The 133,379-nt window shown below is 36.9% G+C and overlaps 1 long non-coding RNA gene and 1 other non-coding gene across 2 annotated transcripts; one reads left to right on the forward strand and one right to left on the reverse strand.

The window, feature by feature from the left end:
* Positions 1 to 34,469: 34,469 nt before the first annotated feature.
* LOC128594232 (uncharacterized) lies at positions 34,470 to 121,041 on the forward strand. The gene is made up of 3 exons (XR_008382517.1): positions 34,470 to 34,580; positions 66,477 to 66,653; positions 120,973 to 121,041. It is a non-coding gene; the product is annotated as an uncharacterized LOC128594232 (long non-coding RNA).
* Positions 118,819 to 118,925, reverse strand: LOC128595035 (U6 spliceosomal RNA). Its single transcript, XR_008382729.1, has one exon. It is a non-coding gene; the product is annotated as a U6 spliceosomal RNA (small nuclear RNA).
* Positions 121,042 to 133,379: the final 12,338 nt, after the last annotated feature.

A 133,379-nucleotide genomic window follows, 5' to 3' on the forward strand; every position in this document is an offset into this window, starting at 1 on the left:
TTGTAAAATGTGTTTGTAATAAAATTAACATTGTGTCTTTTTACTACAGCTACTAACTATCCTTTATTGAGTTTCCATTATAGCCAGACAATGGGGCTTTCTTGTACCCATTTAAACCTCCATACCAGGGGATTGGTGGGATTACACCTGCAGTGCATCTTACAAGGGTATATGTGAAACTTGGTGAATGTGGAATGTAAGTGTCTTGGCACAGTAACTGAGAGAATGCCAGGAAGGCTATGTTAATCAGTGTGATGAAAGTGTGTCAAACGGTCTGTGAAGCTAGTGAATGATGCCCCATGATCATATCAATGTACACAGCTATGATTTAATAAAAAAAATAAAAAAATAAATAGGCTCGGTGCCTGTGGCTCAAGCAGCTAAGGTGCCAGACACATACACGTGAGCTGGCGGGTTCGAATCCAGCCCGGGATGCCAACAAATAACTGCTGGAACCAAAAAATAGCCGGGCATTGTGGCTGGCGCCTGTAGTCCCAGCTACTTGGGAGGCAGAGACAGGAGTACTCCTGAGCCCAGGAGTTTGAGGTTGCTGTGAGCTATGATGCTACGGCACTCTACCCAGGGCAATAGCTTGAGGCTCTGTCTCAAACAAACAAATAAAAATAAATAAATAAATAAATAAAACCTGAACTATAAAAATAAATAAATAAATAAACCTCCATACCACACTGCATAACAGATAACAGTAATCTCTACTCAGAACCAGGACTTTGGGAGCCTAAATAACATGCCCATGGCTATATTGTTGATATTAATTAAACAAGAATTTAAAGCTAGTTAAGAAGCTCTATAAGGATGGCTCTCATTACTTCTAATCTGTATGAGCAATGCTCAAAAAAAACAAAAAGTAGTATTATACTGTATGTACTCTAGGCAGCCAGGCAAGCGCTAACATGATTAGTCTAAATTGAAGCATCCAAGTCTGGTTACAGAGGCCATCCTCTAGCTCATTCACCATCCTCTGATTTTCTAACATCCACAAATGGCCTCTTATTATTATTTTGCTGTTCAATCTTTGAAAGTTTTATATTACTAACTGTATAATAAGCTGTTCCAAGATGAGGAGTATGCTTTACATTTTGAAGTCTCCTGGGTGACATGCAACATCACTCCGTCTGCATGGTAGGTGCAAAGAAAGTAGTTGTTGAATAAATTGGACAAGCACTTGAAAAGGGGACCATGTGTTATATTATGTAGTACTTCAAGCAGAAGAGATATTTTGTCTGGGAAGAAAATAAATCCTTTAAAAAATCTTTTTTGTCTTACTCTACACTACATCAGGCATTTTTAGTTCTATGTGCTGGGCGTTAGTTCTATAATACGCTAGATCTTTATACACACTTTATGTATTCAAGCTTTTCAATAACCCATCAAGACAGGCTGCATTACCATTGCTTATTGTTGTCACACTAAAGAAAGTTAAGAGACTTGTGAAAGGATAAAGACCAAGTAAGCGTCAGCCTTTGGAGTGTAGTATATCCTATTTCACTAATAAAAGAAAAGAGCCTTTCTATTATCATAATGCCAGCACTGCGAGCTACTCCACTGTTGGAATTACTTTCTACCTGGCTGCTGAGAGTTCTTATTAGAGCTCCGTTGCAAAGTTCTTGTATTCCTCAACAAGACTGATTTAAATGTAATAACCTCATGCCGGACCAGCCATTTGAGAAAATGTAAAATATGGCAAACTCATCTCAAGGCCCTCCCATCCCATTTTTTGTGGACACCCTTCAACGACCTATCACTCATTGATTTCTCAAAGTTCTCCTGTGATGTCATTCTCATCTTTATTAAACAGGCCTAGAGCAGAACTTTACTCATATATCATTTTCAACATGGTTAAAATTAAACTCACTATCTCTTCACTGCCCCAGATAAACCTTACTTCTCACCATCCCCCTTGGTCCTCTGTTCATTTAGTACCTACCATTCATTCATTTGCTCTAGGCAGACTGTCATTTATTGACCATCCCTTTCCCTCAGTTTGTTCAAATAATCACCTAATTTTGGTGATTCTACCTCCTGCCATACTTACAATTTTTCATTTTTCTCTATTTCCATTATTAGAATCATACTTCAGTCAAAATATTATTTCCCTTGGATTAATACAAATCCATCATACGCTTTGAGTTCTCCACATTGCCAGCAAAAAGTAACTTCTAAAGGCAAGTGTGTTCTGATCGGATCCCTTTTTAAAATTCACTATTTCTAGGAATTTGGGGGCAAAATACGTGTCTGGCTCTGATACCCTTTCAAGCCTTACATTTCAACATTCATGTCCTCTCCAAACTATTCTTCATCTAGAATCCACCATGTTTCATCTTGCTGTGTTAGATTTGACCTACTTAGAAAACATTTCTTACTCCTTATCCTTATATCCTGGTTACTTCCTGACTCATTCTTAAGGGCAGTTAAGTTCTAACTTTCTGATGAAATCCTTGCTGATGGTCCGATCCTAATCTCCTGTAATGGGCTATCTAAATACTCTCACAGTGAAATTAAGGACTCCATTTTTTGTGTTTCCATTGCAATTTTGTACTTCCCAATTGCCATCCCCATTCATTGTATTGGTCCTCATATACTGAGTATTAGACAGAGGTCCGGGACATAGTAGGCATTTATAGAATATTTGTTCACTTGAACTATTAAACTTGCCCATCATATTTATTATTTGCTTAATGTAGGAAACTTAAGATAGCTGAAACAGAATTTTAATAAGCCTGTCCTATATTAGGAATTATAAATGTATAGCCAAAAATGAGAAAATAATAAATCATGCTAACTAAAACTAGAACATTATGCTTATGTGAGTTTGAACAGTATGAGAAATTAATAAGATTAATGTAGAAAAGTTTTTAATAAAATCATGCTAAGTGAATAGAAGACTACTTAATGAAAAACATATTTATAACATTCTTATATGTGACATATGGTATATATTTTACTTTTCTTCTATTTCTAGCACCTTTTATAACACAGCCCAATGCTCTATTGGACCGCCTTTTGAGTCAATTTGATTAATTTAAACAAGTGGAACACTGAAACTTAGATTTAAAAAGGAAATATTAAAGTTAAGATAACAGAGAAAGTTCTAAAACAGCACAGTTGGTGCAAGTGGGAGAATATAAAATGCTTAGCTAGAATAAAAAGTTCATTTGTCTGTTGCTGCATTTAATATCTCCCTAAAAACACAAAAGTCAACATAGGCTTATCGAATTTTATATTAATAGGTGGGATGCAAATGTTAACATAAGTCTTCTACAGGAAACTTCTGGTGGGTAACATGGATTTCAGCATTGTTTTGACCGAGTTAGCAATGGCTTTTTGTTAGTTTCTTTTTGTTTTTGTTTTTGCTTTGTTCTGATTTTTTCCTGCAACAAACTTTCATTCAATATAGGTGACACATTTTATTTACATGCCCTGACACCTTCACAAATGACTCAGTTATAGATCATGCTTTTTATTCTTCAATTTTATTACCTAAACTTACTCTTCTAAGCATCATTTTATGTTCCTAGTTAAATATAAGTGAAAATTGATTGGAGTATTTCTCAATGGAATTTTATCTTTATTTCATCATAATTGCTTCATATTTGAATAATGACAGATGAACTGCCTCATTCAATTGCAGTTTTAAGGCTTTGAAGTCACAATAACAGCATGGGATTTAAATCCTCAAGCCATTATTATAGCAGAAAAGACATTGGGGAAAATGAAAACTTATGGTGCTATAATTTGCTGGGAGAAAAGAAAAAAAATTCCAATGGTTAAAACATACTATTTCCCAGACAATTCCTAACCGAAGACATTATGGCACAAGAGTGAGCTGGACGGGCGGCGCCTGTGGCTCAGTGAGTAGGGCGCCAGCCCCATATGCCGAGGGTGGCGGGTTCAAACCCAGCCCCGGCCAAACTGCAACCAAAAAATAGCCGGGCGTTGTGGCGGGCGCCTGTAGTCCCAGCTGCTCGGGAGGCTGAGGCAAGAGAATCGCGTAAGCCCAAGAGTTAAGAGGTTGCTGTGAGCCGTGTGACGCCACGGCGCTCTACCCGAGGGTGGTACAGTGAGACTCCGTCTCTACAAAAAAAAAAAAAAAAAAAAAGAGTGAGCTGGACAGTAACATCGTGGTCCTTGTTTCCTAAAATTACTTCTAGAGCAATACTTCATAAATATTGAGCCAAAAATTCACATAGCAAGTAAGTGACACTACAATCATTTTGCTTCAGGATGAAGTATTATCTCAGTGACATTTATAATTCTATTCAGCAACAATTCAGTATTTCACCAATAGAGAGTTCATCAGATCTTTTTCTTTTCTTTTCTTTTTTCTTGACATTTACATCATGAGCTGAGTACTTAATACCCTAAGGTGTGCATTTCAAAGTTCTCTTTGTCTTCATATTCAGTTTTAAGTAATGAATCATACAATATGCAAAAGCAAAAAGCGAAACACAGATCCTGCATTTAAAATTTCATTACATATAGCTGATATAGTTGGTGGTAGCTGATTGATACATACAGCACTTTCATTTCCTCATTAAGACACTGTATTTCTACCAATGTGGCATCAAAAGTTTTTCAAGCTCTCGATATACATTGGCATGAGATACAAAGTAAACAGAAAAAAATGAAAGCATGAAAAGCATGCTTAGTGTGATTCAGAGCACACAAAATTATATACTTAAGAGGGAATATTCACAAAGGATCATGATGAAGAAAGTGAACATGAAAAAGGCTCCCATTTGAAATTATAGAAAGACTCCCTTTTAACGGAGATTTTCTATGGTCATTTATCAAAGCAGGTTGAGAATGCAAATAGGTCAGTAACTTTCTGTAGCAATGAAACTATATGGAATCAAATTATTTATATAAATTATAAAAAATCTATTTTATATTAATACTAAATTTTCTGAAGAAGGAAAACCCACTTAATATAAGTTTCCAGTCTAATGTCAACACATCATTTAATATTTCTTCTATAAAGTATCACAGCCCACTATAAACTAAGCACCCCATGGTGCAGAAAAACACCTTTTTCTGTAATTGCACAGATGTTGCAATCTCCATGTTAATGGAATCTGCTTAAACTCTCAAACTTTGCTTGTTTACATCTTAATGGTGTTTAATTTCTCAGATGTCCTAAGTCATTTGGACTCTGGAAGAAGTGAGTTTATTTGAGTGTTTGATCTACACCCAGTCAACTTCTCCATTTTGTTGTAGACGATTTAAGAGACCATCATGGTTTCTAGGTCTTGAGAATGAGTCTGTAACTTAAGGGAAAAAAATATAGCATATCATGGAAAAACCCACATGCATATAAACTTGATTGACTAAGAGTTATTTTAATAGGATATTTTTATGTTTTATTTTATTCTTTCTCATCTTGTCTATCAATAGTTTTATGTCCTGGCCTGTGCTGAAGAGAAATTTGATGCATTTTATCTTTGAATTTGGTCAAGATTCATCAAATTGATTGATTAATTCCAGGTCAGATGACTTAATTTATAGTGATTCAGATTACCATGTGTCAGGTTCTCTCTCTGGAGATCTTTTTCTTTAAAAAAGATCAAGTACTCAGGAGTAGAGGTTGGTAGCCATTGGAATCTAGAGATGAGCAAGAAGGAAGATGAAGAAAAACTGTATGGGGGCAATATGTGGTATCTGAGGTCTGTAATCCTAGCACGCTGGGTGGCTGAGACAGGAGGATCCTTTGACCTCAGGACACAGGAGTCCAAAACTAGCCTGACCAAGAGAGAAACCCTGTTACTACTAAAGTCCTAGCTACTTGGCAGACTGAGGCAAGAGGATCATTTGAACCCAGGAGTTTGAGGTTGCTGTGAGCTGTGTTGACACCAAGGCACTTTAGCCTGGGCAATAGAGTGAGACTCTATTTCAAAAAAGTAAAAATAAAATAAAATAATAAACTGTATGGGAATAGATAAAAATCCAATTGCCTTTCTGTGCCCAAATGACAGGTTGATAGCCGGTATCACAGACTTGCTAACGTAACGGTGCTTTTCCCCACTTAACTGCTAAATCTGCTCTTAAGATTTGCAGAGCCCCGAGCAGGAATAAAAATAGAGAGAGACCCTTATACCATCTTACTAAATATTTACAAATTGTGAAACAGTAAATAAAACATAGTTCTAGCTTCATACTTTGGCCCGTATTTCTTTGTAAGGACCTGGAAAACTAGATTCCAAGTCAGAATTCTTGATCGCCTTGGAAACTCCCCCAGAATGAGGGTGTAGGGCAACAGTGCCCCTGCCCTATGTCATCAGTTTGAGCTCTGTTCCCTTTCCCATCCTGGGTTCTACCCTACAGTTCATTTTATCCAACTCTTCTCCCCCGGATAGCCATCCCTTAGTCAACTCTGAGGCCTGCTGATGCATACACCCTGCCTTTGGAAAGACAGATGCAGAAAAGAGGCTTTACTAAGTTCTGTAAGCAAACTTAGGGCTCCTTAGGCAGGAAATTTCTGCATCATCAGTCCTTGGAGATGTCTAGGGGAACAGAGACATGGACTCCAGGTGGGCATGTGTCCTTGGTTCTGAGGACGCCTTACCCTATGGAAAGGAAATGGGTGGGAAAGAACTAGAGCAAGGCCCTCTGCAATATGGGTCTCATTTCAGGACAAGGGATCCACTTGTCTCAGTTGCATATAAGAGAAAAAGCCACCTAAAGTTATTTATAACTTTATATATAAATATAAAGTATATTTATATTAAAATGTGAGTGGGCAGTGATACTAATCTTTTGGTAGGGTTGACATGTCTTCCTAGTCTAGAAACAAATGAGGTCACCATCTGTGCATTTTAAAGATCCATGTGTAAAGTGATTGTTGGAAACTCTGAAGGTGAAAAGTGGCAATTCTGTTGTCAGATGAGCCAGCAAAAGTCAACTTAGTTTATAATATAGTTGAAATACTATTGAAAAGAAAAATGGGAGATGACACTAACCTTGGCGATGCTTATTAATTAAATTACATAAAAACATAAAAGGAATGAAAACCCAGATGCCTTTTAGTTTCCTATAATTCTTCATAAAATTTGAAATCTTTCAGTATTCACTTTTCATCATGACTTTATTTGCTAATGTCTCAATTCAGATCAGAGTCTCCTTAACTGAAGAAACATTTCTGAAGAACAGAAAAGTGCTTAGAGAACACAGTGTTGGACTTTTATTGTTCTATCAGTCTGAATGTGGGGCTTTGTCTGCTGGTAGGTCTGGCATCAAGCTAGTATAGGTGCATGGCTATCCTGTGGCTTATGGGCAATATCTATTAATAATCTATGTTTTGTCTATATGTACATATTTGGAGTCACCTTTGTTCATTAGCTTTTTATTTATTTACTGTGGGGAAAATGAAAGAAGTAAAGTACCTGAAACATAATATCAAACAAGCTGTAACTAGAAAACTGGAAATATATTTTAAATTTAGTAAAATTTTGCAATAAGTCAGAATCAGATTTAAAAAAAAATGTATTAGTCCACCACTATTCAAATTTTACTTATCGAGTAAGCTAACTTTTTAATCATCTTTTGAGGAGGGTGGCAGAAGGCAAGCACAGAAAGTCATGACTCAGGAGACAGTGTGCTCTACTTTCCAATATTCCTTCCTTCCCAAATCTCCCCAGAAGTGACTAATAGAAGTAATTAAGGCTCCAACTAACTCTTACGGCCTCTGCACTGTAAGTTGAAGGCAGCCTCAAAATCCAGAATGGTCCCCATCTGTAGTTAAGCTGGTGTAAACAAGTGCCACAAGGTGGCACCAAACCACAGATGAAACCAACACCAATTTAGATTCTTTAGGTAAATGGATCTCCCAGCACTTGACAGCCCCTGTCATTTCATTAACAGCACAATTAATACAATCCTAGGCTTTGCATTTTTTTAATTGTTTGGATCCTATTTATCCCATCTTAGAGGGATTTTGCTTTACAAATAAATAAAACAGGAGGGAGATGAAATGGAGATAGTAAAGTCAATAGGCATTTTGGATAATAAGTAATAAGATGTGAAAGAGACCAAGAAAGTTTGAGTTTGAAGGATATCTAACTGTGAAGGATATCTATATGCAGTTCTAGAAACTGGAGAAGGCCTCACTTACATCTTCCCACATCGGCAGCATTTTCTTAACTGTGTGACATTGCTCTGCCATCAGCCAGTATACCAAGAAGTAAGGTGATCCTTAAATTAAATGGAATAATAAAAGTTGCCACAATGCATCCAACAGAATAATATTTGTTAAAACAGATTGCATAAGAAACTTTTGATGGCTTTCCTTTGATTTAAGAATAAAGGATGAGTCTCCGGGAATAACATGATCTCAAACTGAATCTCGGCTTCATCACAGGACTTCACCTTCTTTTGACTCCCAGATATGTGTGTGTGTGTGTTTGTGTGTATACATTTACATATAGATGTCCCTATGTGTAGGAAAACCTGAGACACACAGAGCTACTTTTCATTAGTTATGTAGGTTTTACTTGTCTATAATTGAAGATAGAGTATCTTGCTCGATTTTGTGATTCAGAAAGTCAAAAATAACAGCAATAATGTTAATTATTTAAAAGCAATATAATTTGATTAAGACATTAATTAGCATATTATTTAGCTACAGCTTTATTTTGGAGACAAGCAACAGTGACTTATCCAATGACCATTTTCCATCTTCCCGTGCAACAATATCCTAATTTTCTGGCTCAGCACCCATATTACAGTGGTTACGGTGCCAGCCATATGCACTGAGGCTGGTGGGTTCGAGCCTGGCCCAGGCCAGCTAAAAATCAGTGACAACTGCAACAAGAAAATAGATGGGTGTAGTAGTGGGGACCTGTAGTCCCAGCTACTTGGGAGGCTGAGGCAAGAGAATCGCTTAAGCCCAAGGGTTTGAGGTTGTTGTGAGCTGTGACATTATGGCACTCTACCAAGGGTGACATAGTGTGACTCTGTCTCAAAAAAAAAAAAAAATCCTAATTTTCTTTATGGCTGTCAGTGTGCCCAGCCGAGAGATCACATTTACAAATTTTGGCCAAACGGTATCTCATCAACATTGTTAACTGGAACATTTGAGAGAGTGCTTTTTTGATCATCTGCTTTTTATACCTTGCAGGCATCCTCAAAAAATTCCTATGCACACTGCACATATCTTATTTTAAAGTAAAAAAACAAAACAGGAACAAATACAATCACACCACCTCATGTGGCCTGCAGGCCGCAATTCGAGGACCCCTGCCTTAGGGAACTCAGAAATGAAGGCAGGAGCAAAGGGAGCCATCTTAAGACACGAGGGCAAAGCTAAAAGAGTCATAGCTACCTAGAATCTTGCCATTCTAAGCAGCTTAATCAGTACCAGCAACTATCTAGTGCTAGATTTCTCATTATATAAAAAAATAAGCCACTACATGTCTATGCCACTGATATTTTGTGTTGTATTTATATGGAATGAATATAATTCTAATATATAGAACTAATATCAATCATCTTCATATCCTATGCTTAAACAAGGATGATCTAAAACTCAGCACAAAGCCAAATACTCCATAACTGTTTACTGAAGTGAGTTGAATTAATATTTTCCATAGATTTTTATTTACAAACTGAGTACAGAAACATTATTTCATCTGAGCATTGCAAAATGTAATTAATTTAGTCATTACTTATTAAACATTTGCTACATGCCAGGCAGTGACTCAGGTGCTAGACACACAGACTGTAGACAATTTGAAAACTCACCTGATCCACAGGGCTCATCTTCTTGAAGAGGTGATAAAGTGAATAAATGAAAATGAATAAATAAAGGAATTGAGTGACATAAAAAAGGGCAGATAAAATAAAAAAGTAGAACCGGGTGAGGTGCTACATAGATGAGGTGAACAGACAGAGTTTTAAGCTAAAATTTGCAGAAACTGAGTTTGGAAAAAGTTGGGAGACAGCCATAAGGAGGGCAGGTAGAGCCCGTGCAGCAGAACAGACAGAGGGAACAAAGGCCTAGGAAAGGAGGAGCTTGGCAAATTCCAGGCACTAGAAGAGCTAGAGTGGGGTCCGTGAAATGCACAATGGAGAGATTGCCTCATCTGTCGAAAATGCTCAAGACATATTTGTTGAATTAAAAAAATAAATGTTATAACTATTGCAAAATAATCCTATCAGTAGAATTAATCAGGGCTAATTAGGATGGAACTGAAATCTAAAAAAATGTCATATCTAAAGCAGCTCAAGTTTTCAAATTTTACCTGTAACTTACATTTACTGAAATATTTTTCTTATTATAAGATGAAATATAATAACAGTAGAAGAACTCATTGAGAACATTGATAAATTTTTAAACTTATATTTTTCAGAGTTTAATGTACTTTTTTATTTTTATTTTTTTTGCAGTTTTTGGCAAGGGCTGGGTTTGAACCCATTACCTCTGGCATATGGGGCCAGCGCCCTACTCCTTTGAGCCACAGGCATCGCCCAGTTTAATGTACCTTTTTGAATACTGTTATTTTAGTTAATTTATGTAGTGTTCACAAAAATTACTCAAATCTATAAATGATATTGAAATCCCCGAGGGTGACATTTGTAACAATATGTTCACTCTGCTGTACGCATGTCAGGGTCATCCTATACTAAATGGGGATTAGTAAAGTTTATTGAAGACAGCAAGGGAACTCTTTTGAGCAGTCAAGGAATTAACGTCTTCATTCTGAAAGTATTTACTTATATTTGATCAGCACACAAACAGAATACATTTTTCTAAAAAATTGTATGACGTGGTATTTATGGTGAACAAAATGAACAAAATCTTCAAACTGAATTAACTTCTAATTTTTCATTTTGGTTAATATTTTTATTCATAAATTTTAAAATAGCCCAGTATTTTTAATGTACATTCAACTATATACAAAAACTTAGAGAAAAATTATTTACATGTACATTTTTACTTTGGAAGAAGTACAATAATCTTACCACTATCCACAGCTGATATGATTGTAACAGAATTGGACTGAGGAGCTTGTTAATTCTTTATCTTCTTTCCTCAAAATTTATTTTATTCTTTTCTTTTTTTCATCTTCTGAATATTATCAAGATACAGTTTATTTTGTAAAATCTGCAGATTGCTTTTGAATGTGTAATAAATTTGATATATTTCAAACATTAGAATAAATGTATTAGAATGTGCTGAGATAAAATTGCATGACCTTGGATTTTTTTGAACGAAGCTTTTCTGTGCCCCGTGACTAGAAATTAATGTTTCAGTAAGTCATCAATGTTGAAATATATATATATATAAAACAATTCTGATCATTATGGTGCAGGTGTTTTGACCAGATTGGGGGGAAAATAAACAAATAGCAAGTACTGCCCTCCGTTTTTCTTTTAGCCAGTACTTATTTTCCAAGTAGTTAATTATGGTAAGAGGGTGGTATTGTTTCCTAAGAGCCACAGTAGAGGGTTTTTTTTTATTATTATTGTATGAAAAGGTAAATATATGTTTTCAGTTTAAATAATAAAGCATATTTTAAAGAGCAGAAATGTAACCTAGATGAAGAATCATTATAGGATTTTTTTTTAAACTGGAAACTCCCCCACCACCTTCTCCAGGCCAGCTGTCTGCAGAAATAGATTATTTCTTCTAATTTCCTGATTTAGTTATAGTCATAGTGTACATAAAAACAGATTTGATTTTCTTAGAATCAAACATAAAATGAAAGCCAAGGCCTTATCACTGAAACAAGACAGCAGTTTTGCAGAGCTGTGTACATCCTTTGAACTCAGATGACATTGTCTCAGAGGAAAAGATGTTTGATGAGTTTTTTACACTTTAAAGCTCTTGCTAAGGAAAATGAGCTGGGAATCTCTTTTGGTAGAATTGAAGGGGGGTGGATCATTTCGTCTTCAAAAGATGAGGGGAAAGTGTCATTTTCTATTTCCCTTAAGTATCATTCTTTCAAATACTTGTGTGACAAGAGGTTCAACAGGCTTAGATTTGGGTTTTAGTTTTCCAGAAATGCATGGAGGACTTAAATGGCCCTGTACATCAAAAGGAGGAAAGAGAGAAAAAAATCCCCTAGAAAGAAGGAAATGGTGCAGCAAACCCTTGAAAAATATAGTTCATAAAATTGGTATAATCAATTCTATATCCTACAATTTAAAAGAAAATCAACCATTGAAATCCAACACTGAATTAACTAACATTATGAACATCTAATTCAAGTTGTCAATGATAATCTCTGGAAAAAATGTTCTTTGGAGATAGAAAGTTTAAAAATGTGTTGGTTCATTCCACGCATATAGATTATGTGCCAAGTCCTGTGTTATGTGCTATATCCATTTACAGAATATGAGGGCAGCTTGATTAAAAAAGAAAAATGAAAAAATAAGGTGACATACAGTAGAAATATGGAAAAATGATGTGATGAGTGATTGAAATGTAAAAAGTATGAAGAAAGGATCAGAAGGATTAGATAAATTGAAAACTGTGGAGGGTCTGGGATTTTGCTTATTTACAAGCTAACATGTAAGTCTGCCAAAGTTTTAAAGATGATGGTGGAAGACAGGAGACTCCTAGGTCAGAGACAAAGAAGTTTTACTCACAGCATAGCAGGTGGCATATGCTTCATGTTCACATCAATTTCTCTTGCTTCATGCAGGCAATGTCAAGATGGGCTCAAAAGATGTTCACGCTGTGATGTTTCAGTCATTGCTGAGGAAGCTTGAAATTAGGAAACCCCAATGTGTACAAAGGCTAATCTGCCCAACCAACCTTTACCCCAAGGAGAAGTGATCTTTATTATCCTCAGTGATACAAACCTCCTTTCTGGTCCAGAGGAAAACACTATATCTTCTAAGGCTGATTCCTAAACAAAGCCCTTGAAAAGATACTCAGAGCAAAGCCACTATGGTCTGTAGCTCATAGAAGGCCAGAAATGCAAAAGACCCGTGGAGGATTGTCTGCCAGCAGGATGTAGAAGGTGCAGCAGCTTTAACTAGCATTTCTGCAACACTGTGTCACTGTATCCTCAGATTTCTTTTTTTTTTTTTTGAGACAGATTCTCAGTTTGTCACCCTGGGTATAGAATGAAATACTGGTAGAATCATTCTTCCTCCTGATTTTATTTTTAACTCTGCTTAGCTGAGTTACTCCTGAACAAAGCAAGGTGACACAGCTTGGTCAGTTACAAGATATAAAAGGGTATAAAAACCCACGATAAACTTACAAAAGTGTAGTTCTGAAGCAATATTTTTAGGTACTTTTTTGCCATACGTATTTTAAAAGCGATTTTGTGGGATTCTCATTAATTTGTTTTTGTTTATTTCTGTTGTGATTGCAATTTTAGACAAAAATATATCATCATGTTTGCCAAGTTTAGCAGATTTAGGCTGCTATTTATATTTTTTCTGTGCCCTAATCATTCTCATTTCTGGTGGTGTACAAAAATAAGGCTCTTTAGCCTCATTGTTATGTTTCTTCAAAGAGGTCCTAATATTATAATTGAACCTAACAAAATAGAAAAGATTCTACTATATTTCAGTGTGAGACACATCAGTGATAAATTGTAATCTGGAACCTTGAAATAACCCAAACTCTTCAGAGGTCTCTACTCTTAAAAAAAAAAAAAGAAAAAGAAAAGAAATTTCTATTACTGAAAGTTATGTAACCTCTATTTGTGTTTTAGTTTAAAATATAACTTTTTCATGCAGAAAAGAGCATTCTATAAAAATCAACATGATTTCATGATAAAAACTCTCCACAAAAAGGTATAGAAGGCACAACAAAAGCGATATATGACAAGTTCACAGTTGAGTCAAGCTCAACTGTGAAAAATAGAAGGCTTTTCCTGTAATATCAGGAGGAAGATAGACATGCCCACTCCAGCTATTTCTGTTTAACACAATACTGGAAGTCCTATCCACTATCCAGAAATTAGGCAAGAGAAAGAAATAAAAAGCATCCAAATCAGAAAAGAAGTTGTCTCTGTAGACAGCATACTCCTATACATAGAACACTCTAAAGATTCCAGCAAGAGAACACGTTAGAACTGATAAACAAATTCAATAAAGTTGCAGAATACAAAGTACTACTCAAAGTGATCCCTGTCAAAATCCCAATGACATTTTTCACAGAAATTTTTTAAAAATCCTAATATTTATATGGAACCACAAATGTCCCCAAAACAGCCAAAGTGATCTTTGGCAAAAATAACAAATCTAGAGGAGGTATCAGCCTATCTGATTCCAAAATCAACTGCAACATTGTAGTAATCAAAACAGCATGGTACTGGCATAAAAAGACATACATAGACCAAGGGAACTGAATATACAGTCCAGAAATAAATGCACACATTTAAAGTTGGTTGATTTTTACTAAAGTTAGACGGTATCTCAGAATGGTTTTGGTTTGTTGGCATGGATGTGGAGAAAAGGGAACACTTCTGCACTGCTGGTGGGAATGCGAGCTAGTACGTTCCTTTTGGAAGGAAGTTTGGGGAACACTCAGGTATCTAAATGTAGACCGTTTGACCCTGCAATTCCTCTTCTAGGTGTATATCCAAAGGACCAAAAATCATTTGGCAATAAAGATATTTGCACCAGATTGTTCATTGCAGCTCAATTCATAATTGCCAAGTCATGGAAGAAGCCCAAGTGCCCATCAACCCATGAATGGGTTAATAAATTGTGGTATATGCATACCATGGAATACTATGCAGCAGTAAAAAAATGGTGACTTTACCTCTTTTATGTTTACATTGATGGAGCTGGAAAATATTCTTCTTAGTAAAGTATCTCAGGAATGGAAAAAAAGTATCCAATGTACTCGGTACTACTGTGAAACCAATTTATAATCACTCACATTGCATATGAAAAATGAAACACAACTTTAGCCTAGGATAAGGGAGGGAACGGGAGGGTGAAGCATGGGGAGGAGGTGGGAGGAATAGTATAGGGTAGTAGGGGACCACAACTATGGAGCACATTGCAAGTACAAGTTGGATCTATCTTGTGTAGGACACAAATGTCCTGATGCTATAATTGTGTAAATGAGGCGAAAGCTATGTTGATTAGTATGATGTAAGCATTCCAATTTTTACAAATAATGAACACACTGAAAATAGCATAAATGTATTTATGATCTATGTACAAAAGACTTAATAAAAAAAATATATATAAATAAAGAAAAATAAAGTTGGTTGATTTTTGACAACGATGCCAAGAATACATAATAAATAAAAGACAGCCTCTTTAATAAGTAGTGCCCAGAAAACTGGACATTCATATACAGAAGAATAAAATTACACCCTCATCTCACATCATATACAAAAATAAACTCAAAGTAATTTAAAAGACTTAAATGTAAGACTTTAAAGTATAAAACTACTAGAAAAAAATGGGAAAAACTTCATGACACAGGTCTGGGAAAAGATGTTTTGGATGTGGCCCCAAAAGCATAGGTAACAAGAGAAAAGAAGTAGACAAATGGAGATTAAATCAAAGTAAAAATTTTTGCACAGCAAAGGCAATAATCAACAGAATGAAAAGATAACCTACAGAGTGCAAGAATATATTTAAAAGCCATGCAACTGATAATGGGTTAATATGAAAACTATATCAGAAGCTCAAACAACTCGATAGTTTAAGTAAACAAAAAAATCCCATTAAAAAATGTATAAAGGACCTGAATAGACATTTATCAAAAGAAGATGTATAATGGCAAACAAGTTTACGAAATGCACTTAACCCTAATAACCTTCAGGGAAATGTAAATTCCAAACGAGCTATCATGCTTTGATGGTTGTTACCAAAAAGATGAAGATTACAAGTGTGACAAAGATGTGGTGAACAACGAACCCTTATACACTGCTGGTTGTAACGTAAATTAGTACAGCCATGTGGAAAACAGTATGGAGGTTCCTCAAAAAATGAAAAGGAGAACTTACATATAGTTCATCAATCCTACTACTGTTTCCAAAGGATATGAAATCGGTATGCCAAAAAGGTAGCTGCTCTCTCATGTTCATTGCAGCGCTGTCACAATAACCAAGAAGCAACCTAAGTCCATTGACAGTGAATGGATGAAATGTGGTATACACATTATGGAATACTATTCTGCCTCTAACAAAAAGAAAATCATGTCATTTGTGATAACATGGATAAACATGAAGGACGTTATGTTAATAAAATAAGCCAGATACATAAAAATGAATGCCATATCATCTCATTTATACACTAAGTGTAAAAAAAGTCGAAGTCATAGATACAACAGCGTAGAATTGTGGTTACAGAGGCTGGAGACTGGGGAGATGTTGGCCAAGGGACACAAAACTTCAGTTAGACAGGAGGAATAAGTTCAAGAGGTTTATTGTTCATCATGGTGATTTAATCCGCATCAGTCTATTTTTTTCTCTTCTTACCTGTGCTTTTGGGGTCACATCCACTTAGTAACAATACATTGTATATATAAAAATTCCTAAGAGAGTAGATATTTAAGTGTTCTCACCATTTTAAAAAAAGGGTAAGTATCTGAGGCATTACATAGCCTTTCCAGAGTATACACATGTATCAAAGCATCATAAATATATGCTGTTTTTACATGTCAATTTAAACATATAACTAAGAAAAAAGAATATAACTTTTTAATGCACACTTCCTATTGAGGCTTTGATATATTGTGCTACTTCATTCCTTCAGCAGAGGATAGCCTCAAAGGAATGTGATAAATATTTAATAACTGGATTTCTGAGAACTAAGGTACCAAATCTTAGAAATGTGACCATTCTGTGGCCTAAACACTCATGCAAGCTTTCTTCAGTGCACTACTGGCTATCTTCATCTATTACTATACTTTCCATTTGTAATATGTGCTCATTGCAAAACCGGAAGGTTACAATTTGGTATACAGTGGGCAAAATAAAATGTATATACTCACAGGGAAAATAATTGCAGTTCTCTCCTTCTGGAGGACATGGGACTCATAAATTATTATTTTCACCAGGCAGAAGGCACAACTCTGTTGGTCAATACCTGCCCCCATGTGCACACATGCACGCCCTGACAGCTCACTAGAATGTGTCTTCAAATCTCAGTTCAGATTATCTCAGCTTGAGTATGATCCCTGCACCTACCACTCATCTCAATCTGCTGTCTTCTATTCTGTGAGCTCCATAACGTCTGCCAGTCTTTTGAGCAATTCAACCAAGGGCTCAGCTTTTACTTTTTTCTATTGTTCTGTCCCCTGTTTTCTTCTTTCCCTTTCTTTGGAACTCCTTTGACATGTATTCACTTCTTCATGTTTCTCATTCATTCTTTCTTATTTTGCATCTTTTAATCATTCTTGCCATACCTGCAGTTTTTTTCCATATCTCTCTTTAATCTTGTTAATTTTCTCTACATTTATTGGTTTGTTACTTAACACACCATTGATGTTTTTCAATTTTACTATGTTTTAAAAATATTTAAAGTTGATTCTTACAAAAATACACCAGAATTTTATTTTATCTTATTTAATTATTTTTATTGATTTAGAAATGAGATCTTGCTCCGTTGCCTAGGCTGGAGTACAGGAGCTATTTACAGGCACGATCCCACCATGGATATGTACAGGAGTTTTAAACTGTTCCACTTCTAGCCTGGTGGTCCACTACTCCCTGGAGGTCACCATATTGATGCCTAACTTGGTATGGACACCCAATCAATGGGCATGGTACATTCCATGATCTTCTGGGCTCAACTACCTGAACATCTCAGCCTTCTGAGTAGCTGGGACTACAGGCATGAACCACCAGGCCTAGCTAATTTATTTTTAATCTTTTTATTCAATGTAAATATCTTCATTTTACACATTTCTTCCAAATTTTCTATAATCTCAACCTCTGAGGTATATAAGAAAGTCAGACAATTAAGTTTTGTGAACTTGTCCTAGAAAAAAATGCTTTGAAGTGTGGACTAGGTGCTGGTATCAGCATAGCTTCCCACAAAGTACTTGAAAGTGACCATAGTCAGATTCAGCAGTGAGGCATGCAGCACTTTTTCTAGGACAAGTTTGTAAACTTAATTGTCCAACCTCAACCTCATTATTTGCCCTGTTTATTTTTTTTTCCTGCTGACTATTGCAAATGGCTGATAACGTCTTAATATGTAGCTGTGTCATTTTGTATTGCAAAAGCACTTTATGCTGGGAATGGGAAAGTGTAGATGGGGTGGGACTTCAATGCCCCCTGGGATGAGGAAGTATTTGCTGCATAATAGTTTTGCTTTTGCTTCTTCCAAAGATCACCTGGGTTTCACTAGTCTAAAAGAAGATTTACATGAATTTGTAGCCTTTGGGTTTCCAATATTGGAGAAGAGGTGATGATTCCAAGTCTTCAACATGAATCAGTTTCCAATTTCTCAAAAAGGTTTTTCCTTTTTCTTTTTCTATCTAGAACCCTGGGCATAGACAAGCTTCCTTGTTTTATCTATTTTAATTTTTCATTCTTTTAGAGTGTTCATAGACACTATATGGGTTTTTCTTTAAGCAAGGATTAGTTCTAACTTTGGGTTGGGGCAAGTCCAAAGTCATCTCTTCATTTCCTCAATGGATATGAAAATCTCTCATGCAAGGGACTGCATTCCCTCTCAATTTGCCATAGCAGGAACCTGAAAGTTCACTCTGTTAGCTAGAAATTCCCTTTTAATTCTGTCTCTCAGCGAGTTTGCTTTCTTTTCTGGGAGGCTTAGCTATGTGTTTAGTATTTTTAATTCTTTCTTTTTTTTCCATTTCTATGATACTGACACCTGTCAGTTACAGCTTGCATACACTAATGTGGCATGAACTGCAACACTTCCTAAGTAGCTTGCTTCCCTTAATGTTTTTCTCATTAGAGAGTGATAAAAGTAGAAGTTTGGTAGGTAGACCACCCAAGGCACTGTAACAAATCTGTAAACATATGGAGGTGGTCAACATAAGGAATTAGACCTACTGTACTAATATGCACATGTGGTGCATGTCCAATCTATGAAAATTAAACCAACCCAAGGAGCTGGTCAATGGAGGGAGGTGGTCAACTATAGTGGTTCTACTGTATTTGGAGGTTGCTAAAATGAAGCTGGTAGCCAGGATGGAAGGCTTTTGCTCCTAGGACCTTGGCTAGGTGCAGATACCCAGAGCCTTGGGGCTCCAGATATACTTTCCTGAGCCAGGAGCAAGTCCTTGAGACTTCTCCTGATGGACATTTAAATTAATAAAAGGTAGGCAGACTTTGTCCCTATAATAAAATTCAAATGTGGAGATGAATGGAATAAGCCAAGATGTGATTGCTGTGCTTTGATAAAAGTTAAGGCAGCAGAAGTAATTTGAACACTTTTATTTTAAAATTCTCACTACCTGACATAGTAAATTGTACAACATGCATAAAAACAATATTTCTTACCTCAGCATCCAACACCCTGCATAATCTTCCTCTGAGTCTCTGCAGTCCAGGCATTCTCCAGTTCTTATATTTACTCTTTCCTTTGTCTGGACCACTCTTCTACAGATATACCCCAGGTTCTCTCCCTGAGCTTTTTCAGATCTTGTATCATTTGTCACCTTATCCTACCAACCCACCTTCATCTGAATACTTTTCTTTCTTCTGTCATATGAATTATTTATGTGTTGATACCGAGGCCAATATCTCTCCTTTGACCTACTCTGGGACATCGCTACAGCAAGTCACCCTTTTCTTTCTTTGCTGCATCGAAAACATTTCTGTCTCTACCGTGTCATTCCTGTCTGCATAGAATCAAGTTATTATTCTCCTATATGAAAAAACAACACAGAATCAAATCTCTCCTGTTCCCTCTTCCTCCTCAAGACGTTATAAATCTAACCCATATCTAATTTCCAGCGAGATCATGATTGTTTGAAATAGTTGTATATACTTGCTATCTGCTTATCTTATTTTGCTTCCTCCTTGGATTTTACTGCTCTTGGACATATTATTTATTAATATGTTTTATTTTTTTACTGTCTGTCTCACCCCACCCAATGACATTAGTAATCTCTAAGAAGTTCTGTCCTTGGAGCTTGGTGCTATGTCTAAAATAAAGCAAGTGCTTGTATGTGTTTGTTGAATGATTTGGTGACTGAGTCCATAATTATTTTTCTGTAAAAGTGTAACATTTGGTTGCAAGAAATGACACATTTATTTATTTTTTTAAATAATATAAATCTTGTCTTAAGCTCCACTACTTTCTTTGCATTTGTTCTTTTGACCACATACTGTATATTCAACCACTTTCTTTGAGGAAAATTCTAATTTTCTTTTTTTTTTTTTTTTTGTTTTTAACTTAATTTTTATTAAATCATAACTGCATACATTCATAGAGTACAATGTGATGATTTGATATACAATGTGGAATGCTTAAATCAAACTAAACATCATAACCATCACCTCACTTATTTTTTTTTTTAATTTTTTTATTAAATCATAACTGTATACAATGATATGATTATGGGGCATCATACACTCACTTCATAAACCATTTGACACATTTTTATCACAGTGGTTAACATAGCCTTTCCGGCGTTATCTCAGTTACTGTGCCAAAACATTTACATTCTACATTTCATGACACTTTTCCTTTCATCTTTACCTCCACCCTTCAGCCTTGGAAACTACACAGGATTTCAGGTGCTTCAGTCCTCAGGCAAGCTCCTCAGACCATATGAATAAATGTCTCTTTTCCAAGTTCAGAGGCACAATTCCTAACATGTGGTTCTGATACACCTGGCACCTCACAATCCTGACAGTGTTGGATTGTTTGATATTGTCTTCTCTCTTCCAAACCTTTAAATCTTTGCTTCATTTTCCCTCATCCTAAATTTTAATTCTCATTTTTCTATCTTAGTTAAAAAAAATTGTTGCAGTAAGAAGAGAACTTTCACTGACCCCCAAGAGAACATACTTCCCTGCTTCTACCTGCATTTGCATGTGTACTCTGCCTCAGTTCATGTTATAACAAGAAAGAGCTGCCCAGGCCTCTCACCAAGACCAAGGCCAATAACGTCACCCACTTCCTGGTTCCCATTCCCTCTCCTCTGCCTGAAGACAGTGTTCCAATTATTTTTCCTTTCTCATTGACATCATCAATTTTTCCCCCTATATAATCATTCCCCAATGACATACATACAAGTTGCTATTCTTTCATCCAAAAACAAACAAAATACCTATATACAAATAAAAACAAAACTCTGCATTTCTTCCTGAGGGTTACACATTATTTCAATTACTTCTATCTTTTCCTAGAAATTATAACTCCTTAAAATATGGCTATACTTGCTGTTTTCAATCTATTATAAGATTTTCATACCTATGTTGTGCAAAAATTGCTCTGTCCACTCACAGTGACCTCCATGTTGCTGTATATAAAGGTAATTTTGCCTCTTTCAATCTACTCGAGTGCCGCCAGCATTTAACAATTTATAAATCTCTCTTCCTTCAAAGACATTTTCACTTGGTTTTTACAACACCAAATTCATCTGTTTTTTCCTCCTTTCCTCTTGGTTACCCATTTTTTCCTATTTTTTTTTTCTCTTTCTGTCAACCTTTAAATTGAGCAGTGGGTTCAGTTCTTAATTTTTTTCTCTTTTCTAGATCCACTCAGTCTGTAGCCTGTCACATCCAGGCTCATGCTATTAAATGGCATTTTTATGCTGATGACTTCTAAATTTATATCTCTAGCCTTGACTCCTTTCTTGACTTCCAGATCTTCATATCTAACTGCTTATCGATCACCTCCATGGGATGACAAATACACATATTGTACTTAACATGTACTTGATGCAGACTAATGTGCCCCACCATACCAAAACCAGCTCCTCTACAGAAATTTCTGTTTCAGTTAAATCTGATTTATCCCTGGCTCCTCAAGAGAACATCCTGTTAAGTTCACCTTCAAAATATATCCAGAATTTGATCATTCCCTTATTATACCTGCTTCCCCCACCTTGGTCCAACTTCCAATTACTTCTGCTGTGGATAAATCCAGCAGCTGGATAATCAAAGTTCCATGCCTTCCCCTTTGTACCATGCCTACCCCTCTTCAGACAATTCTTCTTACAATAGACAGAGAACCTTGTAAAACTGGGAGTTGGATCATCTTAATGTTTTCCCTTTTTGCTTACTTTTTTTTTTTTTTTTTTTGCATTTTTTGGCTGGGGCCAGGTTTGAACTCACCACCTCCAGTGTATGGGGCCAGCGCCCTACTCCTTTGAGCCACAGGTGCTGCCCTTTTTGCTTAGATTCTTACAAACAAGGGATCCACATGGTCAGCCATCTATATCTCCTCTGACACTAGCCCCATGCTCCTCTTCCCTTTCTCACTCCAATCACATCACACTGACCTCCATGCAGTTTTTTAACCATGCATTAAAATCTTCACTAAAAGCTTTGGAACCTACTTTTCTCTCTGCCAGGACCACCTGGGCCCTACTCCCAGATCCATGTGGTTAGCTCCCTCATGTTCAAGTTGTCTTTACTTTCCTTAGTGAGAACTCTCACTTCACACAACTTAACATTATATATTTCCTCAACACATCATGTCCCACTTTATTGCTTTCCCTTTTCTCTCCTTATCAATGATTACTATCTATTATATATTCAAATTATCTTTTTTTCCGAACTAGCATACAGTACACAGTTGCTTTAGTCTATTTGAGATGCTATAGTAAATATACTATAAACTAGGTTGTTTAAGAACAGTGAGAAATTATTTCTCAGAGTTCTAGAAGCTGAGAAGTCCTAGATGATGGTGTCAGCAGATTCCAACACCCCCTTCCTCACAGATGACACCTACTCACCATCTTCTCTCCACAAAGGGGCAAGAGGGTTCTCTGGGATCTCTTTTATAAAGGCACTAATCCCACTCATAAGGGCTCCACCCTCGTGGCCTAATCACCCCAGAAGGCCCTACCACCTCCTCCAAGGAGGGAAACCTATCCTTCCTCTCTCATCCTTTTTTGGAAGGAATCTTTCTCAGTCTAAATCTAGCCTTTCCTCCCTTTTCTACTCTGCTTTAGTGTCCAACTCACAATATCTGTTCAGAGAGCCTAAAAACTTGTTTTTTTCCCTAACCATACACAAACAGACAGAATGTGGGCAAATATTACCCAAGTCGCAAGAGCCAAGAACAAAATCAGGTAACTCATTGTGATATAGGAGAAGAATAGCTCTGTGTGAGAAATTTATCTGACTCAAATAGTCAATGTCTGGTTGCAAGAATACAGTGATGCATATATTTTATTTTGTTCATTTTGCCAGATTGTTTGTCAGAATGACTTCGGTTTACAGTTCCACTAGCAATGTTTGAAAATCTCCTTCTCCATACATTCTCAGTCAGATTTTTATCATTTCAATGGGAGCTGGTTCAAATTGTGTTACTGTGATTTCTACAGAATCTGTGCATCTTTTCACACACTCATTAGACATGAGGGCATTCCTTTCTATGAATTAGTTATTCAATTCATTTTCTGATTGGGTGGCATATTGTTTTCCTATTGGTCAGTGTAGCTCTTTTGTAAATATAGGTATTTTCTCTTATTTTTCCATACTTTAAGTCTATTAAGTATATATTTAATAGAAATCTTTATTTTGTAATCAAATCCACATGTTTTTGTTCTTTTTCTCTGTAAGGTAAGGATACTATTTTTAAAAGTGCCATTTTACAAAATATTTTCCTTCATTTTACTGTATCAGCATCATGGTTTTACCCTTCAAATGTAGGTCCATCTTCGCATGTAGTCTGATGTACAGGCTATAATATATTTCCCTCTATTTAGTAAGTGGGTCTTTCCAAAACTATCTACTAAAATAATCTGTTGTTTTGTGTTTATTTTATATTGTCATTATTATCATATATCAATTAACCAGTCAGATTCTGAGTTGCTCTTGGGCCAGAATTCCAACAATTTTTACACTGTGGGTTTGCACCATACCATTATCTAACATGGCAAGTCACCCATCCTTGCTCTTCTGTCTCAAGATGAACTTAGGTATCCTGGACATTTGTTCTTCTGTGGAAATTGCATTCTTCAAAAAGTCCAGTTGCAATTATAATTGAATTTTTATATAATCTATTTGTAGATTAACTTGGGTAGATTGAGGAACTTTTATTGTTTTCTTGTCTATGAACATAGTATATTTCTGTTTATACTAACCTTCTTTAAATTTCTTTGACATAGATTTAAAATTTGGAGAACTTTCTGGGGAACTGATTTTAGTATGTTTCCCAGGAATGATTCCTACCTGCTAAGTCCATCATCCTAGTCAGTGAAGAGGCAAAAAGGAATATCAGCAGTGAAATTTTTGTTCACTATTATTCGCTTAGAACCCTAATGCATATAAGTGGTTAAGAGATAGTACAGCAATAATTTAGAAAGGACTCTGAGGTTAAAGCATCTAAGTTTGACTCCTGATTCTGCTCCTAACTAATTTAAGCAACACATTAACCTTAATTTTTCTCACATGTAAAAAAAGAATATAATAATATTGTATAATAATGCTGGCTAGTTCAGGCTGGGAGTGGTGGCTCACTCCTGTAATCCTAGCAATTGGGAGGCTAAGGCAGGAGGATCCCCTGGGCTCAGAAGTTTGAGACCAGCCCGTAAAGACCCTGTCTTTATAAAAAATAAGAAAAATTAGCCAGGCACGGTGGCATGTGCCTATAGTCTCAGAATATTGGCAGGCTGAGGCAGGATGATTTAATGAGTCTGGAAATTTGAAGATGCAGTGAGCTATTACAATGCCATTGCACTCTGGTCCAGGCAAAAGAGCAAGAAAATGTCTCAAGAAGAAGCAAAAAATTTAAAAAAAAGAATCGATTAGCTCTAAAATTGTTGTGAAGATTAAAAGGCAGAATGAATGTAAAATCCTTGGTATACTGCAAGCATTCAATAAATATTAGCTACTCTCAAGCCACAAGTATCAAAGCACTAACCTAGAGCCTTAATCATAGTAAATACTTCTTTTTTAGATCAGACTCAGTCATATTACTGCCAAAAGGAGCTCACCTCTTACCCTAAACAAAGAAAATATGCTTTTGTCACCATTTGTTGTATAGTTGTTTATTATCAAAACTACTATTCACCCCTCATGTAAGTAGTTAGTTTTATTTATTACCATATGGGTATATTGATGTTTTATATTTTTTCTTAGTCAGACGTCTGATATTAGTACCTAATCAAAAGGAAAGACTTAGTTTATCGTTCTTGTCCTGGGAGTCTGACTCATATTTATAAAGGCTTAAATTAATAGAATATACTGAAATTTTTCCCATGCTTTTTAGGAAGTATCAAAATTTTCTCCCTCATGCTAATTTATATGTCTATAATTCTTCATTAAATACCAAATATTTGAATCTATTTACTTATTGTATTCTCTAAGAATACTTATTGTATTCTCTATTAATTAATTCTATTAATTTTCTCAATAGAGAATCTATTTACTTGAATCTATTTACTTATTGTATTCTCTAAGAATACTTAGTGTATCTCTAAGAATACTTATTGTATTCTCTATATTTCTTTATATGGATGAATAAAACGAATTTTGGAGAACTTAAGTGTCTTGGACAAGGTCAAATAAAAAGCAGTGTCAGAATGGAGACCTGAATTCTGATTTCCTCACTTTTAATATTATGGCCTTTTCACTTTCTCCTCAGCATAATAGAGAAACACCCAGCAAAAATCTTCAGGACTGTGAACACTTAAAGGGTCCATCCTGGAATGACAACTGACAGTGAACTCCAGGGTCAAACAAAAATATGATATTAAAAGGGACAATCTTGGAGGTGGAGCAAGATGGCAGCCGAGTAACAGCTTCCTTGCATCTGGGCACCGTGAGTCTGGGGAAATAGGACTCCAGGCATCTCTGGCTGGTGGGAACTGCCTATCATCACTCCTATGAGGATACAGGGAGTCAGCGAGAGACTTCTGGACCCCAAGAGGAGGACTAAAACAGTGGAAAACCGGCAAGTGGTCGCGTGTGTTCAATCCGTCTAAACCCGCCCACAACTGTAAGTTCAGTAGCAGCGAGACTGCAAACCAGAAAGGCCTTACCTGTGAACTGTTTTGATGTCCTTGGACTTGGCACTGAGTTGAACTGCCTTGGGGAAGGCCTGAGCAGGAGTGCGGAGAACTTTGGCCGTTGTCTAGAGCCCCAGTCTGAGCCGCTGAGCCAGACGGAGCTAATAGTGTTTGGCGGTGGGTCACACGGATCCATTGTCAGTGATCTGCCCCGGCAAGCTCCGCCCTCAGGGTCGCAGAGCTAGAAACGGGTGGGAGCTGGTAACCCAGCAACCAAGTAGCCTAAGGGTGGGGTCTGCAGAGTGAGACCGGTTTTGGCACACTGGGTAAGTGGATAGCCACTTCAGCAGTGATTCCAGCGAGAAAGCTGGGAAAGCTTCTGCTCAGCAAGTTTACAAGTTCAAAGTGCCTTTTAAGTAGACTGAAGAGAGATTTAGGGTGTCTACCTGCTGGGGTTTGAGAAATCAGCAGCCTCCAGTCGTATCAGAACTGTGACTAACATCTCATACCCCAGAAGATCACGTGTTCCCAGACAATATTCAATAACATATACAAACTGCTTTGTTTTTGGTTGTGTATTTTTTTCTTTTTTTTTGTTGGTTGTTTTTTTTGTTTGTTTATTTTGACGTTGCTGATGTTCTTTTGTTTTTTTAATTTCAATCTTTTCCATACAGATCCCTTTTTCTTTCTCAATTTTCCTAGTTTAATTATAATTTCCCATTGCTGCCTTTTTTAATAACTACAACTTCATTTTTGCTAGTGTTCCTACCGATGTCATTTGGTTTTTCACCCAATTTTATCCCCGTAAAGTTTTCTGTTTGCTTGTTTTGGTTTGATTTATAGCATTTTTGTCTTTCCTCTCTACATGGTGGAGGTGGGGTACTGTGTCTGATCAGGTTAGCAAAGAGCTGCTGACCTCAACGGAACCACGCAACTGGGTACCCCCAGAAGGTGGGGATTTTTAAGGTTGTGTCAAAGTACCCTACTATACACCTATATTGCTCTGTCTCCCTCTTTCTGTGCCTCTCTTCTTTTTGTCAATATTCCTTATACCCACCCCCTCTCCTTTCTCTATCTTTCTTTTTTTCTTATCACTCGGTCCTCCTTTCTTTCATCCCCTTTTTTTGCTCTTCAACCTTCTCACCCTTCTGGTCCTGTAACCCTTAGTCCACAGGCACAAGAACTTAAAGAGCAAGAGGAAGTGAAAGGAAAATTAGGGCAAGGAAGCAGATAAAAGAAATCACGCATGAGGAAGAATCAGCAGAAACTCCAGGCAACATGAAGAACCAGTCTAGAACAACCCCACCAAGGGACCATGAGGTAGCTACTGCAGAGGATTCCACCAGTATAGAAATGTTAGGAATGACAGAAAGGGAATTTAGAATACACATGTTGAAAACAATGAAAGAAATGATGGAAACAATGAAGGAAATTGCTAATAAAGTGGAAAATAACCAAAAGGAAATCCAAAAACAGAATCAAATAAGAGATGAATGATATGAAGAATATAAAAAGGATATACCAGAGCTGAAGGAACTGAAACAGTCAATTAGGGAACTTAAAGATGCAATGGAAAGTATCAGCAACAGGTTAGACCATGCAGAAGAAAGAATTTCAGAGGTAGAAGACAAAGTTCTTGAGATAACTCAGACAGTAAAAGAGGCAGAAAAGAAGAGAGAGAAAGCAGAACATTCACTGTCAGAATTATGGGACTTTATGAAGCGTTCCAACATACGAGTTATAGGAATTCCAGAAGGGGAAGAAGAATGCCCCAGAGGAATGGAAGCCATACTAGAGAATATTATAAAAGAAAATTTCCCAAACATCACCAAAGATTCTGACACACTGCTTTCAGAGGGATATCGGACCCCAGGTCGCCTCAACTCTAACCGAGCTTCTCCAAGACACATTGTGATGAACCTGTCCAAAGTCAAGACAAAAGAAAAGATTCTGCAAGCTGCCAGGAATAAGTGCCAGTTGACCTACAGGGGCAAATCCATCAGAGTGACCGCAGACTTCTCTAATGAAACTTTCTAAGCAAGAAGACAATGGTCATCTACCTTTAATCTACTTAAACAGAACAATTTTCAGCCCAGAATTCTGTACCCTGCTAAGCTAAGCTTCAAAATTGATGGAGAAATCAAATCATTTACGGATATTCAAACATTGAGGAAATTCACCACAACAAGACCAGCTCTACAGGAAATACTTCAACCTGTTCTGCACACTGACCACCACAATGGATCAGCAGCAAAGTAAGAACTCAGAAATCAAAGGACAGAACCTAACCTCCACACTGATGCAAAAGATAAAACTAAGCAATGGACTCTCACAAAATAAGACGAATAGAATACTACCACACTTATCAATTATCTCAATAAATGTTAATGGCTTGAATTCCCCACTGAAGAGACATAGATTGGCTGACTGGATTAAAAAACACAAGCCATCCATTTGCTGTCTGCAAGAAACACACCTGGCTTCAAAAGACAAATTAAAGCTCCGAGTCAAGGGTTGGAAGACAATTTTTCAGGCAAATGGAATTCAGAAGAAAAGAGGAGTTGCAATCTTATTTTCAGATACATGTGGATTTAAAGCAACTAAAGTCAAAAAAGACAAAGATGGTCACTTTATATTGGTCAAGGGAAAAATACAACAAGAAGACATTTCAATTCTAAATATCTATGCACTCAATTTAAATGCTCCCAGATTCTTGAAACAGACCTTATTCAGTCTGACCTTATGACATCTGAGAATACCATAATAACAGGGAACCTTAACCCTCCTCTTACAGAGCTGGACAGATCCTCTAAACAGAAATTAAACAAAGATATAAGAGATTTAAATGAGACCCTAGAACAACCATGCTTGATAGACGCATATAGAACACTCCACCCCAAAGATAAAGAATATACATTCTTCTCATCACCCCATGGAACATTCTCCAAAATTGATCATATCCTGGGGCACAAAACAAATATCAACAGAATCAAAAGAATTGAAATTTTACCTTGTATCTTCTCAGACCATAAGGCACTAAAGGTGGAACTCAACTCTAACAAAAATGCTCAACCCCACCCAAAGGCATGGAAATTAAACAATCTTCTGTTGAATAACAGATGGGTGCAGGAAGAAATAAAACAGGAAATCATTAACTTCCTTGAGCATAACAACAATGAAGACACAAGCTACCAAAACCTGTGGGATACTGCAAAAGCAGTTTTGAGAGGAAAATTCATCGCTTTAGATGCCTACATTCGAAAAACAGAAAGAGAGCACATCAACAATCTCACAAGAGATCTTATGGAATTGGAAAAAGAAGAACAATCTAAGCCTAAACTCAGTAGAAGAAAAGAAATCTCCAAAATCAAATCAGAGATCAATGAAATTGAAAACAAAAGAATCATTCAGAAAATTAATGAAACGAGGAGTTGGTTTTTTGAAAAAATAAATAAAATAGATAAACCATTGGCCAGACTAACGAGGAATAGAAAAGTAAAATCTCTAGTAACCTCAATCAGAAATGATAAAGGGGAAATAACAACTGATCCCACAGAGATATAAGAGATCATCTCTGAATACTACCAGAAACTCTATGCCCAGAAATTTGACAATGTGAAGGAAATGGATCAATATTTGGAATCACACCCTCTCCCTAGACTTAGCCAGGAAGAAATAGACCTCCTGAACAGACCAATTTCAAGCACTGAGATCAAAGAAACAATATAAAAGCTTCCAACTAAAAAATGCCCTGGTCCAGATGGCTTCACTCCAGAATTCTATCAAACCTTCAAGGAAGAGCTCATTCCTGTACTGCAGAAATTATTCCAAAAAACTGAGGAAGAAGGAATCTTCCCCAACACATTCTATGAAGCAAACATCAACCTGATACCAAAACCAGGAAAAGACCCAAACAAAAAGGAGAATTTCAGACCAATCTCACTCATGAATATAGATGCAAAAATTCTCAACAAAATCCTAGCCAATAGATTACAGCTTATCATCAAAAAAGTCATTCATCATGATCAAGTAGGCTTCATCCCAGGGATGCAAGGCTGGTTTAACATACGCAAGTCCATAAACGTTATCCACCATATTAACAGAGGCAAAAATAAAGATCACATGATCCTCTCAATAGATGCAGAAAAAGCATTTGATAAAATCCATCATCCTTTTCTAACTAGAACACTGAAGAGTATAGGCATAGGTGGCACATTTCTAAAACTGATTGAAGCTATCTATGACAAACCCACAGCCAATATTTTACTGAATGGAGTAAAACTGAAAGCTTTTCCTCTTAGAACTGGAACCAGACAAGGTTGTCCTCTGTCACCTTTTCTATTCAACGTAGTGCTGGAAGTTCTAGCCAATACAATTAGGCAAGACAAGGAAATAAAGGGAATCCAAATGGGAGCAGAGGAGGTCAAACTCTCCCTCTTTGCTGATGACATGATCTTATACTTAGAGAACCCCAAAGACTCAACCACAAGACTCCTAGAAGTCATCAAAAAATACAGTAATGTTTCAGGATATAAAATCAATGTCCACAAGTCAGTAGCCTTTGTATACACCAATAACAGTCAAGATGAGAAGCTCATTAAGGACACAACTCCCTTCACCATAGTTTCAAAGAAAATGAAATACCTAGGAATATACCTAACGAAGGAGGTGAAGGACCTCTATAAAGAAAACTATGAACTCCTCAGAAAGGAAATAGCAGAGGATATTAACAAATGGAAGAACATACCATGCTCATGGATGGGAAGAATCAACATTGTTAAAATGTCTATACTTCCCAAAGCAATCTACCTATTCAATGCCATTCCTATCAAAGTACCTACATCGTACTTTCAAGATTTGGAAAAAATGATTCTGCGTTTTGTATGGAACCGGAAAAAACCCCGTATAGCTAAGACAGTTCTTAGTAACAAAAATAAAGCTGGGGGCATCAGCATACCAGATTTTAGTCTGTACTACAAAGCCATAGTGCTCAAGACAGCATGGTACTGGCACAAAAACAGAGACATAGACACTTGGAATCGAATTGAACACCAAGAAATGAAACTAACGTCTTACAACCACCTAGTCTTTGATAAACCAAACAAGAACTTACCTTGGGGGAAAGACTCCCTATTCAATAAATGGTGTTGGGAGAACTGGATGTCTACATGTAAAAGACTGAAACTGGACCCACACCTTTCCCCACTCACAAAAAGTGATTCAAGATGGATAAAGGACTTAAATTTAAGGCATGAAACAATAAAAATCCTCAAAGAAAGCATAGGAAAAACACTGGAAGATATTGGCCTGGGGGAAGACTTCATGAAGAAGACTGCCATGGCAATTGCAATAACAACAAAAATAACACCTGTGGTGCATATTATAGGGGTATCTGCGAAACTTGGTAAATGTAGAATGTAAATGTTTTGGCACAGTAACTGAGATAACACCGGAAAGGCTATGTTAACCACTGTGATAAAAATGTGTCAAATGGTTTATGAAAAAAAAAAAAAAAAAAAAAAAACAACAAAAATAAACAAATGGGACTTCATTAAACTGAAAAGCTTCTGTACAGCTAAGGACACAATAACCAAAGCAAAGAGACAACCTACACAATGGGAAAGGATATATGCATATTTTCAATCAGACAAAAGCTTGATAACCAGGATCTACAGAGAACTCAAATTAATCCATATGAAAAAAGCCAACAATCCCTTATATCAATGGGCAAGAGACATGAATAGAACTTTCTCTAAAGACGACAGACGAATGGCTAACAAACACATGAAAAAATGTTCATCATCTCTATATATTAGAGAAATGCAAATCAGAACAAATCTGAGATATCATCTAACCCCAGTGAGAATGGCCCACATCACAAAATCTCAAAACTGCAGATGCTGGCATGGATGTGGAGAGAAGGGAACACTTTTACACTGCTGGTGGGACTGCAAACTGGTACAACCTTTCTGGAAGGAAGTATGGAGAAACCTCAAAGCACTCAAGCTAGACCTCCCATTCGATCCTGCAATCCTGTTACTGGGCATCTACCCAGAAGGAAAAAAATCCTTTTATCATAAGGACACTTGTACTAGACTGTTTATTACAGCTCAATTTACAATTGCCAAAATGTGGAAACAGCCTAAATGCCCACCAACCCAGAAATGGATTAACAAGCTGTGGTATATGTATACCATGGAATACTATTCAGCCATTGAAAAAAATGGAGACTTTACATCCTTCGTATTAACCTGGATGGAAGTGGAAGACATTATTCTTAGTAAAGCATCACAAAAATGGAGAAGCATGAATCCTATGTACTCAATCTTGATATGAGGACAATTAATGACAATTAAGGTTATGGGGGGGGAAGCAGAAAGAGGGATGGAGGGAGGAGGGTGGGGCCTTAATGTGTGTCGCACTTTATGGGGGCAAGACATGATTGCAAGAGGGACTTTACCTAACAATTGCAATCAGTGTAACTGGCTTATTGTACCCTCAATGAATCCCCAACAATAAAACATAAATAAATAAATAAATAAAATAAATAAAAAAAATAAATAAAATAAAATGATAAAAAAAAGGGGACAATCTTAGAGAAATTTGATTAACTGACAGGAAGACATCATACTTCACTTGGGCCATATATAACAAATATATTTTTATAATTTATTTTTTTGTGTGCAAAACATTCCATACCACTGAGTTCTATTACACAGATTTCTCATCTAATTGGTTTCTATGACAGGAAATTTCAATTTAACTCTCTCTCTCTATCTCTATCTGCTTTTTTTTTTTTTTTTGAGACAGAGTCTCACTTTATTGCCCTCAGTAGAGTGCTGTAGCATCACAGCTCACAGCAACCTCCAACTCCTGGGCTTAGGCGATTCTCTTGCTTCAGCCTCCCAAGTAGCTGGGACTACCGGCACTTGCCACAATGCCCAGCTATTTTTTTTTTTTGGTAGTTTGGCTAGGGCCGGGTTCAAACCCGCCACCCTCAGTAGGTGGGGCATCAGCCCTGACTCTCATATATTTGAAAGAAGAGATTTTCCTTTTGTGAGTATCCTACAACTATCACAAAACCAGCCAAGTCTGAAAATCCAGGAGAATTCTTGAATTCCATGTCTCAATAAAGATGCACATCCTAGAGTTATTGCCAAGACCCCTTTAAAATGTCTCGGGAGATGTGCCACACTTCTGGTGGGAAAGACACAATTATAAGGGGGATGTTATCTAACAAATACAATCTTGTTAGATTACAATACAAATACAATGAATCAGTGTAAACTAATTCTTTGTATCCTCAATAAATCCCAAAGAATAAAAAAAAAATTTAAAGAAAAATATCTTAGATTGGCTGAAGTTTGACAAGGGAAGGCACACCACAGCATGCCAAAATGATACCCTTTGGATCTTTTATTATAATATTTTTCTTTGTAAGTCAGACCACACAAAGAATCATTCAACTAGAGCAAAAGCTCTTCAGGAGATTTCAGAACTGCTTAGGAAACTTTCAGCCAGGGCACCAGTATGAGAGCCACAATAGGGCCAATACCACAGCGTGTGTTCAGAGACACCTTGCACAGAAAGCAACAGGGCCTCTGGGCTGTGTTTTCTGAAGTTCTAAGGCAACCTGCCCAAGGTCCTTTGAATTGAATTGGAGCAGCTTTTGGTGAGTGCTTCCATGAGTGAGGTAGCCACACCACCTCTGTGAATTGGAGGTGGTTTCTCAGCTTCCCAAGTCAATGTGTGGACACTCTTAATAGCAGGTGAATGTGCTGGAGCTTACCCAGGAGAGGAGAGACTTACGTTTTTAAGCCATTGTTAGAAGACAGAGAAAGGGTAAGTTTTCCCAGTATGTAACAGCCTGTTCTCCCCCATTGCTGAAGTTTTAATCACACATTTTCCCCATTAAATCAAAATAGATAAAATCAGTATAAATGTATAACGCTTGAAAATTAATAATTGCATTAAAAAAATAACAATAGGGCGGCGCCTGTGGCTCAGTCGGTAAGGCGCTGGCCCCATATACCGAGGGTGGCGGGTTCAAACGGGGCCCCGGCCAAACTGCAACCAAAAAAGAGCTGGGCGTTGTGGCGGGCGCCTGTAGTCCCAGCTACTCGGGAGGCTGAGGCAGGAGGATCACTTAAGCCCAGGAGTTGGAGGTTGCTGTGAGCTGTTTGATGCCAAGGCACTCTACTGAGGGCCATAAAGTAGTGAGACTCTGTCTCTACAAAAAAAAAAATAAATAAATAAAAAAAATAACAATATTGTTGACTATACAAGGAAATTTCTTTAAATCCAGTAATGATGTGATGTGTGGTTAACCGTATCTACCCAGGAAGTGGTTTCATTTAGAAGTTGTGTGCTCACCCCACCCCCACCTTTTCTTCCTCTGGTACTGAAATCAAGCACCCAACACAGGCCTACTCTTACGACATGTGACTTTACTGTTTTCCGTTTTGTTGAAAGAGTCATTAACAGTTAGTAGTTGATGGCAGTTTCAATAACAAGTCATCTCCTAGAATAGGTAAGTACATTTTAACTTATATATTTAACAATATATTGCATGTGAAATTTAAATTTGAAAGTGTTTTGCATAGTATTTTACGTCTTGATGTGAACATGTAAACATTTCTACAAAACGTGATCCTTTCACCTATAATTAAAACATCAACTTGATTCTTTAAATGTAGAAAAAGACAATTTGCTTTTCATATTTGCAGCCATCAAATTCCAAAATCGTTTACTACAGTACTATACTAGGCTCAGTTGCTAGGATTTCATACTAAAATGTTAAGGATAGAATAAGGTATAGTTTCAGTGTCGAAGTGCCTTTAAAAAATAACTGCTGGGAAAAATGTGAGACTTTGTACCAGAACTGAGTTTTATAAAAATATACATTATTTAAGACTTAGATAATGAAAGAGAAAAGGTATTTCATAATAGGAAACAACATCTTAATTCATTCTGAAATGTACCAACTTTAAGGCATTGTTAGCATTCAAAAACCTTTAAAAGGTTCTCAGATACGTAGCTTATTAAATAGCCATTAAGCAAAAACATCTTAAAATGAGAAAGAATACTCTCTTGTGACACTGGGATTTTTCTTACTAAATTTTATTCAAGATACATTGTGAAACGGGGGCAAGTTTCTACTTCAGAGGCAAAATTTTATTTTAAAAGAAAAAGTCATAGCTGACTTCACTGAAGCTTCCTCTGTGAGGAGAAACAAATTAGAGGTATACTTTCATTATTTATGTAATTATATAATTTCTTTCTTTGAGATATTCCAAAATAATAAGACTTGGAAGTGAAAATAATTTATTAGTCATAAACTGACAAGTAATTTTGCTTTATATTCACTTCTTGTTTGTACGAATCTCTTTGTGTGCTATAGTATATGTGCAGAAAATATTAAAATATTGTTCATCTCTGAGACAAATACCTAAAATAAATCTGACCGTAGATTTTTTGAAAGAATTTTAATAAAACCCCAAGATATGATCCACTCTTCCCTAATATTATTTTTATTGTTCTGTTAGATGAGAGAAGTTTTGGCCCCCATGACACCAATTTTTTGTGTTATTAAAAAATGGTTACAGGATTGATAAGTGGTAACAATTTTCTTTTTTCTTATTGTCTTCTATTGAAAGACACTTATAAATGTTTTTGACATGGTCAGTTTAGTAGGAAATTATTAGGCATGTTAGCACCTCCATTTTAAGACCTCTTCAATTGTCAGGACTGAAGCTAGCTACTAGTTGACTATTAAAATGATCATAGAATAATAGAGATTAGGACTTGGTGTTCAATACATTTTTTATTGTTGAAGTGTAAGAAGGCCTTGGTAATATATATTTGCTTTGATATTCAGATTAGATTTTCAATTTGTTGCATTTCCTCATAATGGAAAGCATTATTTAAGTCTGTCTTTAATATTGTGGCTCTGATCCTTTGCATCTTTATATGCTACATAATTCAGATAATTTTGGTTCATATATTATTATTTTATTTCATCTTATTATAAAAGAAAATCACATTAATAAATATATATAATACTTACACATTAGCAAGAATGAATATCTGGATAAGCATCTGGCATTGAAGAAAAGCCTGAGACAGTTTTTAAGCCATTTAATGCTTTTAAAACCAAAATTATTTGTTAAAAATTAAGTGTTCCTTACAGAAATTATTATTATTTGTAAAATTAAGAATGAACTGAATAGATCCTGATATAAATTTAGAAAGAGCAATGAGAAGCTAGACAGATAAACTAAGACACCCATAAGCATTATTTGTGAGAATGAGTATTGCATAATCTCTTGAATGTATACACCAACTCTTAAGTAAATCAATTGCAAATGAATTACTATAGATAACTATATTTTAAATGGATAAATAAGAAACAAGTTTTGGTGAAAGAAATACAATACAGAGGATTAGTTGATTTGTTAAAAGAATATCATACTTTTCCACTTGGTGCCAGCATTCAGCAAAATTCAAAAGCGGGGGAAAGCTTTCCTTGAGGTTTTTCCTCTTGTTCATTTTTAATGCTCTGTTCTAGAGCAGCCTGCTCTGTCCTTAATTTAGGGTCCCACAGCCTTGGTACCTAGAGGGATAGATCCCATCTTGTTCTCATCATCCCATTCCCTTTAAAATTTTCTCATTCTATTTTCAGTTACTTATGGAGTCTAATAAAAATGCCCCATACTCATAGAGAAAGATACAGTCCTCCTTGACTTCCCAACCAGGTCTTTTCTTCCAAGTAGAATTTTAATAGGTTCTCACGGTAAACAGAGTCCAAAGGATTAGCTAAATGTTGAGGACTCCAGTTTTAAGTGATGCCGTGGCAAATAGGGAAAGAAGATATTTGAGGAGAGAAAGAGTATTTTGTTTAACATTGGTCCTACCTGTGGTATTTCAACACAGAATTTCTGAGAGTGTCTCATATGAAGAATCCATCATAAAGATATGTTTATTTATCCAATATATTTCTAAAGAAATATAACCTTTCTTGTCTAAAGTGAAAAAATAATTGTATTATATTTTGAGACAATTTTGAAATTCCCCATACACTTAGAAAATATTTAACACAATCAATTTTATAAATGCACATGTGTTTTAAAAATCATTTAACAATCCCAAGTTAACTCTGGATACCAGAAGCGTATTTTTTACACTACAAACAGACCCTATATAACTAGACTTTGAAATGCACTTGTAAGTATTCCAATTTCTGGCTTATAGTAGGCAAAACTTCGTTGTTCATAAATGATAGCAAATGAGTTACCACTAGCCTAGGCAGTACAGATATACCTTTATTTGTGGAAAGTCTGAGGATAACGTCAGGAATGGCTGGATTAAGAGCTCACAGAGGATTCTGAGGTGTAGATTTTCATTTTTCTATATATATATTTTAAATACCTTTGCTTTATTTTCACTGTGCTATAAGCAGTGTCTGGCAGAAGTTCCCACTACGTTAATTAGAACACCTTAGATTAATATCTGATCCTTTCAGCAAACTCTGGTAAAAGAATGCCTTTGCCCTATCAGCCACCACAGCAAAGTCTCTGTGGATCAAAGATCTGATTGGACTGAATTGGATCACTTGACTATAGCAGAATCGTCATTGAATCTGTCACAGAAACTCACTGAGCAGGCTGAGGTCACTTTTGTACCACGTGGACCTTTAGCTGAGAAGAGGGATATCCTCATATAGAAATTAAAAGGCTTTCTCCAAAGGGTGACTGTATTTCTTACAGGCAAAAGCCACAGAACTACACTACAGAGCTACACATGGTCACATTTTAAATTATTACTTCCTAATTTATTTAAGCTCCACAATCATACAAAAATGCATTAATAATATAAAGTCAAGTCTGAATAAAAACTGAGTTTTAATTAATCTGAATTAAAAAAAATTTCAACAACTATTCCATGTATGAAATGCTCTCACAATCTTTGTCTTCTAAAACCTTATAATCTAGTGTAAGTACTAATTACAATGCAAATAAAGTTCATCAAGTAACAAAAAATACAAAGATTATTCGACTAGAGCTCAAAATTCACTGAACATGTTTGTATTCCTGTTATTTGCCACCCCATAAACTAGAGAATTTATAGAGGTGTTATATTATTTGATAGTATTCTCACAAGGAATTCAGAACAGTTTTGGAGGGATTGGTGGGGGAGGGTATTTTGTAGAGAAATCTGGAACTGGAGAGATGACAAACATTCCAAAGATAGGAGGGGAAGTGTGGGACACAAAACCATGGCATATCAGAGAACTGCCAAGGAAAAGTGATTTGTCCAGTTTTGTTAGATGAAAGTGTAGTAACAGGAGGTAGGTCTAGAAAGATAGTTGAGATCATAATAAAGTGGACCTGCTGAGCAGGTTGTGACTTGGAATATAAAAAACAATAAGATTTTTGATTAGAGGAAATGAGTAATAGATGCCCACACTTTCACAGATTGATGGGTTATCTAGCCTTGGGACTTCCTTTTTTCTTCCATTTACTTCAGTGTTAAGTGACATTCTTCAGGGTGGTTTGCAGAAGAGGCTGCAGTCAGCGAAAACTTCTGTGAGGACGGGGACTAACTCACCTGCTCAGGTACCTGCGGCCTTTATACAACCTGTGGTTATAGTGATCTTTTCTTTTTTTTTTTTTAATTTATGAAAGCCTTTTGTTTTTGCTTATTTTAGAGTTATTAGTAGATAACAAGATGACTCAAAAATAGTATAAAACCTAAATCAAAATTTTTATGGAAAATCTTTCTCATAGTCCTATTTCTATCTTTATTCACTTCTTTCTTAACCCAATAGATAACACTTTTCATATACATATTTTTATTCTTCACACTTCCTTTATGCAAAAAGTATCCATGTTTATATGCACATATAGGTGGGTATGTATGTATATGTGTACCCACCTATATTTGCATATAAACACAGGTACTTTTTGCATTAAAAAGTATATGTGCATATTTGTGTTTATATGAGCAAAACACATATATGCACATATATGTGGGTATGTATGTATGAAGGTAGCATAATTGTGCATACCTCTCCAGTTTGCTTTTTTTTTTAGAAATATAACTCTTAAAAAAAAAAGAAATATAACTTTTTTTACCAAGAGTTAAAAAGAGGTGTACAATATTCCTCTATATGGACATACACGTATCATACTTAGTGTAACCAGTATCCTACTAAGAGTCATGAGTATTTTCAATTTTTTCTAAAATAATAAATATTTTTATGTACTTGTATATATTTGAAAATAAGTGTCAGTTATAAATTTTCAGAAATATTATTTATAAGATAAAGGATAAAATAATTTTGATAGTTGCCGCCAAACTACCCAGCATGTTGGGTGTAACTTGTTGCACTTCCACCAGCACTTAATGAGAAGGCTGGAAGAGGCTTCACACAGCTGTTCCAAAAGATTGTGTTGCCAAACTTTTTAGGTGTTTCAAATCTGAAGAAAATTGTATCTCAATATAGTTTAATTTTGTATTTCTGCTATCATGATTAAGGGTGATCTTATTTTTAAAAGATTAAAGGTCTGATTTTCTATGAAAAAATGTATCCTTTCTCAACTGTGTAATTAAAGACCAAAACATTAGTGACATTCAAGCTTAAGATTGAGGTGTTAAAGGAAGCAAGGAATTAGGGATAGCATGTGTAAAATACTGCACATGCAGTAAAGCTTGAAATAGTAGCTAAAAAGGAAATGAAATATGAATGTTCAAATGAAGAAGGAGGAAAGGAATGAAAACAAAGAAACTTAAGAAGGTCTCAGTGGAGACTAAGACTGACTTGGGTAGACAGATTAACCTTAAACAGAAGATAGAACACTTTAATGAGTGTGAATATAGATGAATTGGATATAGATAAGATGAAGTGAGGACAGGAAGCTGAGGGAGTACATGCTTCATGGCGTGAATTTTTGCTGAAATGGTAGGGAAAATCATCTGATGAAAGTGTGTATTTCCTGCATGCCAAAAGCTGGACAGAATATTTTATTTTAAATCTGGACAGAATATAAATTGGCCTTATCAATAACACCAATACGATTGTAAATTTTCAAAATTTTTTCTCTTTTGGTGGATATATCAATTGAATACAATTTTTTTCAATTTCAATGTTTTTTTATTCTTTTATTGTCTTTTGTACATAGATCATAAATACATTTATGCCATTTTCAATGTGTTGATTCTTTGTACAAATTGGAGTGCTTACATCATACTAATAAACATAGCTTTCACTTCATTTACCCATTAGGTACATTTGTGTTCTACACATGATAGATCCAACTTGTACTTGCAATATGCTCCATAGATGTGGTCCTCCTACTATCTCCTACTATCCCTCCTGAACTCCAACTGAGTACAGTGTTGGCTTAATTAATTATTGAGGACACAAAGAATTAGATATGCTACATATCCAATGAAAACTTTTGAAATACTAAGAAGTACACAAAGAGAAGAATTGCAATATAAACCTCTGTATATAAATCCAACTCCATAGAGATATTACAGAACAAGACATTGATTCAGTCCCAGAAGTCTTCATTTTGCCGAATCTAATGGCAATGCATGTGTCGTGTCACTATTCACTCTCTGACCCGCATCTGATGCTGTTGAACACTCCTCCCCTCTCGAAACTCTTTTCATTTGACTTCTGGGGTATTTCATTCTCCCAGCTTTTCTCCAAACTAACTGCATGCTCTTTCTCAATCTCCTTTACTAAATCTTCCTCATCACCTAGCCTTATAGATGTTGAGATATTGCAAGCAAGGCTTTGAATCTCTACTCTTCTGTTTACAAATCCATCTACTAAGTTCATCCCTAAGTGATCTTCTTCACTTCCGTCTGTATGCTAATTAGATCTCACCAAACCTTTTCCTAGCACTAAAACTTTACATGCAATGGTTATTCATAATCTCCAGGTGAAACTATCATGGAGACATTAAGATGACTATGCACTATTCAAAACAAATCTCTTAATTACTCTGTACCTGTCCCCCACCCAACCTGCTTCTTCCCTTTCCTCCTTCATTTCAGTTAATGGCATCACCATTCATTTTTCTTTTCAGGGCAATAGCCCAAGAAATTATATTCAATTCCACCCGTTCCCTCCCATCTCCTACCCCAAACGTCATCCAATTCATCACCAATAAGTAAACAGAGCCTATAAAACATAGACTGAACTTCCATTATGCCATTCACTTGTTTTTTTCTCAATAATGGTTCTTACAAAGGCATATCTTTTCTTTTTAGACTAATGGCTCTTTCATTTTTTAGGGGTTTTTTGTCTGTTTGTTGATATAACAACTTTTTAAAAAATCTGATAACTAAATACACTACAATGTAACATACTGATGGCATCAAATTCTAGACAAAACCACATACACCCATTCTTTAGTAAAAAGTTAAAGAGAGGGTGGCACCTGTGGCTCAAAGGAGTAAGGCACCGGCCCCACATGCCAGAGGTGGTGGGTTCAAACCCAGTCCCAGCCAAAAACTGCAAAAAAAAGTTAGAGAGAATCATATAAACATGAAATGGTGTTGGTTTGCATATGCACATTAACTCAAGAAAGCTGAAGAGATAGCAATTTTTATTACTTTAGTCAGGTTTGGGGGGCCCTAAAGGTGATTTCTGTGCTGTATTTATTAAGAAGTATACTTGATGGCAAGATGATCATGTCTCACAAATGTTGAAAATATTAGTGAAGGATAAAATAGAAATTTTAATAAAAATATTTTTATGTATACAATTTATTTTCTTGCAAATTGTTGCTGTTACATGCTTGAACCCATTTTTTTGTTCTAATAATGTATTTTTATATTTCTAAATGCTAATTGGACATCTAAGGCTTTTATTTAACAGCTTCTCACTTTATAGGAATGTATTAGACATTAAGCAAGGACTCACTGTGTAACAAAACACCCTGAATTAAATCATTTCTTTCCACTCTCATTACTATTACTGAAGAATTCTCCTAATTTCCTCCTTGCTTCTACTCTTCCTACAATAGTCATTTTCCAGGGAGTAGACAGAGTGATGTTTTTAATACTTAGAACATATAACCCTCCTATTAACATATTCCAAATGACTTTCTATTATACTTCAAATTAAATCCAATCTTAAATCTCCTTTCATGATTTGAAGGCTCTCTCTCATAACTCTGCTTTTATTTTTCTTCATTTCATTTAGCTATGGGGAATTTATTATTTATTTGTCAAAATGCTTGGTAAATATTCTTACCTTAAAATGTATGGTTGAGAGAGTACTGACCTTGTCTGTCTTTTTACTACTGAGTATATAGAAGCTAGAACAAGAACAGGCATATAATAAACAGTCAATTTTTTTTAGTCAAAGAATAAATGCTATAAAAGTTGACTATGAGCTACAAAACCAAGAAAGCCTTTTCTGGAGATTTGTGATGTTTACTGGATCTAAAAAATAGGATAAATTAAGGGAAGAGAAGTTACAAATATATTTCAAGTAAATGATGCTGTATCTACCTCATAATGTATATGATACATGTTAAGTAGCTTGGCATTGTGAAAGTCTCGGTTAGAATTCTATATCCATACTACGGTGCCTTCCTAAGGTGCTTTCCTTCCAAGTAAGCAACCACCTGAAAACATATTACCGTAAACTGATGGAAAACATCAACTACCTCTAAGCATTAATTTTTTTTTTTAATTTTTAATTTCAGCTTGCTTGTTCATTCTTCTTTGTTTGAAGTACTCTTTTTTTTTTTTTTTTTTCCTTTTCTTCTTCCTCTGGCGATGCTCTGTCCTGATGTTTTTTTTTTTTTTTTGTTGTTGTTGTTTGTTTGTTTTTTGATGTTAGTAGAGACGGGGTTTTACTCTGGCTCACTGCTACTCATACTGGTCTCAAACCTCTGAGCTCAGGCAATCCACCCGCCTTGGCATCCCACAGCTCTGGGACTACAGGCAGGAGCCATCACACCCGGCCTAAGCATTTAAATTTTAAGCAATCTTACTACCATGATGTTAAAATGTAATAATTTTATGTTTACTTGAGATTCGTTTTTCTAAAAATTTAGAGAATATATTGTTCTGGTCTCTACTGATGTAACCCAAGTTTAGAATCAAAACAGGACATCTTTTTAAAAGAGCTATGAAAGGTAAAATGCTCAGAAAATTGAGTGCTGAGTCAAGGGAAACTTTGTGTTTGTTCATTTATCTTTCTGCTTTAGTTAACTTCGTGTTAGAATTTTAAAGACTAGAAACCGAGCATTGGAGCACAAATTCATCTTTTTGCTAAATGCAGTGAGTGGGGAAATCAAATGATCTGACCCTCCGTATGATACCACCTACTCATACTTTGGTTCTCCTGAAGGAAGTGGGATGTAGGAGGAAAACACGTATACATTGATTACCTCAGGGGTGTCTCCACCACTGGGGTGAGTAAGTATTATGGTGTTACCAAAAACAGTCAACATTTCCTTATCCTCAAGATGCTTACAGCAGCATGAGACATTCATCAGTATAAATTACTGAAGTGATTGTTAATATATCATCATAGCTATGATTTATTTGAGGTATATTATGGGCCACATGTTGTACATACCTCATAGCATTTGATAACCACAAAGGGAGTTAGCATCCCCGTTTTAAAGATAAGGAAGCTAAGGTTAAGAAATTAAGTGCTCAAATTTACCGAGCTATTTAGTAGGCTAGGTCATGATTTGTAGACAGGTCTGAATAATATGAAATCTGTTATTTTCATGATGCCATGCTACAGTTTCAAAGCTGGTTAGGTGTTAGCAGTTAAGCAATGCTGAACTTTATTCATGAGGCCCTAGAGTCTAAAAGGCTCTAAAAGGATTTGCTTTGTTTGATGTCTAAAACAATGCCATCTACAGAAAACCCCTTGCTTGTTCTTTACAGATACTGCTGTATGTAAAAGTACTGTAAAACATGTGAGGAGGAAACATGTTTTTGCCTTAGTTTCTGTCATTCCTCAGGTACATTTTCTATTTCTTTCTTTTTTTTTTTCTTTTCTGTCTCCTCTGCATTTTATGTCTCCCATCAGTCCTTAAATCCCAAAGATTTCTTTTAGGACCCATGCTGTACAATAGCAACCAGCCACAAATGACTATCAAGGGCTTGAAAAATGGCTGGTCTGAACTGAGTGTAAAATAAACACCAGATTTTGAAGACTTACTACAAATAAAGAAAATGTAAAAGATCTCATTAATATCTTTGTATTTATTATATGCTTAAATTATTAAATTTTGATACACTGAGTTAAATAGATTATTAAAATTAATTTCACCTACCTCATTTTACTAATCCAATGTCACCATCATAAACTTTTAAATTACCTCTGCGGCTCACATTATACCAGACGTCATGGCTAAACTACCTTTTTATCCTTTTTCTTTTTTACAAGACTCTTCTGAGAGTCCTATCCATTCTCATGATTTAAAATTTAATCCCTCAAATATGGTCCCTAAATTCCTGTCTTCTGCCTGTGCCTCACTTCCAAAATTGCCCTAGTTTCTAATTGTCATTTGATACCCCTTCCAGGACATCCCATCAGTAGTTTAAACTGAGTTAAATCTACTACGTCCCCTATAAAAGTCTTTTTATCCTTTTTCTAATTCCAGTTAACATAACTCTATTCTCGAAGTCACCCAAACAAGTAGTCTTGGAATTCCCAATGACTCTTCTCTTTCATTTATTCCATACAGCCAATCAATTCCCATGTTTTAACATCATCTGTTTTTTTCTCTCCATTTGCACTTACCATCATATTCACCAATGGGTAATCTATTATGTCTTTTTTTTTTAACAACCCATTTTTATTTTTTTTATTAAATCATAGCTGTGTACATTGATATATTCATGGGGCATCATTCACTAGCTTCACAGACCATTTACCAAGTTTCACATATACCCTTGTAAGATGCACCGCTGGTGTAATCCCACCAATCCCCTTCCCTCTACCCACCTCCCCCCTCCCTCCCCTCCCTTTCCCCCTTCCCCCTATTCTTCCCCCTATTCTTAGGTTGTAACTGGGTTATAGCTTTCATATGAAAGCCATAAATTAGTTTCATAGTAGGACTGAGTACACTGGGTACTTTTTCTTCCATTCTTGAGATACTTTACTAAGAAGAATATGTTCTAGCTCCATCCATGTAAACATGAAAGAGGTAAAGTCTCCATCTTTCTTTAAGGCTGCATAATATTCCATGGTATACATATACCATTAATCCATTCGTGGATCGATGGGCACTTGGGCTTCCTCCATGAATTAGCAATTATGAATTGGGCTGCAATAAACATTCTGGTACAAATATCTTTGTTATGATGTGATTTTTGGTGTCTGGGTATATGCCCAGTAGAGGGATTACAGGATTGAATGGCAGATCTATTTTTAGATCTCTAAGTGTTCTCCATATGTCTTTCCAAAAGGAATGTATTAATTTGCATTCCCACCAGCAGTGCAAAAGTGTTCCCTTTTCTCCACATCCACGCCAACATCTCTGGTCTTGGGATTTTGTGATATAGGCTAGTCTCACTGGAGTCAGATGCTATCTCAAAGTAGTTTTGATTTACATTTCTCCAATGATTAAAGATGATGAGCATTTTTTCATATGTCTGAAGGCCGCACGCCTGTCTTCTTCAGAGAAGTTTCTCTTCAAATCCCTTGCCCCGCCTGCGATGGGATCCCTTGCTCTATTCTTGCTAATGCGTTTGAGTTCTCTGTGGATTCTGGTTATTAAACCTTTGTTGGAGACATAACCTGCAAATATCTTCTCCCATTCTGAGGGCTGTCTGCTTGCTTTACTTACTGTGTTCTTGGCTGTGCAGAAGCTTTTTAGTTTGATCAAGTCCCAGTAGTGTATTTTTGAAGCTGCTTCAATTACCCATGGGGTCCTCCTCATAAAATACTGGCCCAGACCGATTTCTTCGAGGGTTTTCCCTGCACTCTCTTTATATCATGTCTTAAGTTTAAATCTTTGATCCAGTGAGAGTCTATCTTAGTTAATGGTGAAAGGTGTGGGTCCAGTTTCAGTCTTCTACAAGTTGCCAGCCAGTTCACCCAGCACCATTTGTTAAATAGGGAATCTTTTCCCTACTGAATGTTTTTAATTGGCTTGTCAAAGATTAAATAATGGTAAGTAGCTGGGTTCTTCTCTTGGTTCTCTATTCTGTTCCAGACATCTACTTCTCTGTTTTTGTGCCAATACCATGCCGTTTTGATCACTATCAATTTGTAGTATAGTCTGAAGTCTGGTAGCATAATTCCTCCTGCTTTGTTTTTATTTCTGAGTAATGTCTTGGCTATTTGAGGTTTTTTCTGATTCCATATAAAATGAAGTATTGTTTTTTCAAGATCTTTAAAGTATAACAGTTCAGCTTTAATAGGGATTGCATTGAAATTATATATTGCTTTGGGTAGTATGGACATTTTAACAATGTTGGTTCTTCCCAGCCATGAGCATGGTATATTTTTCCATTTGTTAATATTTTCAGCTATTTCTTTTCTTAGAGTTTCATAGTTCTCTTTATAGAGATATTTCACGTCCTTTGTTAGATAAACTCCCAAATATTTCATCTTTGGCACTACTGTGAATGGGATAGAGTCCTTAACTGTTTTTTCAACTTGACTATTGTTGGTATATATAAAGGCTACCGATTTATGAATGTTGATTTTGTAACCTGAGACGCTGCTGTATTCCTTGATCACTTCTAAGCGTTTTGTAGTAGAATCCCTAGTGTTTTCCAGATATACAATCATATCATCTATGAAGAGTGAAAGTTTGATCTCTTCTGACCCTATATGGATACCCTTGATCACCTTTTCTTCCCAAATTGCGGTGGCTAAAACTTCCATTACAATGTTAAAAAGAAATGGAGACGATGGGCAGCCTTGTCTGGTTCCTGATCTGAGTGGAAATGATTCCAATTTAACTCCTTTCAATATGATATTGGCTGTGGGTTTGCTGTAGATGGTCTCTATCAGTTTAAGAAATGTCCCTTCTATACCAATTTTCTTAAGTGTTCTGACCATAAAGGGATGCTGGATATTATCAAAAGCTATTTCTGGATCAATTGAGAGAATCATATGGTCTTTGGTTTTTAATTTGTTTATGTGCTGAATAATACTTATAGATTTATGTATATTGAACCAGCTTTGAGACCCTGGGATAAAACCAACTTGGTCATGATGTATAATTTGTTTGATGTGTTGCTGGATTCTGTTTGTCAGGATCTTGTTGAATATTTTTGCATCTATATTCATTAGTGATATTGGTCTATAATTTTCTTTTCTTGTTGGATGTTTTCCTGGTTTGGGGATCAGGGTGATGTTTGCTTCAAAGAACATATTAGGTAGTCTTCCTTCTTTTTCTACTTTTTGGAAAAGGTTGAGTAATATAGGTACTAATTCCTCTTTAAAGGTTTGGTAGAATTCTGACGTGAAACCATCTGGTCCCGGGCTTTTCTTTTTAGGGAGGTTTTGTATGGTTGATGCTATTTCCGAACTTGATATGGGCCTGTTCAACATTTCCACTTGATTCTGGCTAAGTCTTGGAAGGTGACGTGCTTCCAAGTATTGGTAAATTTCCTTCAGAATTTCATATTTCTGAGAATAAAGTTTCTTGTAATATTCATTAAGGATTTTTTGGATTTCTGAGGAGTCTGTTGTTATTTCGTCTTTGTTGTTTCTGATTGATGAGATTAGAGATTTTACTCTTTTTCTCCTGATTAGGTTGGCCAAAGGTTTATCTATTTTATTGACGTTTTCGAAAAACCAGCTTTTTGATTTATTGATCTGTTGTATTATTCTTTTGTTTTCAATTTCATTTAGTTCTGCTCTAATTTTGGTTATTTCTTTTCTTCTACTGGGTTTGGGGTTGGAATGTTCTTCCTTTTCCAGTTGCTTGAGATGTCCCATTAAGTTGTTAACTTCCTCTCTTTCTGTTCTCTTGAGGAAGGCTTGCAGTGCTATAAATATCCCTCTTAGAACTGCCTTTGCGGTGTCCCAGAGGTTCTGACAGTTCGTGTCTTCATTGTTGTTTTTTTCCAAAAAGTTGGCAATTTCTTTCTTAATCTCATCTCTGACCCAGCTATCGTTCAGCATAAGGTTATTTAACTTCCATGTTTTTGTATGAGTATGCAGATTGTTACTCAGCTCAAGTTTTATTCCATGGTGGTCCGAAAAGATGCATGGAATAATTTCTATTCCTTTAAATTTACTGAGGTTAGACTTGTGACCTACGATGTGATCAATTTTGGAGTAAGTTCCATGGGCTAATGAGAAGTATGTGTTTTCAGTTTTGTTGGGATGAAATGTTCTGTAGATGTCTGCTAAATCCAAATGTTGGATGGTTAGGTTTAAATCTAAGATTTCTTTGCTCAGCTTCTTCGATTCTTGGAGGATCGATCCAACACTGCCAAAGAAGTGTTGAAATCTCTGACTATTGTGGAGCTGGAGGAAATCAAGTTGCTTATGTCTGTTAGAGTTTCTCTTATAAATTGAGGTGCATTCTGGTTGGGTGCATAGATGTTCATAATTGAGATCTTATCATATTGAGTATTACCCTTAACAAATATGAAGTGACCATTCTTGTCCTTCTTTACTTTTGTTGGTTTAAAGCCTATTGTATCTGCAAATAAAATTGCAACACCTGCTTTTTTCTGATTACCATTTGCCTGAAATATGGATGACCATCCTTTCACCCTGAGTCTGTATTTGTCTTTTAAGTTAAGATGTAACTCTTGTATGCAACAGATATCTGGCCTGAGTTTTTGTATCCAGTCAGCTAACCTATCCCTCTTTAGAGGACAGTTTAAGCCGTGCACATTAATGGAGAATATTGATAAGTCTGGTGAAGTTTTGGGTATCGAGTTTTTCAAAAGTCCAGTGGGCATTTTTAATCCTTTCACCAGTGTGGAAATTGGAGTTTGATCTGAAGTTTCTGAGTATGTTTACTTTTGTGGTATAGGATTGGGTTGGTCATTATGGAGGATAGGTCTGAGAATATCCTGAAGCGCTGGTTTGGTTATGGCAAATTTCTTCAACATATGAATGTCATTAAAGTATTTAATTTCTCCATCATAAATGAAACTCAGTTTAGCTGGATACAAGATCCGGGGTTGAAAGTTATTTTGCTTTAGGAGATTAAAAGTCGGTGACCACCGTCTTCTGGCTTGAAAAGTTTCAGCAGAGAGATCTGCAGTCATTCTAATATTCTTCCCTTTCAAGGTAATGGTTTTCTTTCTCCTGGCAGCTTTGAGGATTTTCTCCTTCATATTAACTTTAGTGAAGTTAATTATGATATGCCTGAGGGATGTCTTATTGGGGTTGAGTCATGCTGGGCTTCTAAAGCTGTCCGCTATCTGAATTTCAGAATCTCTAGGCATGTCTGGAAAATTCTCTTTCATAATTTCATGCAGAAGGGCCTCTGTGCCCAGCGAGTCCACTTCATCTCTTTCTGGAACTCCTATGATTCAGATATTTGCCTTCTTCAAATTATCCCAGAGCTCTCTGAGAGAATGATCCGTTTTTGCTCTCCATTTCTCTTCCTCTTTGAGAGTTTGGGAGCGTTCAAAGGCTTTATCTTCAATGTCAGAAATCCTTTCTTCTGCTTGCTCCATTCTGTTGCTGAGGGATTCTACTGTATTTTTCACATCTTTGAGGGCTGCAAATTCTTGCTTCAGTGTGTCTAAGTCTTTGGTGGTTTTGTCTTTAAATTCGTTAAATTCTTGAGACAACTTTTGAATTTCTCCTCGAATTCCTAATTCCACTTTGTTAATCTTGTCTGCAATCCAAATTCTGAATTCGATTTCTGACATCTCAGCCAGTTGTTTATGAATAGGATCTTCAATTGCATCTGCCATATCTTTCTTTGAGGGGGTTGATCTATTCTGGTTATTCATGTTACCAGAGTTTTTCTACTGATTCCGCCCCTTGGTTGTTTTACTCCCTCTGATTTTTTCCCCTGGGGCTTTGTTGAGGGCCTGTACAGTGTTGTGGCCTGAGAAACTGGGGCCCTGTCTGGTGTGGTGGGGCTAAGTGGTTCTGTCTTGTTTTCAGGTGGTTTATGTTTCACCGTAGTGAAACAGGTACTCTGGATTGAAGTCTCAGCTGTGGAGAAATATCAGCAATTAAGTGACCCCACCCCCACCAGCAAACAATTGGAAAAGAAAAATCAAACCTTCCTACCACCGTGCACCCAGGGCACCACCTTATTTGTCCTCAGGTGATTGGTTCATTTCAAAAAGTCCAAATCAGTTGTCTCAGTCTGTACCTGTCTTGGGTGAGAGAGTTTAAGAGGTCTCTGGGAACTGGATCACAGGGGTCTGGTGATTACTCTGGTGTGGCTTGCTCCAGTGCTGCGTGGAGTCAGGAGGAGCCACACAGCCAATAGATCAGTCTGGGAAGGTTGATGCCTCCTTCCCCACCTTGCACCGCTGTCACACCCAGTAACTGATAGCCCTGCAGTTGGCTGACCCAGTTGCCTGTAGTGAATCGGTACTCCAGGAGTTTGCACCTGCCTGAATCACAAGGAAGTCTCCCAGGCCGCTGCGCTCTGCCTCTCTCTAGCAGGAGGAGGTGAGGCCTGACAACCTCGCGCGCTTGATGAAGGTTGGGGGTTTTCACTCAGGTCCAGTCTCGCACCTGATTAATGTTACTGACAGAACAGAACAACTCTGTGGTTCCCCTGCAGAAGAGAAGCTGAATTGAGTTCCAAATCAGCTTGTCTTTGCTCTTGTATTGTCTGTAGGCTGACAATCCCCTGAGGGCCAGGTGTGTCTTAGGTTTAGTAAAGGGGACCTCTGGGTCAGCCCCACCCTGGGAGTTTCCCTGGTTTGCAAGTTGGAGTAGCCTCAGGCAAATCCTATACTCAGAGTCTCTGGTTACCCAGGGAGACAGGGGGTGTGGCTTCAGAATATTCGGTAGTAAGCCGTATTGCTAGCAAAAACGCGCTGCTGTTTTATGGCTTAGGCAACCACTGCTCCGGTGTAGCTCCCTCTGGCCAACTGTCCTCTCTCCGCTCCCATACCCCAGAGTCTGCACTGACCGCCTGCAGCCCAGCACTGTCTACACCCCTTGAGCAATCGCCCAAGAGTCTAGACCCCTGAAGAACAGGCCTCCAAACCTTGGAGCGAGAGCAGAGGGGAATGCAGGGAGTGCTGGGAGCCTGGGGTTGCGGGCAGAGAACACACACAGCTTTACACAGTTTTATGCCTGGCCGTATTGTCACCAAAAGACAGCTGTTGCACTGTGCCTCAGGGAACTGCCACTCCAGTGCAGTCCCCTCTCCGCTGACCGGGACTGGCCTCCAGACCTCAGTGTGAGTAAAGGGGAGCCCTGGGAGCTCAGAATTCCAGGTAGAGACTATATACAGTTTATACAGTTTTATGCCTGGCAGGAGGATGCCGCGGCACCCTAGTAGGGGAGATAGGTCCAGTTTTTAGAGGGTCTCTCCCGTGGAGTGTAGTGGGAGGATCTTTGAACTCTGCCGGATTGTTTGTGGGGCACTCTGAGCCATTCTCATGGGGGACGGGACTCCCGTCCGCTTGGTGATGGATTTTGTACCTTTTGTTTGTATCCTTGTGGTTGCAGCTCACCTCAGTGGGGTTGACATGCGTTCTTCAACCTTCTCTCTTAGTGCAGCTCAAATCCACCAGGTTACTTGCTGAATTTTTGTCCTTTAACTCTCCTTCTGGATGGGAGCCTCTGTGGAAAGCTGGCTTCAGTCAGCCATCTTGTCTCCTCCCCCCCATTATGTCTTATATGAACCACAGCAGAGGGAGTCTTACTTGCTTTCATAATACTATATCTCTTATCCCTGTAGTTTGCTTATTACAGATGTATTTTGTGTCTTTAGGTGATGATTGATTTTAAATTAATTTATATACATAAGAATGCTTATAATCTATTTATATTCTATGTAGGGTTCTAAAAGTGATTTTGCCTATATTATGTTCCTTGATAATTCTAGCAAGCCAGTGAGAAAAGCAGGATCTTTTAATAGCTTAATTGAAGAAGGCAATGAAGCATGGAGATATTCAATTGTGTGGGGACACACAAGGATTAGAACACATTTCAGGTATATGCATTAGAATATATTCTTCTCAAATTCTGGTCCAGAACTTTTTTCCTTCCTTCTAGAGATAGTAAAGGTATTAAAAGCATAGACTAGGAAGTCAAAAAAAACAGAGTTCAGTCCTGGGCTCCACCACTTGCTCGAATATCATATATGTTATTACGGACTAGCTACCATCATTCTGAATCTGAGTTTCCTTATCTGTAAAATGGGACATTTCCTCATGAGGAAAAAAGAAAATAATGCATGTAAAGAACTTTGCCTAGTTTGAGGCACATAATGAGAGCTTTTATAAGTTTAAATATAGTGGTAATAGAGCAGTAATAATAATTGTTTCATTGATTTGACTTGAATCAAGTAGTGACCATTTTTTCCTTCACTATGATACAAAAATCATGCTTACAAAATTTTGGTTTATTTCAATTCTAAGCATTATGATAAGATTATGATACTCATCAAAAGCAATTTCTTGCTATTAGTTTCATTTCCTTAATACAGCTGTGTGGGGGAGTATAGTATAGCCTTGTGAGGGAGAGGGAAGAAGAGCTAACTCTGTTTGTTTACCAATTTTGGGTTTATCTGGAAATCTTTTTTTCAAGCAGTTCAAGATGTGTCCTCACCAAAAATAGCCTTTAATTTTGAAGGATTTAAATTTATTGCACAGAGAAATTAAGAACAGGTAGTCAGCCATTTACTCTTGGAAATGACATTAAAATGAAGCAAAGAAAAACTACAGACACAAGGAGAAAGAAAAAATATAATTCCCTTCACTTACTTTTATTTTAACTGTAATATTTGTATAAGACAGTAAGGTGTAGATGGTTCATATAGATGGTTCATGAAACAGATACATTGAAGTTCTAGCAAAATTAGTCTTAAAAGGAAAAATAGGAAAAAAAAAAAAGTCCAGGTTTCTGACCCAGTTAAGAAGTCTCTTTTTGTTTTGTTTCATTGTTCACCTGGGGAAAGCCAGCTTAAGATTTCATACTTGGAGTTTGAATGAATATATTAATCTCAGTCCTAATCCTGAAAGCAATTGGTATTATGGCATCCAGTTAATGAGAGCAAGGTGTAGCCTGGGGGAACCCAAGTGCTGACAAAATGCAGGGGAGGAGAGCTGTGGTACTGTCCTTAGAGAGCCTGCTAGATCCTATGGCCCCCTGGCACTGGGCTTGAGGTTAGAAGTCTGGCTATAGGAAAGGGGATTAGTAAGTGGGCAACAGGTTCAGGGTGCAAAACCAGCTTGACAGGAAAACCAGAGACTAGTTAACATGACAGATGGGTAGAGAGTATGCCTTGGGGCAGGGATGGGGGATGCAGAGGTTGTTGTGACTTCCCCAGCCATGGTGCACAGTGTCCTAGCTCCATCTGGCAACTCTAGATGTGGAGAGATAGGAATGAAACACAGGAACTCAACACTTGGGACTGGGAATCAAAACCATTCTAAGGATGGCAGTGAATCTGAACTTGTTGGTAATTCTCATGGTACTGGGAAAGTTAGAGGCAGGGGATTTCAAACAAATACCAAGTGTATATAATGTTCTAGGTACCCCACAGAACAACAAAACTGAAAAATACAGTGTCTGACATTGAAGTAGTCCACAGCCAATTAGGGCAAAAAAGACACATAGTTCACATATAGAACAGAAAACAATATAAGTCAGAATATAATTAACAGCCAAATTATAATATGATAGGAACAGTAAAGGAGGCCAAAGAAGAGCAAAGAGGTAAAGGGGGAACTAGCCCAGCCAGAACAAAGAATGAAGCTCAGTTCCTATTCTTTGTAACTGAGAACCTGTGGAGAAAATTGTAAGAATAAATAAAATAATGTTCATGTTCAATGAACATCTTTCTAAAGCAGAAGAACAAATAAAATAATGTTAATGTTCAATGAATATTTTTCTAAAGGCAGACTCTTGATTCAGCTCTCCATTTCCAATTTTTTTTCTCCATTTCCAATTTTATGAGCATGGATTTAAAAATAATAGAATATTGATAATGGTATTGACCTAATATGCAGCACAAATTCCACTCCACCCATAAGAGCAGCAGTGTTCCTCGAGGTTGATGGCAAGAATGACAGTCACTACTGCTCTCAAACCAGTCAGGATACCTACACAAGAGAAATGGATAGGAGAGGACCTGTGGGCCAGAGATGACTACAGGATGTCTTTTCTAAGGCATCTTCTCTAGATGCCCTGTCTACAGACTGTGGAAGCTGTCTACCTCCAGCTAACTCTTACCATGCACACCAGGACCAATTTGCTACATCTTGCATCTTTTGATTTTTCAAGTGAACACATATAGTCACACACCTTTTTCCTATTTTTTTTTAAAGTAACAACCCTCATTTTTCAATTGGAAACTGATTCAAAACATTCTAAAACATTGTTCAGGCCCAACAACATATGTCTGTGGGTTGAATTTGGTTGGCAGTCTGCCGGTTTTCCACCTCTTCTTGAATTTATAGCTGCTCCTAAGAAAGCAGGAGCAGAGGGTAATGATTAGTGAGAACTATAGTCTTCCAAATAACTTCTGTACCTACAATCAATCTTAATAAATGCGTAGAGACTGACTACAGCATTAGATTATACTGCGGGAAAAAAGCATCCATTTATGTATAGCTTCTTCATTTAGGTCCTTGTTTTGTCTGTCTAGCTTTCATGACTGGGCTCGTTTTCTAACTTGAAAGAACAAACCTTCTTCTCCTGCCAACCCACCCCAAAGCATCTTTTTGAAATCATTAAAGGATGTCTCCAAAAGTTTAACTTTACCAAGTAATTGTGACTATACTAATCTTTACATCAACTGACATTTTGAATCCTGTTCCATAGGGTATGGATCTACAATGTGTGGATGTTCTGTTGAAGGGGAGATAAGGCAGAATTTTGTGTCCCTTGGGTTGTCTGCATGCCCACATACACACATGCAGACACCAAAGCCACTAGTGCCCAACACAGGAGCGTGTAGCCAGGGTATGGCTGCATAGCTTATTTCATCACATGTGTCATCTATTAACAGATTACATCACTAAGTCTCAGAAGAAGTTATGACAAAGGATATCAGCAAAGAAAGTGAGACAGAAAAAATACTGTTCAATATCTTCAAATTAAATAGGCAATTCTCAGAACCATTTTAAGACCCACGTATTTATGCATTCTCTTTTTTATTTTAATGTACACATGCACAAATCTTATATTTCACTTTGTGAAGAGCCTAAATTTAGACCTACATTTGGCTACACTAATTCAAATTACTATCCAACTCCATTAACTGGAGCCTCTTAGGTAGATAACACAGCTGTCCCCTCTACCTCTCAGCTCATAGGGGAGGGCTTGAAACTTTATTTTAAAGAAGAGGAAGCAAAGCTAAACTTGTTTAAATGGGTTATCTATCTCCTTAGATTAATCTAATCTTCTTAGATTAAGTTTCTTGATCATATAGCTAAAGTTCTTCAAGGGAGTAAAGGTATGAAGAGAACCCTCAGTTATTCGACCTAGAAAGAACAGGATTCATTTCAAAATAGTTCATTGAAGTATCTCTGACAACAAGAACCGAAAAACTCAATCTAGATTTCTATTTAAGTAATGCAAACTGGCAAATATTCTTTTCACTATTTTGATAATTTGGAGTTCTTGAAAGGAATCCTGCAGAAATAATGTTTTGTGAAAACTTTTGTTCTCAAAGCAAACTTGCTTTGATCTTTAACAAGGAGAACCTTTTCCCAAATTGATGTTGCTTGGCTCACTCTTTACCAAGTTCATGATATAAACAAACAAAATAACAAAGCATTTACACTGAAGTTTTATAATAAACCCAGATTGCCTGAATTATGATTTTTGGGTTTTTTTTTCAGTGTAACAGGACTCATTTTGCAGCAATATTTAGGACTAGATGTATGTTCTGAATATCTAAACATCATATTTTAATTAATCTCAAATAGGGCACGCACAGCATCATTTTCACATACCTACGTGTCTATGTCTCTGTTTACTTACCTACTTAGCTGCTTACTCACTGTCTCTCAGGATTTCTAACTATGAACCATACAATTCCCTCTCAGCATCAAGTTCTAAAGAGAACTTTAATCCCCCCCCACAAAAAAAAAATAAAGCAATTATGAACATAGCACCAATGGGCAGTAAAATAAGAAGACACTATATTATTTACTAACAACTTTAGAATGATGAAGATATAAAATAAAAAATAAATTATAAAAACCTATATAAAAAAATAACACACACACACACAAAACGGTCTGCAACTGAATCCCTGAGGAACAAGGGTCACACGTGCGGTTTCCTCCGTCTTCCTGAACCTGAATATCTGTGGCAGGTGTGGCTAAGTCTGTGCATTCAACAAGCTCCCACACACTGACCACTGGGAATCACTACTCTGTGGCTTTATTCCTCGTCACTGCTAGAGCTATCTGCTCATGTTTAACTGCAGTTATTTCTAACTCCTAGGAGAAATCTTAGTTTGATGCAGGTAATCTATAACTAATTCCAGCAGAATAGAATTCTGTGGGTTCAACATCAAATTCTACAAATGATCTTGGTTTGGTTCTGGATTGTAAGGTCCCTGCCAAGTGCATTGCCACCTTATTTACAACCCTCAGCATTTCAGCCAGTCACCTCTTTCTCATCGAGCATTTAGTTCGTCTCTGACCACAACTTCATCTACTGGTAACCTGGCCACTCATTGCCTCTTTCCTTTGCTAGGATTAAGGTTCTACCTTTCTATAGCTGATCTCTCTTGTGGGTAATCGAGCTAAACAAATACCCGGTACTGAGAACTGTGCCACGTAGCAACAGACCTAGTTGATAAGAATCTGCAAATCTGAACTTCTCTGTATTGCTTCTCTCAGGATTATCAATGGCTGTTCCTACCCACTTGTTACAGAACACTTCTTATTCAACTTGTCTTCCAGCTGCCAAGGTTTACCAAGGCTGTGATATATACTTACCCAACACGGTTAGTACCTTTCGATTGCTCCTCTCATAAACACGTGTTGCTCATTGAGTTCTCCAGCAACTGATCACTACAGACTATAGTTCCTGGTCCTCTCTTAACTCAAGAAATCAAGAGAGCTGACAGGGCTTCCTAATCAAAAAAGATCACAGTTCTAAAAACAAAATTTGAAATAATAAACCATTTAGAGAAATACATGAGCATATTTTTTGTGACCTTGTATTAGACAAGGGTTTGTTAAGAGGGAGAAAACAAGCACTAATCATAAAAGGAAATAATAATTGGACAATATTAGAATTAAGGATTATTAATGAAAGGATACCATTAAAAGAGCAAAAAATCATGCCCCAGAGTGGAAAAAGATAATTATTACAACAAATATATTAAATATAACTTTTACTCAGAATATTTAAACAACTACAAATCAATAAGAAAAGAGCAGACAATGTAATAGAAAAATAACCAAAAGTCTTGCACAGGCACTTCACAAAAGAATATGGCACAGCAATTATCTACATAAATAAAAATTTGAGTGAAATAAGCCCAGTAAGAAAAAAAAATACACATTTTAGGATTTCATTTATATAAAGTTCAAAAACAAGCAAAACAAAGAAGATAGAATAATGGTCTGTCCACTAAGGTGTAGACTCTGGCGAGCTTTGGGGGATATTAGGGGGGGGTCATTGTTGCGTTTCTTGGTTTTTGCTATAATTATGTGAGTGTGTTCAGTTTTTGACAATTCATTGAAATTTGTATAAAAACACAGGCATGCATACACAAACATGTGCACACACATACACACAAGCTATTTAAAATGTATTTTACACGGAGATAATTGAGCAGGAGAGAACTGATTTTTAAATGCATGAAAGGAGATATTCTGAAAATTTTTGTTTTAATGGTATAGTCACTGTCCTTCACAATAGACTATGACATTACTGTCCCTTCATTTGACATGCCCTTTTGGCACTGAAATTCAATCTAATCAATTCAGAGATTGGAGACATGAGCATTAGGGAAAGACTAATAGATATAATAACAAGTTTGCTAAATAAAGCATATGTCAGCCATATTTGATGACTGTCAATTACTCATTTACTGTTAATCACTGCCGATCATTAATTATGCAATATGCAACTTGCACATATTTGAACTCCGGGCAGGCTGAGATAAAGACAGCCTGGTACAACTGCAACTAACGGATGATCAGATTCTGCCTGATAAAAAGACTTTGCTACTGAGTCAAGCCCTTTAGAAAAAAACAACTGTAGAACAAGAAACTTCAGGGAATGGAAACAATCACAGGTTAGAGTTTACTTTTTACACTTGGTACCCTTCCAACAAAGAGTGGAGAATTAGGCTTGTCCCAGAGAGACTCTGAGTCCTTGCTGGTTTTGCCAGTGTTTTCTAGCACTATAGCGGCAGAGCAACTTATTCTATAGCTGATATTTTCTCCTTAAGTGATATTTCATCATTAGTGCCCCAAGATAGTCACCCTGTTTTCCCTTAATTGATACTGTACCCAAGAGGCGGAAAATGGCTCAGCATTTCTTGCTAGATTAGGTCAAAACTGACAGAGGAAACAGAGAAGATTGCATTACTTATGCCCCTTAAAGTTCTCGTCCGTATCTAAGGTGATTGCCATTTCATAAAATCTCTTCTGCTCTCTTAATGTAATTACAATGGCACAGGCATTTTGTTCCTATTTGCTTTTCATTTTTTTAACTACCTGCCTGATCATCAGAGGAATATTCAGAAGCAATCCCACTAATCTTAAGTTTATTTTTCTTCTAGCCTTTTAATTAGGTGCAATAGTACCCTGGGACCTTTTTTACTTAAGCACTTTATATAGTCACTCCTGTCACGTCTTTACTTTTCTTTTTATTGGATTGGGGACTAGAAACATTAGAAAATGTATATCGATTTTCAAAATAAGGTTCCTAAAGTTCTGAATTTTTTTTCCATATCATAGGTTGTTGTCATCAGATTAACATTTGCAAATAGATGCTTTGGTATTTATTCTGATTTAAAGTTAATTAAGAGGCATCCCATGTGCATGCTACATATTCATTTTGCAAGTTTAGCGGTGCAGTTGGGGATCTGTTCTTGCGAATTTCTTTTCAGCAAATTTTTGGGAAGGGATTATACCTTAAACAAAATCATCAAATTCTCCCAGCGTGTGTAAGACAAAACCTGACTCTTTAACAGGAATGACAAGGTTCTCCTGATCAAGCCCTATCAAGCCTAACTTCCCCACCCAGCCACCAACATTGCAGTGCATTGTTGCTCCTCTCTTCCTTACTCTTGTGACTCAGCCTGCACTGCCCCTAATGTCCCCTGTCTACCCTTTGGAGCATTCTTAATAATATTTTCATAAACTGTGGGATGTCGCAAGTCTATGTCTTAGAGTAGAGGCTAAATTAACACTTGACGTGTAAAATCAGCTACTTTGCTCCCAATAGGATCGAGGTTAAAAGATTAAGGTGCCCAGAGGATCAGGGATGGCAAAAAGATGAAGGTCACCTACTGCACTTTAGTCGACTTTCCAAACTTATTTTCTGTGTCATTTTCACATTTTAGGATGGCCACCTACAATAATAATAACTGTATTTCAATCTACCACCCAGCTGACGTGCCAGACCTTGTCAATAAATGCAACTTGTCCCCCAGATTCCCTGATATAAGTTAAATAAATGCAAAACCTCATTATCATATTTCCTATATGCAGCACCTGCCCCATCAGAGACACTGTTACTCAACGGGTTGGCTGTGGTCAAATTCCTTTACTGTGATCTTCCTTTCTTACTATATTTGACATTTTTGAAACTGAGTTTTATTGTACTCTCTCAGCTTATAGACGTGGTCTGGGGAAATTAGCCTTAATAGAGATGTAGAAGTCATGGGAAGAAAAAGAAAAGGAAAGTGAACTGCAAGGAAACTAAAATTAAAATGTTACTTGGGTAAATGGCTGCTGTGGGGGGAACAACAAACAATCACAATGCAAGTTAATTACTGACCTGTCAGGAAAGTGTGATACGAAGGTTATGCTACACAATACTGGAGCTACCACAGCCACAAGTCATTTCCACAGGGGAACAAACAGACTTTGTTCTACCACGGATCAACGTAAGATCTTTCCAGGGGATAGAAATGAATTTCTCAGAGAAATAATATTTCACTGTGGAGTTGACATGAGCTATTAGCAGACCTGGGGAAATGGCTCTTCTCACACATGCAGGGAAAGGAATGGGGTCATGTCACCACAGAAGGTTCCCGTGTGTTTGGGCTGAGAGGACCTTGGCTTTTCTTGGTGGTTGTGGCAACCAGAAAACAACCTTGTCACATAGTGTGTGCCCGGGCTGACATCCGTGAAATGGGGATCCCCTGTTCTGTGCTTGTCTTTGAGACAATTTTCCTTCCCAAACACCAGGTGGTAATCCACATTTTGCAAGAAAGTCCTTTGAGAAAGAATGTCAAGCACCTAACAAAATCTGAAACTAAGAGAAGTCGGTTCTCAAAACAAATGACCCTGTTAAACACCAAGACCATGATAAATGTGGTCAGTTTTTTCCTAAAGTAAAGGAAACATAAGGGTTAGTATGAAATGAAAATATGGTGTTCTTCACGTTTTGGGAAGTGTATATGAATCTCTAAGCATACATTAATATTGGCTTCAGGAAGCATGAAAAACGTTGTTTCTTTCTGCCTATAACTTACAATAATAAAATGTGCATAGTTCACTGTGTCTTAGAAATATTAGCAAACATGAGTTATGCCTATTTTTTAAAAATAAGAATTTGATCAAGGACATTTTCCCATTTGTTTGCTTTGCTAGGCTAAATCCACTAGCATTAACTAGTTTCCATATTTGTTTTCCATTTATATATTCAAAAAGCATTTATTAAGTCCTCATTATCATGTCAGGAAATACAGGAACATTAAAAAATCTTTAAGTAGAAAGAATTACATGATATATATCTAATAGGGCTGCACTGTCATCATTATATCTGTCTTATTTTCTTTAAAATTCTTGTCACCTTACTTTTTCCTTATTTTCCACTTGATTTAGGGGTCTATGAACCAAGGGTGTTTGGGGGTGCAAGCCCTGAGTACTGTCTTATAATTATTTTGAACAAGCTGTGGGACCTTGGGGAAGATATTCAGAATCCTGAGCCTCAATTACCTCTGTTCTGTACTGTAGGAACTATATCATGGTGCCTATTCAGTTTCTAGCTCAAAAAATTTTTACTCTTAATGCTTTTACTCTTAATGCTGCTGATGTGAGAGAGATGTCAAAAATATACTTTCTAACTCAAAAGGGCAGGCTGCTGAGCCTTCATGTAATTAACAGAGTGCAACAAATAATTGGCAGAGCAGCTATAAAATTTACAATTAGATGAAATATCGTGCTCATTCCTACTTGTGGATTTGCAGCATGAGTGGGGAAATTGAGCCCAAGAATACCACTGACTCCAGCAGAGCCCATGTTTGTGTGGCTCTTAAAAAGTGCATTCTCATTACTGCTTCCTGTTTTTCAGAAGGATTGAAAGTGGGACTAGTGCAATATCACGATGTATTTTTGCTCTTCTCTTAGAACACATAAAATCAGGAAGTCTAGAGAAATACTGAAGCCAGTCTTAAGTGATTTACATTTCAGTTTATAACTGAGAAATATTTAGTTGGGGAGTTTTGTAAAATCAATGGATATCTTAGACATATGCAAAATGAACCAGTTGTTCGATATTTTCATTAGTCATTCACCAATGCTCCGTGTGCCTTCCGTAAGAATATAAATGCACAAGGATAGGTGTTTTCTCCAACAAAATTAACAATAACAATAATGAGGGTGACATGAGTGTACAATATGTTCTAGGAAGAACAAGGGGAATATTGAGCAGGCATGTAGATAAAATAAAACCTAAAATTAATATAACATGTAGTAAAAAAATGCCAACATTAACAAGTTGCATAAGAATAAGTATAAACAAATATTATTGAGTTTACAATCTACTAAATCTAGAAAATTGAGGGTCAGTGAGGAATGAAAACATGGGTGGAAAAATAGGATGTGACTTAAAATATTGTTGGAATGCCAAAAGACTCACAAAATTAGAGCTCTTCATTTCCTTTCAGAGTATACCCTGGAATTAATACAGATGATCCTGGAAAGGCAATCACTTCTAGGTGCTGAGCGTCAAGTCATGTTGGACCCTGAAGTATGAGGGTTTCTTTAGAGTTGAGATTAAGCAGCTTTTGTGATATGGTTTGTTCCCATAGAAACTTATTTCACAAAGACTCAAGATAGGTCAAAAATTAATAAGACCACCATGGCAAGGTCATGACCTCTCACACTGTCAGGAGGTTCCATTTGCTAGAATTCAGTGTTATAACCCCAGCAAAGGCAGTCACAAATGCTACCTCCTCTGAATTTACTTTAGGGCATAATAGTGTACTGATCCACACACTTCTATTCTAAGATATTGCTCTCATGGGCACAGAAGAGTTTCAAATTTTGAGATTCAAGTGCTTCTGTGGGAGTTAAGGGGAAGTCTGACTAATCATTTCTAACACTGTGTTAAGTGGTCTAATCATCCCCCTTCTATATACATCCAAATGATTCACTGAGACAAGGTCTGTTTTTAAAGGATGTAGTTAAGGAAGAATAGATGATGGAAGTTTCGGAAATGTGGACTGTGGATGAGATAAGGGCTGAGTGGATGCTGCGGTGGGGGCTTTTGCAGTCAAAATATGATGAGGATTACAGGGAATGTTAGGATTAGGCAAAGAGAACTGAAGAAAACTGAAAGAGAATAAAGTGGGACCCTATAAACTATAAACCCTGTAAAATACAGCCTATAAACGCCTCTATCTATTGGAATAAGAGGATCCTAGCAGGATAAATGAGAACATATCATCGCTGAACTCACAAGTACAGCCGTCGCAAGTACCACAGCCGCTGATACAGCTGTCATTCCAGTCTTGTCAGATTTCCATTCTTCTCCATCCTCCCTCTGCCCACCTGCACCTCCCTCTGTCCTGCAGTGGATCCTGCTTCCTTCTCAACCACCCCGATACGCACTTTATCCGTAGAAGACATTTTTGTGTTACATACATCAAGGCAAGACCACATTCTCCCCCTCAGAGTGTCTGGAATGCCAACTCCTCCCAGCACTGGCTGGGTCAGAAGGGAGGACGCTCTGGGCCAGTAATTCAGCCAGAAAAACGGTGAGCGAGGTGCTCAGGCTCACCCCCAGAGAGGTGAAATACCACCTCTCCCTGAAATCCATCATTTCTTTTTCCCTTGACCTTCCCTGGTAATTTGTATTTCCTTCATGATGCATCTCGATACCTGTTTCATAATATCACAGTGTGCTGCACACCTGTGCACTGCTAAGCCTTTGGCCAGAAATGCCCATCCTGCCCTGACAGTTCCAGAATTATTGGCTCTTCTCTTTCAGACTTTCTCTTTCTCCTTCTCCTAATCACACCTGAGTTGGTGTCATTGCTCCCCCACTTCCCACCTGAGTACACCCTTTTCACTAAACTACTGCTTGTTTCTCTGTTGCCCTTGGGCACTTGGTAAATAAAGATTATCTCCAATCTCTAAGAAGGTGACTGCTGCTTAGAAGAAGCTCAACAAATGTCAAAATATTTTTTTCCTGTTGATATGCATCTTTAAGACAAAGTTTTGAGTTGTTCTTTAATATTCTTTGCAGAGCAATATAGTGCTCTGCAAAATCAGAAACCCCTAATTTAAATGTCAAAATATGAGAACCTTTATGAAATCATATCAAGTCAATCTCATTGTTTAACAAAGTACATGAGAGGCTGAGTGAAGGGAAGGATCTGAATGCTGTGGGACAACAGCAAAACATAAGAATGGGGTCAGAGGAAAGAAAGCGATGGCTGGAAGAGAGAAAGAGTGAGGAAATTAAATAATATTAACACTGTGGAAGGGGGAGAGATCAGGCTGACGGAAAAATCTGAAGAGGGAAGATGCTGAAAATGTTTTCTGCAGGCTGTCCCTGAGGCGGGGAAGCCAGTGAAGAGGCTTTTAATGTAATCTAGCCTCTTGACAGTAACACATCACTGGGCAAATTATGGGTTGATTGTGAGATCAATACAAGAATGCAAATTTTGATTTGACACTAAAATTTGTGCAGCTTCGGAGGAAGCAACATGTCCTATAAATGCCATAGGGCTGGGCTGTGTCAATACAGTGATGTGACATTCCTGACCAGAAGATGATACGTGGAACTTTAGCCTGAGTGATTTCTCCCACCAATATTACAAACACACCATCCTTAGAGTTTGAATCTACTCAGTAATAAGGATGATAAAGCCTTGAAAGCACTTAGGGGAGAACTCAGAGAAGAAAAGATGTTTCTAGAAAAAGACATATTTCTTTTTTTTATATATCTCAATTTTTTACTTCATATTTATTAAAGTAACTCTTTTATTCTCAATTAGATAATTTGTATAATACATTATTTATGTAGGCACATTAAAAATGAAAATAAGAGCAAAACACATTGGTTAAGAAATTACTGTAAACAACTTTGTGAGTTATAACCAAAGTATCTTAAAGCATAAAAAAGTGTAAAATTTGATTATTTTGAATATATGCATGTGCCTGTGAAACTATCACCACAATCAAGATAACAAACATATCCATCACCCTCAAATGTTTCTTCGTATTAGGTGTAATCCATCTTTGCCTCCAACCTAGTCAGCTTTCTGTCACTATAAGTTAGGTGCATTTTTACAAATGTTGTATTAGTGGAATTATATAATAAGTCTTCTTTCTTTTGACTAGCTTCTTTCACTCAGCAGAATGAATTTTCAATTTATCTACATGGTTATATGCATCAATAGTTCTATTCCTTTTTATTGAATCTTGTTTTCATTGTGTAGATAAACTAAAATTTGTTCACCTGTTAATGGACATAAGGGTCTTCTTTTTGAAATCAAGTACATACTTCTCTACCTTATTCTGCCAATATTTTTGGAAAAAAATATTCATCTCTTGGGTACTCATGTTTCCCCCTCTATAAAATTATGAGTTTAAATGTCTATTTCATGGAATTTTTGTAAGGACCAACCAATGAGTACATAGCTTAGAACATAATAAATAGTATTAACTTCTTTTTTCAGTTGTCATTCAAATGCTTTGCTGGTATTAATTATGAACAATTTTCCTTCTATTTCTTCTCTATCCATTTTACTGTCCACCTGGCTTGACCATTACAATGATTCTAGGACCATTATCTGTCCAGCAAATATAAGGGAAACTATAGAGTTGGCTCCTTCAATATGATTCTTCTTTTGGATTATTGGCTTCCATAGCTGACCAGTCACAATTTTGTTGAATGTACATGTTTAGCACCCACTATGGGATGTCTGTATAGCTAAGGCTCAGAGACAGCAATCAGACTAGAAGCGGTTCTGCTTCCAGAAGTTTAGAGGCTGTGTTTGCATCACAACCATTCTTTTTGTAATGAGTTCACTTGAAGGACTTGGGGGATAGGCAGTTGAAGATGATTATGGATTTGGGAGGCCAACTAAAGCTTTCTGAGCACTCCTTCAGATGCTGCCACAGTTTAGTTCTCTTTTTTCAAAATTACTTTTTCCTTACTTTTGTTTCTTTAAAGTGTCCACACTGAATTTTCTTACCTACACCAGACCCCTTCTATTAAAATAAGTAAATGGTGCTGATGTTCTCTTTCTTCCTATTTTTTTATACATGTTATGTCCAACTATACTAACAAATCTAGTTCAACTGGCAGATGGCAGTGGACGAAGGAATTGCAATTTTCCCTTGTGGATATTGTGAGTGAAGGTGGGAGCTATGGATCTATTCATTTTGCTCTGCCACTAATTCTACTCACTTAAATTTGACCTTACTCATATAGGTTTTTGTTTACCAAGAAAGGATGCTAGTGGTGGCAGGTAGGTTTAGAGAAATACGTCAGTGAAGTTGTGAATGAGAAAAGGATATATTCTAAAGACAACTAGTTAGCTGCATCATTTCTTTATAAAGATGACTTTCTTTCATTGCTGTTAGGAGTTTCTTAATGGAATTAGGAAATACACACATTATGGATGTGCTCCCTATAAACTTCTGAAGTGCTCGGTCATGCATAGTACCGTCCAGATACAGAGGTCCCAACTGACAAAATACTTACCAAGTAATTACTTTTCCCTTCACTGCTCAAATAGCTGAAGACTCTTTTCTTGATTTAATTTTAATATCCTAAGAATTAATAGGGATATCCATTCCACCAAGAGTTTTTCCTGGAACAGCATGTATTTAGAATAACATAACATTTTTTATTTTATTTTGTCAGGTAACACTGTAATATGCAGAAATCTACAAATTCTGATACCTCTGTAGAAACAGTGAATTCCACCAGCCAAGGTACAGGAGTGTGCAAATGAGAATCAAAAATGCCAACAGCAACCACGACAGGCTCAGCCAGAGTAAATCCATGATCCTCACTGACGTTGGGAAGGTCACTGAACCTGTAAGTCAAAAACTGCAAACACACCAAGTTCCCTATCATACAGAATTTTGTCTTAAAAAAACTAATTAGGCCTGTTTTATTTGTTTTCCTAATGTGCACGAGAAAACTGTTGTTGTAGTGCATTTTTAGCATGCCTACTCACAGTCATAATAATATCCCCAGTTGCAAGAGAAGAGCTGGGCTTAATCCAGAGTGATAAAGTGGATTTGGAGCTAGACTGAAGAGCACCTTTGACTCATTTTAAGGGCCTCTACTATCATGCTTCAGTGTCATAAAAATAATGAGGTTATGCTAGCATGTGGTGTTTGTACTTCCAAATACAGTACATCACTTTGAAAAGCCAGAGGCTAAAATTAGCTAAGAACGAATTAGAGGGGGGAAAAAAATGTTAAAAAATGTGAAAATGTCTTCCTTAAAATCTTTCAATAATATAAGATAGGATAATTACGATTTGATTAGGAAGAGGCTGAAATGATTGAAATGGTACGGCTGTTTAAGGTTTGGAGAGGAAGCCATTTTGTCTCTATAATATGTCATTAGGAAGATTTGAAATAAAATAGAGATGAACTCTACTGCCAATTGTGTCGCTGGCCCTGCACGCATCCTGAGCCACTAAATCCACTGATTGCGATGAGTCTCCTCTGGTTAATTTTCTTCCATAATGGTGGTAACTTGCAGCTGAGGCCATAGGATGTTACAAAATTATTTATGCAATGTTAGCCACTCTTTTGGACCCCAGATCTATTTTGTTTCTCACAGTGAGAGCAAGAGCGAGAAATAGGTTAGCTGGGGACAGGCTGAGTCCCAGTCACCCTGCAGAAACATGTGAGCTATTAATTGAGTGTTCTGTTAATATCGGGGGGTCTATGAAATATTCAGCTTCCTAACCGAGTTATTAAGTGAGATAAACTTGCTGAGTAGCATGTTACCCATTATGTTTACTCCTCATTTTTCACTCAAAAAAATGAACCCACAGCAATTTCAGGAGCTTGTAAAATAGGTGATTTTAATCATTCTTTTCTTCACGTGTTGTAGACAAATTTAGCATGAGGAAACCAGTGGTTGTATTTGAGGAGTGAGAAATGCCTTCTTAGATAAGGTAACTAACGAGGTATGCATTTTCCTTATTTACTTTCTCATTTGAAAAGTATTGTCCGCTGGAAGGTACAACCCTGCTACCCTGACTTTGCTTTTCAATCAGCTGAAATGTTTCTCTACTCTGAACTTAAGACAGTGGTTAGAGTCAATTATTGGAATGTCTATAATGTATTATCAGTAAGAACTGTACCTTTGAAAAAGTTTAAAAGTTAAGTATATTTAATGATGCCTAACATATTTTATTGGCTGTGTTTAACAAAAGGCACTATGCCGCAGTTGTTTTTGACAAGCATGAAAACATCACAGCATGAGACTGCAAAAGGAATTATGGAGAGAAATTACAAGTGATCCATCTCTCAATGAATTATCCACCTCAATAGCCCGCAGAACTCAGCTACCAATTAACACCTACTTTATTACATGTTGGGATGTACTTAATAACTTTCATGTGTTTATGCACTATTACCTTGACTGATGCCTCTTGTACAATTAGGCATAATTGGCATATCAATATGCAAAAGTTAAAAGGATTAACCCTCTTAAAACTAATGAGCATTTCTGTATCCAGCTGCTAAATGAGACAAAATTAGCATTTTTCACTTTTGGGCAGGATTTTATCATGCAGTTTCTCATTGTTCATATTACCTTGTTACATAACTTTAGTTTGGGGGGTTGTATGCTGGACTGCTACAGAATAAGAGTATTCCAAAGTTAAATTAGCTATAATTATCCCAGCTTTTGTTTCCGCATTCTTAGCCTGGGCAATATGTATTCCTCGATAAGGAACAAAAATACAAGTTACTTTTGGTTATGTGTGCTCAGTGCATAATTATATAAAAAGGGTATTTTAGTGAGGATGTGTCATTTCACCAAAAAAACTTGGCTCAGAGACACTGTATTGAAAGCTTGCCATGACACTAATTTTCTTTCTGTCTCAGTTCTTTTCATCTCTTTTTTCCATGCACAATTTTCTGACTAGATACTGACAGAATGTAAAGTATTTTGGCATATTTATTCAAACAAGCCTGTTAAAGTTATCTGCTCAAGCTAAACTAAGAACTTGATTTTTCAGAAGTTGGATGGTGGGGTGAGGTCAAGGGGGAGATTTTGAATTTAGGAGAACTGGGAAGACATGTAGACCAACAATGTACACCTGAGTACACAGGAAGGCAGAATGGTTTGCTGTAGGAGAGACGTGCATGATATCTATGCAGAAAAATCTAAGAGAATTTAAGAGATGGTGTTATGCATCCTACTTAATATTATAAATATGGCACATAAATGCTACTCATTCACTAGTATAACAATTAGGCATATCTAATGTGGACTCACTGGACTATGGAATGGCACAGGAATCCAATATTACATTCATCATGATTTAATTTATTACAAAAATGATAAAATGTCCTATGGTCAAGTCACTTATATTATTTTGTCACTAATTCATAAAATCCTCTTTTTTATTTTGTTCAATTAAAATAGTGTTGATATGACTGTGAACTTAGAACACAGTGTAAAATTCTACTATGCATGTTCTAAGCATCTATTCTTAGTATCTTAATTCAGAGAGTACTTTGAAATGCCAATATAAACATTTGTCCAATCCAAACCTATGTAAACACAGGCGAATTTACTTGTTAAATCAGAAATGTTGATAACCCAAATGTTGCAGGGAAGCATTTACATAAAACAGGTTATCAATACTCCATTAGTATTTGACTGGTGATGGACATCATTTTCTTTAAAATTTCTTTAATTGTTTTTATTTGATTTAATAAAAGCAGTAGCTTTATAAAATTCAGAGATTTTTTTTGATACCTGGGAAATATTAGAGGGATAGTAAATTCAGAAAGGGGGATGTGGCTTACAAAATATTGTCCATCTATAAGAGAGACCTGGAGAGCTCCAGTGATTTGTAATCCCAGTCTGAGCACCAGAGTGAGACCGCTTAACAGTGGACAGCTTATTTACCAGGATGTGCTAAACAGAAAAAGGCAGAAGGCTGAGTGTGAGTCTAGGGGGGCAAGTAAACTGCGCCTGTTTCAGGAATAAAAAGGAGACAATGCAATCCAGCCAAGAGCTAATGCGAAAGGTTTAATGTGCTTTTGATATTACCTACGTGAGACTCACTCTCTCCTACTACACAGTTCAGAATAGGTATTAATGAAGAGTCTAAATAGCCCAAATCAGGAAACTGCAGAATTTATAGACAAGAATGGTTTTGGCATTTTATGCTGGTGTCTTAAGCAGCAATATGTATGAATATTCACCATTTCCATCCTGAAAAAAACACAGAAGGGCATCACTTCATCCACGGCCATCATGAACAGGCGGGTTGCTTTTTACTAGAGTTCAGATAAAGACTTAAGTCTAGCGTTTCCTAAACATTTGACGTGCAAGACTCCTTTTACTTCCTATAGCAGACTGTGTTTGTTCATTTTTCTTTCTAATATATTATCAGGAAAAAGAGGAAACAATTTTCTTTTGTTTCTGACTTCTGTGATTATAGGATACTTGCCAAAGTTGTGGCTAGCCAAAAAGGCAGACATAAAAATTGCTACTAAAAATATAAGCCTTCTGTTTAGCAGAGTTTTTGAGAAATATTATGAGATTGTAGGGCTTGTCCATGTTTACTTCAAATCAGGCTTATAGTTAGGTTTGAGGCTTTGTTTGTATAAATTGTCCTGAAGTGGATCCTGATATTTAATTAAAACGACACTAAATCACATTGAATTGATAAGACTTGGCATCTCAAACAAAGGTAATTGCCCGTATTGGTTTTGTGCAAAAATAGCGCTGCTTGGAAAATGTGCAGCCAACACAGACTGTCAACTCCATTTATAGATCAATATGTGAAAACCATTGATCAGGCAGGCATGTGTAACAGTAACACTTTGCATTTATTTGTTGTTTTTATACCACATTAAGGCTTACAGGATTATAGGATTCCTAAATATTTTGACTTCCTCATAAATATATGATCTGTTGCATGTTAATTAAATGAGAGTCTGCAGCCATTTCTAAAATTGTTTTTAGTTTGATGATTTCCTTTTATTGCTGTGGATCGTATGATCTGAAAACGGATTAGTTTCCTTCTGCATAAAGATTATTAAAGCTTATTTTAATGTGTCCTATTTAGTGTAAAATGTGACTGCCTTTTTGCTTTGAAAAATATAGATACAGACAGTTATTTTCTCTTAGCAAGCGGCTGATCTTTTTTTATTAACTGGGCATTCTCAGTGCTCAGAGTAGAATTATTTCCTGACGTATTTTGCACACCCCGTAGATAACGTGTCTCCTTGATTTCCCTGATAGAATTTGTTTTCTTTCTTTTCTTTTTATCCAGCTCTACAGTACAGGAATCTGATCAAACATTATGTAGAAAATAAACTGATCATCTCAATTAAATTCTAGACACACACAGATATAATTTGAATTCTATTTTTCTGACTTGAGAACCAGCTTTATGAACTGTTCTTACACACTGCATTCTGCAGTTAAATCTTCCTTATCTCATCAATGTAAGGACAGTGTTCTGTTCCTAATCTTTATTGGACTATTGTGGATGACATTTGTAAGCCATTTTGGTTTATAAGGAAAAGCTGGAGGACAGTGGAATGAGACTCACCATAGATCCAAGCCTCTGATATGACTACACAATAATGTGTCTTCCACTGCAATTTTCTTTGCCACCGAGAGGGCAATTTTGTTGAGAAAGCTTTTTATATGGTCTATATACATTAGGAGTGCTGCTTTCCAGACAATACTTAACTTTATATACAATACTAAACTAATAAAAGAGGCAAGATTTCAGAAACAGCAACAAACAAACAGACCTGAAATTCAAAGGTTACCTAAGGTAATTAGCCTGATGCAGTTTGCAGTCATGCGGTAGAAAAGATGAAAATGTTTTTTTTTTAGCTAGAATTTTGACTTTTACACAATATGCCTCAGGGTGAAAAATTTAAAAACCACTGGAGATTTCTTTCCTTGTTTTCCCTGTCCTTTTTACCCCATGCCATGTCATGCTGAGAAAATCTTTAACTCTATTTACCGAGCACAAATTGGACTTGCCAAAAGGTTCAAAAAGTTTAGGATGCCAGGGAAGAGTCCGTACTTCAAAGAAAGAGCCAGGGTTCTTGCATTCATGTTGGTGGCTGTGTCATTTCCATTTTAACTTGAGCATTGCCAAATTTGTTTATAATCTCTTACTGATTGAACATGGCGCTGAATTACATGAGATACATTTTTTTAAAAGTTACTCCTCTGATTACGAATTTGAATCCAAAACTCTAACCTTGTTAGCATCTGGACTTATTTCCATAATAACAACCCCTTCAGAACCTACAAAGTAATGAATAATTGACAACAAATGAAATGTTTTGATAGTTGTCGGCACAAAGCATGTTTAATGTTTTGTGTTGCTTCCTAGCTAATTATGTAGATGACACATTTGTCAGACCTTGACTGCCATTAGAAACGTGTTTCCAGAGGGGAGAAAAACAGGCTATTCATAGAGTAATTAACTAGAATGCTCAATGACCTGTGAGAGATTCAAATCGCTGCCAGTTCAGACATTGTTTTGTTACAGAGCAGAGGGGTAATTAAAATTCCAAATTACAGTCCTATGATGGAGCATTTGTTTGTTGACAGTATACTCTTACTCTAGTTTGTTAATTTTTTTTTTAAATTGCTTCTAATCCATTTTATAGCTTTAGGAGTCCCGTCTTTGAATTTACTGACAACTAATATTATGGTAAATTGTACTTCAATGAAGTACTGCCTGCCTCACGATTTCCAGGGACCACAAGGTGGGTGGGATAAAACAACTCCTTCACAAAACTGACATATCAGGTACTGTCAGTGGGAATGTCACTAACGAACATCTTGTTAAATACTCTGTTTCTAATTCTGTATTAGGAGGAAATGTCCTGAGGGAAAACACAAAGATAAAAAGGAAAGCAAAGATGAACAGCTAGAAAGGAGGACAAAACCTAATCTCCCAATGAGAAATGATAAAGTGACAGGAGGGAAGGACCAGAGAGAAGAGTTAGAATTGAGGCTGATTTGAGGGAGGCTGTTGAGGAGGCTGTTGCCGTGCTGAGTTCAGTGCAGAAGACTCAAGTCTGTAGGAAAAGCTCGCAGTCTGTTTTACAATGCTACCTTCCACCTCGGGTCAGTGTCCCAACAAACCATGGGATAATATGTATTACCCAGGAGATTTTTTCAAGGAAAATATTAGGATAGTTTACAAATCTAGATAGTTGAAAAAAAAAAGTTGAAAAAAATCTCAGCTCCAGTGGAACATTTATTTAGGTTGCTGAAAGTGAGACTATAGTTTTATTAAACAGACCTGACAGAAGTCACACGGTGTTTGATGCAGGAGAGCTGACAGAGGCATCCAGCTAGCGCTGATTATCCCGAAGTCACTGTCAGCTAGGATTGATTTTCACTTTCCTCGTTTATGTAACGGTTCCTGTAATACAGCTGACTCCGAATCATGTTACCTTGTCATTTCTCTGCATGGATCAAAAAGAGATGAGCTGAAAATAGCTAGACACTGACCTTGAACTTGCCAGAAAAGTGAGAAGTGACAGTGGGGTTTTTCTATAGTTCATGTACAAAGATGAAGACACTGTTCCTCTGATGAGTTCACTACAGCAGCACAAGGGGGCAGAGCAGTACTAGAGATTACAGGTGAAATAGCTCCACATCAGCATGTAAGGGCTCTGAGATACGGTGAGAGCCAGAGGTCTCATTTTTACATCCTAGTGTAGACATAAAGGAGAATTACTGATGAATCAAAATCTCAGGTCCCCTGATGTTCATAATCAGTAATTTAAAAGTGTACATTCTAATTAAAAAAGGTTACCTAATACTCTATGTGCCAGCAACTATGCTTTTCCACTAAATTATTTGCAGTGTCTCTTATTTAATTCATGTTCTTCACCCTTAAAATAACTTTGGAAGCATAGTCAATATTATTAACAGAGTTTTAATTTATGGCAAACTCCCAAGCTGATATGTGTTATTTTAGGTACAATTGTATCAAAAGATGGGAACATTCTTTTCATACTTATCAAGTATTAACATCCAGAAATTAAAATTAGAGTGTGTTATATGGCAATGTGCACTCACAAACAGGTAGGATGCAAGCTGGAAAGTAGTATTTGCTATTGGAATTATGTTTGTTTATACCTAGCACATTTTAGCATTTTGAAATTTTAGCAGTTTCAAAAATGTCTTTTAGGAGATCGTTGTTATAAACTTGACTAGTCTAAAACACAGCATGTCAGACATGGACCTTGCTTGCTAGCGCTTAAACTAAATTATTGTTGTACTGGTGCCGAAGGTTTCTGATAAATGGCACTCAAAAAACTTGCCAAGTGAAGCAGAGATCTGAAGCAGGTTGAGAAACAGAAGAACAAATATTGACTCAATTATGCTCAGGTTGTAACTGCCTTATGTAATGGTGCAATAGCATCTTTGCATGTGTGATGACACAATAATATTTTTGCAAACCTCCACAGTAACTAGATCCTTTCTTGCATATAGTAGATTCTATATAAGCGTACAAATAGTGTATTTAGGCATATTTCTGTTTCTATACAGATAACTATACCTATCTACATGTATAGAGAGGGACATTGTGTATGTATATAATATACACGGAGGACATAAAATTTGTGTGCAATTTAAATTAGTTTCTATTTACATTGCACACGAACTTTATGTCTACCCTGTATTTGGACTTTTTTATATTCCAGGAAAAATAATCATATACATATATTTATAAGCTAAAATATCAAGATTGCTTCAATATTCCTCTTCTGTAGATTTCAGAACAAACTGACAGCAATAAGATCAGATACATAAGTAGAATTTGAATATGCTTCAAGGATAGAATGAATAGGATATCATTCTCTTGCCAAGAAAGTGGCAGAAAATATTCAGAATACCTGTATCATCAGTGAAATCTATAACTTGTGGGTTGTGGCCACTAGTAGAAGAAAAACCTAAGTCATCTGATAGAGAAGGATTTGATATTTGGGGAGGAGGTACATGGTAGAAGGGGATGTCTTTATACCTATACAATTTGTGGGTCTAAAAATGACAACTTCAAAGGCAATCCTGAGGAACAGTTGCATTCTTTCAGAGTTATACAATTATAGTTTGCCTTTCTGCTCCTCAGAGTGTGCAGATCTCAGGCACGCCCTCTCCTAGGTACCAGGAAGCCCATCCTTAAATGGTGGATTAGCTTCTGCTTCTGAGGTCAATGCAGACACAAAGGTGTTGGTTACTAACACACTTCCCCAGAGTTTTATTTTTTGTTGTATTTTTTTTTCTTTCCCTTGCCATCAGTGTGTAAGGCTTTTAGTAAGGGACTTAAGTCCCCGATGTGTTCGTATTCAGTTTATTGTTACCATCTGTTTAATTATCCTCTCAGGTTTGTGTTGGGAAAAGCATGAAAGTATTTTATCCAGCCTTTGTATCTCTGTGTTCCTGAAGAGATGTGGGTAAAGTACATGTCAGTTTTCAAAGAGCATATTAAAAACTAATAAGTAGAACCCTCTCCAAACAATAACATGTAAAGCAAGACTTTCTTTTTTTTTAAATTAAAGCATTTTGCAACTAATTAGCAAATGTACAGCAATGTGGCACTTTCACAGAAATGATGCCATCTTATACCCCCCTCCTTTAAGGTGGTAGATTTTTATGATTCCTATTCACTTCCAATGCTCTGACAATAAGTTTATTGGGGGAAGAGATAAGGGATTTGAGTTGTAATAGGGTATATATTTGTCATATGTCAAGCATGTTTATGGATGTGCTAAAGTTAAAGAGAACTCATATACTCAAAAAACAAGGACAGAATCTTCCGGGAAACATGAAAAAGCCCAGAGGCTTTAGTTTCTCTCCTATTCCTCTTATTTATCTTCATTATTACTATGATTACATTGCATCCTTTTTTTTTTTTTTTTATTTCTGGAGAAACACCAATATGTTGTTTCTGGTGAGCACTGTTGTCACTAATGTATTAGGTTCATTTCTACATTGACAAAAACCAATGATTGAAAAATTGCTCGGGCTGACACAGACATCTCATCAGTTTACGTCCAAGTTATTTTATATATCTGGGTGAAATAAAAAAAATTGGGGTGAAATAAAAAATAATATCAGATGAAACAAAATCAAATTTGAATATGCATGTATCAAATGTTTTAGAGTCAGACAGGAAGTCTAAAATAAATAAAAGAAAATAAATCCAGTGTTTTTCTTTCCTAAATCAAACAAATAAGCCAGATGACTACTGATGCTTCCTGCTCATTTATCCCTTAGGAGGTGATTCCAATAAGTGAACTTTTTTTCCTGAGCTTCCAAGCTGTTATTAAATTAAAAATGTGTTTGAAAGTATTTAGAAATGTAGTTTTGTTTTATGTAAGTGCCCTAACACAGTACCATAAATATAAATGTCCAAAGTACTATTCCCTTTTTATTCCTTTAAGAAGAAACCAGGGCTGTTCTTGCCTTATGCTCTCACATTATCTCTGTGAAAGAAGAGGAATAGTGATGACACCAAACTTTCCTCCACTACTTTTGGACACCAGACCTGCTTTCTTTCCCACAGGGTAAAAGAAAGCTGCAGTCTTCATATTTCCAATGAGAAGGGACATGTGTCTCCTTGCATTGAATTGTCTTAGATCATATCATGTAGCACAAAGTGACCCAATATAGGAAGACAGGAAAACAAAGTGACAGTTTTGTTTACTCCAATATAAACTTCAGCATCAAAACATAGGGCAAATACTAGAGGCCCACTGCCAGATCACACCAATTAAATAGCAAGAGCTGATCCTCTTTACCTAAATAAAATGTATTTGAGGCATATTCTGTAATTAGCAGAGAGAGATTAATGCATAAATAAGCTGAGCTCAGGTTAGACAAACTGAGCGTAACTACTGCTGTTTTTAAATCCATGAGCAAGTGAATCTGGCGGATACTTGATAATACATCACACACTGCGGTCTTACCTATTGATCATAGCCTGACAATGGGTAACCTTTCATGGCAACTTCCTCTTTTACCATGAATTATTGACAGTGTTAATGCCAATAACACATGATCAAATAGACAGGAAAGAAATTTACATTCCTGGATGTGCTATTCTTAACTTCCATGTCTTTAATGTCAGAAAGAAAGAGAGATGGGAAGGAGAGAAGGAAGGAGGGAAGGGAGGGAAGGAGGAGAAGGGAAGAGAGGAAGAGAAAGCAAGTGTCTTTTCTCTTGCCTTGAAAATTCTAATGATTTAGCTTTATTTTTACACAGATTATTAATGTCACATCATTATAATTCTGAACCATAACATATACTGGATACTAATACCATATGCTTAAGGGAATGTTGCTGGTGCTATTTGCACCTTCGTGTCCTCCATTAGTTTATAGATCCCAGGAAATGTTACTATAATGGTTTCTCCTTAGGAACCTGCAGTAATAATTCCTGCTCACTGAGCAGTCACCATCTCAACCCTGCCCCCGAATGTGTGTCTCTCTGAGTCCCCAAAGTGCAAAATGGGAGGACAGGTTGACTGTTTTCACCTGTTCATTCATTTACCCCATTCACATATTCACTCAACAGACATTTATTGGCACTTACTACATCAGAGACTGTTTTAAAGGCTGGAGATACAAAACCAGAAAAAAAACCTCTGTCCTGTTGGAGGTCAATTCAATTGAAGTAGAATCCTTCTCTTGGTCTAGCCAGGCTCAGTTGTTAGCTTCCTGGACATCCTTACTGCCACTATCACCACCTCTTCCTCATCCTCAACTCATACTAGTATGGTGAACCTTAAATTCTACTTCAAATATTGTACATGATGCTTAAAAAAGGCCGTGAAGTAAAAGACCTTTACCATTTTTTCATGTTTTTAAGGAGTGCATTTCTGTGGGTTGTATATCTCAAACAGCAAATTTTTATTTATATATTTATTTTAAATTTGGAATCATGGGAATTCCATCTGATTTTAACCTCCTTTAAACTCCTTTTTGCATAGTTTGATTTATTTCATGTCTTGTCTCCTTTGTCATACACAAGTTATCAAAGTACATTTTTTGGTTATCAAGTCAAGCTGCCAGTATTCCTATCTGGTTAAATTATACTGTCTTATTTATTATCTCTTCCTATTCTCCTTCCTTAGTATTTATTGAATTTACAATAAACTTTTAATTGAAGTTGAAATAATAATTTAGAAATAATATGTTCACCTGATGTCTTTGACTACCTTTGCTTTTAAATAATGAAAACCAAACAATAGACTTTTACAGATCACTCAAAACTCTCATCAAGTTCTTGACTTAAATATTTTACTTTGATCTTTGCTGTTGACATCTGGCTGAACATTGTTTTTCTAGTACTTATGATTTATGGAATTTTGTAGGATCGCTTGTGGTTTGGACATATTTTAATTTATAAACCTACTAAAGCACTTTTCTCTTGTCTTTTTAGAAAGCGTTCCATTTTAAGCTTTTAAAATACACTGCTGGCCATAATACTGAAGTGATTACATTAACCATGAGGCAAAACTCAGTTCCTAGTCTCTTATTTCTCTCAACATATGGATAATTGGACAACAATCTTGCTATGAGAATGGACAAGGAAAACTGTATTAAATTCAGCATGTATTAGAGACAATTGTTTTTCACTTTGTGACTGTGAATCTGGGCTTTTCAGCACTCCTGCTTCCCTTTCTAACTCTGATTCCCCCATCTCATCCCTGACTGCTTTGATGAAACCAGACTTGGTAGATCTCTGCTCTTCAAGATCATCAGCATGTAGCTAGAACACTGACAACTTTCTTTCAACTATGTTTTGAAGACCTGTTTAAGATATTCCCCCACCAAGGACAACGTTGGCTTCTTTACTATTCACATACTGCAATGGGGATAATGGGTTGAAAGCAAGGATTATAATCAAGTGGCTTGTCCACCAACTTGATACTGCTCACAGGTAGCTTTTATTTGGTTAAAATGTTGTTTACAAAGTCTGGAATTTGTGAGGTCTTAACTCGAGTTGTGGTGTCTTCCTACAGGTTATGTTACCTATGGGGCCCTGAAGACATTTGGATTGATAATCTTAGAGCTATTTCATTGCCTACTGTTCACAAGTGAGGGCATAATGTGGCAAGTCAGAAAATGACAATTGTGAATCATAAATTTTGAAATTTGGATGATGGTTAGTCGTAAATTCAGAGAAAGGAATCTCTACCACATCTTACTGACAGACTGACAGTGTAAACAAAGTCTTTGTTATGTAGGTAACTGTGAATTTTCTTATTCAGGTTTAATTTTTATTCAAGACTCTTACATTATTGTAAATTGCCAAACATCTCGCTGCTCTTTAAACAACATGAAACAAGAATGCAATTGTCCATGGAAATGGTGTTCTCTTGGTGCCAATTTACAAATATTCTGTTTATTTGGGGTTATTGATGATTTAACTTTTGTGGGTTTTGTTAAATAGCTCTGAAAACTTGATGAGAAACTACTTTGTATTTAAGCAGCACATGTCTAGATCTTACCAAAAAGAAGCACAGTGGGCCCTTGAATGAGAGAAATGCTGCTAACAGTTCACAATATTACATAAAATTTAAGTCAACTTATATTTGACTCTCCAGTTCGTTATCCTTTACATTCATACTGATTAATTTTAAGACTTTTAAACTTGCTAGAATTTTTTTTTTTCATGTTCTCATGCAGCACCTTATAAGCAATGAAACACATACACACAAAGAAAGCATGAACTCCACAAATACAGTCTCACCTCAGCTCCTCATGGCCAAACTTTGTTTTTCTGGAGCATCTGCTTTACCAAATGGAAGACTTTGTGGAGAGAGAATGGGTCCACATAAAGAAGAAAATGCTCCTAAGGAACAAAGATCAAAGACTTCTTAGAATACCTAGACCTGCAACTGGCATGTTGAATTCAACCTAAAGATGTGTTATCTTTGGTCTAGATAGTCCTTTGTCCTCTTTTCTCTTTAATTGAGCTGATATATTGACATTGTAAGCTTCCACTCAAAAATCAGAAGTTCTGGCATTATGGTGTTGGTTCCAAAAGGAACAGGCGATACCCAGCTGAAGCTAAGTATCTCTTGCATTGCATTGCCTTTTGTTTATATTCTGAGCCAACCATCTGGCTGTGCTGCCCAGACTGATCTCAGCATCCTGAAGTTGTAGTAGCTGGGACAGCAGGCATGTGTCACTAGTTGTACTTCTTGACTTATCTAGATGGACCAATACTCCCTTAGTTCAAGGCTTAGCCCAGGCTCCCTTCACTGGATGTTGGTACCTATTTGGCATTGGAGTCAGCAGTGCCGGCTTTGGAGCATGTATTGTTACCTCCTTTACATGTCTGTTTAGAATCATTAGAAACTGAGTTGTCATTCAGACAACTGCAAAACTCGTATTTCCTATGAGTATAACCTTTTCAAGTGGCCCCTAGGTAGGAATATGCTTTTGAAATAGGAAGAAGTAGTTGTTTCATATACAGGGTGGCCATAAAGTTCATGTGCAATTTAACTTTATGGCCACCATGTATTTAGGTGTTTATTTACATAGATAAAAATTTAGAAAGCTTTATCCTTTGCTGATTCCCACTGACACTAATTACTGCCCCTGTGGCACACAAATTGCTAAGGACAAATCAATGGTTCAGCCATGGGGAGATGTGGCAAGCATCTGTCCCTGAAGTGAGCCCTCCAGGTTCAATCAGAGCTGTCACTGGCTAGTGTCACAGAGAGGTAGTGATGTCCTTGTTCACTAGTTATGAGTATGGTGTATATTCAGTATTTTGACCAGTAACATTTCACCTAGCCTGGATTAAAATTATGTTTAGGCAACAAAACAAGATATAAATCATCTCCTAAAGTAAATTGCCATGGTGGAGATTCTACAAAAATTGTAGAAAATTACTATTATACTTACGTTACCAACTTGTGAAAGTCCTTTTGTCAGCCCTGGCCCTGTACCTTTCAGCTGTGTGCCTCTCTGTTGTTTGACCATTACTTTTTAGCAAATGGGCTACAAACACCAACATATATTTTGACACTGTTCTCACTCAAACAACCCTGAACTCTTATTCAACCTGCTCTGGATTGATTATAGCTTCTGATACTCCAAACAATCTTTTTCTGTTACTCTTCTTCCAAGAATGCCTGCTGACTTCCAGCCATAGCTGTAACTCATAGCTTGTACATTCCAATAACACAAATGTTTACCTGTAGGAGCCATATACCGTGCATTTGGCATTGTGCTAAGTGCTATAACATAGATTTGATTAAGCTCACATACCAACAAATAAATGATGCAACTGAGATGTGACTCTAGGATGTCTGATATCAAAACTCAAGCTTTGAGCATGCTGAGCTGCGTTCTGCATTGTAGACTCTATGCCCTGAACTCTACCCAGTTGCAGACCCTTGTGAGAATATTCTGCTGTATTCAACTTGGCCAAGAGAATGAGTAGAAAATCATGTGTGTGTATGTGTGTATATATATATATATATATATATAGACTTCTATTAAAATTCTATTCAACTTTAAAGAATTAATTAAAACTCAACCTCCTGCCGAAAGTTTTCTCTAACTGAAGTGTCCTTCATCTGAACTCCTAGAGCAATTTTTCATTTGATTTATTCATTTAATTAATTATATAATTATTCATTATACACAGCTTTAGTATATTTCTTTCTCTTTTATGTTGGAAACTTATTAACACTCATAATGGTGATTCAACTCTCTATTTTTTCATATTATATATCTCCTATTAAAGTCAAAATCCTTAAAGTCAGACACCATATCTAACCTCAATCCTACCTTAATAGAACCTTGCTGAAAATAAGCATTTACCATTTTTTTTAATTTAAAGAACTTTAAAAATACTACATGGTGTAGCCTCTAATAATATCTCTTCTAATTTCAACAGAAAATATCACCAAAGACAAAGGGGGGTGGCATGGTTAAAAATACTCACAAAAGTAACAGAAAACAGAATTCAGGGATGTCTCATAATTATAAAGCTAAAGGAGTCAAATTAAGGGGATAAAGTTTGCACCCATCTATGCCGTACCCCATGACCATGAAGTGACCTTATAAAGGCATTAAAGTGTCTAGTGAAGCTAACATGGGCAGTTCATCTCTTGAGCCACCTGCCTTGAAATTCAGAGATTATAGTGAGCATGTTAACAGAAAATTAGGCAAGCATCCCTCTACTGCACAGGTGTTCTTTTCTGAAATAGCCAGAATTTTGTTGTTCTTCATCCTTCTCTCATCTTTTTATATCCATTCAGAGACTGGAACTCCCAGGAAACAACATGGCAAGTATAGTAGGGGACTGGCAATGGAATGAGACATCCTAAGAATTACAGTAACTGCAAGTGTGTATGTTATTAAAGATAGAGCTGGAGCTTCAATGAGCACCAGTAGAAAGGTAGGCTGAGGATTTAATTTATATATATATATATATATATATATATATATATATATATATATATATACTAATTATTATATCCAAGAACCAAGCAGGAAAGTTGGAAATGATCCCACCTCCATGTAACAAAATTATACTAATAGTCTTATTGACTAAAATTGTACCACTGATAAATAATGATGCTTATCAAACTGCCTCCAGCTGGACCTAACTCCAAGAAAGGAATTCAGCCATCTCTCTGAATAATGAATTCAGTCCAGAAATAGTCACATGACCTTTGGTAAAGATTAAAGATGGCATTTGGCCATCTTTAAAAGAAAGTGGACATAATGGCTTAAGGAAATAAACCTAAGAGGGTTTCTTTTTTCTTTTTTCTCCTTTTTTCTTTGTAATCCAGAACAGTTGCTGGGCTTTGCTAAACAAATTACCAAAGACACAGGCTTCTTTCTTTCCTCTTACCATCTTTAGAAAATATGGTTTATTTCCTATTGCTTCTCCTCCCGTGGCCAGCAGATGGCTGCTTTATCTTTAGCATTCCAGCTGCATTCCAGGCAGGAAGGAAGACAAGCAAAGGGCAAGAGGCGGGAGCAAGCTGAACCTGCCCACTTTTAAATAGCTTCCATGGAAAGTCCATTCAAGGTCTCTACTCATATCTCATTGTTCAAAATTGTATCACATGTTTGCATTTGGTTTCAAGGAAGACTGGGGAAAGTGATTTTTAATCAGGACATTTCACTGCTGCAAACAAAATAATGTTGGATAAAGAGAAGGTAAATACAAAATCAGAGTGAATTAACAGTAAGCTAATAGTAGGGAGATTCTTTCGATCACAGGGCTATGTAGTCTACTGTAAATAGTTTAGATTTTATTATTGTATGCACAATAAGAGGCCCCTGAAGGATTTTAAGCAGGTTAAGTCCTTCCGCTGGGTAGCTTGTGCTAGATTGGTTCAGTGGACATCAATGGAAGAAAATAAATGAAAGGGTATTTCAAACAGAGAGCTTACGAAAAGGTTGGATGGTAGGCAGAAAGGAAGTGGGAAGGCTCCGGGTGTCAAGATTGAGTAATGATATTAGTGCTAGTGACCGAGATTGGAGGAATCAAGGATGGTAAGGATTTGGCAAGGTGAGATACCAGGTGACTTAGATCTGGTGTGAGAAGTTTAGGATTTTAGTGGCACACCAAAGTGAGAGGTTCAAAGGGATTATCACTTCAGTGAGTTTGGAGCTCAGAGAATAAATATCCCTTAGAGATAGAATTTTGATGTCAACAATCAATGAACAGTATTTAAATTGCATGCCAAGATCCCATTGGGGCAAAGTGTAGAAATAAAGAAGGGCTCAAACTTTTGGGGGAAGCCTATAAAGAGTGTTTGAAAATGTGGGCATGAACTAGGAGATGTCAGGTGATATGCACGAATTTCAAGAAATAAGAGATGCCCAGGAATAATAATAATAGTATGTATATACATATTTATATATATTATACACAGATGTATATATATTTCACTTAGGTACCTGTAGATCCAATTTCTTTGAAGACTAAAATACTTCAAAAGAATTGGACATGAGACAAAGCTAATAGATCTAAATATTAGTATATATGACCTAAAAATAGAAAAAACAGAGACATTTGTTTCGTGTGTATTTTAAATACAATAGTCATATATGAATATACCTTGATATATAAGTACTATTTATCTTATACATTTCAATGTATGCTTTGAAAAATCTAAACAATATTAGAGATTGTTGTACATTTAAATGTTATTTTTTCTTTCTCCTAAGAAAAAAAGCTTAAAATTTATTCTGTACTTTTAATTTGCCCATAAAAGGTGTTGATTCTGGTTCAAGAGAGGCAATCTCTCACTGTTACTTCAGAAGGAATAGGAAAAAGTCAAAATGTCTGGAGAATGATAACTGGCTTCAACATGCAAAATAAAGGTTCAAAGATAGAATCAAAGGGCAAACATCAAGGTAAAGACAAAAAAATAAGATATGCAGAGATAATAAAGATAATCCACAAAACTTAAAAAATACTCTAATTATATCATGAGTAAATTGAGAGGATATTTTTTAACTTTATTTTTCATTTACAGTTTGTCCCGAGATAAAGTGATAAGTTCTATTAATCAGAAAGGTTAATGGCATATTATTTCTTTGGTTGATGGAAAACAGTCTCCGGACCATTTTGTTGGTAACTTCTGTCTAAGAGTACTATTGTACCTCAGCAGTAAATCACACAAAAATGTCAACCATATGTTTGAGTTTACCCACTTACACAAAAAAATCCCGTAAGGAACATTATAAGACAATGGAATGTGTAAAATTAATCGCTTTTCAAGGGGTCTTTTTCAGTTTTACTCTCCTTGCTTGAATTTCCTCCCCAATTTGGATATGCATTCTCTTCAGATATGCATTCTTTTGGAAGATATGTTTGTGGAGACTGTACAGAGCCCACTTTGTGTCAATTCTGCATTTGTCAAACAATTCCCTCTCACCCAAATATTCCCAGTATAGTCACTGCTACCAATTCTCATTTTTTTGTACTCTCCATTTGTACCTGGTGGATTCTATATTATATTAATTCATAAAACCAGCTCTGCCAGGCTCCCTATCGTTACAATTATGAAGGCTGTAAGTGAAACGATATCTATCATATTGATCTTCAACCAGAAGTTCTTGTCCCCAAGCTTTTGTTTCACATTAAGACACTAATGATCACCTCCACCAAATGAGCGCTTAATAGTCACAAAAAGCTAAATGAAAAGACTTTGATCACCACTTTTGAGAGCACTGTGTTCCAACATCTCTCCCATCCATAATTGGCAAACATTAACTAAGCTTTTAATTTTAAAAAAGCAAATAAAAGAAACATACAAGAGACTTTAAAGAAATTTTATTTTTATGCCAAAAAATTATCTTCTTTGTTGTTTGTTTTTCCCAAGTACTTTTAGCCCTGTGTACCCTATTCTTCTTTCAGATCATAAAAATACCATTTGCCTATAGATTGTTTTTATTATCCTGATTTTTTTAACAAAATTTATTTTCTTTATTTTATTTTATTTTATTTTTTGCAATTTTTGGCCAGGGCTGGGCTTGAACCCACCACCTCCGTCATATGGGGCCGGCATCCTACTCCTTTGAGCCATAGGCGCTACCCAACAATATTTATTTTCTATCAATAACTAGAATGAGTACCAATCTAGTTGAAATGATAGAAATTAGTGGTACATTACAGTGCCTTTTTGATTTATGTGTTAAAAGAATTGGTATGAATTAATCAGTGTGGTCTCCCCCATATCTGGAGGGACAATGGAACTACTGATGGTTCTTTCATATTCTCATCTCCTCCTGTAAAAATTAGAGTAATGACTCTATAATGAAGCTTTTATAAAAACACAATGTATACTAAAAAAATTAACAATATTTTTGTAATTGATCAAATGGGAAAAAAATTCTTCTTAGGTATTAATTAAGCATATTAATGTTATTCACCCCTCCATGGATAAGAATGTAATTAACTGCATATTGTTGACTATTAATTTTTACAAGGAACCTGCAGATACATAATTTGAAAATGGACAAATGGACACTGTGTAGTGATGGACTATGCATACACAGGAAGAAACCAAGGAGGGTTAAAATATATCAAGCCTGAGTTTTTTATGGGTCATTAGCTCTTTAATGCATCTCAAGGGCTCCTAAAGCAATGAACTGAAAGTCTTGGGAAGACTCTAGTCTGACCTAAATGAAAGAAATGAGGAAGAGCACAAGTCTTAGCAGTGCTCAATGCTATTAACATATTCACAGAAGACTAATTTGAAAATGTATTAACCACGTAGTAAGTCAAGGCCCATCACAGATCAAATGCTAAGTTTTGGGACAGGAAGCAATTGGTGGAAGTAATTGGCAAATATTCAAGGAGGAAAGAGTGGAAGAGAAAAGGCTAGGATAAAAAAATGACCTGATAGCCTTTTAAGGCTTTGTGGTTGGTGGAGATCCCCGTGATAATGATCTGCTTCCTTCGGTGTTTCTTCCCTTAGGACCCAAATGCCAACAAAAAAAAAAAAAAAAAAAAAAAATGTAAGTCTCCAAGGATGTGGACCAGGCTTTTGCATAACACAGTGAAAAAAAAAAATGTTATAGGGATGCTTTTATTCTCAACCACAGATCCTGGAGTGAATAATACTCTCCAAAGTAATCTTCAGAAGCCACTATAACTCTTACTCCCAAGGCTTCTTCCTTGAACTTAGAAATCAGTGAACTATTTTTAGGTAGGCCTTTCTAACAACTGCAAACCACCAATATCTATAAGGCCATGAATGATGATTATCTTGAAAAGCCTAAACTAATAGCAGATATGGGTTCAATGGAAAGAGAAATAGTCAAATCCAAGTCATGAAATCAGAAAGGACAATGGAAGTTATCTATTTTAATAATAATATAAAAATAATAATGAAATATAATTGAACAATATAATATATAACCAAAATAAATTAATATATATATTGAAAATAAAATATATATTTCTGTCTAGAGACTTTTTAAAGAGGTTATCAAAAGAATTATTCTGCCAAACTTGAACACAAATAAGTTCCTGTATCTAGAACGTTTCCCTATATCACCAATTAGTCATGTGAGAAAGAGCGATAACCTCATTCCTGTAAGCAAAATTCTTTGGGAAGCATTTTCACATAGTTGTTAGAATTTACAAATATTACTTTATAACAATGGAAAATTTAAATGGGGAATTCTGTTACTCACCTATATTGATAATACATTTTCCCTCAATTTTAGTTGCAATTTTTAAAAACAAAAACATTTACTTGGTAGGAAAATAAATCTAATTACTTTGTTAACTAATGTTATTCTTCTTCTTGAGTGAGAATTACAGGCAAAGCTCTGTTTGGTTTTATTTCAGTCATGACCAATTGCTGGTCAAGTGGGTAAAGAAGAAGGACTTCAAAGGCAGGGTTAGGCTGAGGATAGCACTCATCAGAAACATTTGATTGAGTTACGCTATCCCTACTTTCACCTAATATGGGTTGCATTCAGAATATCCACAAAACATAAAGAATATCTACAAAAAGTTTTGATGACAGGAAAGGGGCTTTTGCATTTTTAAAATTTATCTCCTACTTTCTATTATATACTCATTTGTTTATTCATTTGAGTATTTGCAGTTATACTAGCTCATCTGCACCATTACCTACATTGGGGGTTGTTCAAGGGTGATCCAGGAATTCCGTGGAGTTTCTCATGCTTTGGGGGAGTCTAGGAAGTCAAATCTATTTTTAAAATAATTCTAAGATATGATTTGCCTTTTTCACCTTTATTTTCACATGGTGTCCATTGCACTATTCCGGAGGCTACCTGACATATGGTATCACAATAGTCTAAAAGAATTAAGTCAGAAATAAAAGATATTTGCAAAAATATAAGTGAATTCTTTGCTTGTCACTACATTTTTCTTTGTTTTTAGAAATAGTTATTTTCATAAAAATACGTCATTTATATTAACAAGCCCTGGGTTTATTTTGTTGTGTTTAATTAATTAATATATACACATTATTAAAATTAGTCAACTTCAGTGTCTAATATTATAAATAGTGATACATGTAGCTTATGTTAACAAGGACCTCAAGGGCTTCAAAAATTATTTAGGAGTGTAAAAACTTACGAAAAATGTTTGAGAACCTCTATGTAAGTCAAGAATATGGCATCCAAAAAAGCAAATAGAGTATATAAGAGTTGCTAATCAACTTCAAAGAGGATTACAAGATTTTCCATGCTGCACTCTAATTCTCCATCTAATTGTTAGTCTCCTTCATGAGATTTGGTTTCTAGAGGGCAAAGACCATATAATATTTTCAGAAAAGAGTAAAAATTTTTATTTTTGCAAAGAGAAATAAAAAGTGTTCAATTTTATGCATCCGCAAACCTCCTTGAAGGATGAAATCTTTCTTAGTAATTTACTTCTAAGCAGATTGAAAAAAATGAAATTGAGAAATCATTAGTTTAAAACTACTTATTAAAATCTTATATTTACCTCACACTGCTATTGTCTAAGTATTGTCCAAAGTGACTAACATGTTGTTCATGATGTCTGCATCACAGAATTCATTACACTTAGAAAAATAGTATTATGCCAAGCCTTTTTGGTAGTTTGAAATTGATATAAACCCACATAAAAGTGTTTGATTATTTTTTCTAACATCGCATTGGGTTGTCCCACTATTGAGGGTATATTGTTAATGCTTCATAAAAGTCTTGAGCTTTATGTTTTTTAGGTTAGATGTAGAATGTAACATAAAAATACAATATAAAATTGCTTTAGCAGTATTTTCTCATTCCCAGTCTAGGATCACCCATTTATTTTCTCTGGCAATGATTTTTGGAGTCTCCAGAAAGCAACACCAAAATCCTTGAGGTAATGTCTTAGGCTTTATCTGCTACCATTCTAGGCCATGCTAAGTACTTGGAAAACTACTACCATTCTCCAGAGCAAATAGAGTCTTTCTCAATTTGGCTGAAGAGTCCTTTGGGGAGCTTTTTAAAAAATATAGATTCCTGCACCTAAACTAGCCCTAACAAATAATAATCAAGCTTCTTCTATGTTTAGGTGCCAAATGTTTCGGGTCTTAAAATTAGACAAACAAACAAAATTATGAAAACTTTCTATATCAGCCTCTGTTTAGAAACTTAGCCTATAAAACCAGTAGCCCTATACCATACAACATCACCTTGCATTAAACCACTACAAATGTCCACCTTCCATTCTGCTGGTAAGTCTCCAACTTCCTCTATGTCTTAAGAAATATAGACATGGTTCTTCTATGTCTAAGAAAATCTTTGAAGGCATACCTCAAGATGTTGTGAGTTCAGGTCCAGACCACCACAAGAAAGAAACTATCACAAGAAAGAGAGTCATACAAATATTTTGGTTTCCCTGTGATTACAAAAGTTATATTTATCTTTATCATTTCTACCAAAGGGGCAATAGCATGTGTCAGGATTATGTCTGAAAATACTTTACTTAAAAAATACTTTATTAGGCCGAGGGTGGGGTTACACTTATAAACTCAGCACTTTGAGAACATCCTGGACAACATAGTAAGACACTCTTTCTACAAAAAATTTAAATGTTATCTGGGACCAGTGGCATGTATCTGTAGTCTGAGCTACTCAGGAGGCTGAGGCAAAAAGGTCTCCTGAGCCCAGGAGTTTGAGGCTGCTGCGAGCTATGATGAGACTCCTCCACTCAAGCCCTGGCAATAGAGCAACAGCCTATCGGGGGGTAAAAAAGGGAAAAGAAGGAAATAAATAAAATAAAATAAATAAATAATAAAAAGAAAAGGAAAGGAAAAATACTTTATTGCTGAAAATGCTGGCAGTCATCTGAGCCTTCCAAGAGTCATAATCTCTTGCTTGGTGTAGGGGTTGCCTCCATGTTGATGGCTACTGGCTGATTGGGAAAGTGGATGCTGAAGGTTGAGGTGGTTGAGGCAATTTCTTAAACTAAGATGGTAATGAAGTTTAACACAGTGATCGACTCTTCCTTTCATGAAATATTTCTCTATAGCACATGATACTGTCTGATAGCATTTGACCCACAGGAGAACTTTTCTCCAAACTGGAGGGAATCCTCACAAACTCTGCTGCTGCTTTATTAATTAAATTTATGGAATACTCTAATTATGTTGTTGTCATTCCAACAATGTTCATGGTTTATTCACAGGAATCAGTTCTATCTCAAAAAACCACTTTCTTTGCTTATCCATACAAGATAACTCCTTATTCATTTATGTTTTATCAGGAGATTGCGGCAATTCAGTCACCTTTTCAGGCTGCACTTCTAATTCTAGTTCTCTTGCTGTTTTCAACACATCTGCAATTACCACCCCCCACTACAATCTTGAAGCCCTCAAAGTCATTCATGAGGATTAAAATCAACTTTCAAACTCCTGTTGATGTTGATACTCTTTTTCCCATGAATCATGAATGTTCTTAATGGCATCTACAATGATAAATACTTGCTAGAAGGTTTTCAATTTATTCTGTCCAGATTCATCACAAAAATCACCATCTATGTCATCTATAGCCTTACAAAATGAATTCCTTAAATAACAAAACTTTGAAATTCAAAGTTACTCCTTGATCCAAGGACTTCAGAATAGATGTGTGTTGGTGGGCTTAAAAACATTAATTTCCTCGTTCATCTCCATCAGAGTTCTTGGGTGACCAGGTGCATTGCCAATGAGAAGAGGTATTTTTAAAGGAATCTCTTTTTCTGAGCAGTAGGTCTCAACAGTGGGTTTAAACTACTCGGTAAATCATATTGTAGACAGATAGGTTTCTCATACAGGCTTTGTTTGTTTTATTTACAAAGCACTGGCTGAGTAGATTTAGCATAATTCTTAGGACCCTTGGATTTTTGAAATGGTAAACTGGGTTCAACTTAAAGTCACCAGTTGCATTAGTCCCTTATAAAAGACTCAATCTCTTAGCTGGGTGTTGTGGTGGGTGCCTGTAGTCCCAGCTACTTGGGAAGCTGAGGCAAGAGAATCACCTAAGCCCAAGAGCTGGAGGTTACTGTGAGCTATGACACCATGGCACTCTACCCAGAGTGACAAAGTGAGACTCTGTCTCTAAAAAAAAAAAAAAAAACATCAATCTGTCCTTTGAATCTTTGAAGCCAGGCATTGACTTTTCCTCTCTAGCTGTGAAAGTCCTAAACATCATATTTCAGTATGAGGGTATTTTTGTCTACCTTGAAAATCTATTGTTTAGTGTAGCTGCCTTCATCAGTGATCTTAGTCAAATCCCTGGATAACTTGCTTCAGCTTCAGCATCAGCACTTGCTGCTTCTCCTTACTCTGTTATGTTACAGAGGTGATTTCATCTTTAAAGTTTATCTTATGAACCGACCTTTGCTAGCTTCAAACTTTTTTTCTGCTGCTTCCTCACTTCTGCCCATCTCTCAGAATTGAAGAGGTAGGTCTTTTGTCTGGTTCAAATTTTAACTCTTAAGGGAATGTTGTGGCTGCTCTGATCTCCTTTGCAGACCCCTCAGTTTCCCCAGATCAGCAGTCGGCCTGTTTTGCTTTCTTATGAGGATATACCAATAGTAAGACATTTTTTTCCACAAAAATTTCCTTTGCATTCAAACCTTAGCTAAATGATATAGGAGGTCTAGTTTTTGGTCCATCTTAGCTTTTGACATGTCTTCCTTATACAGATTTATCATTTCAAGCTTTTGATTTAAAGTGAGAGATGTGTGACTCTTCCTTTCACTTGAGCACTTATGGCAAGTGAAAGGAATTTCATTATCATTCTGTCTTGGGGAATGGAAGGCCCATAGAGCAGCAGAGAGACAGGGGAACAATAGTTGGTAGAGCAGCCACAGCAAAAACATTTGTCAATTAAGTTCATCCTTACAGAGGCATGATTCATAGTGCCTAAAACAACTACAACAGTAACATCAAAGATCGCTGATCAACGATCACCGTAACAGATAGAAAAATGAAAAAATTTGAAATATTACAAGAATTACCAAAATGTGAAGTGAACACATGTTGTGAAGATAATGGCACCAACAGACCTGTTCAAAGCAAGGTTGCCAAAAGCTTTCAGTTTGTAAAAAGCACGCTCTATCTGCAAAGTACAATAAAGTGAAGTCCAATAAACAAATTATGCCTGTGCTTCTATTTTCTTTCTCCACCAGGGATTTCCCTAAAGGGCATGTGTGTAAAAGATGAGGGCAAGTGTGAGGGGAGGTACGATATTGAGTTAATACTGCAGAAACCAAATGGCATCTTCCTTACGGCTTAATGAACTCTGTAGGGGCCTCTGCTTCCTCCCAATGCCATTTACCAACAAAATTCAGTTTCTACTAAGTTGGGAATTAATATAGTTTCAGGGACTGGCTCTGGTAAGGCAAATGTCATAGTGACAGAAACTCAGAGATCATGGGTGCCAGCTGGGCCAGCTATCTGTCATTATCCAATTCGCAGATTTAAGTGAGATGGAATTATGTAATATGAGATATATCTATAGGTAGCTAATAACTGCCAGGAAAGAGAAAGAGCAGGAACTCAGGGATGATGGCAAAAATTGACCAAAAGTAAAAGACACTGTCCTTAAATTGAAGTTTAAAGTTGGAACCATAAACAGTCTTTATAAGTCATCAAGCAGCCCCGTGTGGTTCAGCGTAGATACTCTCCATCACTGTGGAGGATCACGGTACCAGCAAGCTGTCAAGGATAGGAGATTAATCTTAACAGATTAAGTCAATACTAGAGGCACGTAAAGCAAACAGGGAGCTACAAGAATTGTCGAGTTCTGACCTAACACTTAGGTCTAACTGGCAGCAAAGACTCAAACTGGGGTGTTTACTGACTTTGAGCCTTAAGAAGCACACTGAATTTTCATTCTCTCGAGGTTATGAAAGGGAGGAGCCTGACTCAATTCTTGCTCCTGTTAACTGACTCTGGAGTTAAGTTAAGCCCATGACAAGAGCTTGTCTCTAGACGCAAAGACAAGCAAAGGTAGGAGACAGTCAGCTGGGTTGTTAGGCATTGCCAGGTATTGTGATTTATTCACAACAAATGGATTATTTAGTTATAATCAATGACTAATTTTTTTTTTTTTTTGTAGAGACAGAGTCTCACTTTATGGCCCTCGGTAGAGTGCCGTGGCCTCACACAGCTCACAACAACCTCCAACTCCTGGGTTTAAGTGATTCTCTTGCCTCAACCTCCCCAGTAGCTGGGACTACAGGCGCCCACCACAACGCCCAGCTATTTTTTGGTTGCAGTTTGGCCGGGGCCGGGTTTGAACCCACCACCCTCAGTATATGGGGCCGGCGACTTACCGACTGAGCCACAGGCGCCGCCCCTCAATGACTAATTTTTATCAGCCTAAAAGAGGTCCACATTATTGGAATGATAGAGATTTAGCTTGTCTTTCAGGTGTAAACCGTGTTTCTTCTGTGTCATGAAAAATAATGATCAATGAGGAAAATGGAAATGACTTATAGGTACCATCGAAGGTTACTGTTTTTTGGGACTCATCTAAACATATTTTAGAAAAAAATGATCAAGTACATTAAAGTGGCTACAAAGGAAAAGATAAAAAAAAATAGGAGCACAAAAAGGAAATAAAAATATACAGCAATAGAAAGGGTCGCACAGTTCCAATTTGAGTATGAGAATAGAATACTCCTTTTAAAATACTCTGTTTAAACATTTCTGAGTGTCTAGAGATTTCTCTGTTTTAGTTTGTCTTCCTTTTTCTTTTTTTTTTTTAAGCTAAAGGTGAAATGCTGCCATGTTACAAATTTGTTTACGAGAAGCAAAATAGACCAAAAGATAAAGACACTGTCCTGAAACTGAAGTTTAAAATTGAGACCACAGAAAAAGACAGTCTTTATAAATCATCAAGTTGGTATGGCAGGGTAAAAGACAGCCATGTAAGATCAGGCAAACCAGAAGATTCACTGCTGTGATTGCCCTTGCTCTTCAGAGCTCATTCTTTCTCTTTGACTAGTCGCCCATGGCAGTCAGCTCAACTGGGGAGGTCAGCACCCCAGCAGCCCAAGTCTCAGGAAGAAAAGACAGAAACATGTAACCTGAAATGACAGGTTACAGAAATGACACAGCCGCTGAGGCAGCTTGTTGCTCCGCTTGCTTATATTTTGAAGTATTATCGTGTGAGCTGAATTACAAAGAATAGCATTCGACAGGATGAAGGGTTGCATACACAAAAGAGGAGGCAAGATTCTTGGTTAGGCGAAAGTCTGAAGGACAAGTGCCTTTAGCATCAACTGAAAGCCTTAGTGTATAACATGACCTTGAAAAAATTGGACAGCGTTGCATAGCCAGTAGAGGGATAGCAAACTAGATGAACTGATGTAGTCGTGTTGCTATCTTACATGCTTACATAGGAGTTATTTCTGATGACTTTGATTTGAATAAAGCAGCACTAATTTCTTTATCCACATTTCCATCTGTACCTTAGCCTAATGTTTTGAGAGGGAAAACTTGGGGGGGAAAAAAAAAGAGCTGTAGATTCTCCTTTATGTAGTTTCAAGGAAACACTGTGTATCAGTATGGGACCAGATAACTAGCTATCTAATACCTAGTTACTTCGTATCGTTGAGCCTCAATTTAGAAATAAATGCTGCCTATTTACAAGGCTGGTTTTGTACATCAAATGACATTTTGGTATTGTAAAAAAAGAGATATTAACCTTGCCTGGCCTACACAGGAATTCAGACAATGTTTTTGTCCATAGAAATCACTGAAGAAATATTCAATTAAAACTGTAGCTCAATTTCCATTTCTTCCAAATGGAGGTAATAATTTCCCTTATATTATACAGTTCTGCTGCTTTTGCAAAATGAAAAAAAAAATCTATATATATGAGGGTTTTTATAAGAGTTTTTTATATGTAAATATTTAATTTCAAAAGGGTTAGATATATATATCTTTTGAAAATTAAAATGAATTTTTTTTTTTTTGAGATAGAATCTCACTCTATCACCCTTAGTACAGGTGCCGTGGTGTCCCAGCTCACAGCAACCTCAACTCCTGGGCTTAGGTACTTAGCCTCCTGAGTAGCTGGGACTACAGGTGCCTGCCACAACTCCCGGCTATAAAATGAAATATTTTAATTCATATTTTCATATTCAACTTAACATTTATCCCACACTTGCTATACATAGACCCAGTGGTCTTCTGGCTTTCTTATTGAGAGAATGAAGTTGATGTGATCTCTATCTTGAAAGAACAATAAATTTCTTGTCTTTTTAATTTACTTCATATTGAAGTTTTCATTGCTCCGTAGCTTTTCACTATTGACACATAGATTGCAGTTCATATACTTTGAGTTTTTCTTGTATTTATTATTGCTTCAGATTTGGGGATTTCTCATTGGGTTTTAATCTAAGGTAGAGCAAACAGCAGATCATACTCACATGGCAGCTTTCTTAAAACTGTAGACCTCTCTGAGATTCTGTAGTATCTCCTAAGAGTGCTACTTAATGCCTGTAACCACTGCAATATGATTGGCTGTCATTTACAGGTGTGTTGCAGGGAATGAGGTGTCCAAAAAAGTAGAGATCTTCTTTCTAGAAATATTCTTGTTTTGTGTTTAGATTGAATTTACCTTCCTCACCATACGTTGTATGCCCCCATTATTAATTGCAATTGTAGGAAATCTATTCATCCTTCATCAGTATCAGCAAAAATTTTCAATGGTACTTCATAGAATGGAAAGAAAAAATATTCTATGCTAAGTTTACAAAAGAATGTTGTAATATATCTGTGTATTTAAAAAATTTCCAACCCCAAGTTCATCAGTGTCACCAAGTCCTGTCTGTCTCCATATTATTCCTTTTCTTCTTTAAACTAAGACCCCCAAATTAACTTCTCCATAGCTCCCTGAAACATGTCCGAGGGAAAAACTCACCAAATTCCTGTGAAGGATATTTAATAAATACTCATTATATTCTTTCAGGAATTTTTCCAGTAAACTTCTATTGAGCTTGCAGCCAACATTTCCAAACTAATCTCACCATTTTATTTTTTATTACTGCTGAGTTGGGTGCGTCTTTCACCGTAGCTAGATGAAGAAAATAAGATCAGTGGTAAAACCACAAATTACCACAGAAATTTCAGAATGTGAAATAGGAGAAAAATTATATTATCTTTGTGATTAAAATTTAGGGTGCTCTATTTAAATAATCTTTTTAAAAGAGCAAAAATTGTTACCTTCTGAACTATGAAAAATTTTATTTTGAAAGATTATTCTGTTACAGTTTTCTGTTTTAAAGTTTAGCTACTTAGTTTTGTTTTGAGAGTTTTATTACAAAATCTGTTAATATTTAAACTTTTTTCTTTTAGCATATAACCTAAATTATTGGCTCCTAGGTATGTCTTGCACCTGTGCATATCTTATGATTTATGCTTCTCACTCTTCATTTTTGAATTGTCAGTGATTTCAAATCCCTATCCCCAAAACAATATAATGACCATTCTATAAATTGTTACTTTACCTTAAAACATTCCCACTTGGTCATATATTTTATCAGCCTTCACATTTCCCTTAAAATATCTCCTAAACAAACCCCAGAAGAGTCTCCCCTAAGTGCCCGGGATCACAGTTTGGGATTCATTACTCTGTGTGACTGATTTCTCCCCAAACAAATGCTTTGATCATTTAAAAATGATGGCACTTGCAGAGCACTAATGAGCTAACTCATTCATTGTGGTGTGTACACAACGGAGGATAAAAAATGGGCTCAGAATTAGAATCCCTCTTTATTCATCCAAGGGGAGCATTAGAGAGAGAGTTATTTCTAAAAAATTAATACTATTTTGGCAGCTTCCCTCGATTTTAAAATGAAAAGGTTTTAAGTAGGTGACCAGTGAAGGGGCTTTCTTTCACTTTCTCTTTGCAGATTTCAGTAAAAGACAGGAACATGAAAATTGTGTCTGTGGACTTTGCAGTCAGGAAACTAATGGTACCTCATCCACTAATGACCAAGAGGCTATTTCCCAGCCCCTTCCACTTAATGTCCCAAAAGTTAAACATCTGGTTAAATAATAGCATGAATGTTTTTCCGATATCACGCTAAATGCAAACATGAGCATTTTACTCCTTTCACTCTTTGGGAATCTCAATTGTCCATGTAAAATGCATTCAAGGACAAGGGGAAGCTGAGGCCAGAGGGAATAAGAGAAGGGCTACAGTCCCCACTTCCCTTTGCTTTCTCCTTGACCCTGACTCTTCTCACTGCCCTTAGTGGGTGCACTGAGTTGTGAGTTATCAGTCTGAAGCTCTATGACCAGAGCTTTTATCCAATATCTCGTTCTCTGATAAGGCCTCTACTTTACGAGGAGTCTTGGTAGCTTTAAGAATTGTGGTGTTCTTTTGGTGATAATAACATCTGACATTTACTGAGCACTTAACACCAAACATTTGCTCTTGTAAGCATGTTAGAAGTATTAACTCACTTAATCACCCCTCAATTCTAAGAGGTAGAGGCTGTCACTCTCTCTTGTAGGTGAGGAAACTGAGGTACAGAGAAGTTAAGTAATTTGCCTTAAGTCACACAGATTAGTGGTGAATGCAGCGCTTGACTCCACTATTTGCTACCATTGTGATATTGTAAAAAAATATTCTCTGCTAAAACACATTTATAATCCTTGTATTCAACCGTATTGAAGGATCCAATAGGGATGTGGGACTTTACATGTTGTAAATTGATTGCTGAGAGTTCTGGTTAGGAGATTTATCCAATCAGGTGTAAGAATATCTCGTTCTCTTTCATTCATGACTATTTGAGGAACACTTTCTACTCTTAATTTGTAATCATTTTTTATTTTTATCAAAGTTATGTGTGAAGTTCAGGTATTACTCCAGAAAGTTTTTGATTAAATACAGCATTCCTCTGCCTTTCCCAGCTACCTACCCGTCAATACCACTTCCTAGAGGTATGGGCTTTCAGCAGCCCATTTTGGTTGTCTCTTTCTTGTATTAACCTTGTTTTTTTAAAAAATACTAAACACACACTATTTTTTTCTTATTTGTCTGTTTTAGGGATCATGTACTAACTTTTCTATGATAGTTCAATACTATATTTGTTACATCCCACATTGTCTTCCCTTCCTTCTATTGTTCCATTATAGTTATATCACAATTATTATTTCTATTACTAGATGGCATTATTGTGACTCTCCAAATATTTTCAGCTAAGCTAAGCATTATATGTATATAAAATTATAAATAATTATACATATAACTTTTGTGTTTCATTTTCTTACATGGGGTCAATGATTGCTTACTTTTAAATTCACTTATTTATTTATTTTTTTATTGTTGGGGATTCATTGAGGGTACAATAAGCCAGTTACACTGATTGCAATTGTTAGATAAAGTCCCTCTTGCAATCATGTCTTGCCCCCATAAAGTGTAACACACACTAAGGCCCCACCCCCCTCCCTCCATCCCTCTTTCTGCTTCCCCCCCATAACCTTAATTGTCATTAATTGTCCTCATATCAAGATTAAGTACATAGGATTCATACTTCTCCATTCTTGTGATGCTTTACTAAGAATACAATACCAACAAATTTGGCAAAATCTTTTTGACAAACACTGAAGCATTAAATAATACATTGTCTCCTTTAAAAAAAAATTTCCTCCCATTGCTCTTCACCTTCTTGCTTCGATTTGGATTGAAGCCTCTGATGGCCTAATATACAGCTGTGAACCTGGGACTTCGTGTCTGATTTCTAATCCTTGCTTTTCCTTAATCAAATTCTTTACTTTGCTAAGGCATTTTCCTCACTTGCTCCCAAACAAGGATACAATACAAATGAATATATTGAGACCTTCTCCATCAGGATATATCTTCATTCAATGGAGATTGACATCATTTGATTGACAGTTTAAAAGGCTATTCAATTCCAAGTTAACAATAGTTTCTTCTTAAATTTTGAAAGCATTCTTGGCCAGGCACGTGGGCTCACGCCTATAATCCTAGCACTCTGGGGGGCAAGGAGAATGGATCATTTGAGTTCAGGAGTTTGAAACCAGCCTGAGTAAGAGCAAGACACTGGCTCTACTAAAAATAACCAGGCACTGTGGCTGGCACCTGTAGTCCCAACTACTCTGGAAGCTAAGGCAGAGGGACTTCCAGTTTTTTTAGACAGTCTTACTTTGTCACCCTTGGCAGAGTGCCACAGCATCACGGCTCACAGCAACAGCAAACTCTTGGGCTTAAGTGATTCTTTTTCCTCAGCCTCCCAAGTAGCTGGGACCACAGGCGCCTGCCACAATGCCTGGCTATTTTTAGAGATGGGGGTCTTGCTCTTGCTCAGGCTGGTCTCGGACCTGTGAGCTCAGACAGTCCACCCCTAGCCTCCCAGAGTGCTAGGATTATAGGCATGAGCCACCATGCCCAGTCTGCAAAAGGATATCTTGAGCCCAGGAGTTTGAAATTGCTGTGAGCTATGATGCTATGGTATCCTACCCAAGGTGACAGAGTGAGACTCTGTCTCAAAAAAAAATTTTTTTTTTTGGCTTGACACCCGTAGAACAGTGGTTATGGAGCCAGCCACCTACACCAAGGCTGGTGGGTTCAAATCCGGCCAGGGCCTGCTAAACAACAATGACAAAAATAACAAAAAATAACTGGGCATTGTGGTGGGCACCTGTAGTCCCAGCTACTTGGGAGGCTGAGGCAAGAGAATTGCTTAAGCCCAGGACTTGGAGGTTACTGTGAGCTGTGACGCCACCACACTCTACCGAGGGTGACATAGTAAGACTATGTCTCAAAAAAAACATTTTTTTTTTAAAGCATTCTTTAAGATTCTGATTACTATTCTTTCATTGTACATGATCTTTCTGTCCCTTTTTCTTCTACCTTTTTGGCAGAGTTTAGAATTTTTTCTGTTACCAGCTGTGTAACTGCATGAACTGCTTAGTCACTATGTGCAGACACTTTGTTGGCTCCTCCAATCTGAAGGCTCATGTCAAATAATTGAGTTATTTTCTTGTACTTTATGTGAAATTTCTTTTCATTCATTTGAAACAATTTTTTTCTTTTTGAGTTTTCCTACTAGGCAGATGTTGAAATTTCTAAATTATTCTCTTATTGCTTCTTTCTATGATTCGTCTCTGTTTTGTCTAATATTTCTAGATAACTTATCGTTTTCCTCCAGAAATTCTGTTCATTTATAGAATTTAAAAATGTATTTATTTATATTTTTAATTTTCTAATGTCTCTTTCGTTTATTATTGTCCTTAATTTTGTGAATTTTGTGTATTTTCTTATCTCTTAGTAATAGCGTTAATAGTTTTTATTTTTTTTATTTTATTTATTTTTTTTTTTGCAGTTACAAAATGACCTTTATTGGGAGAAAAGCCACATTCAAAACAAAAGCTCAAACAGACCTCAAAAATACAGAGATCATTTTATACAAGTAGGACAATGACTTCCAATTATAGAAATATATTCTATGAAAGACCAAATACATGAGTAATTAGAAAACCCTGAATAGCTGTTGTTGTGTTTTTGAAAAACAGAAGATCTTCTCCTAATGGAGAAATGGTGGTGAAAATCCAAAACAAACAGCTTTTTATATAATGGTCTCTTGCATTTGAAGTGGTAATGATGATATCCCCCTCCCAATCTCCAGCTGAGGTTAAAAATTAAAATTAAAAGGCACACTCCAGGTAGGCAGTCAGGAAGTTCCCAGGAATATTCCAGGCACCTGTTACACCTGGCCAAGATTAGGATTCAAGGTTCATCACAAAGAATATATGCAATGGAAAGAAATGCAAAGACAATCAACAACAGCCCATGTTATGCAATTCTGAGCACACTATAGGTGCTTTTAAATATTTTTAAGGAAGTGCCTATAACCCAAGTCTCTAAGCATTCATCATACCACTTGGACTGTGCTTAGACTCTGCGCGAGTTCCCTTGATTGACCTGTGATTTTATCAAAGCACCATGTTTACTGTTTTCGAAAATTTGTTTAAAAAGCTAATAGTTTTTAAAGTTTTCATCTTGTCCTGCTACTATTTCTGCTAATCTGCAGTCTCTTTTTACGTTGGCTTATTTTGATATTCCTATCTCATTTCACAACTTTTCCTAAGCTTCATGAATGCAGAGTTTATTTTATTCAATAATTAGAACAGTGCACTGTACATTATCTGGTACTCAACAAATATTTCTTTACTTATTGGTTGGCAATTAATTTCTGGTAACACATGCCTGCCTATTCACATTTTTTAAAAGGGCATTAAACTGCTGGTTGGACTCTGTATGTGGATGGAGCAGGAGCACTGGACTTGACTGAGAAGCTTTTCTATAGAACATTAATACAACAAAGCTGACTTTTCAGCTAGGCACAGTGGCTCACATCTGTAATCCTTGTGCTCTGGGAGTCTGAGGCAAGAGCGTCACTTGGGCTCAAGTGTTTGAGATCAGCCTGATCAAGAGCAATACTCTGTCTCTACTAAAAATAGAAAAACTTATCCTGGCATGGTGGCAGGTGCCTATAATACCAGCAACTCAGGAGGCTGAGGCAGGAGCATCACTAGAACACAGAAGTTTGAGGTTGCTGTGCACTATGATGATGCCAGAGGACTCTAACCTGGGCAACAGAATGAGACTCTGGGAGGGGGGAGCAAGATGGCAGCCGAGTAACAGCTTCCTTGCATCTGGGCACCGTGAGTCTGGGGAGATAGGACTCCAGGCATCTCTGGCTGCTGGGATCTGCCTATCATCACCCCTGAGAGGATACAGGGAGTCAGTCAGAGACTTCTGGATCCCAAGAGGAAGACTAAAACAGTGGAAAACTGGCAAGTGGTCACGTGTGTTCAATCCATCTAAACCTGCCCGCAACTTCCACAGGCACGAGAACTTAAAGAGCAAGAGGAAGTGAAAGGAAAATTAGGGCAAGGAAACAGATAAAAGAAATCACTCATGAGGAAGAATCAGCAGAAAACTCCAGGCAACATGAAGAACCAGTCCAGAACAACCCCGCCAAGGGACCATGAGGTAGCTACTGCAGAGGATTCCACCTATAAAAAAATGTTAGGAATGACAGAAAGGGAATTTAGAATACACATGTTGCAAACAATGAAAGAAATGATGGAAACAATGAAGGAAACTGCTAATAAAGTAGAAAATAACCAAAAGGAAATTCAAAAACAGAATCAAATAAGAGATGAACGATATGAAGAATATAAAAAGGATATAGCAGACCTGAAGGAAATGAAACAGTGAATTAGGGAACTTAAAGATGCAATGGAAAGTATCAGCAACAGGTTAGACCATGCAGAAGAAAGAATTTCAGAGGTAGAAGACAAAGTTTTTGAGATAACTCAGATAGTAAAAGAGGCAGAAAAGAAGAGAGAGAAAGCAGAACGTTCCCTGTCAGAATTATGGGACTTTATGAAGCGTTACAACATACGAGTTATAGGAATTCCAGAAGGGGAAGAAGAATGCCCCAGAGGAATGGAAGCCATACTAGAGAATATTATAAAAGAAAATTTCCCAAATATCACCAAAGATTCTGACACAATGCTTTCAGAGGGATATCAGACCCCAGGTCGCCTCAACTCTAACCGAGCTTCTCCAAGACACATTGTGATGAACCTGTCCAAAGTCAAGACAAAAGAAAAGATTCTGCAAGCTGCCAGGAGTAAGCGCCAGTTGACCTACAGGGGCAAATCCATCAGAGTGACCGCAGACTTCTCTAATGAAACTTTCCAAGCAAGAAGACAATGGTCATCTACCTTTAATCTACTTAAACAGAACAATTTCCAGCCCAGAATTCTGTACCCTGCTAAGCTAAGCTTCAAAATTGACGGAGAAATCAAATCATTTACGGATATACAAACATTGAGGAAATTCACCACAACAAGACCAGCTCTACAGGAAATACTTCAACCTGTTCTGCACACTGACCACCACAGTGGATCAGCAGCAAAGTAAGAACTCAGAAATTAAAGGACAGAACCTAACCTCCACACTGATGCAAAAGATAAAACTAAGCAATGGACTCTCACAAAAGAAGATGAATAGAATACTACCACACTTATCAATTATCTCAATAAATGTTAATGGCTTGAATTCCCCACTGAAGAGACATAGATTGGTTGACTCGATTAAAAAACACAAGCCATCCATTTGCTGTCTGCAAGAAACACACCTGGCTTCAAAAGACAAATTAAAGCTCCGAGTCAAGGGTTGGAAGACAATTTTTCAGGCAAATGGAATTCAGAAGAAAAGAGGAGTTGCAATCTTATTTTCAGATACATGTGCTTTTAAAGCAACAAAAGTCAAAAAAGACAAAGATGGTCACTTTATATTGGTCAAGGGAAAAATACAACAAGAAGACATTTCAATTCTAAATATCTATGCACCCAATTTAAATGCTCCCAGATTCTTGAAACAGACCTTACTCAGTCTGAGCAATATGATATCTGATAATACCATCATAACAGGGGACCTTAACACTCCTCTTACAGAGCTGGACAGATCCTCTAAACAGAAATTAAACAAGGATATAAGAGACTTAAATGAGACCCTAGAACAACTGTGCTTGATAGACGCATATAGAACACTCCATCCCAAAGATAAAGAATATACATTCTTCGGGCAGCGCCTGTGGCTCAGTCAGTAAGGCGCCGGCCCCATATGCCGAGGGTGGCGGGTTCAAACCCAGCCCCGGCCAAACTGCAACCAAAAAATAGCCGGGCGTTGTGGCGGGCGCCTGTAGTCCCAGCTGCTCGGGAGGCTGAGGCAAGAGAATCGCTTAAGCCCAGGAGTTGGAGGTTGCTGTGAGCTGTGTGAGGCCACGGCACTCTACCGAGGGCCATAAAGTGAGACTCTGTCTCTACAAAAAAAAAAAAAAAAAAAAAAAGAATATACATTCTTCTCATCACCCCATGGAACATTCTCCAAAATTGATCATATCCTGGGACACAAAACAAATATCAACAGAATCAAAAGAATTGAAATTTTACCTTGTATCTTCTCAGACCATAAGGCACTAAAGGTGGAACTCAACTCTAACAAAAACGCTCGACCCCACCCAAAGGCATGGAAATTAAACAATCTTCTGTTGAATAACAGATGGGTGAAGGAAGAAATAAAACAGGAAATCATTGACTTCCTTGAGCATAACAACAATGAAGACACAAGCTACCAAAACCTGTGGGATACTGCAAAAGCAGTTTTGAGAGGAAAATTCATCGCTTTAGATGCCTACATTCGAAAAACAGAAAGAGAGCACATCAACAATCTCACAAGAGATCTTATGGAATTGGAAAAAGAAGAACAATCTAAGCCTAAACTCAGTAGAAGAAAAGAAATATCCAAAATCAAATCAGAATCAATGAAATTGAAAACAAAAGAATCATTCAGAAAATTAATGAAACAAGGAGTTGGTTTTTTGAAAAAATAAATAAAATAGATAAACCATTGGCCAGACTAACGAGGAATAGAAAAGTAAAATCTCTAGTAACCTCAATCAGAAATGATAAAGGGGAAATAACAACTGATCCCACAGAGATACAAGAGATCATCTCTGAATACTACCAGAAACTCTATGCCCAGAAATTTGACAATGTGAAGGAAATGGATCAATATTTGGAATCACACCCTCTCCCTAGACTCAGCCAGGAAGAAATAGACCTCCTGAACAGACCAATTTCAAGCACTGAGATCAAAGAAACAATAACAAATCTTCCAACCAAAAAATGCCCTGGTCCAGATGGCTTCACTCCAGAATTCTATCAAACCTTCAAGGAAAAGCTTATTCCTGTACTGCAGAAATTATTCCAAAAAATTGAGGAAGAAGGAATCTTCCCCAACACATTCTATGAAGCAAACAACACCCTGATACCAAAACCAGGAAAAGACCCAAACAAAAAGGAGAATTTCAGACCAATCTCACTCATGAACATAGACGCAACAATTCTCAACAAAATCCTAGCCAATAGATTACAGCTCATCATCAAAAAAGTCATTCATCATGATCAAGTAGGCTTCATCCCAGGGATGGAAGGCTGGTTTAACATACGGAAGTCCATAAACGTTATCCACCATATTAACAGAGGCAAAAATAAAGATCACATGATCCTCTCAATAGATGCAGAAAAAGCATTTGATAAAATCCAGCATCCTTTTCTAATTAGAACCCTGAAGAGTATAGGCATAGGTGGCACATTTCTTAAACTGATTGAAGCTATCTATGACAAACCCATGGCCAATATTTTACTGAATGGAGTAAAACTGAAAGCTTTTCCTCTTAGAACTGGAACCAGTCAAGGTTGTCCTCTGTCACCTTTACTATTCAACGTAGTGCTGGAAGTTCTAGCCAATACAATTAGGCAAGACAAGGAAATAAAGGGAATCCAAATGGGAGCAGAGGAGGTCAAACTCTCCCTCTTTGCTGACAACATGATCTTATACTTAGAGAACCCCAAAGACTCAACCACAAGACTCCTAGAAGTCATCAAAAAATACAGTAATGTTTCAGGATATAAAATCAATGTCCACAAGTCAGTAGCCTTTGTGTACACCAATAACAGTCAAGATGAGAAGCTAATTAAGGACACAACTCCCTTCACCATAGTTTCAAAGAAAATGAAATACCTAGGAATATACCTAACGAAGGAGGTGAAGGACCTCTATAAAGAAAAGTATGAAATCCTCAGAAAGGAAATAGCAGAGGATATTAACAAATGGAAGAACATACCATGCTCATGGATGGGAAGAATCAACATTGTTAAAATGTCTTCCCAAAGCAATCTACCTATTCAATGCCATTCCTATCAAAATACCAACATCGTACTTTCAAGATTTGGAAAAAATGATTCTGCGTTTTGTATGGAACTGGAAAAAACCCCATATAGCTAAGGCAGTTCTCTGTAACAAAAATAAAGCTGGGTGCATCAGCATACCAGATTTTAGTCTGTACTACAAAGCCATAGTACTCAAGACAGCATAGTACTGGCACAAAAACAGAGACCTAGACACTTGGAATCGAATTGAACACCAAGAAATGAAACTAACATCTTACAACCACCTAATCTTCGATAAACCAAACCAGAACATACCTTGGGGGAAAGACTCCCTATTCAATAAATGGTGTTGGGAGAACTGGATGTCTACATGTAAAAGACTGAAACTGGACCCACACCTTTCCCCACTCACAAAAATTGATTCAAGATGGATAAAGGACTTAAATTTAAGGCATGAAACAATAAAAATCCTCAAAGAAAGCATAGGAAAAACACTGGAAGATATTGGCCTGGGAAAAGACTTCATGAAGAAGACTGCCATGGCAATTGCAACAACAACAAAAATAAACAAATGGGACTTCATTAAACTGAAAAGCTTCTGTACAGCTAAGGACACAATAACCAAAGCAAAGAGACAACCTACACAATGGGAAAGGATATTTGCATATTTTCAATCAGACAAAAGCTTGATAACTAGGATCTATAGAGAACTCAAATTAATCCCACATGAAAAAAGCCAACAATCCCATATATCAATGGGCAAGAGACATGAATAGAACTTTCTCTAAAGTCGACAGACGAATGGCTAACAAACACATGAAAAAATGTTCATCATTTCTATATATTAGTGAAATGCAAATCAAACCAACCCTGAGATATCATCTAACCCCAGTGAGAATGGCCCACATCACAAAATCTCAAAACTGCAGATGCTGGCGTGGATGTGGAGAGAAGGGAACACTTTTACACTGCTGGTGGGACTGCAAACTAGTACAACCTTTCTGGAAGGAAGTATGGAGAAACCTCAAAGCACTCAAGCTAGACCTCCCATTTGATCCTGCAATCCCATTACTGGGCATCTACCCAGAAGGAAAAAAATCCTTTTAACATAAGGACACTTGTACTAGACTGTTTATTGCAGCTCAATTTACAATCGCCAAAATGTGGAAACAGCCTAAATGCCCACCAACCCAGGAATGGATTAACAAGCTGTGGTATATGTATACCATGGAATACTATTCAGCCATTAAAAAAAACGGAGACTTTACATCCCTCGTATTAACCTGGATGGACGTGGAAGACATTATTCTTAGTAAAGCATCACAAGAATGGAGAAGCATGAGTCCTATGTACTCAATTTTGATATGAGGACAATTAATGACAATTATGTTATGGGGGGGAAGCAGAAAGAGGGACGGAGGGAGGGGGGTGGGGCCTTGGTGTGTGTCACACTTTATGGGGGCAAGACATGATTGCAAGAGGGACTTTACCTAACAATTGCAATCAGTGTAACCTGGCTTATTGTACCCTCAATGAATCCCCAACATTAAAAAAAAAAAAGAATGAGACTCTGTCTCAACAAAAACAAACAAACAAAAAATCTGACTTTTCATTAAGGATATCCAAAGTTCAGTATCTATCTACAGGATTTGGGGAAAATATATCCTACTAGAAAAGATTCCTCCAGTCTTCTCGATAAAGGGATACATTTTTTTTCCACTAGTATTTCTGACAATTATTCAGAATAGGAGCTGAGAGTATCATTGTGAGGTTGATTTTAATCCCCTACTTTGCAACCCCGCACTTGTCTCTTCCCTCTGCAATGCCAGATTTTACCTTGAATCCAGACTCCAGAAGCTTCCTGATGTAATGCTATCTCATGCAGGTCTGGGAGCTCTCAGCTGGCTATGTGCAACAGGTAAGTCAGCCTATGAGTCTAACTCTCCTGCCTAATGGCTATTGTAGACAGTTTTGACCATGTTTTCCATGGTTCCAAGTGCTATCAAGTGGTGAGTTTCTTGGAAGTTCTCTGGGAAAAGGGGACTTGTTAACTTTTTGATATTAATATTCTCATCCCCCAATAACCACAAACAGGTTATAACTTCTTATATTTTATGAAGTCATTATAATTCTTTCAAGGACTTTTTATCTTCCCCCAAATTCTGAAACATATCATTCACTTTTGCTCACAATTTCATTCTTCATGAGTTTGTACAGATAGCACATTTTTATTCTTTTACTGTGACTTTAATATGACTTTAATAGGTAGAGGAGATTCAGATGTCTTGTCAATCTATACTTTCTCCTAGAAATCTATCCTGGCCTCTTTGCCTCTACTCCACTAATATCTAAAACAAGTTGTTCTAGATATTCTCACTGATTCTCACTGATCTTTTCAGTCTTCTCTTCTACTAATGCTATAAATAAAAATCTATAGCATTAGTTTTGAGTGGATATAGTGGTAAAGTATACATATCTTTAGTTTATCCCTCTTTGTGTTTTCCAAAGTACTGCTATAATGATTTCATCTTAAATGATATTCTAGATGGTAATAAGATACTTTGAAATATAATTTTAAAAAACAGGTACTTTATTAGTTGTAAAATAACTGAATGGAGGTTTCATAAATATTATCCATATCTTGTTGTGCAGACCAGTGCAATAAAATGGTCAGCTAACAAGTACTTGTGAAATATCTACTCTGAGAGGCAGTAGATTCAGCATAAAAGCTTTGGAGTCTGAATGCATGGGATTTTGAATTGAATGAATCTAGGCTAATCAACATACTATGAACCTTACAAACTTTGTGATCTTGTCCCTCTTGCCTTAGATTATTATCTATGCAATGGAGGCAATAATCATAACTACCTCCCAGCACGGGCAGTCCACAATACTTGTTAAAACAATGCTGCCTCTAGATCTCAGTCTAGCTCAACATCTTTCAAAGCTGGATTTAGGTGATTTAGGAGACTGAATTTTGGTCTTTGAGCTGGTGAGATAATGACATTTAAGTTTAGAAGAGAAGACTTTGAACTTTGAGCTGATGCTGTAATAGGATAAGACTCTTAGGAATCAGGGGCGGAGATGATGTGTTTTGCATGTGGGTAAGATGGGATTCAGTGAGGGCCAGAGGTGAGATTAAAGCAGGCAGAAAGAGACGGGAAGCCCAAGATTCCTACTCACTGGTAGAGTGATCTGTATAATGCCATCCCATACCCTGTATAATGCCATCTCCTTGTGTGTTTAAAGGTTTTACTAAGGAAATGCTTTCAAAGGTCCTAGAAGGAAATGGAGTTTCTGCACGAAAAGAAAGAAATCATTTTTAAAGAGTTTGTAGAAGCATGAAACAATTTTGTAGGTACCTTGGCTTAGGTTAATTATCCATTTACTAGAGCATATATTACCTAGAAATACTGCTGGAAGAGGAATAATACAACTAGTGTACAGAATATAGGGAAGACTGTAATAATAAGATTTTACCATGTGTTCTAAGGTGTATATATTAATTTCCTTATTACTAAGGCAATGATATGAGGAGTAAGTACTATCCCCTACCATATTTTACAGTTGAGAAAATAGAGGCACCAAGAGGTTAAATAATATGCCCAGAGGGCAAGTGATAATAGAACATAGGGAAGTCTAAAATAATAATCTATATAGCTATGTAATGCTATTTAAAAGCAGAATTCTATCAACTTATATCCATAGCCATATGTTTATCTTTTCAGTTTTAATATGTACATCTTTTCAGTTTTCTCTTCTACAAGAGTAACATAAGCTTTGAGCGTAATATGTACCACAGACATCCAGGAACTAGTATCCAACTAGTATCAGTTATTTTAATTACAGACAAATTCAGGAGTCACCTTGAAATTTCAACTTTACTTCCGTAAAATACATATGAAATCTCCTATGAGATATTATGGAAGTCCATCTGGAAAATGCTAGCAACTGACTTGGTTTATATTTTGAAAAGAATGTTGAACATGTTCCTAATCAGATCTCTTAGGTTAAAGCTACTGAAAATTATGGATAGTTCAGAGAAATAGTAGACCACATGTTTAAGGAGATATAAAGTTTGAAAAACCAATGCCATAAAATGCTGTTTTTATGCACACTGTGGTCAATACTGTTGATCTAAAGATGAATAAAACATAGTCTCTACCTTCAAGAGTATCTTGATGAGTCACCTGCTTTTCTTCATTTTCAATAAATTACTTGTACATGATTCTTAAGATTGGAGCCTTGCGATGTGATAAATCATGAGGGAAATGATTTGCTCAAGGAACTCTTTTAAATCATAGCATAGTATCACATTCAGATGTTTTGGATCACTCTACCCATTCTTTTTTCTATTTTCACCAGAAACTCCTAAGATAACTCTAAATTCAGTTTCACATAGTATTTTTTCAAAGTATACCAATTTACCTCTTCTTTGACTAGTTCTCTTTTAAGGATACATCTAAGCAGATGGTATTAACCTGAAGGTAAATGAGGGAGGTCCATCTATTATGAAAAATGTGCTTGCCTTTAAGAATTTTTTTTTTTGACAGAAAAAAATGGTAGATTTTCTCTCATAAACCATATGTTCTTATATTTCTGATATCTGGAATCAATAACTTGCCAGAAATATTTCCAATGCAAAGCCAGACTAACACATAAAGGTGTCCAAAGAAGTCTGTTCCGATTACTAAAGATGTTGAACTCCTCTTGACTTCAAATAGTAGATATTTCTACACTTTAGTGGTATATGACAGCTCTATTCATTGCACAATGTCAAATTCTTTGGTTTAGGCCATTGGGTATTTATGCGCTTCTGGCTAGGGAAGCAGAGAAGCCTAATTTGATTCTGGAGCCAAAAGTTTTTAGGCCCTGTTCCTCTGGAACTTGGATTGGAGGATTTTGGCACTGCATAAAGACTAGGACAGATCAAGTAGTCACACATAACTAACTGACTCAACACAGCATATTCGGAGAGAAAGATCATGCCTACACATTGGACAACCATTCTCCAAGGCAGATGACAACACCCCGAATTCAATCACCCTTAAATAAACACGCAAGGAAAGCATGGCTTTCACATACCTTCCGGCACTGCTCTCCGACGCTGCCTGCTCAGTTTTAGTGCCATAGGCCAGGCCGCAGATGCAGCCATTACTGTTGTTCTTACTTATGTCTGTCTGCTGTCTGCTAACAAGCATTCATATGCTTTGGATCATTAAAGTCACAACCTCCTCTGCCAATCTATTCCTCTCCATGGGTTTGTTGTAGATTGGAAAGAGAGACGGTATTTCTGTTTCTTTTTCTTTTCATTTGGACCTCTAGGCAGGGTTATTTCTGAGGTCTAAATATCATAGCTTGCTCCCTTGCCCCCGGTGTACATATAAATTGTGTTCCCCTTAAGCTTTTTTTTCCTCCTGGTTTATTTTGTTTACTGTTGTATGTGCCTTTTTCAATGAAAAGCAAGTGATTTGTGCTAAAACTGCAACAGACAAAAAGTGCTGTAACTTAAACTGTTTCCTGACACCACTGCTATCTATGAGAGGTCTGCTGTAGTTAACCCCATGGTAAATATCTCCTGACAGACTGCAGGTGGTCAGGATTTTCACGATCCAACCCATTTCAATGTTGGGACTTGTCATTTGGGGCTCTATGAATTCTTCCCTTTTATCTGATAGTTGGTGGCAGGTTGAGTACATTTGGACATCTACATGTACAGGGCCACATATGGCCACAGGTATAATCAAAGGTGGAGAAACACAAGTTGCTCTTTCAGGGAGGCACAGAGGATAGATATTGTACAGAGAGAAAAAGGAAAAAAAAATTGTCACTTGTAGTATTATGCAGGCTGCCCATCTAAACCCATCATTGCCTGGCACCTACACACTAAGGGCAAGAATCCAGCCAACTTGTGAGTGGGCACCATGCCATTTGAGCAGATGGGCATGGAAGTCGGCAGCCAGTAGACCATGTATGTGCATCAACGGTGGGTGTTGAGAGCACGATTCCCAGAGGAGAATGTCCTAACAGCTGTCTGGCCTGAGCCAACATACTTACGACCAAGGAAAAGTGCCATCCTTCAATCCTGCTGAGTTGGATTAACCTTCAGAACTAAATCTGCTTTTTCAATAGCAGAAGGTGAGTTTGGGATCTCAAAAAAGCTCAAGGAATAAGTGAAGAAAGGAAACTGGAAAGATACAATTATTAGATATTGACTAAAGATGCTGAGGACATTCAATCTGCTTATTTTATGTATTTTAGTGAAAGTCTGTTAATTCTTAAAAGAGTATTGTTATTAAAAGCTTTGCCAGGCGGCACCTGTGGCTGAAGGAGTAGGGCACCGGCCCCATATACTGGAGGTGGTGGGTTCCAACCTATCCCCAGCAAAAAAAAAAAAAAAAAAACTTTGCCTCCCACAATGATTTGAGAAGTGACCTTTCAACACAAACAGACTATTTTCAGTGCGGTACTGCTTTGCTGCCTTTGCGTTAGGAAATGACAATGTATGAGGAAAGGTGTCCGTGGACTACAAACAGCGACAGGGGTAGGCACCTTCCCCAAACTTTACATACCATGGGTTAAACTTGATATATTGTGGATCCCAGCTTTCAAAAAAGGGAATTCCTTCAGTGATGGAAGATACACTTGAAGAAATAAGAAGTAAATTTAGCATTCCAATGTAAGCCCTTCCGGGCAAGGAAAGAAAAAACATTTTTTTTTTTTTGAAATTGAAAATAAAGTATTTTTCTAATTTCTAAGAATTTCCAGACAGTTAAATATCATGAATTAGATATTGGTTGCTTCTACCCAACATAGCCAAATGATGATTCGACAATGATTTGTTTCATATGACCAAAAATAATAGACCATTTAATCATTTTAATAATTCAGATTTTCAAATAATTTCTTTTTTTCCTTATATTGCTTTTTGATGAGATATTTATGAGATTATTTTCTTGGTTTTATTTTCTGTTGTCTTAAATCTTGTTACTTAAAATATAGCATATGACTGCAGTGTGGAGAAAAGTTCAGGTTGGCTCACGTGTTCTACATACTCATCTGTAATTTCTTGATATACCCCTAAACTAGTTACTTAACTAACAGAGTAATATCTATATTATAGGAAGTAAAAGATATGAATAAGTTATTTCATCTGGTAATAATAGGAATTATACTTGTGGCTTTGAAAAATATCATGATGCCTTATATCTCTTGGTGTATCATGATGCCTTATATCTCTTGCTATTAGTTGTAGCATGAGTAAAACAAAATGTTTGTTTATTTTGTTCCTTACTACAATGATTTAGAAATTCATGACTACATGGCTACACATAGGTGATTCTACAGAGAATAGAAACAAAGAAAACTAAAAATTAAGACAATATATAAATGCACTTTGCATGAGAGAAGTATAAAAAATATATCACCCAGGTATCCTGTGTTTTATGCCTCTGGTTGTTCTTAAGAGCCTATTTTAAGACTAAGATTATGTTATGTCCAGGATTCATATGAATACCAACTCTGAGAAAAAAATTTTTTTTTTCAATTTTTGGCTGGAGCCGGGTTTGAACCCGCCATCTCTGGTATATGGGCCGGCTCCCTACTCCTTTGAGCCACAGGCGCCACCAACTCTGAGAAAATTTTTGAAGATAAACTTTCCACTAAAATTATCCAAAAAAAAAATATAAGAGAATTAACGAAAGTACTATTTAGCAATAAACAAGGAAACGTATGTACTTTATAAAATTCATTTTTATTTCAATAGGAAAGTCATAAGACAGCCTTATTTTCTTCTTGGGAGAGCAAATATGTTTGGGACAAAATAAATCAGAGAAAGAACATTAAGGCTTTAGCATCATTCCCCACTTTGGGTATCTAGGAGACAGAAAATCTGCTTTAAGCTGAATTTAATTCAACTAGACTTATCCCAGGACTGAGAAGCTAGCAAGTACTGAAGGACAAGAAATAGTCAATGAATTTTAAAAATAATGATAAACTCTGGTACGTTCTCCAGAAGATTTTTGAATCATTTCCTTTAATTTTCTACAGGGAATAAGAGATAAAAATACAGTATTATATTTCTGACTGATGGTGCACTTAAAAGATTAGGGAAGAGCCAAAAAAAAAAAAAAAGAAGAAGAAGAAGAAAAAGTAGGAAAAGAAACTTTTGCTTATGGGTGCCGACCATAAATTAATCAGGACCAAAACAGAAGAATTAAAAAAAAATAGCAACTGTTTAGATTGATGTTTATTATTTTTAAACAACTAAATCACTGTGAGTATAAGAAATATTGGCCATGACTCCACTTTCCATAGGAAAAAAAAAAAAAGCTTCACTAACTTTCCTTAATTTCTGATTGTAATAACTTTAAGAAATAGAATTTGGCAAAACGAATGAAGATTTGAATTTAAGAATTGGGATACACCAAAAAAACTTTTGAGAAACTGTGAAGATAAAAACTATACTTAACCACAGATTTATTTCTGTTTTTCATCCAAGTATCCAGGGAGGTTGCTAATGGGAGGGATGTCTCAGAAAATGTACATGTCTGTGAAAATGTTGGAACAAACTAATGCTTTTCTTCAAGTGATTTTATTTCAATTCTAAGCCTCAAGATATAAAATTTCATCAAAAATGGTAATCTATTTAAAATAAGAGCTATGTGGAATGTTTCATGTTTATGTATAACTTTCATAGTAGACCCTCCTACACAAGGAAAATAATGTGCCCAAATTCTGTTATTTTTACAGTATGGAATATATCATGTCCTAATCCCACCCATCAGTTTCATTTTCTTTAAATAGATAAGAAATGAAAAAAGAATCAAGAAGAAATAAAGACACTTTGAAAAAAGTGACTTTTTAATTCCTCTTTTTGGAGGAAAAGATAACTGAGAAACTTAATTATGATGCATATTCTAATAAGAACAAAGAAGAATTTAAAGGAAAATATGTGTTATATATTCTGAATACTATATTCTTCCACTTTGCACAATTAGAAAGCTAAATACCTGGGGAGGAGGCAGGACAGAAGTGGAAGGAGAGAGAGTGGTGGGTGGTGACAAAGAAGGAAAAACACAGATTTTCAGCAATATTGGGTTCAGAAGAATCCAAGTCAGAAGACATTTATATTTCAATTTTTTTCAATGGTAACTACAAATCATTCCTTATTTAGAGGACATGATAATTCAATAGGAAGATGGCATCAAAAAAAAAAAAAGATTGCACTCACACACACACAAAAAAAGATGAGGCTTGACTGGTTTTTTCTTCCCAAAGGAAGGATTATCAGCAACTGAAGTATTTATTAGGAAGGCTCAGTTGCTGAACATACAGAATACTGTTATTGTTAAAAGTCACTTCAGATATAACCACGTCTAATGAAACTCTTAAGTGGCATTTCTAATAAATATGTCAAGAAATTTTCAATTGTCATGTCCTCTTTTTGCTAAAGTATTGGAAATAAATTGAGTGGTAGAAACTCATGAAATTGTCAAATGGAAATGGTAATATGGCATTGAAACAAACATTTCATAATTCATAAAAACTAAAAAAATAAATTAGGCTGTGAACACTTAAATAAGTAGTAGGCATACATACATGTCCACTTATGTTTAGAGGAAGGATCTATGTACTATTTAAAAACCTATGGAAACTAAAAGATATATATACGTAAAAATAATACTTAAAGCTTCCTCACGAGAAATGCTACCATAATTGACAGAAAATAATTTATTAAAATGAAGATGTATTAATTTACTGCTAACATTATTCCTGGTATTCGAGTTTTCAAAACTGAATTCAAAAATTAATTCACAATTCTTGCAAAGGTAAAAAGGACCAAACAATGGATACCCTCCTTTGCCAGCATTCTGAAACTTATCTAGAGGCAAACTGCAGAATAATGTAGGTTTTAGATGCAAGAAACATTTAAAAGTTCTGAGATTCTTGAGAAAGAATAGGAGTGTCCAAAATGAAGTACTTTTTGTGGTATTAGAAGCAGAAATATTTTGTAATATAAACAAATAAATATATCTCAAGCACCTATCATTAAAAATTACTGACATATGAGTATACTGAATATGAAATGTTTTCTGTCTAAAAATGAATGTCTCATAAGGACATCTAATGTCTTAAGCAAATGTGTGTCCCATAATAATTTGTAAAATTATCAGATCATAATAATAAACTACAGATGGATACTTATACAAGTACCATAAAATTATCTGTTGTTTTGATTTGCATTTCTCTGATGATTAAAGATGATGAGCATTTTTTCATATGTCTGAAGGCCGTGCGCCTGTCTTCTTCAGAGAAGTTTCTCTTCAAATCCCTTGCCCAGCCTGCGATGGGATCCCTTGTTTTTTTCTTGCTGATGCGTTTGAGTTCTCTGTGGATTCTGGTTATTAAACCTTTGTCAGAGATATACCCTGCAAATATCTTCTCCCATTCTGAGGGCTGTCTGCTTGCTCTGCTTACTGTGTTCTTAGCTGTGCAGAAGCTTTTTAGTTTGATCAAGTCCCAGTAGTGTATTTTTGAAGCTGCTTCAATTGCCCGGTTCTCCTCATGAAATACTCACCCAGACCAATTTCTTCAAGGGGTTTCCCTGCATTCTCCTCTAGTATTTTTATAGTTTCATGTCTTAAGTTTAAATCTTTAATCCAATGAGAGTCTATCTTAGTTAATGGTGAAAGGTGTGGGTCCAATTTCAGTCTTCTGCAGGTTGCCAGCCAGTTCACCCAGCACCATTTGTTAAATAGGGAATCTTTTCCCCACTGAATGTTTTATCATCTAACTCCAATGAGACTAGCCTATATCACAAAATCTCAAGACCAGAGATGTTGGCATGGATGTGGAGAAAAGGGAACACTTATGCACTGCTGGTGGGAATGCAAATTAATACATTCCTTTTGGAAAGATATATGGAGAACACTCAGAGATCTAAAAATAGATCTGCCATTCAATCCTGTAATTCCTCTGCTGGGCATATACCCAGAAGACCAAAAATCACAACATAACAAAGATATTTGTACCAGAATGTTTATTGCAGCCCAATTCATAATAGCTAAAAAATGGAAAAAGCCCAAGTGCCCATCGATCCACGAATGGATTAATAAATTGTGGTATATGTATACCATGGAATACTATGCAGCCTTAAAGAAAGATGGAGACTTTACCTCTTTCATGTTTACATGGATGGAGCTGGAACATATTCTTCTTAGTAAAGTATCCCAAGAATGGAAGAAAAAATACCCAATGTACACAGCCCTACTATGAAACTAATTTGGGACTCTCACATGAAAGCTATGACCCAGCTACAACTTAACAATAGGGGGAAGTGGGAAAGGGGGGGGTGGGTAGAGGGAGGGGAATCGGTGGGATCACACCTGTGGTGCATATTACAGGGGTATTTGCGAAACTTGGTAAATGTAGAATGTAAATGTTTTGGCACAGTAACTGAGATAACGCCGGAAAGGCAATGTTAACCACTGTGATAAAAATGTGTCAAATGGTTTATGAAGTGAGTGTATGATGCCCCATAATCATATCATTGTATACAGTTATGATTTAATAAAAAAAAAAGAATAAAACTGTAATAAAGAAAAAAAAATTATCTGTTGTATGTATTATGATATTGGAAAGCCTTTTCTTTCTTCAACTTACCTCATGAGATTTTTGTTAACCCCAAGTTTTCTTTATAATTATTATTTCAATTGAGTATATCATATAAAGACAGCCTGAAATATCTGAACTTCTCCTTCTATCTACGCCAGGCAATTAGCATTTTGAATCTAGAATTTATGACTGAGTCATAAATCTCAGTCAGCATAATCTGATTTGGAATGATCACGTATTTCTTGGCCTAATGCTTTACTGAGAAGAGCATTAAAGCAAAAGACAAGAGATGAAAGCTTTCGTTTTTCAACATCTTTATAACTTGGTTGAACATAATAGATCGGCTAGCTTATTGATTTAGGAATGATCAGTAATATATTTTCTCCTAAAGGAATATTAAGATGATTTATAACAGATTTGAAATCTGACATATATATTATATATAAAATTTTCATTAGATATTATAAATCTTAGCATAATGAGTCGTGATTAAGAGTAGTAAGTTCTGAATGTATAGCAATCTAAAATTAATTCCAATTTTTGAGAGGTTTAAATGTAAAATATATATTGTGTGTATGTGTATATCCCTGTCCACTGCTGAGAAGAAGGTGAAATATCAGTAGATAACAGGTATAAAGTTTGGGTCTCCAGAATCACTCCCATTAACAAACTATCCTGCTCTCAGTTTCCTTATGCATACTGCCTTTCATTTTGACATTATCTGAGGATCAACTATAGTTATCTTATTTGAGGTAATGAAAGCAGCTATAAAATTCTTGAAAATATAAGATGGCTCCAAGAAATAGAAGTTTATATTTCACTTATATGTCAGCTAGAAGGAAGTGGTCGGCAGAAACTCTCTCAGCAACTTTTCTTTAAAATTATTCCAAAATAAAAATTTACTAAAATAAAACAAAGTGAGCTTTCCTGGCCTATATTTGTCTTCCTCCATGTGGCATATCAGGGCTTAAAGTCCTTCTAATTACATCTTTATTCTTCCATAGGTCCTTGTTCAAAGTTTACTAACAGCCAGTATAGAAGGACAGAGAGCATGGAGGGAGAACCTCCCTGGTTAACAGCTGCGGCTCTGAGCAATCCATCCATCTGCCTCCTCGGAGGACAAATCTAACAGTCCCATCTAGTTGATTCAAGCTTCAATTTCAGAATCTCTGCTGATAAACAGCTCTCTCCATAAGGTCCAAGTCTCTTTGGAAGATTTAAATGATTTAGAATGTGAAATATGCCCCACCAAATTCACTAGACGATGATGGGGCAAGATCTAGGCAAATAAAACAAACAAAAACCACTCTCCTTTGTACGAATAAAGAAAGGAAAATCACTTTAGTCACTGGACTAGCACGATGATTAAATTCGGCTGGGCAGACCCTGTGAGATGTCTGCCCTGGAAGTAGGCCTTGTCCCTGGCTCTGCTTTCTGGGAGAACTCTCCATGTTCTCCAGGGTTTCTGGCTCCGCTTTCTAAGGCTCCATTATCCTATGGAATAGGGCGTGGAGGAGAATGATCTTGGATTCCTACTTCCTTCATCACCCAGTTTTTGACGGGTAAATATGGGGTTCCAGGATTGTGTGGAGCCATGGACTTTTTACGTCAGTCTTGTGTTTTGTTTTGCTTTTTAATATGGAACACTTTATGAATTTGTGTGTCATCCTTGTGCAGGGGCCATGCTAATCTTCTCTGTATTGTTCCAATTTTAGTACATGTGCTGCTGAAGCGAACACTCAGTCTTGTGTTCTTTCCGTAACATTGTTCCCTCAAAATCTTCATGGACATTGATTTAATTCCTTCAGTCACATGTGCCAGTGGCCAGAGCCAAAGACCGCAAAGTCCTTTTCTGTTTTTTCTTCAGATGTGGTACTCGGGCATACTTTTTTTTTTTTTTATTTTCACACTCATCTCCTCTCTCTCCTCAAACCTTCCCTCTATTTCCTTCCTTCCTCCCCAACCCAATGTGAACTACTAAATAGTATGGAAAGCTTCTGATGAAGTTAAAAACAGTGCAAGGTTTAAATATGAAATTCCTTCTTCTTTTTTTGTTTTAGATGTTTAAGATACTCCTTTAGGAAAAAAAATCTTTTATTTGTTCCTAAAGCACAAAAATCACAAAATGTTCCATTTTGTCCTACTAGATCACATGTCAACCTGAAAACACAGAGGTATAAACAATGATTTTTATGATGTTTAGAATCTGGTCAAAATTCAAAGTGCAGTGAGAATAGCTTGTCTCTACTCCACCGTGGTCTGGGCCTCTGCAGACGGGATGGGGTGGCACACTCAAAGTCTGAAAGAGGAAATCAATGCCCACGCCTGCTTTATTCTCATGCAATTGGTGGCAGGTGCTGGCTATCTGCCAGAAAACAGTGTGAGACACTTGGTGTGGCCACATTCCCTGGGGTGATCTGGGCTTTCTCGAACATGGTGACTATTTTTCAAGAATTAGGGTTCCAAAAGAGCAACAGAGAAATACATGTTTTTTGTTTTTTTTTTGCGCTGTCATCTGTGAAGTCATTTTTCGGTTGAAGCAGACATAAAGATCTGCCCAGATTCAAAATGAATGAACATAATGTTACCACTCGATGGAAAGGTTTTCAAGTACATGGCAAAAAGAGCATATGAATTTGATATATTTTTGCAGCCAGCTATCTTTGAGTATATTTTATTTAAATTAGTCAATGTCTAAAACATTTACTTCTTATTTTATATCTACTTTATTTTCTTTATTTATTTTTATTGTTAAATCGTAGCTGTGTACATTGGTGAATCAAGGGGTACAATGTGCAGGTTTCATATACAATCTGAAATATTCTCATCAAACTGTTCAACATAGCCTTCATGGCATTTTCTTAGTTACTGTATGTTGGCGTTTGTATTCTGCATTTAGTAAGTTTCGCCTCTACCCATTCTAAGATGCACCGTAGGTGTGGCCCCATCTATTACCCTCCCTTCACCAAAACCTTCCCCCCCCTTCCTTTTCCTTGGCCCTTTCCCCATAGTCTTGTGCTATAGTTGGGTTATAGTCTTCATGTGAAAGCTATAATTTAGCTTCATAGTAGAGCTGAGTACATTGGATACTTTTTCTTCCATTCCTGAGATACTTTGCTAAGAAGAATATGTTCCAGCTGCATCCATGTAATGAATCTGAATATGGCTACTTTCATGGGCACTCTTACTAAAGTATGTTGAATTAAAAATAAAGTCCGGGCACAGTGGCTCACACCTGTAATCCCAGCACTCTGGGAGGCTGAGACGCGTGGATTGCCTTGGCCTCCCAGAGTGCTCAAGCTCACAAGGTCGAGACCAGCCTGAGCCAGAGCAAGACTTCGTCTCTAAAAAATAGCTGGGCTCGGGTGGAGCCTGTGGCTCAAAGGAGTAGGGCGCCGGCCCCATATACCAGAGGTGGAGGGTTCAAACCTGGCCTTCAGCCAAAAACTGCAAAAAAAAAAAAAAAAAAGTCTGGACTTTGTGGCAGGCACCTGTAATCCCAGGTACTTGGGAGGCTGAGTCAAGACAATCACTTGAGCCCAAGAGTTTGAGGTTGCTTTGAGCTATGATGCCACGGCACTCTACCAAGGGTGACAAAGTGAGATTCTGTCTCTAATAATAATAATAAAATAATGTTAGATGTCAATATCTTGTAAATATATATATATATATATATATTTTTGGTTTTTGGCCGGGGCTGGGTTTGAACCCGCCACCTCTGGCATATGGGACCGGCGCCCTACTCCTTGAGCCACAGGCGCCACCCTCTTGTAAATATATTTACAGGTATCCCGACACAGAAGGAATCATTCACAGCATATCTTGAAGGATATCATTCCTCCACTGGAACAACTGGTAAGTGATTATTTCATTATTATTGACTTACTACTACAAAAAAAAATTACCCCCAAACTTAGCAACTTAAAATAGCATGCATTTATTATCTCAAGTATGGCTTAGTGGAATCCACCAGTTCAGTCTCTCAAAAGGTTACAATTAAGTGGTCAGACGGAACTGGGGTCAGATCTGAAGGTTTGACTGGAGAGTGTCTACTTTCCAGCTCACTTAGAAGAGCTTGATGGCAGGGTTCAGTTTTTCCAGGTTATTGGCCAAAGACTGCTCTCAATTCCTGGCCATGTGGGCTTCTCCAGTCTGACAGTTTTTCTTCAGGGCACGCATGCTCAGAAGGTAAGAGAAAGAGACAGCTAGCAAGATGAAAGTTGCAGTCTCTTGTAACATAATTATGAAATTAACATCTCATCAACCTTGCCACATTATTTTGATAAGAAACAAGTCACTAAATTCAGTCCACACTCATGGAAAGGGGAATTACATGAATAATAAAGTGCAGATTGTTGGGGGCCTACTGCAAATACTTACAGCTTTTTGTTTGTTGTTTAAGAAAAAAATTAATTCTTTGCCAGTAGACTCTGTAAGTCTGCTAGAGCAGAGCTTGTGTGTGTGTGTTGTATCCTAATGACTAGAAGAATGCCTGAAACATTGTAAATAGCATGAATAATGTACCAGAGATACATTAAAAACATATAAGCCCAACCTTCCTGACGTGTTATGATCCTTCTTTCTTTTAATGACCTTGTTTCTGACAAATACGAGATCCATATTCATACAGCTTGTCCTCACTGCAATATTCCACATTGGTCAACATGCTCTGAGTCCAAGAGGCCTTCAGAATACTACTCCACGATGACTTTATTCGTATCCATCTCCATGTCTGTTGTCTCTGAGCTGGCTTATCCTCAACACTCCAATTTTTTTCTTTTCTAAGTTCAATTTCTTATCTTTCTTTGCTTTGCTTCTCAATCCCTTCTCCTTTGCTTTTTCTAATTTTCCCCTCCCTTTATCTCTGGAGCCATCTCTATTTAGGCTTTTATCCCAATTGGTCCCCTCTTATCCAAGTCACTAATTGCCTCCCTATTGTTAAGTCCAACAGTAAATTCTTAGCTCTGTCCCTAATCTACTGCTTTGAGCATTTATCTCAATTGATAGCTGTCTTTTGGAAATATTTTTCTCATATGGCCACCAGTAAACTACTTTCTCATGGTTCTCCAATTAACTAAATGGTCACTTCTTTTCCATTTCGTTGGCTGATCCCTATTCACGGTGGAGCTCTGTTCTTCACTTTTTTTTCTTTCTCTCTATAGATGTTCCCTAGGACATCTCATTCAGAGTTATGGCTTTAGATATTATGTTATGCTAACCACTTCTAAGATCCCATTTCCAGCATGGACCACTGCCTTAAGCTCCAGTACTGTATACTATGGTGTTTTCACTCACATGTCTAATAGATGGGTGCATCAAAAGTCACCCCTAAAGTCACCATACACAGGAAAATGGGAAATCATAGCTAAATGGACCTTTATTTACAAAATATTCATCACAATATTTTATAAATAGGTGGCCAACTCATAGAGAATATTTTGTAAAATTTCATAATGACTATTTTGTAAATAAAGGTGCTTTTGGCTACAACTTCCCATTTTCCCTGAGTATGGTGACTTGAGGGATGACTTTTGGGATCTGTATATCTGAAATGTAGCATTTTTCCTCAAACCCATTCTGCCAGTTTCCTCTATTTCACAAGTTACCATCTCCATTCTTGCAGGTGCCTCAGCTAAAACTCTCACAGTCATCTTTCACTGCTGGCTTCTTTCAAAACAGAAACTTGAAGATCAAAGAACCCTGTTTGCTCCTGTTCACCCAGACCCAGTTCACGTCTCAACATCCTTACTCCATATCATCTGTCACATTCATTGAAATAGCTTCTGTAAAGGACTTCCTGCCTTCACCTTTTCTCCCTACTGTTTATTTCCAACACAGCAGCCAGAGTGATCTTGATAAAATGTAAATACATTATGTCCCTTGTCTTGGTTGGTTTAGTGCTATAATAGTGTATCACAGATAGCATGGCTTATAAACAACGAAAGTTCACTTTTCACAGTTTTGGAAGGTGACTGGGTTCTGGAGAAGGCTGTTTTCTGGGCTGCAGATTTCAAATCACTGATTTCTCTTCCTCTCACATGGCAGAAAAAGCAAGAGGGCTCTCTTGGGGACTCCTTTAAAAAGGTTCTAATCCCATTCATGAGACACCACCCTCAGCAACCCAATTATCTCTCAAAGGTCCAACCTTTGAATACCATCACCTTGGGGCTTACTATCTTGACCCATTAATTCTAGGAGGACAGAAATATTTAATCCATAACATCACTCCTTGATTCAAATCCTCTCTGGTTTCTAGTCTACCATGGGTAAAAGCTGAAAAATGTCTAGCAGTTTACTAAGCCCTGGAGGTTCCAGCTATCTCTCTGATCTCACCTTTCTCTTTTTTCTCTGGCTCATTGTGCTCCAACCAAGCTGCAGGCCATTCCACCTGTTAGGATGTTCCACCTGCCTTTTCCTCTGCCTGTTACAAAATAATTTATTTGATACCTGGAGATTTTTACACCTCATTTGTTTCCTTGCTTCACAACTCTGCTTTAGTATCATCTTTTTTATTTATTTCAGATTAATATCAGAGTACAAATGATTAGGTTACAGTGTTTGCATTTGTTAGGTAAAGTTCAAAAGTTCACGTCATAGTTGACCAGCACAGGGAGTGTGCCGTATACCCTTACATTGTGCCCTTTAGGTGAGACCACACCAACCCCCCTCCCTCCTTCCCCTTTACCTTCCCCCCCTCACTTGAATTTCTTTGTGTTTTTCTCTCATGTGGGAAGTAGTTGTTTATCTATTGGGTTCTTATTAGTATTGCATGCATTGGTTACTTGCTTTTCCATTTTTTGTATTTTACTGAGAAGAATGTTCTTCACTCCATCCAGGTAGATAACAAAGATTTAAAGTCTCCATCATTTTATGACTGAAAAGCATTCCGTGGTATACATAAACTACAGTTTATTAGTCCACTCTGAGTTAATGGGTCCTTGGGTTGATTCCATTTGATCCTGCAATCCCATTACTAGGTATCTACATGGAAGAAAAAAAATCATTTTACCATAAGGACATTTGTACTAGGATGTTCATTGCAGCTCAATTCACTTTTTTTATAGGTCTTCCCTAATCCCTCTTACAAAACAAATGAACAAACAAGAAACTCTACCATTTCCATTCACATTCATGTCTTCTGCTCTATAGACCTTCCAAGCATGTGGCACACTACACAATTTCTTTTTATTTGTTGGTCGTCCCCCTACAATGTTAATTCTATGAGGACAAGGACATTGTCTGCTATGTTTATTACTCTATTATGAGGATCACTAGCACATGGTAAAGAGCCATTAAATACACATTGGATGAATGCATAATGAAAGTTAATAACTTTTGTTTTCACTTGTCAGACCTAGGTCTATACTGTGTACTTTCATTTATCTTATCCTATGTCATCAAGCACTCATTAGTCATTTATTCTAGGATGTCTCAGTGTCATCAGCGTCTTCCCAAACTGCCTCCCTTGTCCATGGAGCCCATTTCTGTTAGTAGAAACATTTACCTAAGCTTAGAACACATTATCTTTGGGTCTTTGATTTCCCACATGACCCTACCTGTAAGTCGCCAAATTCTGGAGCAATTTCCTTTCAGTGCTTGTGGTGGCCACATGCTTCTTTGCACATAAAAGCCCTGGCCCAGGGCTTCTGATCTTACCTCCCATAGCCCTCCATGCCTCTACAATCCTGGGGAGTGATTTCAGACCAATCTTCTGTATATAGAATGTCCATCATTTCACTTTCCTTGTCAAAACTTTCAGCATCTCCCAGTTTTCTGCATCATCAGGTTTACAGACCTCTCTCATGGCCCCTGATTTATGTTATTTATTATCTGCTCTCAAATACGTACCCTCAAGTCAGGAATAGTAACGCTGTTAAGACGTGACTCTTACACTAAAGGAGCTTGGATTTTCCATGGTAATTATAGTCCCTTCATAACAGGACATGTTCAGACATTATTTTGTGTTGTTCACTCTTACTTAATGGGTAATAGACTCATTCCATGGCTAGACTTTCAATGCCTCAAAGTTAGAGACCATGACTTGTATTTTCTTTATTGTACTTACATTTATATTGCTTATGGCACCAGTGCTTGTTCAGGACAGACATATTTTTCACTTGATATAATAATAAGGTATTAAAGGTTTATTAAAATCATGTTGTTGATTGCAGACATTAATAAATATATGCATGATGTTTCTAGGGCAAGCTAACTTTTTCACTATAGTTAGATATTAACAATATCTTGTTTTGAAAATGAATTACATGGATCTCAACTTAGCATTTTCTCTGGAAAGTATTTCTCTGATTCCTCACATTTGAATTAGGTAACCCTTCCTCAGTCCATCTCCCAATTCCTGTGTAGTCTTGCCTCCATCCCAGCACCATCACTCTAAAATTGCCTATTTCTTTCTTTTTTTTTTTTTTTTTGAGACATAGTCTTACCTTGTTGTAGAGTGCCATAGCAACACAGCTCATAGCAGCCTCAAATTCTGTTGCTTCAGCCTCCTAAGTAGCTGGGACTACATGTATCCACCACAATGCCTGGCTATTTTTTTGGTCGTAGTTGTCATTGTTGTTTTAATTGGCCCAGGCTGGGCTTGAACTCTCCAGCCTCCGGGTATGTGGCTGGCGCCCTAATCAATGAGTCTTCTTTTGGAGCTTTAAACTATTGGAAGGGAGGTCTGTGCCTCAGTCATTATTTCACTCTTAGGACATTGTATAAAACATGACACATTGAAGCTGTCTAACAAGTAAGAAAATAGGTACTTCATTTGCTCTGTAATTTTGCATATAACTGTGTTACACAGTAAATAAAGTACATACACACAATTATTTAAGAGCTAAATTTCATAAGAATAGTACATGCAAAGTTTGCTCTGCTGTATTAGATGAATCATGGGAAAAACTGGACTGAAAATGAGCCTCAGATTGTGTACCTGTGTGTGTGTAAATACATATGAACTATATTTCAGCAATGCCTTAAGCTGTCCTATTTTGCATAAAGTATAATTTTGAAATTTTAAAATCCAAATTATGGTTGTTCTTTAAATGTAAGTAGTAACTACTATGTAATTTTTAATTGTGCACCTCTTATGCCAGTATATTAAGCATAGGCTGATATTAGAGGAACCATTACATACAGTATTGAAAAATAGTTTTCTTTCTTTTTATTATTATTAAATCATAACTGTGTAAATTAATGTGATCATGGGGCACCATACACTGGTTTTATAGACCGTTTGACACATTTTCATCACACTGGTTAACATAGCCTTCCTGGCATTTTCTTAGTTATTGTGTTAAGATATTTACATTCCACATTTACTAAGTTTCAAATATACCCTTGTAAGATGCACCACTGGTGTAATCCCACCAATCCCCTTACCTCTACCCACCTCCCCCCTCCCTCCTCTCCCTTTCCCCCTTCCCCCTATTCTTAGGTTGTAACTGGGTTATAGCTTACATGTGAAAGCCATAAATTAGTTTCATAGTAGGGCTGAGTACATTGGATACTTTTTCTTCCATTCTTGAGATACTTTACTAAGAAGAATATGTTCCATCTCCATCCATGTAAACATTAAAGAGGCAAAGTCTCCATCTTTCTTTAAGGCTGCATAATATTCCATGGTGTACATATACCACAATTTATTAATCCATTCATGGATCGATGGGCACTTGGGCTTTTTCCATGACTTAGCAATTATGAATTGGGCTGCAATGAACATTCTGGTACAAATATCTTTGTTATGTTGTGATTTTTGGTCTTCTGGGTATATGCCTAGTGGAGGAATTATAGGATTGAACGGCAGATCTATTTTTAGATCTCTAAGTGTTCTCCAAACTTCTTTCCAAAAAGAATGTAATTTGCCTTCCAACCAGCAGTGTAGAAGTGTTCCCTTTTCTCCACAACCACGCCAACATCTCTGGTCTTGGGATTTGGTGATGTGGGCTAATGTTACTGGAGTTAGATGATATCTCAAAGTAGTTTTGATTTGTGTTTCTCTGATGATTAGGGATGATGAGCATTTTTTCATGTCTGTAGGCCATGTGCCTGTCTCCTTCAGAGAAGTTTCTCTTCAAGTCCCTACCCAGCCTGCGATGGGATCACTTGTTCTTTTCTTGCTTATACATTTGAGTTCTCTGTGGATTCTGCTTATTAAACCTTTGTCAGAGACATTACCTGCAAATATCTTCTCCCATTCTGAGGGCTGTTTGCTTGCTTTACTTACTGTGTTCTTGGCTGTGAAGAAACTTTTAAGTTTGATCAGGTCCCAGTAGTGTATTTTTGAAGCTGCTTTAATTGCCCGGGGGGTTCTCCTCATAAAATATTCACCTAGACCAATTTCTTCAAGAGTTTTCCCTGTACTCTCTTCTAGTTTTTATGGTTTCATGTCTTAAGTTTAAATCTTTAATCCAGTGAGAGTCTACCTTAGTTAATGGTGAAAGGTGTGGGTCCAATTTCAGTCTTCTACGGGTTGCCAGCCAGTTCACCCAGCACCATTTGTTAAATAGGGAATCTTTTCCCCACTGAATGTTTTCGATTGGCTTGTCAAAGATCAAATAACAATAAGTAGCTGGATTCATCTCTTGGTTCTCTATTCTGTTCCAGACATCTACTTCTCTGTTTTTGTGTCAGTACCATGCTGTTTTGATCACTATCGATTTATAGTATAGTCTGAGGTCTGGTAGCATGATTTCTCCTGCTTTGTTTTTATTTCTGAGTAATGTCTTGGCTATTCGAAGTTTTTTCTGATTGCATATCAAACAAAGTATTATTTTTTCAAGATCTTTAAACTATGACAGTGGAGCTTTAATAGGGATTGCATTAAAATTGTATATTACTTTGGGTAGTATGGACATTTTAACAATGTTGATTCTTCCCAGCCAAGAGCATGGTATGTTTTTCCATTTGTTAACATTTTCAGCTATTTCTTTTCTTAGAATTTCATAGTTCTCTTTATAGAGATCTTTCATGTCCTTTGTTAGATAAACTCCCAAATATTTCATCTTCTTTGGGACTACTGTGAATGGAATAGAGTCCTTAACTGTTTTTTCAGTTTGACTATTGTTGGTGTATATAAAGGCTACCGATTTATGAATGTTGATTTTGTAACCTGAGACGCTGCTGTATTCCTTGATCACTTCTAAGAGTTTTGTAGTAGAATCCCTGGTGTTTTTCAGATACACAATCATATTGTCTGCAAAGAGTGAAAGTTTGATCTCTTCTGACCCTATATGGATACCCTCGATCGCCTTTTCTTCCCTAATTGTGGTGGGAAAAACTTCCATTACAATGTTAAAGAGCAGTGGAGACAATGGGCAGCCTTGTCTGGTTCTGATCTGAGTGGAAATGATTTCAATTTAACTCCATTCAATATGATATTGGCTGTGGGTTTGCTGTAGATGGTCTCTATCAGTTTAAGAAATATCCCTTCTATACCAATTTTTCTTAAGTGTTCTGATCATAAAGGGATGCTGGATATTATCAAAAGCTATTTCTGGATCAATTGAGAGAATCATATGGTCTTTGGTTTTTAATTTGTTTATGTGCTGAATAATACTTATAGATTTATGTATATTGAACCAGCTTTGAGACCCTGGGATAAAACCAACTTGGTCATGATGTATAATTTGTTTGATGTTTTGCTGGATTCTGTTTGTTAGGATCTTGTTGAATATTTTTGCATCTATATTCATGAGTGATATTGGTCTATAATTTTCTTTTCCTGTTGGGTCTTTTCCTGGTTTGGGGATCAGGGTGATGTTTGCTTCATAGAACATGTTGGGTAGTCTTCCTTCTTTTTCTACATTTTGGAACAGGTTGAGTAATATAGATACTAATTCCTTTTTACAGGTTTGGTAGAATTCTGATGTGAAGCTGTCTGGTCCTGGGCTTTTCTTTTTAGGGAGATTTTGTATGGTGATACTATTTCAGAACTTGATATGGGCCTGTTCAAAATTTCCCACTTGATTCTGGCTAAGTCTTGGAAGGTGATCTACTTCCAAGTATTGGTCAATTTCTTTCAGATTTTCATATTTCTGAGAATAAATTTTCTTTAATATTCATTAAGGATTTTTTGAATTTCTGAGGAGTCTGTTGTTATTTCGTCTTTGTCATTTCTGATTGATGAGATTAGAGATTTTACTCTTTTTTTCCTGGTTAGGTTAGCCAAAGGTTTATCTATTTTTTTGAGCTTTTCAAAAAAAACAACTTTTTGATTTATTTTTCTGTTGTATAATTCTTTTGTTTTCAATTTCATTTAATTCTGCTCTAGTTTTGGTTATTTCTTTTCTTCTACTGAGTTTGGGGTTGGAATGTTCTTCCTTTTCCAGTTGCTTGAATGTCCCATTAAGTTGTTAACTTCCTCTCTTTCCGTTCTCTTGAGGAAGGCTTGCAGTGCTATAAATTTCCCTCTTAGGACTGCCTTTGCGGTATCCCAGAGGTTCTGATAATTCCTGTCTTCATTGTCCTTTTGGTCCAAAAATTTGGCAATTTCCTTCTTAATCTCATCTCTGACCCAGCTATCATTCAGCATAAGGTTATTTAACGTCCATGTTTTTGTATGAGTATGCAGATTTCTGTTGTTACTGAGCTCAACTTTTATTCCATGGTGGTCCAAGAAGATGCATGGAATAATTTCTATTCCTTTAAATTTACTGAGGTTAGACTTGTGACCTAAGATGTGATCAATTTTGGAGTATGTTCTGTGGGCTGATGAGAAGTATGTGTATTCAGTTTTGTTGGGATGAAATGTTCTATAGATGTCTGCTAAATACAAATGTTGGATGGTTAGGTTTAAATCTAAAATTTCCTTGGTCAGCTTCTTTTTGGAGGATTGATCCAACACTGTCAAAGGAGTGTTGAAATCTCCAACTATTATGGAGCGGGAGGAAATCAAGTTGCTCATGTCTGTTAGAGTTTCTCTTATAAATTGAGGTGCATTCTGGTTGGGTGCATAAATATTAATAATTGAAATCTCATCATATTGAATATTACCCTTAACAAATACGCAGTGACAATTCTTATTCTTCCTTACTTTTGTTGGTTTAAAGCCTATTGTATCTGCAAATAGAATTGCAACACCTGCTTTTTTCTGATTACCATTTGCCTGAAATATGGATGACCATCCTTTCACCCTGACACTTTATTTATCTTTTAAGGTAAGATGTGACTCTTGTATGCAGCAAATATCTGGCCTGATATCCAGTCAGCTAACCTGTGCCTCTTTAGCGGACAGTTTAAGCCGTTCACATTAATGGAGAATATTGATAAGTCTTGTAGAATTTTGGGTATTGAGTTTTTCGAATGTCCAGTGGACATTTTTAATTTTTTCGCCACTGTGGTAGTTGGAGTTTGATCAAGAGTTTCTGAGTGAGTTTACTTTTGTGGTAGAGGATTAGGCTGGTCATTATGGAGGATAGGTCTGAGAATATCCTAAAGAGCTGGTTTGGTTGTGGCAAATTTTCTCAACATATGAATGTCTTTAAAGTATTTAATTTCTCCATCATAAATGAAACTCAGTTTAGCTGGATTCAGGATCAGGGGTTGAAAGTTATTTTGCTTTAGAATATTAAAAGTCAATGACCATCCTCTTCTGGCTTGAAAAGTTTTAGCAGAAAGATCAGCAATCATTCAAATATTCTTCCCTTTGTAGGTAATGGATTCCTTACTTCTGGCTGCTTTCAGAATTTTCTCCTTCATATTAACTTTAGTGAAGTTAATTATGATATGCCTACGGGATGTCTTATTCAGATTGAGTTGTGCTGGGGTTCTGAAACTGTCTGCTATCTGAATTTCAGAATCTCTTGGCATGTCTGGAAAATTCTCTTTCATAATTTTATGGAGAAGGGCGTCTGTGCCTTGTGAGGCCACTTCATCACTTTCAGGGATTCCAATGAGGTGGATATTCACCTTCTTCGAATTATGCCAGAGCTCTGTGAGAGAATGATCCACTTTTGCTCTCCATTTCTCTTCCTCTTTGAGAGTTTGGGAGCATTCAAAGGCTTTGTCTTCAATGTCAGAAATCCTTTCTTCTGCTTGCTCCACTCTGTTACTGAGGGATTCTACTGTATTTTTCAGATCTTTGAGGGTTGCAAATTCTTGCTTCAGTGTGTCAAAATCTTTGGTGTTTTTATCTTTAAATTCGTTAAATTCTTGAGACAATTTTTGAATTTCTCCTCAAATTTCTAATTCCAACATTTGAATTGCTCTTCAAATTTCTATCTCCAAATTTTCCTCTATTCTATTAATCTTGTTTGCAATCTAAATTCTGAATTTGATTTCTGACATCTTGGCCAGCTCTTTATGAATGGGGTCTTCAGTTACATCTGCCATATCTTTTCTTGGGGGGAGTGGGGGTTGATCTCTGCTGGTTATTCATGTTACCAGAGTTTTTCCACTGATTCCGCTCCACAATTGTTTTACACTGTTTGATTTTTCCCCTGGAGCTTTGTCAAAGACCTGTACAGTGCTATGGCCTGAGAAACTGGGGACCTGTTTGGTGTGGTGGGGCTAAGTGGTTCTGTCTTGTTTTCAGCTGGTCTCTGTTCGACCCTAGTGAAACAGTTACTCTGGGATGAAGTCTCAGCTGTGGAGAAATACCAGCAATTAAGTCACCCTGCCCCCCACAGGCAACAATTGGAAAAGGAAAGTCAAACCTTCCTACAACCACACACCCAGGGCACCACCTGAATAGTCCTTGGGCAACTGGCTCAGTTCAAAAGGTCCAAATCAATTGTTTCAGTCAGCCCCTGTCTCAGGTGGGAGAGTTTAGAAATTCTCTGGCAACTGGTTCACAGGTGTCTGGTGATACTCAGATATGGCTTGCTCCAGTGCTCCATGGAGTCAGGAGGACCCACCCAGCAAATAGATCAGTCTGGGAAGGTTGATGGCTCCTTCCCCACCTTGTACCTCTGTCACACCCAGTCACTGATAGCCCCTCAGGGCTATGAAGCAGTTGCCTGTAGTGAACAGGTACTCCAAGGGCTTGCACCTACCTGAATCACAAGAAAATCTGTTTCTGCTCAGCCAGGCTGCTGCGCTCTGCCTCTATCTAGCAGGGGAGGTGAGGCCTGACAACCTTGGGCACTTAATGGAGGCTGGGGGGTGTTCACTCAGTTCCAGCCCCACCTCTGGTTTATGTTACTGACAGAACAGAACAGAACAACTTTGCAGGAATTTGTTTCTGTCCCTGCTGAATTCCCCTACAGAAGAGAAGCTGTTTTGAGTTCCCAGACCTTGTGCCTCAGGCCCTGTCTTTGCTCCTGCAGGTTCATGTTCAGTTACCTGTCAGTTCTAGCCTTCTGTCTTCCTCTGTCTATAGGCTGATGATCCCCTGAAGGCTGGGTGCTCTTAGGCTCAGTAACATGGTCCTCTGGGTCAACCCTGCCCTGGGAACTTCCTGGCTCTGCCCGTGTGTTTCCAGTCCTCGTGCTCCACCCAGGCCGGTACCGCCTCAGGCAAACCCTTTACTCATGGGGCCTGCGTTTCTGTTTCCTTTGTGGTTCCCACCTGAGTAGATACCCAGCCTTCTCTGGTTGCCCAGGGAGACAGGGGGTGTGGTTTCAGAATATCTGGGAATGAGCCCTATTGTTGCCAAAAGACGGCTGCTGGTCTGTGCCTCAGGGCACCGCTGCTCCAGAGCGGTTTCCTCTCAACTGACCATCCTCTCCTCACTCCCGTGCTGCAGAGTCAGCACTGACCAGCTGCAGTTTAGGCCCTATCCACACCCCTTGAGAAATCACCCAAGAATCTGTACTCCTGGTGGACAGGCCTCCAGACCTCAGAGTGAGAGTGGAAGGGCTTGCTGGGAGCTCAGAGTTGCCAGTAGAGAATATATACAGTTTTATACAGTTTTATGCCTGGCAGGAGAATGCTGTGGCACCCTAGAAGGTGAGGTAGGTCCAGTTTATAGAGGGTCTCTCCCGTGGAATGTAGTGGGAGGACCATTGAACTCTGCTCATTTGTTTCTGGGGCACTCTGAGCCATTCTCAAGGGGGAGGGGACTCCTGTCCACTTGGTGATGGACTTTGTACCTTTTGTTTGTATCCTTGGGGTCGCAGCTCGCCTCAGCAGGGTGGATGTGTGTTCTTCAACCTTCTCTCTTGGTGCAGCTCTAATCCACCAGGTTACTTGCTAAATTTCTGACCTTTAACTCTCCTTCTGGATGGGAACCTCTGTGGAAAGCTGGC

Source organism: Nycticebus coucang, chromosome 9 (assembly GCF_027406575.1).
Source record: "Nycticebus coucang isolate mNycCou1 chromosome 9, mNycCou1.pri, whole genome shotgun sequence".
Taxonomy (NCBI): domain Eukaryota; kingdom Metazoa; phylum Chordata; class Mammalia; order Primates; family Lorisidae; genus Nycticebus; species Nycticebus coucang.